Genomic DNA, 144179 nt, shown 5'->3' on the forward strand with positions numbered 1-144179 from the left:
CCTTTATTTTCTATAATACAGGAGGAAGCAGAGATGCTGCTCCAGCTCCTTTATTTTCTATAATACAAGAGGAAGCAGAGATGCTGCTCCAGCTCCTTTATTTTCTATAATACAGGAGGAAGCAGTGACGCTGCTCCAGTTCCTTTATTTTCCATAATACAGGGGGAAGCAGAGACGCTGCTCCAGCTCCTTTATTTTCTATAATACAGGAGGAAGCAGAGATGCTGCTCCAGCTCCTTTATTTTCTATAATACAGGAGGAAGCAGTGACGCTGCTCCAGCTCCTTTATTTTCTATAATACAGGAGGAAGCAGTGACGCTGCTCCAGTTCCTTTATTTTCCATAATACAGGAGGAAGCAGAGACGCTGCTCCAGCTCCTTTATTTTCTATAATACAGGAGGAAGCAGTGACGCTGTTCCAGCTCCTTTATTTTCTATAATACAGGAGGAAGCAGTGACGCTCCTCCTGCTCCTTTATATTCTATAATACAGGAGGAAGCAGAGACGCTGCTCCAGCTCCTTTATTTTCTATAATACAGGAGGAAGCAGAGACGCTGCTCCAGCTCCTTTATTTGGTGGAAACAATAAATGGGTCAGTTTGCATGCTGGACTATGTCTCTATTTAAAAGGCATCTGGATGGGATCAAGATAGGGAGGGTTTGGAGGGGTAAGGGACAATTGTTGGCAAATATAGCTAGATTAATTTCTGGTCAGTAGGGACGAGCTGGAACAGAGGGTCTGCTTCCGTGCTCGGCACCTCCGAAATCCTGATGAAGACCTTTGCCCGAAACGTCGATTTTCCTGCTCCTCGGATACTGCCTGACCTGATGTGCTTTTCCAGCACCTCTCTGATCTAAGTTCTGAAATGCACTATTTCAGAGTTCCATCAATCTCATCTCATGCCCTTCTCAAACAGGCGACTTCTGCTGCCTTCCCAAGGTACACAATGCCAACACACCAGGATGTCCCATCATATTAGGCAATGGGACCCGATGTGGGAACCTCACTGCCGATGTCAAATGCATCTTGAAAACCATGAGGCAGGGTACCCCCAGCTTCTGCCACGACAGAACATTGGGACACAGGCTGATTTCAACCTCACACCTTCAAGGCTGAATCTGAGCTGAGGTGGCACCTATTGTTAAAGGTTTACCTGAGAATTTAGCTATTTTTACATACCGTTTACATATGAAAGAACAAAATCTAACATGGTTTTTCTGAAAGTATACAGACTGAACAGGCAATGCACTTTCATTTTTAAATATGTCATTTCAGTGGCATCACCCTGTAATCTATTACTATAAATTCTGTGTCGTGTGATGCTCTGCTCCACAACCACCTGATGAAGGAACAGCGCTCCAAAAGCTAGTGCTATCAAATAAACCTGTTGGACTATAACCTGATGTTGTGTGATTATTTAATTTTGTCCACCCCAGTCCAACACCGGCACCTCCAAATCTTTACTACATATTGTTTACACTAACTCACACGCAGTTCAGGTCAGTTTAGCACAATGACCCTGTTAATCTTTTTGTGAGGTTCCCTGTGTATATTAACACAGTTAATGGGCCCTGAGAGAATGAATACATTCTCTTTATCCTCTCAGTTTAAGCAGCTGAACATATCAGTTTGAATGCAGTGGAAGAGGAGATTGTCTTTTTCTGTACAATTTCAGTGCAGAACGTTCAGCCATAAACTGTCTTTGCAAAAGTGGGGGTTGACTGCAATTCTCACTGAGCAACATTAATACAGCAAACACACAATTCCGAGTTACTGTTATCAATTGGTTAAGGAACTGGGATGAGAAAACCACGTGTGGTGGGGTGCCCTGGCTCAGTTTGTTAACTTGCCTACATCATAAACAGCCCACCAAGATTTCACATCGGAGTGGGGCCTGAGTATTTTACCAAATGAATGGTTGGTTCAAAATCTCCCAAGTCAGTGTTGCTCATCAGTCAGCCATGCGTCCTGTTTGAGTGTCAGCCTGATTTGGTGACCCTGATCTGCTCCCTGGTTTAGTTCCTCCATTGGATATTGTTCCTTCCGAACTATTAATTCAATCTGGAGTTTCCTTCCTGTGTTTGACAAGATCTTCTGCCTCTCCTCCTCCTTCATTACGCCTCGTTCATTTCCAGTTTGTTGGGAATAACGAGGTGAGCCAGGAGACATGGCAGACTTACCGGAGAATGTTGCAGTGATGGCGCAGACACCAAGAGCTGTTCACCCTAATTCTCTGCTGTCAACATCCATTCATTCCACACCAACAGGAAATACTTCATTGCACTCCTGTCGTTGTGGTTCGCACTGTGATTGCGGTTTCTTTTCTTGTGGATTATGAAGTCTGTTTACATCTCGAAAGGATCATCATATTTGGAGGAAGGAATGACTCCTCACCTCAGGCATAAGGGCCAGACACATTATTCGGAGAATGTGAGCCCAATCCCACACATGCTACCGAGGGGGCAGAAAGCCTGTTAGCTGGGCCACTCTCAATTTGTCTCCGAATGTCAGACTTTTCAAAGAGCAGAAATGGGAAATGGGGAATATGGGCAGACCGAGAGTCCGAGAATGTGAAAGAGGGTCAGGTGCATTCACAGAGAAAGAAAGAAATATGGAGACGCATATTGAGGGAGATACTGAAAGAACGAATTCTCCAATCGACATGGCTGCTGACTGACAGAAACAAATAATTTTAAAAAAACGGTAACTATTAAGCACAGCCTTTCACCAGCTCCGGGCAACGGAAGGATTCTTACAGCCAACAAAGTCATTTTGAATTTTCAACATTGACGGTTGTCAGCGAATGAAAGATTTTGGTAAATATCCTGACAAGGAAAACTGATCATTTTACCGAAAATATAATACAGAAATGTCGAAGTAACCTCGCTCTGCCGATATGAAGCATTAACTCTGTTTCTCTCCACTGTCCTACTGAGTTTTTCTATCAAATCTTGGTTTTGGTTCAGATTTCAAACATCTGCAGTCCTTTGTTTCATGTTATTCTTAACAACGTTTGAGACAAAACCAATGACCTGACGGCTTCAGAAACTCGGTCAGAAATACTGTGAGCAAGATATCTTTGCAGAACACATCGCCCATTCCCTGACCAGGAATCCCCCTTTCCCCCTCAGAGAGTGCACCAACTCCTAACCGTGAGATTAAAGGGGAAGGCGACAGAAGCTGTCGCATTTATTCTCAATGAAACCACTTATGCATTTCATTTTGGATCATTTTCGCTGCACATTAGTTTCCCGTTGTCTTCGAGGTTTATTTTAAACACAATAGGAAAATATCATTCGGCCCATCGTGCAGTATGGCTCATCAGATAGTCATCTGTTTTCGATCCGGTGTCCAGCTTTGGCACGATACCTTCGGTGTTCTGATGTTTTGAACGCAAAATTCAGAAAAGATTATCCCTGTGATCTTAAACGAGACAACAGTGGGAGTGAGTTATACACCGTCATACTGAAGTGAAATCCCCTCGAGCAACCCATTCACATTTTCACCCATAGAGTGAGTCACAGACACACATGCCCGGAGGTGGGTGGGGGTGGGGGGGGGGCAGAGGTTTCGGGATTATACCAGCTCCTTGTGCTTCAGTTCCAGTCTCCACCTACTTAAGACCAACTCCACCCCCCCTCGCTCCCCCCCCCCCCCCACCCCACACACAGACACACACAAGTTTCTCTGACAAGAGGCAGCTTTAGGTGCAACTAAAGCCAGTTTTACAGACAATGAGAGACGTTGCGATGAGCTGGAATTTAAAATGGACAATTGCCTCACATGCAACTTTCAAATTTGAAAACACACTGATCCAAAGTCTGCAGCTCTTCAAAATCTGTCACACATTGAGGTGCAATATTCCCAAATTCGGGACCCACTGATCCAAGTTGAAACTTTATTGCTGGAACAGCACAGCAGGTCAGGCAGCATCCAGGGAACAGGAGATTCGACGTTTCGGGCACAGGCCCTTCTTCAGGAATGAGCAGGGCCTGGCTTTAGTTGCACCTAAAGCTGCCTCTTGTCAGAGAAACTTGTGTGTGTCTGTGTGTGGGGTGGGTGGGGGGGGGTGGAGCGAGGGGGGGGCGTGGATTTGGTCTTAAGTAGGTGGAGACTGGAACTGAAGCACAAGGAGCTGGTATAATCCCATTCCTGAAGAAGGGCCTGTGCCCGAAACGTCGAATCTCCTGTTCCCTGGATGCTGCCTGACCTGCTGTGCTGTTCCAGCAATAAAGTTTCAACTTTGATCTCCAGCATCTGCAGACCTCACTTTTTACCCACTGATCCAATCCGTGCAGCACATTGCAAACAAATCAGGAAGGATTCGATCCTCCAAAAGTCAGAGGCATTATCCATTATGTCACTGGGCCAACGGCAGCCGGAGGGACGACAGGTAGTCGATATGAAATGGAAACATGGACATTGGGGGAAACAGTATTCACAAGGTGAACAATCAGTAAATATAATTATCGTCGCTGCTCCACATCGGATGTCCCACTTGGTGAAGCAATGTCTCTCAATGGCCAAGGAAACATATTTGCCCTCAGGTCCCTGCTTCTGGGTCGCCTGCGCCTCTGCGGGAAGTTGCCATCATTTCATTCACAGTCACTCCGCGATTTTTTGATCCACTCCAGGGAAATATCTTTTCATACCTTGCGTCATGGCCTCTTCCAGTCAAGACCCTGAACCAGCCCAGCGAGAAACCTCTGTTGGTTTGAATCCCGGGGATGGAGAATCAGACGGGATGAACAGCGCCTTTTAGTGGTGGAACCCCTTCACTACAATCTCACGCCTCAGACCGTGTCTCTGCCCGCGTCACCCTGTTCTGTACATTCCTGCATCACACCGACTGACCAACATCAGATTACCACAGCTCCACTTTCTTTACTTTGAAACCCAACGCGATTATGTGAAATATTTACAAAATTGAAGAGAGAAACTTTGTTGCCGAAGGTGGTTATGAAGGGATGGACAGGCACAAGGGTGTGTACAATTCAGGTCGCTCTGGATCCTGTCAGCATTACCGGGGGGCCCGTGCTGAGGAGTCAATGTTTGTATCGTCCAGACATGGATCCAGTTCCCATTCAGGGAATGAAGGTTTAATTCTCTTCATGTGAATTGTCAGAATGAAAACGCATTCCTCTTTCCACACAGAAGACAGACCGGGATCCCTCCAGAATCAGCCCAGTGATTGCTTGAACCATGTAGAAGGACAATGACAGCGGACAGATACGATAGTGACCCCTTCAAATCTCCCTCCAATCATCTCACCTTCCTGAGTTGGAAATATGTTGGTGTTCCTTCAGTGTCTCTGGGTGTAAATCCAGGGAATCCCGCGCTTGTAGCATAATGGCTGTACCTCCGTGTGAAGGAGATCAATGGTTCACAAAAGCACCTCATCTCCTCCATCTCTGGGGGATTTAGGGATGGACAGCGAGTCCTATTCCATTGAGTGATATCTTTATCCCAGGAATGCGTTTCTAACAGTGGTAGCTTCCAATCGGACACCTGCAGGAGACCGGTAGTAAGTTGAGAAGTGGAGCAGGGAAGTGAAATTGATGTGAATGACAATGATGACTGGGAGGCATGAGGCAGGAAGTGAGTCTGGATCTGGTGGTGCAAGGCTCAGTGTCGCTGCTAATGGGTCAGCCTTTACTGCAAACTGTTTACAATGGCTCACACACCATTCCTGGTCAATTCATGGCAATGACACTGTTCCTCTTCATGTGAGATTGCCTCTGTGTGTATTAAAGCCGTCAATACGCCCCAAGAGAATGACCAACTTCCCCTTTGTCCTGTCAGTTTAAACAGATACAAATGTCTGTTTGAAGCCAGTACAAGAGAAGATTGCCCTTTTATGTGCCTTTGCATTGGAGAATGTTCAATCGTGAAATGTCTGGTTTTGCAAAAGCGGGGTTTGATTGCAAATCACACTGAGTAATATTGATACAGAAATGTATTTCCCAGTTACTGTGGTCATGTGGTTAAGGAACTGCACATATGGACGTCGCTTAGTTATTTAAACCCCCTCCTTGGTAAGCAGCTGACCATAGGGTCCAATCGCAGCTGCGCCGCTTGTTGTATTGAAGGCTCAAAGGTTCACCTTTTATTAAGTGTCGTGTTGCTGATGAAGTGACTCAGCTTCCTGTCTGAGTTCGAGCCTGTTATGGTTTGGCAAACCCACTCCTTTTTCCTGGTTTAGTTCCAGCAGTGCATGTTGTCCTTCCTAACCAATAGGCCAACCTGGAGTTTCTTGTCGCTGTTCCAAAAGCACTCCTTCTTCTCCTCCACTTTTATTCTCCCTCCTTCATTCCAAGTTTGGTGGGAATAACGAGGTGAGGCAGGAGACACTGCAGGAAGGCCGTGGGATGTTGTGGTTATGGCACAGAAACCACGAGTGGATCACCTTCATTCTCTGCTGTGGCCATTCATTCATTTTACAGCATCAGGAATGCTTCCATGGTGTCGTTTATTTCTATTGGATAAGGAATGCAACTTTAATTTCGAAAGGGTTACAATATTTTGAGGAAGAAATGGTTCCTTGTATCACATCCAAGTGGCAGACGTATTATCCGTAGAATGTGAGCCAAGTTTTACAGACTCCTGCCAGCTTCCAGAAAACTTCTCAGCAGCTCCATTCTCAAACTATCCCTGAACGTCAGGCTTTTCATAGAGTAGGAATGGGAAATGAGGGATATTGGCAAATAAAGGGTCAAAGAACATGAAAAAGGGTGAGATAGATACACAGAGATAAAGACAGAAAATTAGAGACCCATCTTGAGGTAAACACTGAAAGAACCCAATTCTCGGGTCGACATGGCTGCTAACTGGCAAAAAAAAAGGATTTTGATAACTATCCTCATTCGACAGATAAAACTGACCATTATCCCGGCATTGTGGTGTAGAAATGAAGAACTAACCTGGTTGTGTCGTTGTGAACCATTGTCTCTGTTTCTCCCCACAGATGTTGCCAGGACTAGTCAGTTTACACGGCAATTCTTGGTTCAGATTTCCAACATCTGCATTCTCTTGGTTTTCTGTTCAACTTTAAATCGGTTGTCACAAAACCGATGTTCTGCCAGCTTTGGAAAAGTGGTCAGAAATATCCTTCCCACGATGTGTGTGCAGAACAAAGCACGCATTCCTTGACCGGGAATAGAACCCGTGTCACGGCGGCGAGAGCGCCAAATGCTGGCTACTAGACTACAAGGGAAGGCAGAAGGCCTTCTGAATTAGTGACTGTATGAGAGCAGGAGTCAAGCAGTTCATCTGAGGATGTAAAGCTTCTCATTCCTGTTGTTGACTGAATGAGCGGTAACCACGCCTTCTGCTTGGAAACTCGAATATGTGAACTGCTCCAAACCATGACTGAGGTTTTCGGGTTTCGGTTCACGCAGGTTTAGAAATGCTCGGGTCTAAATGAGGCGTTTCAGAGCCTACTTCGGGATGCATTTGACAGAGATTACATCAGGTAACCAGTGTTCGCTGTGACCCGAGCAAATGAGAGCTTTCCTTGTCACTGAACCAGGCTGCCTTCCCATGTAAAGCAAATGCGATAGTTTTGGTGCAGAAAGGATCAGTGCCGGTAACTGTACCCTTAAAATGGACGGCGGGAGAAGATCTACAAATCGACGCATATCGTCGACCCGGGAGGAGAGAAACTTAGTTGAGAGTGTGGTGCTGGAAAAGCACATCCGGTCAGGCAGCATCCGAGCAGCAGGAGAACCGCCGCTTGTTATAGGAGCGTTTCATCATCTCCAGTCTTCACTTTATCCGAGGAGAGAAACTGAACAAAGTTTGACACAGCAATTAATCGGAATGGTATTCCTTTTCACCACGGCAGCAGATATGAGCTAAATTCAAAGCCAGGTTTGCTGATGAGAACAACCAGCAGGAACGCTCCATTCCCACCAACCCACCTGTCCCAAGGGAACAAAGTTGCTCCTGCCTGGTTTGAACTAGAGATGTTTCGGGTGTGACCCAAATGGAACAACGAGGTCACAACCGAGCCACCGAGCCACTGATCTTCATCCAACACTGACATTTCCGTTCCCAATAGACCAATGTTGGCCAGGGTTATTAGCATGACTGAAAAAAATAAAAGATATCACGTGAAAATGCTCAGGAAATACTGACAAACAGGTTGCCAGGTTTGCCGAGTGTGGAATGTAGGGCGAGGCTGAATAGGCGCGGGCAATTTTCCCTGTAGCGCCGAGACAGAGGAAAGTTCGTAACTGCGCTCTGAAACAGGATGGCCAGCGGTGCTGTACACATCGCCACATACTCACGGCCACTGCGCAGTGACATTTGAAAAGAAATTCACGCAGCAGTTATTTGGAATGACGCTTCTTTTCACCACTAGAGCAGTGATGGGCGAGTCAATGTAAAACAAGGTTTGCTGATCAGGCTGCAATAAAGCCCCATCGATCACCATCTGGAAAACTGACATGATTTGGAGATGCCGGTGTTGGACTGGGGTGGACAAAGTTAAAAATCACACAACACCAGGTTATAGTCCAACAGGTTTAATTGGAAGCACTAGCTTTCGGAGGTGATAGTGGAGAGCTCGATCGTTACACAGAATTTATAGCAAAATTTACAGTGTGATGTAACTGAAATTATACATTGAACAATTGATTATCTGATAAGCCTTTCATCTGTTAGAATACAGTGATAGTTTCGTTTCTTTCATGTGTAAATCACAAAACCTTTTTTAAAGTTGCATTCTCGGGTTAGCTGTTAACAATGGTGATAGCTAGACAATATGTTGAAGGTGTTAGCCCCCTGTGTTCTCTGTCTATGCCATGATGTTTAGATTGATTCTCATCTAAAAAGTGAGATAACGGAGTTTTACATAAATTCATGCAGTTTTTGAGCAGAGTTCTCCATGAATGAATGCAGTTTTTGAGCAAAGTCCAATATAACTCTGCAAGTACAAATTCACCCCACCAAATATATGTGTGCATGTGGGTCTTTGTCTGTCTGTGTGTGTCTGTCTGGGGGGGGGGGGGGGGGGCGGTTGTGAGTGTGAGAAAGTGTGTGTGTGGTGAGTACAGAGTGTCTTAAGTCTGTGAGGGGGTGCATGTGTGAGTGTGGGAGTGTGCGCGTCTATAAGGGTGAGTGTGGGTGTCTCTGTGTGCGTCTGTGTGTACCTGTGTCCGTGTGTATGTGAGAGTGTGTGTGTGTGTGTGTAGGAATATCTGTGTGTGTGTGTAATGCAATGGTGATCACCTGTAATGTGACATGAACCCAAGGTCCCGGTTGAGGCCCTCCCTATGGGTACCGAACTTAGCTATCAGCCTCTGCTCAGCCACTTTTCTCTGCTGCCTGTCTCGAAGTCCACCTTGGAGGATGGTCACCCGAAGGCCCGAGGCTGAATGTCCTGGACCACTGAAGTGTTCCCCAACTAGGAGGGAACCCCTCCTGTCTGTTGATTGCTGTGCGGTGCCCATTCATTCAATACTCCAAGAGCGGTTCCCTTTCTGGAGCTCACAAAGAGACGAAATGTCTTACTAAAATCCGGCAAGCTTAAAACAGGTGCGGCCATCAATTTTTCTTTTAGGATTCCAATTAACTTTTTCTCCTCCTCCTCCCATTTTATTCTGTTGGGTGTCTCCTCAATGAGTTTTAGGTACAAGTCTTTAGTAAGGGGGGCATAGTCGTCTATCCATAACCGACAATAGCCTAAGAGTCCCAAGAACTTCCGCGAGTCCCTCTTGGTCGTTGGGAGTCCTAGTTCGATTATTGCCCGCACTCTTTCCGGACTTATTCGTTTCTGTCCCTGGCTTATCAAGTGTCCCAGGTACTTAACCTCCTTCTCGACATATTGGAGCTTCTTCTGACTCACTCTTAACCCCTTCTCAGCTAGGTAATTTAACAGGGCATTAGTCCCAAGTAGGACGTCCTTCTCCGTGGGTCCGGATAAAAGGAGATCGTCCACGTATTGTATAAGCTTAAGGGCCGGGGACCAGGTTAGTCCCTCCAATAATTGTTCCAGAATCTGCCCGAACAGAGTCGGGGACTCAGTGAATCCTTGGGGGAGCACGGTCCACCTGTACTGCTGTTTTCTGCCAGTATCAGGATCCTCCCATTCGAAAGCAAAAAGATCCCTACTGTCCTTGTCCAGGGGACACGCCCAGAAGGCATCATTTATGTCTATAACACTAAACCAGCCGTGGTCCGGGGGTATTCGCCCCAGAATAGTGTATGGGTTCGGTACCACGGGATGCCGTACTTGGACAATTTTATTTACTTCCCTTAGGTCTTGGACCATTCGGTAGCTCCCGTCCGACTTCCGGACCGGCAGGATGGGGGAATTGTATCGTGACATACAGGGCTCTACCAATCCATCTTTTATTAGGTCTTCCATGACTGTCTTCAGGCCCTGCCTCCCTTCCCAAGAGATGGGGTATTGGCGCACTCTGACGTCGGGGCTCTGGGGCTTTAATTTTACCTCCACAGGTCGAATTGCGAGTCCCCCCCGGTTCCCTTTGGCGACCCAAACCCTAGGGTCTATCTCTGTCAATCGGGACTCACTAAGGTATGACATGGTAACGGCTAATTCTTCCTCTTCTCCCACTTCTATTCGTAATCCGAAACGGACTATCAAATCCCGTCCCAACAACCCATCGGGAAGATGGGGGAGGTGAAGGAGTTCCACCTGGAGCTCCTCCTCCTCCAGCCGCAAGGGTTGTGGTTCGAATATTTTCACACTAAAAACCCCACCCTTAACTCCTGAAATGTTTAATGTTTTAGCTTGGAAGCCAACCCCTTCGACGTTCCTCTTTCCACCCCATAACCTCCCTCCCCCATTCCGGTGGACTTACAAGCTTCCCGTACGGCTGCCACCATCATTTTTGTCTTCTGTTTCTCCCTTATTACATCCCTCTGTGCTTCCCGTAATAATTCTGCAACATCTTTTTCAGCCCAATCCTCCACTTTCTGTAATTTCTTCTGAATGTCAGGCCATGACTTAGTCACAAAGTGCACCTTAAGCTTGCCTTTGCCTATTTCCCCATCGGGGTCTCAACCTGAATACTTTCGCATGGACTCCCGCAAACGGTCTAAAATCTCACTCGGGGATTCATCCTTTTTCTGTCCAACTTCGAATGCTTTTGCTAAATTCCGCTGTTTGGGCACGCAGGTTTGGATCCCCCTGATTATAAGGCTTCTGAGATCTGTCATATTGGCCCGTCCCCCCGCGTCGTTATGATCCCACCGGGGGTCCTCTAAGGGGTACTTCTGCTCTCCACGCTGAGGGCCGTCCTGATGCTCCCTATCCCAAATGGCCATTGCACTGTTTCAGATCATAACAATTTCATCGTAATTAAATAGTATTCTCATCATGGCCTGCAGTTCAGCCCATGTGTATATACTGGGCCCCAGAAATTGGTCCAGTTGTATTCCCACACTGATGGGGTCGTCCCAGTAGACGGGGTAGTTCGTTACGGAGTTGCCGGATATCCCCAGAATTTAAAGGTTGTACTACGAACCCGGCCCGTTCGTTCCCAAACGGCACCTCTCGTAAGGGGTTCAGCTGTTCAATATTGTCACTCCTCCCAGCTCTCAATCCCTCTTCTCGGCCTTTCCGCATCTCGAGTCAGACTGATTTCCTAGTGCCTGGGGTGGGTTCTGCGCCCCCTCCTGTGCCCCCCCCCAGCAGTCCCTTCCTCACTGGTCGTAGTCTGCTGGGAATCGGATTTATCCGTCGCAGGAGGGAGGACCACGCTGGACGCCTGGTCGTGCGTGGGTGGTATATACGGGGGCGGGGCGGACGGTGGCAAACCGTCAGTGAGGATGTCCCAAGACTTCTGGGGCTTCCTCGGGTCTGTTTGGGGAATCAGAGGATAGAGACGCGTGGGACTCTCGCCGTCGCCCGCCAACCAGGCGGCGGCGTATTTGCTCTCTTCTGGGTCAAACGGTTGTTTTCTGTTAACATATACATTTAGGATTTGACACACCCAGTCTTCATCAGACCCATACTTGGGCCAAACTACCGAGGGGGCGCGGATAGGTTCTTTGGTCCATATAAAACAACAATATTTTATCATGGTCTCTTTTTTTAAGTCCTTCGTTCTACTACTGTCCGTCCATAGACTTAACTTCCGACCTAGTGGACTATCGGGGGGTATTTCTTTCCCATTTGCAGTCTTCCCTGACTTCTCCTTAGTAAATCTAGAAGTCTGATTTCCCATGGTCTATCTTCGGTCCTGGTCTTAAACGCCTAAAACGTTTTCACAGATGACCGTCAAAACCACAATTTCCCGTGGTTTATCTTCGGTCCTGGTCTTAAACGCCCAAAGCGTTTTCACAGATGACCGTCAAAAACACGCAGCCAACAAGGAAGAACAAAAGAAACTCTCTTACCTTGATCCGTGCACGGAGTTGTCTGGCCTTTTTAAATGTGTGTACCCCCGTGTATAGTCACTAACCGGTCGTCCCAGCACTCATCCGTGTGTTCCTTTTTCCAGGATACAAAATTATTTTTAAATGAGCCGGGTCACATCCTCTCTTGGCCGACGGCCGACGGACCATGCTGATCAGTGAGAAGTATAAATATATACTAGACGCGTCTTTGTTGTGATCAGGCTTGATCCGTGAGCCGAAGAGACTTACCCCCACCCCCGGCAATAATTATTTCATCCCGGACGAGCCCCCAATTTGTGCGAGATATGCGGCTGTCCGGCCCCATCTCCGGCACTTTTATTTCCCTTCCAAGGAACAAAGACACGGAGGAGTCTGTCCAAAACATTTCATTCAACTTTGCAAAGTCGGGTGTTGTTCCCGTGGGTACACACACAAGCATAGTAATCTCCACGCATTATATACACGTATATGTGGGCTGGGTCTCCGACTGCTGTCTTGACCAATGAGTGCTAGGGTTCCCCACTGTTTTCCTTATTTGGGTTCTGGTGCCTGCGATTATTTTGTTATTCACTTGGCCAATCAGTGTTCGAGCTCCCCGTTCTTTCCTTATATGGATGATGTTGTACAACTGTGTTTAAGGGCGGTCTCTCAGCTATCGAGGAAAGCTGTTACAATTGTTTCATTCATAAAAACATGGGGGAGGTCCGGCACCAGTTTCGAGTGTCTGCTTGTGTTTACTATAAGGTAGAAAAGACTAAAATGCAGCTAACCGTTTAAAAATTACACTACCCCCTACACTAACCATGTCACTATCACACTGACCCCGTCACACTAACCACGTCACTATCACGCTCAACCCCTCACATGCAACACGTCACTATCATCCTGAAGCCCGCACACGAACCACGTTACTATCACACTAATCCCCTCAAACACACCACGTCATTATCAAGCTGTCCCCTCACACTAATCACATCACTATCACACTGTCCCCGTTTCACTAACCAAGCCACTATCGCCCTGACCCCCTCACACTCATCACGTCACTATCACCCTGTTCCCGCTTACACTAACCACGTCACTATCACCCTGACCCCCTCACACTCACCACGTCACTATCGCTCTGACCCCCTCACACTAACCCCATCACTATCACTCTGACCCCCTCACAAAGACCACGTCACTATCGCCCTGACCCCCTCACAATAACCACGTCACTATCACCCTGACCCCCTCACACTAAACCCATCACTATCACCCGGACCCCCTCACAATAACCACGTCACTATCACCCTGACCCCCTCACACTAAACCCATCACTATCACCCGGACCCCCTCACACTAACCATGTCACGATCACCCTGACCCCCTCACACTAACCACGTCACTATCTCCCTGAACTCCTCACACGAACCACATCACTATCTCCCTGACCCCTCACACTAACCATGTCACTATCACCCTGATCTCCTCACATTAACCACGTCACAATCACAGATTCCTGAAGAAGGGCTTATGCCCGAAACGTCGATTCTCCTGTTCCCTGGATGCTGCCTGACCTGCTGCGCTTCTCCAGCAACACATTTTCAGCTCTGATCTCCAGCATCTGCAGTCCTCACTTTCTCCTCACGTCACAGTCACCTTGACCCCCTTTCATTAACCAAGTCACTATCACCCTGACCCCCTCACACAAACCACGTCACTATCACGCTGACACCCTCACACTCATCACGTCACTACCAACCTGACCCCCTCACACTAACCACGTCACTATCACCCTGACACCCTCACACTCACCACATCACTATCGCTCTGACCCCCTCACACTAACCCCATCACTATCAACCTGACCCCCTCAAAAAAACCACGTCACTATCGCCCTGACCCCTCACACTAACCACGTCACTATCACCCTGACCCCCTCACACTAACCATGTCACTATCACCCTGACCCCTCACACGAACCACATCAATATCTCCCTGACCCCTCACACTAACCATGTCACTATCACCCTGATCCCCTCACATTAACCACGTCACTATCACACTGACCCCCTCACATTAACCACGTCACTATCACACTGACCCCCTCACATTAACCACTTCACTATCACCCAGACCACCTCATACTCACCACATCACTATCACCATTACCCCCTCACATTAACCACGTCACTAACACCCTGACCCCCTCACACTAACCATATCACTATCACACTGACCCCTCACACTAACCACGTCACTATCATCCTGAAGCCTTCACACTAACCACGTCACTATCACCCTGACCCCCTTACACTAACCACGTTATTATCACCCTGACCCCCTTGCACTAAAAATGACACTATCTCCCTTATCCAATTACACTAACCCCATCACTATCACACTGACACCCTCAAACTCACTACGTCACTATCAAGCTGACCCCTCACACTCACAACATCACTATCACCCTATCCCCTTTCACTAACCAAGTCACTATCACCCTGACCCCCTCACACTAACCACATCACTATCTCCATGACCCCTCACACTAACCATGTCACTATCACACTGACCACCACACACTAACCACGTCACTATCACACTGACCCCCTCACACTAACCATGTCAGTATCACCCTTACCACCTCACATTAACCACGTCACAATCACCCTGACCCCCTCACACTAACCACACCACTATCACCCTGACCCCCTCACACTCACCACACCACTATCACCCTGACCCCCTCACACTCACCACGTCACTATCTCCTGGAGCCCCTCACACGAACAACATCACCATCACCCTGATCCCTCACACTAACCATGTCACTATCACCCTGACCCCTCACACTAACCATGTCACTGTCACTCTGATCCCATCACAATAACCACATCACTATCACCCTTACCCCGCTACTAACCACATCACTATCACACTGACCCCCTCACACTAACCACGTCACTACCATCCTGACCCCCTCACATTAACCACGTCACTATCACCCTGACCCCCTCACACTAACTATGTCACTATCACCCTGACCCCCACACACTAACCACGTCACTATCACCCTGACCCCCTCACATGAAACCCATCACTATCACCCTGACCCCCTCACACTAACCACGTCACTATCTCCCTGACCCCTCACACGAACCACATCACTATCTCCCTGACCCCTCACACTAACCATGTCACTATCACCCTGATCTCCTCACATTAACCACGTCACAATCACCTTGACCCCCTTACATTAACCACGTCACTATCACCCTTACCCCTCTACTAACCATGTCACTATCACACTGACCCCCTCACTAACCACGTCACTATCACCCTGTCCCCCTTACACTAACCACGTCACTATCACCCTGACACCCTCACACTCACCACATCACTATCGCTCTGACCCCCTCACACTAACCCCATCACTACCAACCTGACCCCCTCACACTAACCACGTCACTATCACCCTGAACCCCACACACTAACCATGTCACTCTCAGCCTGACCCCCTCACACTAACCACGTCACTATCTCCCTGACCCCATCACATGAACCACATCAATATCTCCCTGACCCCTCACACTAACCATGTCACTATCACCCTGATCCCCTCACATTAACCACGTCACTATCACCCAGACCACGTCACACTAACCACGTCACTATCACCATTACCCCCTCACATTAACCACGTCACTATCACCCTGACCCCCTCACACTAACCATATCTCTATCACACTGACCCCTCACACTAACCACGTCACTATCACTCTGACCCCATTACACTAACCATATTACTATCAGCCTGACCCCCTCTCACTAACCACCCCACTCTCACCCTGACCATCTTAAACTAAACACGTCAATATCACACTGACCCCCTCACACTAACCACGTCACTGTCATCCTGATCCCTCACATAACCATGTCACGATCACCCTAGACCCCCTCACACTAACCGCGTCATAATCACCGTGAGCCCCTCCCACTAACCATGTCACTATCATCCTGACCCACTCACACTCACCACATCACTATCATCCTGAAGCCCTCACACTAACACGTCACTATCACCCTGAAGCCCTCACACTAACCACGTCACTATCATCCTGACCCCCTTACACTAACCACGTTACTATCACCCTGACCCCCTTGCACTAACAACGACACTATCTCCCTTATCCAATTACACTAACCCCATCACTATCACACTGACCCCCTCACACTAGCCATGTCACTACAACTCTGACCCCTCACACTAACCATGTCACTATAACAGTGACCCCTCACACTAACCACGTCACCATCACCCTGATCCCGTCCCACTAACCATGTCATAATCACCCTGACCCCCTTACACTAATCATGTCACTATATCCCTGACCCACACACACTAACCATGTCACAATCATCTTGACCCCCTTGCACTAATTACGACACTATCACCCTGACACCGTTACACTCACCATGTCACTATCACACTGACCCCCTCAAAGTCACCACGTCACTATCAAGTTGACCACTCACACTAACCACGTCACTATCATCCTGATCCCCTCACACTCACCAAATGACTATCAGCCTGACCCCCTTACACTAATAACGTCACTATCACCCTGACCCCCTCAAACTAACCACATCACCATCACCCAGACCCCCTTACACTAACCAAGTCACTATCGCCCTGACCCCATCACACTAACCACGTCACTATTACCCTGACCCCCTCACACTAACCCCGTGACTATCTCCCTGACCCCCTCACACTCATCATTTTACTATCACCCTGTCTTCTTTACACTAACCTGGTCACTATCACCTTGACCATTCACGCTAACCCCGTCACAATTACCCTGACCCCCTCACACTGACCATGTCACTATCACCTTGACCCGCTTACACTAATCACGTCACTATCACGCTGACACCCTTACTCTAACCACGTCACTATCACCCTGACACCCTTACACTAACCAAATCAATATCACACTGACCCCTCACACTAACCCCATCACTATCACCCTGACCCCCTCACACTCACCACATCACTATCATCCTGACCCCCTCACACTAACCATGTCACTGTCACCCTGACCCCTCACACTAACCATATCACTATCACCCTGACCCCCTTACACTAATCACGTCACTATCACACTGACCCCCACACACTAACCACATCACTATCACCCTGACCCCTCACGTTAATCGTGTCACTATCACCCTAACCCCCTTACACTGATCATGTCACTAACACACAGACGCCCTCGCACTAACCACGTCACTATCACCCAGACCACCTCACACTAACCACATCACAATCACCCTGACCCCCTCACATTAACCATGTCACTACCACCCTGACACCCTTACACTAACCACGTCACTATCACACTGACCCCCTCACACTAACCATGTCACTATAACCCTGACCCTCACATTAACCATGTCACTATCACCCTGACCCCCTCACATTAACCATGTCACTATCACCCTGACCCCCTCACACTAACCACGTCACTATCACCCTGACCCCCTCACACTAACCACGTCACTATCACCCTGACCCCCACCCACTAACCATGTCACAATCACCATGACACCCTTACTCTAATCACGTCACTATCACGTTTACCCCCTCTCACTAACCCCCCTCACACTCACCACGTCACTATCACCCTATCCCGAACCAAGTCACTATCACCCTGACCCCCTCACACTAACCACGTCACTATCACCCTGACCCCCACCCACTAACCATGTCACAATCACCATGACACCCTTACTCTAATCACGTCACTATCACGTTTACCCCCTCTCACTAACCCCCCTCACACTCACCACGTCACTATCACCCTATCCCGAACCAAGTCACTATCACCCTGACCCCCTCACACTAACCCCGTCACAATCACCCTGACCGCATCACACTGACCATGTCACTGTCGCTCTGACTCCCTCACATTAACCACGTCACTATCACCCTGACCCACTTACACTAATCACGTCACAATCACCCTGACCCCCTCACACTAATTGCATCACTATCACCCTGAGCCCCTCACACTAACCACGTCACTATCGCCGTGGCCCCCTCACACTAATCACGTCACTATCACACTAACCCCCTCACACTAACCACGTGACTATTACCCAGACCCACTTACACTAACCAAGTCACTATCACCCTGACCTCCTCACACTAACGACGTTACTATTACCCTGACCACCACATGCTAACCCCGTCACTATCTCCCTGACCCCCACACACTCGTCACTTTACTATCACCCTGTCCTCCTTACACTAACCATATCACTATCACCCTGACCATTCACACTAACCATGTCACTATTGCCCTGACCCCCTCACAATAACCCCGTCACAATCACCCTGACCCCTTCACACTGACCATGTCACGATCGCCCTGACCCCCTCACATTAACCACGTCACTATCACCTTAACCCGCTTAAACTACTCATGTAACTATCACCCTGACACCCTTACACTAACCACGTCACTATCGCCCTGACCCCCTCACACTAACCATGTCACTATTGCCCTGACCCCCTCACATTAACCACATCACTATCACCCTGACCAGCTTACACTAACCACGTCACTATCGCCCTGACCCCCTCACACTAACCACGTCAATATCAACCTGACCCCCTCACAATAAACCCGTCACGATCACCCTGACCCCTTCACACTGACCATGTCACGATCGCCCTGACCCCCACACATTGACCACGTCACTATCGCCTTAACACGCTTACACTAATCATGTAACTATCACCCTGACACCCTTACACTAACCACATCAATATCGCACTGACCCCCTCACAGTAACCACATCACTATCACCCAGACCAGCTTACACTAACCACGTCACTATCGCCCTGAACTCCTCACACTAACCATGTCACTATTGCCCTGACCACCTCACATTAACCACATCACTATCACCCAGACCAGCTTACACTAACCACGTCACTATCGTCCTGACCCCCTCACACTAACCACGTCAATATCAACCTGACCCCTTCACACTAACCATGTCACTAACTCCCTGGCCCCCTTTCCCTCACCACATCACTAATATCCTGACACCCTTACACTAACCACGTCACTATCACCCTGAACCCCTCCCACTAACCATGTCACAATCACCCTGACCCCTCACACTAACCACGTCACTATCACCCTGACCCCCTCACATGAACCATGTCACAATCATCCTGACCCCCTTACACTAATCCCGTCACTATCACCCTGACCACAACACAGTAACCACGCCACTATCACCATGACACCCTCGCACTCATCACGTCACTATCTCCCTGAGCCCCTCACATGAGCCACATCACCATCACCCTGACCCCCCTCACACTAACCATGCCACCATCGACCTGACCCCCTCACATTAACCATGTCACTATCACTCTGACCCGCACACACTAATGACGTCACTACACCCTGACACCCTTACACTAACCACGTCAATATCACACTGACCCCCTCACACGAACTACATCACCATCATCCTGACCCCCTCACACTAACCATGTCACTATCACACTGACCCCCTCAAAGTCAACACGTCACTATCAAGCTGACCACTCACACTCACCAAGTGAGTATCACCCTGACCCCCTTACATCAATCACGTCACTATCACTCTGACCCCCTCACACTAACCACCTCAATATCACACTGACACCCTCACACTAACCACGTCACTAACACCCTGACCCCCTCACACTAACCATGTCACAATCACCCTGACCCCCTCACATTAACCATGTCACTATCACTCTGATCCGTATACACTAATGACGTCACTATCACCCTGATACCCTTACACTAACCAAGTCACTATCACCCTGAACCCCTTACACTCACCATATCACTAAAATCCTGACCCCCTCACACTAACCACGTAACTGTCACCCTGACCCCTCACATTAACCATGTCACTATCACCCTGACCCCCTTACACTAATCACGTCACTGTCACACTGACCCCCACATACTAACCACATCACTATCACCCAGACACCCTCACACTAACCACATCACTATCACCATGACCCCCTCACATTAACCATGTCACTATCACCCTGACACCCTTACACTAACCACATCACTATCACACTGACCCCCTCACACTAGCCATGTCACTATAACAGTGACCCCTCACACTAACCACGTCACCATCACCCTGATCCCGTCCCACTAACCATGTCACAATCACCCTGACCCCCTTACACTAATCATGTCACTATATCCCTGACCCACACACACTAACCATGTCACAATCATCCTGACCCCCTTGCACTAATTACGACACTATCACCCTGACACCGTTACACTCACCATGTCACTATCACACTGACCCCCTCAAAGTCACCACGTCACTATCAAGCTGACCACTCACACTAACCACGTCACTATCATCCTGATCCCCTCACACTCACCAAATGACTATCACCCTGACCCCCTTACACTAATCACGTCACTATCGACCTGAACCCCTCACACTAACCACGTCACTATCACCCAGACCCCCTCACACTAATCACGTCACTATCACCCGGAACCCCTCACACTAAATATGTCACTATAACAGTGTCCCCTCACACTAACCACGTCACTATCACCCTGACCCTGTCCCACTCACCATGTCACAATCACCCTGACCCCCTTACACTAATAATGTCACTATAACCCTGGCCCACACACCACTAACCATATCACAATCACCCTGACCCCCTTGCACTAATTACGACACTATCACCCTGACAACAATACACTCACCATGTCACTATCACACTGACCCCCTCAAACTCACCACGTCACTATCAAGCTGACCACTCACACTAACCACGTCACTATCACACTGATCCCCTCACACTCACCAAGTGACTATCATCCTGACCCCCTTACACTAATCACGTCACTAGCGATCTGACCCCCTCACACTAACCACGTCACTTACACCCATACACCCTCACACTAACCACGTCACTATCACCCTGACCCCCTCACATTAACCATGTCACTATTACCCTGACACCCTTACACTAATCACGTCACTATCACACTGACCCGCTCACACTAACTATGTCACTATAACCCTGACCCCTCACACTAACCACGTCAATATCACCCTGACCCCCACACACTAACCATGTCACTATCACCCTGACCCCCCAAACACACCACGTCACTATCAAGCTGACCCCTCACACTCACCATGTTACTACCACCCTGTCCCACTTACACTAACTAAGACACTAACGCCTTGATCCCCTCACACTCACCATGTCACTATCACACTGACGCCCATGCACTAACTACGACACTATCATCCTGACACCATTACACTCTCCATGTCAATATCACACTGACACCTCAAACTCACCACGTCACTATCAAGCTGACCCCTCATACTCACACGTCAATATCATCCTGACCCCCTCACACTAACCACGTCACCATCATACTGACCCCCTCACGTTAACCACGTCACTATCACCCTGACCCTCTAACATTAACCACGTCACTATCGACCTGACCCCCTCACACTAACCACGTCACTATCACCCTGACCCCCAAACACTAACCACGTCACTATCTCCCTGACCCCCACACACTAACCCCGTCACAATCACCCTGACCGCATCACACTGACCATGTCACTGTCGCTCTGACTCACTCACATTAACCACGTCACAATCACCCTGACCCCCTCACACTAATTGCATCACTATCACCCTGAGCCCCTCACACTAACCACGTCACTATCGCCGTGGCCCCCTCACACTAATCACGTCACTATCACACTAACCCCCTCACACTAACCACGTGACTATTACCCAGACCCACTTACACTAACCAAGTCACTATCACCCTGACCTCCTCACACTAACGACGTCACTATTACCCTGACCACCACATGCTAACCCCATCACTATCTCCCTGACCCCCTCACACTCGTCATTTTACTATCACCCTGTCCTCCTGACACTAACCATGTCACTATCACCCTGACCATTCACACTAACCATGTCACTATTGCCCTGACCCCCTCACAATAACCCCATCACAATCACCCTGACCCCTTCACACTGACCATGTCACGATCGCCCTGACCCCCTCACATTAACCGCGTCACTATCACCTTAACCCGCTTAAACTACTCATGTAACTATCACCCTGACACCCTTACACTAACCACGTCACTATCGCCCTGACCCCCTCACACTAACCATGTCACTATTGCCCTGACCCCCTCACATTAACCACATCACTATCACCCTGACCAGCTTACACTAACCACGTCACTATCGCCCTGACCCCCTCACACTAACCACGTCAATATCAACCTGACCCCCTCACACTAACCCCGTCACAATAACCCTGACCCCTTCACACTGACCATGTCACGATCGCCCTGACCCCCTCACATTGACCACGTCACTATCGCCTTAACCCGCTTACACTAATCATGTAACTATCACCCTGACACCGTTACACTAACCACATCAATATCACACTGACCCCCTCACACTAACCATGTCACTATCGCACTGACCCCCTCACAGTAACCACATCACTATCACCCAGACCAGCTTACACTAACCACGTCATTATCGCCCTGAACTCCTCACACTAACCATGTCACTATTGCCCTGACCACCTCACATTAACCACATCACTATCACCCAGACCAGCTTACACTAACCACGTCACTATCGCCCTGACCCCCTCACACTAACCACGTCAATATCAACCTGACCCCTTCACACTAACCATGTCACGAACTCCCTGGCCCCCTTTCCCTCACCACATCACTAATATCCTGACACCCTTACACTAACCACTATCACCCTGACCCTCTCACATTAACCATGTCACTATCACCCTGCACCCTTACACTAATCACGTCACTATCACACTGACCTCCTCACACTAACCATGTCACTATAACAGTGACCCCTCACACTAACCACGTCACTATCACACTGACCTCCTCACACTAACCATGTCACTATAACAGTGACCCCTCATACTAACCACGTCACTATCACCCTGAACCCCTCCCACTAACCATGTCACAATCACCCTGACCCCTCACACTAACCACGTCACTATCACCCTGACCCCCTCACATGAACCATGTCACAATCATCCTGACCCCCTTACACTAATCCCGTCACTATTACCCTGACCCCAACACAGTAACCACGCCGCTATCACCATGACACCCTCGCACTCATCACGTCACTATCTCCCTGAGCCCCTCACATGAGCCATATCACCATCACCCTGACCCCCTCACACTAACCATGTCACTATCACTCTGATCCGTATACACTAATCACGTCACTATCACCCTGATACCCTTACACTAACCAAGTCACTATCACCCTGAACCCCTTACACTCACCATATCACTAAAATCCTGACCCCCTCACACTAACCACGTAACTGTCACCCTGACCCCTCACATTAACCATGCCACTATCACCCTGACCCCCTTACACTAATCACGTCACTGTCACACTGACCCCCACATACTAACCACGTCACTATCACCCAGACACCCTCACACTAACCACATCACTATCACCATGACCCCCTCACATTAACCATGTCACTATCACCCTGACTCCCTTACACTAACCACATCACTATCACACTGACCCCCTCACACTAGCCATGTCACTACAACTCTGACCCCTCACACTAACCATGTCACTATAACAGTGACCCCTCACACTAACCACGTCACAATCACCCTGATCCCATCCCACTAACCATGTCACAATCACCCTGACCCCCTTACACTAATCATGTCACTATATCCCTGACCCACACACACTAACCATGTCACAATCATCCTGACCCCCTTGCACTAATTACGACACTATCACCCTGACACCGTTATACTCACCATGTCACTATCACACTGACTCCCTCAAAGTCACCACGTCACTATCAAGCTGACCACTCACAGTCACCACGTCACTATCATCCTGATCCCCTCACACTCACCAAATGACTATCACCCTGACCCCCTTACACTAATCACGTCACTATCGACCTGAACCCCTCACACTAACCACGTCACTATCACCCTGACCCCCTCACACTAATCACGTCACTATCACCCTGAACCACTCACACTAAATATGTCACTATAACAGTGTCCCCTCACACAAACCACGTCACTATCACACTGATCCCCTCATACTCACCAAGTGACTATCATCCTGACCCCCTTTCACTAATCACGTCACTAGCGATCTGACCCCCTCACACTAACCACGTCACTATCACCCATATCCCCTCACACTAACCACGTCACTATCACCCTGACCCTCTCACATTAACCATGTCACTATCACCCTGACACCCTTACACTAATCACGTCACTATCACACTGACCTCCTCACACTAACCATGTCACTGTAACAGTGACCCCTCATACTAACCACGTTACTATCATCCTAAACCCCTCCCACTCACCAAATGACTATCACCCTGACCCCTCACACTAACCACGTCACTATCACCCTGACCCCCTCACATGAACCATGTCACAATCATCCTGACCCCCTTACACTAATCCCGTCACTATCCCCCTGACCCCAACACAGTAACCACGCCACTATCACCATGACACCCTCGCACTCATCACGTCACTATCTCCCTGCGCCCCTCACATGAGCCATATCACCATCACCCTGACCCCCTCACACTAACCATGCCACCATCGACCTGACCCCCTCACATTAACCATGTCACTATCACTCTGACCCCCTCACATTAACCATGTCACTATCACTCTGACCCGCACACACTAATGACGTCACTACACCCTGACACCCTTACACTAACCACGTCAATATCACACTGACCCCCTCACACGAACCACATCACCATCTCCCTGACCCCCTCACACTAACTATGTCACTATCACACTGACCCCCTCAAAGTCAACACGTCACTATCAAGCTGACCACTCATACTCACCATGTCACTGTCACCCTGAACCCCTCACACTCACCAAGTGAGTATCACCCTGACCCCCTTACATCAATCACGTCACTATCGACCTGACCCCCTCACACTAACCACGTCAATATCACACTGACACCCTCACACTAACCACGTCACTAACACCCTGACCCCCTCACACTAACCATGTCACAATCACCCTGACCCCCTCACATTAACCATGTCACTATCACTCTGATCCGTATACACTAATCACGTCACTATCACCCTGATACCCTTACACTAACCAAGTCACTATCACCCTGAACCCCTTACACTCACCATATCACTAAAATCCTGACCCCCTCACACTAACCACATAACTGTCACGCTGACCCCTCACATTAACCATGTCACTATCACCCTGACCCCCTTACACTAATCACGTCACTGTCACACTGACCCCCACATACTAACCACGTCACTATCACCCAGACACCCTCACACTAACCACATCACTATCACCATGACCCCCTCACATTAACCATGTCACTATCACCCTGACATCCTTACACTAACCACATCACTATCACACTGACCCCCTCACACTAGCCATGTCACTACAACTCTGACCCCTCACACTAACCATGTCACTATAACAGTGACCCCTCACACTAACCACGTCACCATCACCCTGATCCCGTCCCACTAACCATGTCACAATCACCCTGACCCCCTTACACTAATCATGTCACTATATCCCTGACCCACACACACTAACCATGTCACAATCATCCTGACCCCCTTGCACTAATTATGACACTATCACCCTGACACCGTTACACTCACCATGTCACTATCACACTGACCCCCTCAAAGTCACCACGTCACTATCAAGCTGACCACTCACAGTCACCACGTCACTATCATCCTGATCCCCTCACACTCACCAAATGACTATCACCCTGACCCCCTTACACTAATCACGTCACTATCGACCTGAACCCCTCACACTAACCACGTCACTATCACCCTGACCCCCTCACACTAATCACGTCACTATCACCCTGAACCACTCACACTAAATATGTCACTATAACAGTGTCCCCTCACACTAACCACGTCACTATCACACTGATCCCCTCATACTCACCAAGTGACTATCATCCTGACCCCCTTACACTAATCACGTCACTAGCGATCTGACCCCCTCACACTAACCACGTCACTATCACCCATACCCCCTCAAACTAACCACGTCACTATCACCCTGACCCCCTCACATTAACCATGTCACTATTACCCTGACACCCTTACACTAATCACGTCACTATCACACTGACCCGCTCACACTAACTATGTCACTATAACCCTGACCCCTCACACTAACCACGTCAATATCACCCTGACCCCCACACACTAACCATGTCACAATCACCCTGACCCCCCAAACTCACCACGCCACTATCAAGCTGACCCCTCACACTCACCATGTTACTACCACCCTGTCCCACTTACACTAACTAAGACACTAACGCCTTGATCCCCTCACACTCACCATGTCACTATCACACTGACGCCCATGCACTAACTACGACACTATCATCCTGACACCATTACACTCTCCATGTCAATATCACACTGACACCTCAAACTCACCACGTCACTATCAAGCTGACCCCTCATACTCACACGTCACTATCATCCTGACCCCCTCACACTAACCACGTCACTATCATACTGACCCCCTCACGTTAACCACGTCACTATCACCCTGACCCCCTAACATTAACCACGTCACTATCGACCTGACCCCCTCACACTAACCACGTCACTATCACCCTGACCCCCAAACACTAACCACGTCACTATCACCCTTACCCCTCATACTAACCATGTCACTATCACCCTGACCCCCTCACACTAACCACGTCAATATCAACCTGACCCTTTCACACTAACCATGTCACTAAATCCCTGGCCCCCTTTCCCTCACCACATCACTAATATTCTGACACCCTTACACTAACCACGTCACTATCACCCTGACCCTCTCACATTAACCATGTCACTATCACCCTGACACCCTTACACTAATCACGTCACTATCACACTGACCTCCTCACACTAACCATGTCACTATAACAGTGACCCCTCATACTAACCACGTTACTATCATCCTAAACCCCTCCCACTCACCAAATGACTATCACCCTGACCCCTCACACTAACCACGTCACTATCACCCTGACCCCCTCACATGAACCATGTCACAATCATCCTGACCCCCTTACACTAATCCCGTCACTATCCCCCTGACCCCAACACAGTAACCACGCCACTATCACCATGACACCCTCGCACTCATCACGTCACTATCTCCCTGCGCCCTTCACATGAGCCACATCACCATCACCCTGACCCCCTCACACTAACCATGCCACCATCGACCTGACCCCCTCACATTAACCATGTCACTATCACTCTGACCCCCTCACATTAACCATGTCACTATCACTCTGACCCGCACACACTAATGACGTCACTACACCCTGACACCCTTACACTAACAACGTCAATATCACACTGACCCCCTTACACGAACCACATCACCATCTCCCTGACCCCCTCACACTAACTATGTCACTATCACACTGACCCCCTCAAAGTCAACACGTCACTATCAAGCTGACCACTCATACTCACCATGTCACTGTCACCCTGATCCCCTCACACTCACCAAGTGAGTATCACCCTGACCCCCTTACATCAATCACGTCACTATCGACCTGACCCCCTCACACTAACCACGTCAATATCACACTGACACCCTCACACTAACCACGTCACTAACACCCTGACCCCCTCACACTAACCATGTCACAATCACCCTGACCCCCTCACATTAACCATGTCACTATCACTCTGATCCGTATACACTAATGACGTCACTAACACCCTGATACCCTTACACTAATCACGTCACTGTCACACTGACCCCCACATACTAACCACGTCACTATCACCCAGACACCCTTACACTAACCAAGTCACTATCACCCTGAACCCCTTACACTCACCATATCACTAAAATCCTGACCCCCTCACACTAACCACGTAACTGTCACCCTGACCCCTCACATTAACCATGTCACTATCACCCTGACCCCCTTACACTAATCACGTCACTGTCACACTGACCCCCACATACTAACCACGTCACTATCACCCAGACACCCTCACACTAACCACATCACTATCACCATGACCCCCTCACATTAACCATGTCACTATCACCCTGACACCCTTACACTAACCACATCACTATCACACTGACCCCCTCACACTAGCCATGTCACTACAACTCTGACCCCTCACACTAACCATGTCACTATAACAGTGACCCCTCACACTAACCACGTCACCATCACCCTGATCCCGTCCCACTAACCATGTCACAATCACCCTGACCCCCTTACACTAATCATGTCACTATATCCCTGACCCACACACACTAACCATGTCACAATCATCCTGACCCCCTTGCACTAATTACGACACTACCACCCTGACACCGTTACACTCACCATGTCACTATCACACTGACCCCCTCAAAGTCACCACGTCACTATCAAGCTGACCACTCACAGTCACCACGTCACTATCATCCTGATCCCCTCACACTCACCAAATGACTATCACCCTGACCCCCTTACACTAATCACGTCACTATCGACCTGAACCCCTCACACTAACCACGTCACTATCACCCTGACCCCCTCACACTAATCACGTCACTATCACCCTGAACCACTCACACTAAATATGTCACTATAACAGTGTCCCCTCACACTAACCACGTCACTATCACACTGATCCCCTCATACTCACCAAGTGACTATCATCCTGACCCCCTTACACTAATCACGTCACTAGCGATCTGACCCCCTCACACTAACCACGTCACTATCACCCATACCCCCTCACACTAACCACGTCACTATCACCCTGACCCCCTCACATTAACCATGTCACTATTACCCTGACACCCTTACACTAATCACGTCACTATCACACTGACCCGCTCACACTAACTATGTCACTATAACCCTGACCCCTCACACTAACCACGTCAATATCACCCTGACCCCCACACACTAACCATGTCACAATCACCCTGACCCCCCAAACTCACCACGCCACTATCAAGCTGACCCCTCACACTCACCATGTTACTACCACCCTGTCCCACTTACACTAACTAAGACACTAACGCCTTGATCCCCTCACACTCACCATGTCACTATCACACTGACGCCCATGTACTAACTACGACACTATCATCCTGACACCATTACACTCTCCATGTCAATATCACACTGACACCTCAAACTCACCACGTCACTATCAAGCTGACCCCTCATACTCACACGTCACTATCATCCTGACCCCCTCACACTAACCACGTCACTATCATACTGACCCCCTCACGTTAACCACGTCACTATCACCCTGACCCCCTAACATTAACCACGTCACTATCGACCTGACCCCCTCACACTAACCACGTCACTATCACCCTGACCCCCAAACACTAACCACGTCACTATCACCCTTACCCCTCATACTAACCATGTCACTATCACCCTGACCCCCTCACACTAACCACGTCAATATCAACCTGACCCCTTCACACTAACCATGTCACTAAATCCCTGGCCCCCTTTCCCTCACCACATCACTAATATTCTGACACCCTTACACTAACCACGTCACTATCACCCTGACCCTCTCACATTAACCATGTCACTATCACCCTGACACCCTTACACTAATCACGTCACTATCACACTGACCTCCTCACACTAACCATGTCACTATAACAGTGACCCCTCATACTAACCACGTTACTATCATCCTAAACCCCTCCCACTCACCAAATGACTATCACCCTGACCCCTCACACTAACCACGTCACTATCACCCTGACCCCCTCACATGAACCATGTCACAATCATCCTGACCCCCTTACACTAATCCCGTCACTATCCCCCTGACCCCAACACAGTAACCACGCCACTATCACCATGACACCCTCGCACTCATCACGTCACTATCTCCCTGCGCCCTTCACATGAGCCACATCACCATCACCCTGACCCCCTCACACTAACCATGCCACCATCGACCTGACCCCCTCACATTAACCATGTCACTATCACTCTGACCCCCTCACATTAACCATGTCACTATCACTCTGACCCGCACACACTAATGACGTCACTACACCCTGACACCCTTACACTAACAACGTCAATATCACACTGACCCCCTTACACGAACCACATCACCATCTCCCTGACCCCCTCACACTAACTATGTCACTATCACACTGACCCCCTCAAAGTCAACACGTCACTATCAAGCTGACCACTCATACTCACCATGTCACTGTCACCCTGATCCCCTCACACTCACCAAGTGAGTATCACCCTGACCCCCTTACATCAATCACGTCACTATCGACCTGACCCCCTCACACTAACCACGTCAATATCACACTGACACCCTCACACTAACCACGTCACTAACACCCTGACCCCCTCACACTAACCATGTCACAATCACCCTGACCCCCTCACATTAACCATGTCACTATCACTCTGATCCGTATACACTAATGACGTCACTAACACCCTGATACCCTTACACTAATCACGTCACTGTCACACTGACCCCCACATACTAACCACGTCACTATCACCCAGACACCCTTACACTAACCAAGTCACTATCACCCTGAACCCCTTACACTCACCATATCACTAAAATCCTGACCCCCTCACACTAACCACGTAACTGTCACCCTGACCCCTCACATTAACCATGTCACCATCACCCTGACCCCCTTACACTAATCACGTCACTGTCACACTGACCCCCACATACTAACCACGTCACTATCACCCAGACACCCTCACACTAACCACATCACTATCACCATGACCCCCTCACATTAACCATGTCACTATCACCCTGACACCCTTACACTAACCACATCACTATCACACTGACCCCCTCACACTAGCCATGTCACTACAACTCTGACCCCTCACACTAACCATGTCACTATAACAGTGACCCCTCACACTAACCACGTCACCATCACCCTGATCCCGTCCCACTAACCATGTCACAATCACCCTGACCCCCTTACACTAATCATGTCACTATATCCCTGACCCACACACACTAACCATGTCAAAATCATCCTGACCCCCTTGCACTAATTACGACACTATCACCCTGACACCGTTACACTCACCATGTCACTATCACACTGACCCCCTCAAAGTCACCACGTCACTATCAAGCTGACCACTCACACTAACCACGTCACTATCATCCTGATCCCCTCACACTCACCAAATGACTATCACCTGACCCCCTTACACTAATCACGTCACTATCGACCTGAACCCCTCACACTAACCACGTCACTATCACCCAGACCCCCTCACACTAATCACGTCACTATCACCCTGAACCCCTCACACTAAATATGTCACTATAACAGTGTCCCCTCACACTAACCACGTCACTATCACCCTGACCCTGTCCCACTCACCATGTCACAATCACCCTGACCCCCTTACACTAATAATGTCACTATCACCCTGGCCCACACACCACTAACCATATCACAATCATCCTGACCCCCTTGCACTAATTACGACACTATCACCCTGACACCAATACACTCACCATGTCACTATCACACTGACCCCCTCAAACTCACCACGTCACTATCAAGCTGACCACTCACACTAACCACGTCACTATCACACTGACCCCCTCACACTCACCAAGTGACTATCACCCTGACCCCCTAACACTAATCACGTCACTAGCGATCTGACCCCCTCACACTAACCACGTCACTATCACCCATACACCCTCACACTAACCACGTCACTATCACCCTGACCCCCTCACATTAACCATGTCACTATTACCCTGACACCCTTCCACTAATCACGTCACTATCACACTGACCCGCTCACACTAACTATGTCACTATAACCCTGACCCCTCACACTAACCACGTCACTATCACCCTGACCCCCACACACTAACCATGTCACAACCACCCTGACCCCCCAAACTCACCACGTCACTATCAAGCTGACCCCTCACACTCACCATGTTACTACCACCCTGTCCCACTTACACTAACTAAGTCACTAACGCCTTGATCCCCTCACACTCACCATGTCACTATCACACTTACGCCCATGCACTAACTACGACACTATCATCCTGACACCATTACACTCTCCATGTCAATATCACACTGACACCTCAAACTCACCACGTCACTATCAAGCTGACCCCTCATACTCACACGTCACTATCATCCTGACCCCCTCACACTAACCACGTCACCATCATACTGACCCCCTCACGTTAACCACGTCACTATCACCCTGACCCCCTGACATTAATCACGTCACTATCGACCTGACCCCCTCACACTAACCACGTCACTATCACCCTGACCCCCAAACACTAACCATGTCACTATCACCCTTACCCCTCATACTAACCATGTCACTATCACACTGACACCCTCACACTAACCACGTAAATATCTCCCTGAGCCCCTCACCCCTCCCCTTTGGGGACAGTGACCACAATTCGGTGACCTTTACTCTAGTGATGGAGAGGTATAAGTGTGCACTACTGGGCAAGAGTTATAGATGGGGGCAGGGAAATTATGATGCTGTGAGGCATGACTTAGGATGTGTGGCCTGGAAAAGTAAGCTTCAAGGCAAGGGTGTAATTGATATGTGGAGCTTGTTCAAGGAGCAACTATTGAGTGTCCTTGATAAGTATGTGCCCATCAGGCAGGGAGGAAAGGGTCGTGTGAGGGAGCCGTAGTTTAATAAGGAATTGGAATCCCTTGTTAAATGGAAGAGGGCGGCCTATGTTAAGATGAGGCGTGAAGGTTCAATTGGGGCGATTGAGAGTTATAAGGTAGCCAGGAAGGACCTGAAGAGAGAGCTAAGAGCAGCAAGGAGGGGTCATGAAAGGTCCTTAGTTGGTAGGATTAGGGAAAACCCTAAGGCTTTCTATAGGTATGTCAGGAATAAAAGAATGACTAGGGTAAGAATAGGTCCAGTCAAGGATAGTAGTGGGAAGTTGCGTGTGGAGGCTGAAGAGATTGGGGAGACACTGAATGAATACTTTTCGTCAGTATTCACTCAGGAACAGGACATTGTTGTCAATGTGAGTACTGAGTCACAATTAAGTAGAATGGATGGCTTTGAGGTATGTAGAGAAGAGGTGTTGGAAATTCTGGAAAGGGTGAAAATAAATAAGTCTCCTGGGCCTGATGGCATTTATCCTAGGATTCACTGGGAAGCAAGGGAGGAGATTGCAGAGCCATTGGCCTTGATTTTTAGATTAGATTACATTACTAGATTAGATTACATTACAGTGTGGAAACAGGCCCTTCGGCCCAACAAGTCCACACCGACCCGCCGAAGCGAAACCCACCCATACCCCTACATTTACCCCTTACCTAACACTACGGGCAATTTAGTATGGCCAATTTACCTGGCCCTGCACATCTTTGGACTGTGGGAGGAAACCGGAGCACCCGGAGGAAACCCACGCAGACACGGGGAGAACGTGCAAACTCCACACAGTCAGTCGCCTGAGGCGGGAATTGAACCCGGGTCTCTGGCGCCGTGAGGCAGCAGTGCTAACCACTGTGCCACCGTGCCGCCCACATTTTTATGTCCTCGTTGTCTACAGGAGTAGTGCCAGAAGACTGGAGGATAGCAAATGTGGTTCCCTTGTTCAAGAAGGGGAGTAGGGATAACCCTAGTAACTATAGGCCGGTGAGTCTCACTTCTGTTGTGGGCAAAATCTTAGAGAGAATTGTAAGGGATAGGATTTATGAACATCTGGATAGGAATAATGTGATCAAGGATAGTCAGCATGGTTTTGTGAAGGCAGGTCGTGCCTCACAAACCTTATTGAATTCTTTGAGAAGGTGACTAAGGAGGTGGACGAGGGGAAAGCAGTAGATGTGGTGTATATGGATTTTAGTAAGGCGTTTGATAAGGTTCCCCATGGTAGACTACTGAAAACAATACGGAGGTATGGCATTGAGGGTGAGTTGGAGGTTTGGATTAGGAGTTGGCTGGCTGGAAGAAGACAGAGGGTAGTAGTTGATGGCAAAGGTTCATCTTGGAGTGCCGTCACTAGTGGTGTTCCGCAAGGATCTGTTTTGGGACCATTGTTGTTTGTCATTTTTATAAATGACCTGGAGGAGGGGTTAGAAGGTTGGGTGAGTAAGTTTGCGGATGATACGAAAGTCGGAGGAGTTGTAGACAGTGAGGAAGGATGTGGCAGGTTACAGCGGGATATAGATAAGCTGCAGAACTGGGCAGAAAGGTGGCAAATGGAGTTCAATGTAGGTAAGTGTGAGGTGATTCACTTTGGTAAGGGTAATAAAAAGATGGGGTACTGGGCTAACGGTCGGATACTTGGTCGTGTGGATGAGCAGAGGGATCTTGGTGTCCATGTACACAAATCTTTGAAAGTTGCCACCCAGGTAAATAGTGCAGTGAAGAAGGCATATGGCGAACTGACTTTTATTGGTAGAGGAATTGAGTTCCGGAGAACTGAGGTCATGTTGCAGTTGTATAAGACTCTGGTGCGGCCACATCTGGAGTATTGTGTGCAGTTTTGGTCGCCATACTATAGGAAGGATGTGAAGGCACTGGAACGGGTGCAGAGGAGGTTTACCAGGATGTTGCCTGGTATGGTAGGAAGATCGTATGAGGAAAGGCTGAGGCACTTGGGGTTGTTTTCATTGGAGAAAAGAAGGTTTAGGGGTGACTTGATAGAGGTGTATAAGATGATTAGGGGTTTAGATAGGGTTGACAGTGAGAATCTTTTTCCACGTATGGAGTCAGCTATTACAAGGGGGCATAGCTTTAAATTAAGTGGGGGTAGGTATAGGACAGATGTTAGGGGTAGGTTCTTTACTCAGCGAGTCGTGAGTTCATGGAATGCCCTGCCAGTAGCAGTGGCGGACTCTCCCTCATTATGGGCATTTAAGCGGGCATTGGATAGGCATATGGAGGATAGTGGGCTAGTGTAGGTTAGGTGGGCTTGGATCGGCGCAACATTGAGGGCCGAAGGGCCTGTACTGCGCTGTATTCTTCTATGTTCTATGTTCTATGTTCTACATGAACCACATCACCATCACCCTGACCCCTCACACTAACCATGTCACTATCGCCCAGACCCCCTCACATTAACCACATCACTATCACCCAGACCAGCTTACACTCACCACGTCACTATCGTCCTGACCCCCTCACACTAACCACGTCAATATCAACCTGACCCCTTCACACGAACCATGTCAGTAACTCCCTGGCCCCCTTTCCCTCACCACATCACTAACATCCTGACACCCTGACACTAACCACGTCACTATCACCCTGACCCTCTCATATTAACCATGTTACTATCACCCTGCACCCTTACACTAATCACGTCACTATCACACTGACCTCCTCACACTAACCATGTCACTATAACAGTGACCCCTCATACTAACCACGTCACTATCACCCTGAACCCCTCCCACTAACCATGTCACAATCACCCTGACCCCTCACACTAACCACGTCACTATCACCCTGACCCCCTCACATGAACCATGTCACAATCACCCTGACCACCTTACACTAATCCCGTCACTATCACCCTGACCCCAACACAGTAACCACGCCACTATCACCATGACACCCTCGCACTCACCACGTCACTAACTCCCAGAGCCCCTCACATGAGCCACATCACCATCACCCTGACCCCCTCACACTAACCATGCCACCATCGACCTGACCCCCTCACATTAACCATGTCACTATCACTCTGACCCGCACACACTAATGACGTCACTACACCCTGACACCCTCACACTAACCACGTCAATATCACACTGACCCCTCACACGAACCACATCACCATCATCCTGAACCCCTCACACTAACCATGCCACCATCGACCTGACCCCCTCACATTAACCATGTCACTATCACTCTGACCCGCGCACACTAATGACGTCACTACACCCTGACACCCTCACACTAACCACGTCAATATCACACTGACCCCTCACACGAACCACATCACCATCACTCTGACCCCCTCACACTAACCATGTCACTATCGCCCTGACCCCCTCTCATTAACCATGTCACTATCACTCTGACCCCTCCCACTAACCATGTCACTATCACACTGACTCCCTCAAAGTCAACACGTCACTATCAAGCTGACCACTCATACTCACCACGTCACTGTCACCCTGATCCCCTCACACTCACCAAGTGAGTATCACCCTGACCCCCTTACATCAATCACGTCACTGTCGACCTGACCCCCTCACACTAACCATGTCACAATCACCCTGACCCCTTCACATTAAGCATGTCACTATCAATCTGACCCGTATACACTAATCACGTCACTATCACCCTGATACCCATACACTAACCAAGTCACTATCACTCTGAACCCCTAACACTCACCATATCACTAAAATCCTGACCCCCTCACACTAACCACGTAACTGTCACCCTGACCCCTCACATTAACCATGTCACTATCACCCTGACCCCCTTACACTAATCACGTCACTGTCATACTGACCCCCACATACTAACCACGTCACTATCACCGACACCCTCACACTAACCACATCACTATCACCCTGACCCCCTCACATTAACCATGTCACTATCACCCTGACACCCTTACACTAACCACATCACTATCACACTGACCCCCTCACACTAGCCATGTCACTACAACTCTGACCCCTCACACTAACCATGTCACTATAACAGTGACTCCTCACACTAACCACGTCACCATCACCCTGATCCCGTCCCACTAACCATGTCACAATCACCCTGACCCCCTTACACCAATCATGTCACTATATCCCTGACCCACACACACTAACCATGTCACAATCATCCTGACCCCCTTGCACTAATTACGACATTATCACCCTGACACCGTTACACTCACCATGTCACTATCACACTGACCCCCTCAAAGTCACCACGTCACTATCAAGCTGACCACTCACACTAACCACGTCACTATCATCCTGATCCCCTCACACTCACCAAATGACTATCACCCTGACCCCCTTACACTAATCACGTCACTATCGACCTGAACCCCTCACACTAACCACGTCACTATCACCCAGACCCCCTCACACTAATCACGTCACTATCACCCTGAACCCCTCACACTAAATATGTCACTATAACAGTGTCCCCTCACACTAACCACGTCACTATCACCCTGGCCCACACACCACTAACCATGTCACAATCGCACTGACCCCCTTACACGAATCATGTCAATATAACCCTGGCCCACACACACTAACCATGTCACAATCACCCTGACCCCCTTGCACTAATTACGACACTATCACCCTGACACCAATACACTCACCATGTCACTATCACACTGACCCCCTCAAACCCACCACGTCACTATCAAGCTGACCACTCACACTAACCACGTCACTATCACACTGATCCCCTCACACTCACCAAGTGACTATCACCCTGACCCCCTTACACTAATCATGTCACTAGCGATCTGACCCCCTCACACTAACCACGTCACTATCACCCATACCCCCTCACACTAACCACGTCACTATCACCCTGACCCCCTCACATTAACCATGTCACTATTACCCTGACACCCTTACACTAATCACGTCACTATCACACTGACCCGCTCACACTAACTATGTCACTATAACCCTGACCCCTCACACTAACCACGTCAATATCACCCTGACCCCCTTACACTCACCACATCACTAACATCCTGACCCCCTCACATTAACCATGTCACTATCACCCTGAACCCCAAACTCACCACGTCACTATCAAGCTGACCCCTCACACTCACCATGTTACTACCACCCTGTCCCACTTACACTAACTAAGTCACTAACGCCTTGATCCCCTCACACTCACCATGTCACTATCACACTGACGCCCATGCACTAACTACGACACTATCATCCTGACACCAATACACTCTCCATGTCAATATCAAACTGACACCTCAAACTCACCACGTCACTATCAAGCTGACCCCTCATACTCACACGTCACTATCATCCTGACCCCCTCACATTAACCACGTCACTATCATACTGACCCCCTCACGTTAACCACGTCACTATCAACCTGACCCCTAACATTAACCACGTCACTATCGACCTGACCCCCTCACACTAACCACGTCACTATCACCCTGACCCCCAAACACTAACCACGTCACTATCACCCTTACCCCTCATACTAACCATGTCACTATCACACTGACACCCCCACACTAACCACGTAACTATCTCCCTGAGCCCCTCACATGAACCACATCACCATCACCCTGACCCCTCACACCAACCATGTCACTATCACCCTGACCCCCTCACACTAACCACGTCACTATCACCCAAACCACCACATACTAACCACGTCACTAACACCCTTTCCCCGCACACTAACTATATCACTATCACCCTGACCCCCTCACACTAACCTCGTCATTATCAGGCAGACCCACTCCCACTAGCCACGTCATTATCAACCTGACCCCCTCACACTAACCACGTCACTATCACCTTGACCCGCTTAAACTAATCACGTCACTATCACACTGACCCCCACACACAAACCACGTCACTATCACCCTGACCCCCTTACACTCACCACATCACTATCACCCTGACCCCCTCACACTAACCATGTCACTATTAACCTGACCCCCTCATACTAACAATGTCACTATCACCCAGAACCCTCACACTAACCACGTCACTATTACCCTGACCCCCTCACATTAACGATGTCACTATTACCCTCACATCCTTACACTAACCACATCATTATCACACTGGCCCCCTCACATTAACCATGTCACTACAATCCTGACCCCTCACACTAACCACATCACTATCACCCTGACCCCTCCCACTAACCATGTCACTATCACACTGACCCCCTCAAAGTTAACACGTCACTATCAAGCTGACCACTCACACTCACCACGTCACTGTCACCCTGACCCCCTTACATCAATCACGTCACTATCGACCTGTCCCCCTCACGCTAACCACGTCACTATCACCCAGACCCCCTCACACTAACCACGTCACTATCACCCTGACTCCCTCACATTAACCATGTCACTGTCACCCTGACGCCCTTACACTAATCACGTCACTATCACACTGACCCGCTCACACTAACCATGTCACTATAACCCTGACCCCTCACCCTAACCACGTCAATATCACCTGACCCCCTCACATTAACCACGTCACTACCACACTGATCCCCTCACACTAAACACGTCACTATTGCCCTGACCCCCTCACACTAACCCCATCACTATCACCCTGACCCCTTCACACTAAACACGTCACTATTGCCCTGACCCCCTCACACTAACCCCATCACTATCACCCTGACCCCCTCACACTAACCATGTCACAATCACCCTGACCCCCCGAACTCAACACATCACTATCGACCTGACCCCCTCACACTAACCACGTCACTATCACCCTGACCCCCTCACACTAACCACGTCACTATCACCCAGACCCCCTCACACTAACCACGTCACTATCACCCAGACCCCCTCACACTAACCACGTCATTGTCACCCTGACCCCCTCACATTAACCATATCATTGTCACACTGACCCCCTTACAAAAATCACGTCACTATCACCCAGACCACCACCCTGACCCCGACACACTTACCACGTCACTATCACACTTACCCCTCACACTAACCGTGTCACTCTCACACTGACCCCCTCACACTAACCACGTCAATATCACCTGACCCCCTCACATTAACCACGTCACTACCACACTGATCCCCTCACACTAAACACGTCACTATTGCCCTGACCCCCTCACACTAACCACGTCACTAACACCCTTTCCCCACACACTAACCTCGTCACTATCAACCTGACCCCCTCACACTAACCACGTCACTATCACCCTGACCCCGACACACTTACCACGACACTATCACACTTACCCCTCACACTAACCATGTCACTCTCACACTGACCCCCTCACACTAACCACGTCAATATCACCTGACCCCCTCACATTAACCACGTCACTACCACACTGATCCCCTCACACTAAACACGTCACTATTGCCCTGACCCCCTCACACTAACCCCATCACTATCACCCTGACCCCCTCACACTAAACACGTCACTATTGCCCTGACCCCCTCACACTAACCCCATCACTATCACCCTGACCCCCTCACACTAACCATGTCACTATCGCCCTGACACTCTCAGATGAACTACGTCACTCTCAAACTAACCCTGACCCCCTCACACTAACCACATCACTATCACCCTGACCCCCTCACACTAACCACATCACTATCACCCTGACCCCCTCACATTAACCACGTCACTATTGCCCTGACTCCCTCACACTAAATCCGTCACTATCACCCTGACCCCCTCACACTAACCATGTCACTAATGCTCTGACCCCCTCACATTAACCACGTCACTATCACCCTGACCCGCTTACACTAATCACGTCACTATCACCCTGACACCTTTACACTAACCACGTCATTATCACACTGACCCACTCACACTAACCACGTCACTATCACACTGACCCCCTTACACTCACCACTTCACTAACATCCTGACCCCCTCACACTAACCACGTCATTGTCACCCTGACCCTTCACATTAACCATGTCACTATCACCCTGACCTCCTTACATTAATCACATCACTATCATACTGACCCCCTCATACTAACCACGTCACTATCACCCAGAACCCTCACACTAACCACGTCACTATCACTCTGACCCCCTCACATTAACTATGTCACTATTACCCTGACACCCTTACACTAACCACATCATTGTCACACTGGCCCACTCACACTAACCATGTCACTACAACCCTGACCCCTCACACTAACCACATCACTATCACCCTGACCCCTCCCACTAACCATGTCACTATCACACTGACCCCCTCAAAGTCAACACGTCACTATCAAGCTGACCACTCATACTCACCACGTCACTGCCACCCTGATCCCCTCACACTCACCAAGTGACTATCACCCTGACCCCCTTACATCAATCACGTCACTATCGACCTGACCCCCTCACACTAACCACGTCACTATCACCCAGACCCCCTCACACTAACCACGTCACTATCACCCTGACCCCCTCACATTAACCATGTCACTGTCACCCTGACCCCCTTACACTAATCACGTCACTATCACACTGACCCGCTCACACTAACCATGTCACTATAACCCTGACCCCTCACCCTAACCACGTCAAACTCACCCTGACCCTCTCACACTAACCACGTCACTATCACCCTGACCCCCAAACACTAACCACGTCACTATCACCCTTAACCTTCATACTAACCATGTCACTATCACACTGACACCCTCACATTAACCACGTAACTATCTCCCTGAGCCCCTCACATGAACCAAATCACCATCACCCTGACCCCTCACACCAACCATGTCACTATCACCCTGACCCCCTCACACTAACCACGTCACTAACACCCTTTCCCCACACACTAACCATATCACTATCACCCTGACCCCCTCACACTAACCTCGTCACTATCAGGCAGACCCCCTCCCACTAACCACGTCACTATCACCCTAACCCCGACACACTTACCACGTCACTATCACGCTTACCCCTCACACTAACCATGTCACTCTCACACTGACCCCCTCACACTAACCACGTCAATATCACCTGACCCCCTCACATTAACCACGTCACTATCACACTGACCCCCTCACACTAACCATGTCACTATCGCCCTGATACTCTCAGATGAACCACGTCACTCTCACCCTGACCCGCTTACACTAATCAAGTCACTATCACATTGACACGCTTACACTAACCACGTCAATATCACCTGACACCCTCACATTAACCATGTCACTATCATCCTGACCCCCTGACACTAATCACGTCACTATCACACTGACCCCCTCATACTAACCGCATCACGATCACCCAGACCCCCTCACATTAACCACGTCACTATCACCCTGACCCCCTCACATTAACCATGTCACTATCACCCTGACCACCTCACACTAACCCCGTCACTATCACCCTGACCCCCTCACACTCAGCACTTTACTATCACCCTGTCCTCCTTACACTAACCAGGTCACTATCACCCTGATCGCCTCACACTGACACTGTCAATATCACCTGACCCCCTCACACTAACCATGTCACTATCGCCCTGACCCCCTCACACTAACCACGTCACTATCACCTTGACCCGCTTAAACTAATCACGTCACTATCACACTGACCCCCTCACACAAACCACATCACTATCACCCTGACCCCCTTACACTCACCACATCACTAACATCCTGACCTCCTCACACTAACCACGTCACTATCACCCTGACCTCCTTACATTAATCACGTCACTATCACACTGACCCCCTCAAACTAACCGCGACACTATCACCCAGACCCCCTCACATTAACCACGTCACTATCACCCTGACCCCCTCACACTAACCACGCATCTGTCACCCTGACCCCTCACATTAACCATGTCACTATCATCCTGACCCCCTGACACTAATCACGTCATTATCACACTGACCCCCTCAAACTAACCGCGACACTATCACCCAGACCCCCTCACATTAACCACGTCACTATCACCCTGACCCCCTCACATTAACCACGTCACTATCACACTGACCCCCTCACACTAACCATGTCACTATCGCCCTGATACTCTCAGATGAACCACGTCACTCTCACCCTGACCCGCTTACACTAATCAAGTCACTATCACATTGACACGCTTACACTAACCACGTCAATATCACCTGACACCCTCACATTAACCATGTCACTATCATCCTGACCCCCTGACACTAATCACGTCACTATCACACTGACCCCCTCATACTAACCGCATCACGATCACCCAGACCCCCTCACATTAACCACGTCACTATCACCCTGACCCCCTCACATTAACCATGTCACTATCACCCTGACCACCTCACACTAACCCCGTCACTATCACCCTGACCCCCTCACACTCAGCACTTTACTATCACCCTGTCCTCCTTACACTAACCAGGTCACTATCACCCTGATCGCCTCACACTGACACTGTCAATATCACCTGACCCCCTCACACTAACCATGTCACTATCGCCCTGACCCCCTCACACTAACCACGTCACTATCACCTTGACCCGCTTAAACTAATCACGTCACTATCACACTGACCCCCTCACACAAACCACATCACTATCACCCTGACCCCCTTACACTCACCACATCACTAACATCCTGACCTCCTCACACTAACCACGTCACTATCACCCTGACCTCCTTACATTAATCACGTCACTATCACACTGACCCCCTCAAACTAACCGCGACACTATCACCCAGACCCCCTCACATTAACCACGTCACTATCACCCTGACCCCCTCACACTAACCACGCATCTGTCACCCTGACCCCTCACATTAACCATGTCACTATCATCCTGACCCCCTGACACTAATCACGTCATTATCACACTGACCCCCTCAAACTAACCGCGACACTATCACCCAGACCCCCTCACATTAACCACGTCACTATCACCCTGACCCCCTCACATTAACCATGTCACTATCACCCTGACCCCCTCACACTAACCCCGTCACTATCACCCTGACCCCTTCACACTCAGCACTTTACTATCACCCTGTCCTCCTTACACTAACCAGGTCACTATCATCCTGATCGCCTCACACTAACGCTGTCACTATCACCCTGACCCCCTCACACGAACCATGTCACTATCACCCTGACCCCCTCACACTAACCACGTCACTATCACCCTGACCCCCTCACACTAACCACATCACTATCACCCTGACCCCCTCACACTAACCACATCACTATCACCCTGACCCCCTCACATTAACCACGTCACTATTGCCCTGACTCCCTCACACTAAATCCGTCACTATCACCCTGACCCCCTCACACTAACCATGTCACTAATGCTCTGACCCCCTCACATTAACCACGTCACTATCACCCTGACCCGCTTACACTAATCACGTCACTATCACCCTGACACCTTTACACTAACCACGTCATTATCACACTGACCCACTCACACTAACCACGTCACTATCACACTGACCCCCTTACACTCACCACTTCACTAACATCCTGACCCCCTCACACTAACCACGTCATTGTCACCCTGACCCTTCACATTAACCATGTCACTATCACCCTGACCTCCTTACATTAATCACATCACTATCATACTGACCCCCTCATACTAACCACGTCACTATCACCCAGAACCCTCACACTAACCACGTCACTATCACTCTGACCCCCTCACATTAACTATGTCACTATTACCCTGACACCCTTACACTAACCACATCATTGTCACACTGGCCCACTCACACTAACCATGTCACTACAACCCTGACCCCTCACACTAACCACATCACTATCACCCTGACCCCTCCCACTAACCATGTCACTATCACACTGACCCCCTCAAAGTCAACACGTCACTATCAAGCTGACCACTCATACTCACCACGTCACTGCCACCCTGATCCCCTCACACTCACCAAGTGACTATCACCCTGACCCCCTTACATCAATCACGTCACTATCGACCTGACCCCCTCACACTAACCACGTCACTATCACCCAGACCCCCTCACACTAACCACGTCACTATCACCCTGACCCCCTCACATTAACCATGTCACTGTCACCCTGACCCCCTTACACTAATCACGTCACTATCACACTGACCCGCTCACACTAACCATGTCACTATAACCCTGACCCCTCACCCTAACCACGTCAAACTCACCCTGACCCTCTCACACTAACCACGTCACTATCACCCTGACCCCCAAACACTAACCACGTCACTATCACCCTTAACCTTCATACTAACCATGTCACTATCACACTGACACCCTCACATTAACCACGTAACTATCTCCCTGAGCCCCTCACATGAACCAAATCACCATCACCCTGACCCCTCACACCAACCATGTCACTATCACCCTGACCCCCTCACACTAACCACATCACTAACACCCTTTCCCCACACACTAACCATATCACTATCACCCTGACCCCCTCACACTAACCTCGTCACTATCAGGCAGACCCCCTCCCACTAACCACGTCACTATCACCCTAACCCCGACACACTTACCACGTCACTATCACGCTTACCCCTCACACTAACCATGTCACTCTCACACTGACCCCCTCACACTAACCACGTCAATATCACCTGACCCCCTCACATTAACCACGTCACTATCACACTGACCCCCTCACACTAACCATGTCACTATCGCCCTGATACTCTCAGATGAACCACGTCACTCTCACCCTGACCCGCTTATACTAATCAAGTCACTATCAGATTGACACGCTTACACTAACCACGTCAATATCACCTGACACCCTCACATTAACCATGTCACTATCATCCTGACCCCCTGACACTAATCACGTCACTATCACACTGACCCCCTCATACTAACCGCATCACGATCACCCAGACCCCCTCACATTAACCACGTCACTATCACCCTGACCCCCTCACATTAACCATGTCACTATCACCCTGACCACTTCACACTAACCCCGTCACTATCACCCTGACCCCCTCACACTCAGCACTTTACTATCACCCTGTCCTCCTTACACTAACCAGGTCACTATCACCCTGATCGCCTCACACTGACACTGTCAATATCACCTGACCCCCTCACACTAACCATGTCACTATCGCCCTGACCCCCTCACACTAACCACGTCACTATCACCTTGACCCACTTAAACTAATCACGTCACTATCACACTGACCCCCTCACACAAACCACATCACTATCACCCTGACCCCCTTACACTCACCACATCACTAACATCCTGACCTCCTCACACTAACCACGTCACTATCACCCTGACCTCCTTACATTAATCACGTCACTATCACACTGACCCCCTCATACTAACCACTCACTATCACCCAGAACCCTCACACAAACCACGTCACTATCACCCTGACCCCCTCACATTAACGATGTCACTACAACCCTGACCTCTCACACAAACCACATCACTATCACCCTGACCCCCTTACACTCACCACATCACTAACATCCTGACCTCCTCACACTAACCACGTCACTATCACCCCGACCCCCTAACACTCACCACATCACTTACATCCTAACCCGCTCACACTTACCATGTCACTGTCAACCTGACGACTCACATTAACCATGTCACTATCACCCTGACAACCTTACACTAATCACGCCACTTTCACACTGACCCCCTTACATTAACCATGTCACTATTAACCTGACCCCCTCACACTAACCACGGCACTATTACCCTGACCCCCTCACACTAACCCCGTCACTATCACCCTGACCCCCTCACACTCAGCACTTTACTATCACCCTGTCCTCCTTACACTAACCAGGTCACTATCATCCTGATCGCCTCACACTAACACTGTCACTATCACCCTGACCCCCTCACACTAACCATGTCACTATCGCCCTGACCCCCTCACATTAACCACGTCACTATCATCTTGATCCGCATAAACTAATCACGTCACTATCACACTGACCCCCTCACACTACCCACGTCACTATTGCCCTGACCCCCTCACACTAACCATGTCACTAACGCTCTGACCCCCTCACATTAACCACGTCACTATCACCCTGACCCGCTTACACTAATCACGTCACTATCACCCTGACACCTTTACACTAACCACGTCATTATCACACTGACCCACTCACACTAACCACGTCACTATCACCCTGACACCCTTACACTCACCACTTCACTAACATCCTGACCCCCTCACACTAACCACGTCATTGTCACCCTGACCCTTCACATTAACCACGTCACTATCACCCTGACCTCCTTACATTAATCACGTCACTATCACACTGACCCCCTCATACTAACCACTCACTATCACCCAGAACCCTCACACAAACCACGTCACTATCACCCTGACCCCCTCACATTAACGATGTCACTACAACCCTGACCTCTCACACTAACCACATCACTATCACCCTGACCCCTCCCACTAACCATGTCACTATCACACTGACCCCCTCAAATTCAACACGTCACTATCAAGCTGACCACTCACACTCACCACGTCACTGTCACCCTGAACCCCTCACACTCACCAAGTGACTATCACCCTGACCCCCTTACATCAATCACGTCACTATCGACCTGACCCCCTCACACTCACCACGTCACTATCACCCAGACCCCCTCACTCTAACCACGTCACTATCACCCTGACCCCCTCACATTAACCATGTCACTGTCACCCTGACCCCCTTACACTAATCACGTCACTATCACACTGACCCGCTCACACTAACCATGTCACTATAACCCTGACCCCTCACACTAACCACGTCAAAATCACCCTGACCCTCTCACACTAACCATGTCACAATCACCCTGACCCCCCGAACTCAACACGTCACTATCGACCTGACCCCCTCACACTAACCACGTCACTATCACCCTGACCCCCTTAAACTCACCACATCACTAACATCCAGACCCCCTCACACTATCCACGTCACTGTCATACCTGACCACTCACATTAACGATGTGACTATCACCCTGACTCCCTTTCACTAACCACATCACTATCACACTGACCCCCTCACATTAACCATATAACTATCACCCTGACACCCTTACACTAATCACGCCACTATCACACTGACCCCCTCACACTAACCATGTAACTATAACAGTGACCCCTCACACTAACCACGTCACTATCACCCTGACCCCATCCCACTAACCATGTCACAATCACCCTGATTCTCCGAACTCACCACATCACTATCAAGCTGACCCCTCACACTCACCATGTCACTATCACCCTGTCCTCCTTACACTAACCAGGTCACTATCACAAGACCCCTCACATTAAACACGTCACTATTGCCCTGACCCCCTCACACTAACCACGTCACTATACCCTTACCCCCAAACACTAACCACGTCACTATCCCTCACACTAACCATGTCACTATCACCCTGACCACCTCACACTAACCATGTTACCTTCGCTCTGACACCCTCAAATTAACCACATCACTATCACCTTGACCCACTTACACTAATCACGTCACTATCACCCTGACACCCGTACACTAACCACGTGAATATCACACTGACCCCTTCACACTAACCACGTCACTATCACCCTGACCCCCTTACACTCACCACATCGCTAACATCCTGACCCCCTCACACTTACCACGTCACTGTCAACCTGACCACTCACATTAACCATGTCACTATTACCCTGACCCCCTTGCACTAATCACGTCACTATCACACTGACCCCCTCAGACTAACCACGTCACTATCAGCCTGACCCCCTCACACTAACTATGTCACTATCGCCCTGACCCCCTCACACTAACCATGTCACTATCACCCTGACCCGCTTACACTAACCATGTCACTTTCGCCCTGACCCCCTCACATTAACCACGTCACTATTACCTTGACCCGCTTACACTAATCTCGTCACTTCACCCTGACACCCATACACTAACCATGGGAATATCACACTGACCACTTCACACTAACCACGTCACTATCACCCTGACACCTTTACACGAACCACATCAATATGACGCTGATCCCCTCACACTAACCATCTCACTATCACCCTGACCCCCTTGCACACACCACTTCACTAACATCCTGACCCCGTCACATGAACCACGTAACTGTCACCCTGACCCCGCACATTAACCATGTCACTATCACCCTGACACCCTTACACTAATCACATCACTATCGCACTGACCCCCTCATACTAACCTCGTGACTATCACCCAGACCCCATCACACTAACCACGTCATCATCAGCCTGACCCCCTCACATTAACCATGTCACCATCACACTGACACCATTACACTCTCCATGTCATTATCACACTGACCCCCTCAAACTCACCACGTCACTATCAAGCTGACCCATCATACTCACCACATCACTATCATCCTGACCCCCTCACACTAACCCCGTCACTCTCACCCTGACCCCAAACACTAACCACATCACTATCACTCTTACCCCTCACACTAACCACGTCACTATCACCCTGACCCCCTCACACTAACCATGTCACAATCACCCTGACCCCCTTACACTAATCACATCACTATCTGACTGACTCCCTCACACTAACCACGTCACTGTATACCTGACCCCCTCACACTAACCAGAGCCAAGATCATTTGAATCACAAACTCAAGAGAAACAAACAAAATCCCATCACTGAGTGACTTCCCAAAGCTCCCCATTTTATCAGCACTTCCCCCTGGTTTTAAACCCAGAGAATGGGAACAGATTTCACTGGGACCCAGGGGGTAAATGCTTTCTGACTGACTTCCCCCCCCCCCCCCACCCCAAGGGTTTAATTTCTGAGACTCGATGCAGTGACTCGATGGAAGGGAGTCAGTCTCAGAGCCTGGATCTCATCCCTCCCTCATGCCCCCTCTATCCCACTCCCCTCACACCCCCAGACACTCTGTCTGGGATTGGGGCTGTATCTACATGATATTAACATTGAACCTTCCACTGATACAGTCACCTCTCTCTCTCACACACCCCTCTCTCTCTCTCTCTCTCTCTCTCTGGACTCCCTCTCTCCCTCCTTCCCTCACTCTCTCTGTCTCTCCTTCACTCTCCCTTCTGTCTCCCTCTCTCATTCTCTGTCTTCTCTCCCATCTCTCTCTTTCCCCTCTTCCTGTCCCTATCCCCCTTTCCATCTCTCTGCTCAGCTTCCTCCTGCTCTCGAGAATGGATTGGTGTCTCTGTGTGTGTCTCTCTCTCCATTCCCCCTCCATTCTGATTGAAATGCCCTCCCTCCCATTTAAAGTGTGTTCCCATCTCCCCGCCCTGTCCTGTAGACGTTAGCCCCGTCACTATCTCATTGTGGGTGGAGGAGGAGGAGAGGTGGAGGGGGTCTCGGCTGGGAAAAGGAGGGATGATACACCCCACCCACTATCAGACCATCAGCAAATGGAGCCCGGCCCCTGCAGACAGGCTCCTGTGATGTGTAAGGGGCAACCCACAGGCTAGGGGCGCACAGCAAGATCCCACAGGCAGCCGGGTGTGGCATACCTGGGGTAATTCCTCTTCTTTGCCCACTGCCAGAACTAGTGCCATCCCCCAGCAACTACCCCTCCCCACAACAACCACTCCACAAGCAAAATGCCCTCCATGTAATTTTCACACAGCAAGATTTCAATAATACCAGCACTTTCCAAATTCAGTTTCTGATAGTGGTTCTCTCTGTTTGTCTCTCCCTACCTGGAACCCCACATTCTGTCCTCCACACCCCTCCCCATTAAAATGATGACAAGTCACAGAGTGGGCTATTGATGCACAGTGTGATCCCACAGGGTAGTCCCCTTAGTGCTCCAGAATGTGCTCAAGTCCCACTTTACATCCGACAGGAGGCTGTGGATTTCTTTCCTCATCCATCCCAGGATTTAATTTTGTGGATGGTACTTTCTAGATGGAAGTGATTGAAGCTGGGCGGTGATGGGATATTGGAGAGTCCCGTTCTCTCCCCCCTCTCCCAGATCCTGTCTCCCTTTTCCAGCCCAGATACAAAGACATATCTTATCCCTCTATCCCTCCCTCCTTCTCACTCTCACTCTCTCTCATTGTCTGCATCTTGCATTTTTTTCCCCCTTTGTCTCAAAAACAATCACCTTGTGCTGCAAAATATTTCCATCTCCCCCACTTCAAATACCCACGAGTCACATTGCTGTGTGTGGGTCGGTTTTATTTGTTTGAAAAATCAACAAAATAAGCTGGAGAGGGTGTGAGAGAGGGGACAGAGAGAGAGAGATCCCCTCCCAGATACTCAGGGATTGGGCCAACCTGGGTCTTATCTGTGTGATTATCACATTTGGTTACCCTTCTTGCAATGTAGGCCACTCTGCAGGTGGTTTGAGACACAGCAAGATCCCACAAGTAGTATTACTCTGATATTAGAGCAAGTCTTTGGATAGAGTTTCTCATTTAAGGTTTTAATTCCCTCCTTGGGGAGTCTGTCTGTCAGACACTCACTGGGGATTGATGTGTTTGTGTCAAATCCCAGGGCCCCGGTTATTTTAACCCTCAGCTTCAAAACTGTTTCAAACACAAAAGGGCTCCAATCTGACAGGAGCCAGTTAACCAGATGCCTGTAAAACTCAGGGTCCCCCAGAGGAGATTAAACCTCGGGGTAAATAAACACACAACTCACATGGGCCCCCACAGAGTGCAGCCTGTCAACTGGGCCTCAGGACCGTGTCCCCTCTTGAGAAAGCATTTGTTCAAAGATCTCCTGATCCCAAAGTTTCTCTCTTTGAATCTTCAAGGGGCTAGCAAGGTCCTGTGGGAGGCAAGAGACAGCATTAGTTGAAAGGCAAAGGAGGAAAATTATACAGAGTAATAGTACAGCAAGATCCCAGGTTTTCCTCTCTCAGTGACACAGACAATCTCTCAGCAACATCCAAATACAACCATATTGGGAAATGAGCTGCGTTTTCATGCTAAAGCCTTGGAAACATTTGAAATGACGGGTTAGCTGATTAAAACACTTACTGCCTGCAGTGACAGCATTGGGGCAGCTGGTGCACAGCAAGATCCCACATGCTACAATGCAGCAGCAGCTAATTACTCTGACCATTTCCCCCCTCTGTGATGCTGCTTCAGTTTAATTATTTCCTGTCACCCCAGAATCAAACACTGCAGTGATTCCACAATCTCAAAATGCCTCTCCCTCTCTCCCCTTCTGTTTCCCCTACCCCCTCATTTTTCACTCAATCCCTTTCACTGTTGAATTTTCTCATCCTGCTCTCTCTATAACCCACATTATTCTGACAATATGACAAATCATTCGAGAGGGTCACATCATTTGGGTTTTAATTTCCCCCTCAGGGAGTCCTGCCTCTCAAATCCTGGGGATTGACATACTTTAACCCCAGGCTTCAAACTTGTTTAAAAAATGACAGGGCCGCAATCCGACAGGAGCCAATTACCCAGAGGCCTCTAAAACCCAGGGTCCCAACAGAGGAGATTAAACCTCGGGGTAAATAAACACACAACTCACATGGGCCTCCACGGGGTGCAGCCTGTCGACCAGGCCTCAGGCCTCAGGGCTGTGCTCCCCCTCTGGAGGTTGTTCTTTCCTGGACTCGAACATTTTGGAACTTCATGTTGCAGATTTCCAAGTAAGCGTTCTTCAGGATAAAAGAGAGAAAAGATTAGCTGAAAGGGGGAGCGAGAGCATTTTGAAGGCAAGTTGCACAGCAAGATCCCAAGTTTAAAAGCACCCCTGCCCAGCTCCAATGTATTAATGTATCTAACACAGTCAGCAGTTAGGGTGTGGGAGCAGATCTTCCCAGTGATTGGAGGAGGATAGTGAGGGAAAGGCATCAGATTATTACACTCTGCAGTGACCTGGGATCAATTGCCTTTCACTTAAAACAGTCCCCAACTTGTATGTGCCTGTAGCTCCCTCCAGTCTGAAACCCTCATTACCCTCTATCCTGTCTCCTGTCTCTGAGCCAATGGTGTATTCATTCTATTACTGACCCTTCAGTCCCACTGGCACCAATTTTCCTCACAATTCCAATTGGAGACCTTCTCTCACCCACGTGAAGGAATTGGACCCTGACAATTCCATTTACACTGTCTCCAATCAATCTTCATAGGATCTATATCGCAGAGGTTAGACAGGGTTCCCAGCAAACACTCCCAGGGCAGAGGGAGCACAGGGTTCCATGCAACGTAAAGCTCCCATTAAACTGTCCTCATTTAAATCTGCAGGGCGGGTAGAGAATGGGGTCAGTTACAGAGTAAATCTCCCTCTACACTGCAGCATTTCAAATTCCCAGGCCATGTTCAGCGTGGCGTTAGGTACTGTGCTCACATCAAACTCAATCAGGATAGCTCCATCACTGGGTTAGATACAGAGGATGTGTATGTTTGGATTTCAGCCCCAATCCAGTTGGTGATGGTCACGGCCTTGTTAAGTGTGTTTGGGAATGGGGAGGGAGCTGCTAGCAGGGTGATGGTGGGATAGTGGGGAGCATAGCTGCCTTCCCAGCAGTTGCCCCGGGTCTGATTCCCGGCTATCGTGGTTTGTAAACAGCCTTTTAAAGGAAAGGCACTGGGATAAATCGAGGAAATAAATCTTTCATTCTGTGGTAAAACAGATCTGTCAGATTGCTCCTTGCTTTTCCTGGCGATGGTTCCTGTGAATTGCAGTGTGGAACCGGGCAGCATTGCTCGGCATCTCGGAAGCTTTCCCCTCTGCTGCTTCCCATTTCTTATTGAAATATTGGTTGCAGCACAAGGATGGGTTTGTTCTGTTCGAAAAGTGAGAGACTGCTCCCAACATGAACCTGAAATAATTACAGAAGCCGCTGGAAACACTGAACAGTTCCAACATCTTCTGTAGTGTTGGGGAGGGAGGGTTAATGTGTCAAATCTACACAAGGATAAAATAAACTCCAGCCTCAAAACAATCAAAGATCCTGACTCTGCAAACATCCTTGTACATCTTTTCTGAATCTTTACAAGTTTCACACCATTCTCCCGACAGCAGAAAGACCAGAATTGTGTGGTTTATGGAATGTTACTATATCCGAACAGTTGGTGTTTATAGTTAAATAATGTTCATTTAGTTAAGGTTTCCAATCGAGTTCGGTTTGTCCAATCTTTCTTTCTTATGTTTGTGTTACAACGATAGTGTGGAGTAGAGTGTGTTTTGATTCAAGCCTGGCAGTTTGACCAATCGCATTGTAACGCCTTACACTTGCCTTCAGGAAATCAGGAAAAGGGGTCTAGACCATTTTCTTAAGGCAGAGGAGTTTGGTCTGGTTCATAACATCCTCAATGTCATCAATACATGTCCCTACAGCCCTGAGCAATGATGTTTACAGATTAATGGAGGATACACAGACACATTAATCATTATTATCTTGGAGAGGAATCATTTAGGAATGATATTCCTCAGACCATCAACTCTCAGCTCGGCCAAGGATAAAGGCCAGGAATCCGGCACAATTGGGAAACAGCCCATTTCCCGGGAGACTGAGAGGTCACTAACAGAGCGGGAGCTGGAGAGTCAGGAACAGAATAACAGGGACAGTCCGCTCTGTTCACTGACCCTTCACCCCTCAGTGAATCCAGTGCCAGGAATGACTGCTATTAGTCAGACTGACAGAATGTTATCAGATGCACACACTGTCCTTCCACATCATCAATATCGCCCAGCTCCCACCCTGTCTCAGCTCATCTGCCCCTCTGCCATCTTCAATATTTTAATCGGGGCAGCATTAAGCGCCGTGCTTTGAGCTGAGCTGTCTTACCTTCTGTACTCTCTCTCTAAACGGCTCCAATCCCCCCGATCCCTCTCCGGTTTAAGATGCTCCTTGACATCTGCCCCAATGAATGAGGTAGACCGTCACCTGACCCAATATCCCCTTCGGTGGGTCAACATCTACTGTATTTAAAACAAGGAACTGCAGACCCTGGAGAGCTGACAGATAACACAGAAATTCCTGGTGGGATTTAGTAGGAGGGGCATCGTTTGTTGGGAGAAATCCGAGTGAACCTCTAGAGTCCAGTGATTGTCCTTCAGAACTGAAGGGATCTGATGCTGATGCTGTCAGACCTGCTGAGCTTCCCCAGCAGTTTCTGTTTGTATCTCAGTCCCAATCCAATTGGTCCTGATCACGGCCCTGGGAATAGCTTGCCAATTACTGGGAAAGGGTTGGACATGTCTCCTTCCCACCAGTTAACCCGGGCTCGAACCCCTGCCATCGCACTGTTGTACTTTGAAAGCAATCTTAAACAGGGAAAAACGCCGAGATGGAGTGAATGAGATTGGACTCTCCAAGGTTTCCCAAACATGGCCACATTAGGAGGGCAGGGTGGGTCCCACCTGCTATTACATTCTCAGAGCTGGGGAAAGGAGGTTTAAACACTCTGGGGGACCATATCAATCATCATTTGAAGATGGATTGATTAACTACGGGCCAGTGAGCATGGATTTATTCAGGGAAAAACGTGTATGATGATCTTGACAGATGCTCTCCAAAGGAAGGTGATGACCGAAGGAAGGAGTCCTTGTGATGTAGATCAACTGGATTACAGGATTAGTGCTCATATGCCTGACTGGGATAGTTCAGCTGAGACAAGATGCTCTGTAGAAATTCCCCAAGGTTCCTTCCAGAGCAGCTTCCAGACCCACGGCACTATCATGTGGAATGCTGAACACAGCAGATACACGGGAACACCACCAGTTGACAATTCCACATCAAGCGACTCCCCACCCTGGCTTGGAAAAACATCTCAGTCCCACAAGTGCCATTGGTTGGAAATCCTGGAGCTCCCTCCCTTACATCATTGTGGGTTTATCTGCCCCAAATAAATGGCAGCAGTTCAAGGCAATAACTCACTGTCACCTTCACCAGAGCAATTATATCTGAGCAACCCGTGGTGACCCAGCGGCAATGACCCATACACATTCATGAATCACAAAATAAAGCTCAGTTCAAAGTCTATGAGAAGATTTGCCCTTGAGAAGGTGGTGCTGAGCTGCCTTCTGGAATCGCTGCAGTCCACTTGCTGTGGGTTCACCCACAATCTCGATAGGGAGGGATTTCCAGGATTGTGACCCACCAACTGTGAAGGAATACCGGTATATTTCCAAGTGAGGGTGGTGAGTGACTTGGAGGGCATCTTGCAGCTGGTGGTGTTCCCAAGTAGCTGCTGCCCTTGTCATAGAGTCATAGAGATGTACAGCACGAAAACAGACCCTTCGGTCCAACTCGTCCATGCCGACCAGATATCACAACCCAATCTAGTCCCACCTGCCATCACCAGGTCCATATCCCCCCAAACCCTTCCTATTCAGATACCATCCAGATGCCTTTTAAATGTTGCATTGTACCAGCCTCCACCACTTCCTCTGGCAGCTCATTCCATCTCACCATAAAACTATGCCCTCTAGTTCTGGACATTCCCAATCCAGGGAAGAGACTTTGTCTATTTATCCTATCCATGCCCCTCATGATTTTATAAATCTCCATAAGTTCACCCCTCAGCCTCAGGCGCTGCAGTGAAAATAGCTCCAGCCTATTCAACCTCTCTCCCTGTAGCTCAAATAGTCCAATCCTAGCAACATCTTTGTAAATCTTTCCTGAATCCTTTCAAGTTTCACAACGTCTTTCCGATAGGAAGGAGACTAGAATTGCAGGCAACATTCCAACAGTGGACTAACCAATGTCCTGTACAGCTGCAACATGACCTCCCAACCCTGTACTCAATACTCTGACCACTAAAGGAACGTATACCAAGCGCCTTCTTCACTATCCTATCTACCTGTGACTCCACTTTCAAGGAGCTATGAACCTGCACTACAAGGTCTCTTTGTTCAGCAACACTCCCTAGGACCTTACTATTACGTGTATAAGTCCTGCTAAGATTTGCTTTCCAAAAATGCAGGACCTCACATTTATCTAAATTAAGCTTCTTCTGCCGCTTCTCCGCTCACTGAGAAGATCCTGTTGTAATCTGAGCTAACCTTCTTTGCTGTCCACTACACCTCCAATTTTGGTGCCATCTGCAAACTTACTAACTGTACCTCGTATGCTCACATCCAAATCATTCACATAAATAGTGGACCCAGAACCGATCCCGTGACACTCCACTGGTCACAGGCCTCCAGTCTGAAAAACAATCCTCCACTATCATCCTCTGTCTTCGATCTTTGAGCCAGGTCTGTATACAAATGACTAATTCTTCCTGTATTCCATGAGATCTAACTTTGCTAATCAGTCTCCCATGGGGAACCTTGTCGAACGCCTTACTAAAGTCCATATAGTTCATAACTACCGCTCTTCCCCCATCAATCCTCTTTGTTACTTCTTCAAAAAACTCAATCAAGTTTGTGAGACATGATTTCCCACGCACAAAGCCATGCTGACTATCCATAATCAGTCCTTGCCTTTCCAAATACATGCGCATCCTGTCCCTCAGGATTCCCTCCAACAACTTGCCCACCACCGACGTCAGGCTCACTGGTCTATAGTTCCCTGGCTTGCCCTTCCCACCCTTCTTAAACAGTGGCACCATGTTCGACAACCTCTAGCCTTCCGGCACCTCACCTGTGACTAGCGATGATACAAATATCGCAGTAAGAGGCCCAACCATCACTTCCCTAGCTTCCCACAGAGTTCTCCCATTTAGTACCGCGCCACGCCAATTCTCCTATTTAGTGCTGCACTGCACCACATGAGATAACTTCGGTAAATAGAGTTAAGGAGAATCCAAAGTGCTTTTATGAATACATTAAGGACAAAATGGGAAGTTGGGGGTGGAGCAAAACAAGGCCTGTCAAAGATCAACAAGGCGTCCTATGTGTGCAGACACTGGAGATGGGGGAGATAGTAAACAGGTATTTTCCATCAGTTTGCACTGTGGAGAAGGACATGGAAGATATTGAATGTGGGGAAATAGAGGGTGACATTTGAAAAATGTCCATATTACGGACCAGGAGGTGTTGGAGTCTTGAAATGCATAAAAGTGGATAAATCCCCAGGACCTGATCAGGTGTCTCTCGAACTCTGTGGGAAGCTAGAGAAGTGATTGCTGGAGCACTTACTGAGATACTTGTATCATTGTTAGTCACAGGTGAGGCTCCAGAAGTCTGTAGGTTTGCTAACGTGGTGCCACTATTTAGGAAGTGTGATAAGGACAAGCCACGGAACTATAGACCAGTGAGCCTGACCTCAGTGGTGGGCAAGATGTTGGAGGGAATCCAGAGGGACAGGATGTAAGTGTATTTGGAAAGGCAAGGACTGATTAGGGATAGTTAGCATGGCTTTGTGCGTGGGAAATCATGGCTCATGAACTTGATTGAGTTTTTTGAAGAAGGAACATAGTGGATTGATGAGGGTAGAGCAGTGGACGTGATCTATGTGGACTTCGGTTAGGCATTCGACAAGGTTCCTCATGGGAGACTGGTTAACAAGGTTCGATCTCATGAATTACACAGAGAATTAACAATTTCTATAGAAGACTGGCTTAAATGTTGAAGACAGAGGGTGGTGATGAAGAGTTGTTTTTCGGACTGGAGGCCTGTGACCAGTGGAGTGTCACAGGATCAGTGCTGAGTCCTCTACTTTCTGTCATTTATATAAATGATTTGATTGTGAACAAAGGAGGTGTAGTTTGCAAGTTTGCAGATGACACCAAAATTGGAGGTGTCGTGGACAGCAAAGAAGGTTACCTCAGAGTACAACAGGAACTTAATCAGATGGGCCAATAGGCTGATGAGTGGCAGATGGAGTTTAATTTAGATAAATGTGAGGTGCTCCATTTTGGGAAAACAATTCAGAGCAGCACTTATACGCTTAATAGTAAGGACTTAGGGAATGTTGCTGAACAAAGAGACCTTGGAGTGAAGGTTCATAGCTTGAAAGTGGACTCACAGGTAGATAAGATAGTGAAGAAGGTTTTGGTATGCTTTCCTTTATTGGTCAGAGTACTGAGTACAGGAGTGGGGAGGTCTGTACAGGACGTTGGTTAGGCCACCTTTGCAATATTGTGTACAGTTCTAGTCTCCAACATGTTGCAAGAATTTTATGAAACTTGGTTCAGAAAAGTTTTAAAAGGATATTGCAGGATTGGAGGATTTGACCTATGAGGAGAGGCTGAACAGGCTGGGGCAGTTTTCCCTGGAGTGTCGGAGGCTGTGGGGCGACCTTATAAAGGTTTATAAAATCACAAGGGGCATGGATAGGGTAAATAGATCAAATCCTTTCCTTGGGGTTGGGGAGCCCAGAACGAGAGGGCATAGGTTTAGGGTGAGAGGGGAAAGATACAAAAGAGACCTAAGGGGCAACCTTTTCACACAGAGGGTGGTACGTGGATGGAATGAGCTGCTAGAGGAAGTGCTGGAGGGCAGTACAATTGTAAATTTCAAAGACATCTGGATGGGTATATGAATAGGAAGCGTTTGGAGGGATATGAGCCAAGTGCTGACAAATGGAATTAGGTTAGTGTAGGATATCTGGTTGGCATGGATGAGTTGGACTGAAGGGTCTGTTTAAGTGCTGTTCATCCCGATGACTCTATTTGTCTCTATGGATGAGGGAGACTATCACCTGACCCAATATCCCCTTCGGTGGCTCAACGTTTGCTTTGTTTCCAACAAAGAGCTGCAGATGCTGCAGATCTGAGAGACAGCACAGAAATTGCTGGGGAAACTCAGCAGGTCTGGCAGCATCTGTGGGGAGGGAACCTTTCAGATCCAGGGATTGTTCTTCAGAACTGAAGGCTTCTGATTCTTGTGCTGTCAGACCTGCTGAGCTTCCCCAGCAATTTCTTGTTTGGATTTCAGTCCCAATCCCAATACGGCCTTGTTAAGTGTGTTTGGGAATGGGGAGGGAGCTGCTAGCAGGGTGATGGTGGGATAGTGGGGAGCATAGCTGCCTTCCAAGCAGTTGACCCAGGTTCGATTCCCGGCCATCGCAGTATTGTGGTTTGTAAATTCCCTTCTAAAGGAAAAGCACTGGGATAAATTAAGGAAATAAATCTTTCATTCAGCGGTAAAACGGGTCTGTCAGATTGCTCCTTGCTTTTCCTGGCGATGGTTCCTGTGAATTGCAGTGTGGAACCGGGCAGCATTGCTCGGCATCTCGGAAGCTTTCCCCTCTGCTGCTTCCCATTTCTTATTGAAATATTGGGTGCAGCACAAGGATGGGTTTGTTTTGTTCGAAAAGTGAGAGACTGCTCCCGTCAGGAACCTGAAATAATTACAGAAGCCGCTGGAAACACTGAACAGTTCCAACAGCTTCTGGAGTGGTGGGAAGGGAGGATTAATGTGTCAAATCTATAGAAGGATAAAATAAACTCCAGCCACAAAACAGTCAGAGTTCCTAAGTTTTACAAACATCAGTATAACATTATTCTGAGCCATCAATTCACCTTAAACCCTTCCAATGCGGAATAGCATCTTTCTGATTCTCACTTTGAGAGATGTCCCTCAGTGAGCTCCTCCACCATTCTTTCCATTTCACTGGGGACCCACTATCCGCAGTCTCCAATCAAATGACCTGAACTCAGACACACAGAGATCTTAAAGAGTGACACAATGCAGATAGGAAGTTGATTTCATTTCTGTTTCTGAGTCCAATCTTCACTCAGTGAGACAGAGTCAGGTATTCAAGGCTCCAACAAGAGCTGGATTCTGCTTCTGGTGATTGTCTTCATTCAGTGAGAAGGAGGGCCGTGGGCCGGAAGGAGCTCATCATTGTGCTTCGGGTTGGCTGCTCAGTCTGCAGCATTGCAGGCCGTGGGAGCAGGGCAGTGGGAAAGGTACCTCGTGTGGACTGCAATAGGACTTTCCACACATTGTTCCAGGGCAGTGACAGAGCTCCAGGAATTCTGAATGAGGATCTGAAAAATGCATTGATTGAAGGAGGTGGATCAGGAAAACAGGATAAAGCTGATGAGATCAGCAGGATTTCTCGATCTAACTCTGTAGCATACTTTATTTTCTGTTTCATAAATCTACAATCCGGAGCTCAACCCACTCAGAGCAATATAAGCTCAGAAACAAATCATTCAGTCCAACACATCCATGCTGAACTGATATCCGATGTAAATCTCATCCTATTTGTCAGAATTTGGCCCATGTTCCTCTGAACCCTTTTTAATTCCTCCACCCACCCAGATACCTTTTAAATGTTGTAATTGTACCAGCCTCCACTACTTCCTCTGGCAGCTCATGCACACAGTGCCCTCTGCGTGAAAAATGTCCCCCTTAGGTCCCTTTTAAGTTTCCCCTCTCAACTTTAACACATGCCACCTGCTTCTGGACTCCCCCACCACAGGGAAATCACCTTGTCTTTTTGCCCTGTTGAGGGTCGTTCATGATTTTGTGAACCTCTATGAGGTTACCCCTCAGCCACTGACGCTCCAGGGATAATACCCTCAACCTATACAGTCTTACCCTCCAGCACAAACCCTCCAACTTTGGCAACATCCTTGTAAATCTTTTTTGAACCCTTTCAAGTTTCACAACACCCTTCTAATAGGAGGGAGTCCAGAATTGCACATTATATCCCAAAAGTGGCCGAACCAATACCGCAACATGACCTCCCAACCACTTTAAACAATTAACTGAGCAATAAAGACAAAAATGCCAAACACCTTCTTCACTCTCCTATCGAAATGTTAGTCCACCTTCAACGATCTATGAAGCTGCACTCCAGGTCTACTTGTTCAGCAACACCCCAGTACCTTGTCCATTAAGTGTGTAAGTCCTGCTCTCTTTTGCCTTTCCAAAATGCAGCACCTCACACTTATCTAAATTAATCTCCATCTGCCACTCCTCAGTCCATTGGCCCATCTGATCAAGATCCCGTTGTCCTCTGAGGTAACCATCTTCACTGTCCTCCACACCTCCAATTTTACTGTCATCTGCAAACTTACTAACCATTCGTCCTATGGTCACATCCAAATCATTTATATAAATGACAAAACAACAGTGTACCCAGCACCGATCCTTGTGGCACACCGCTGGTCACAGGCCTCCAGTCTGAAAAGCAACCCTCCCCTACCACCCTCTGTCTTCAACCTTCAATAATAAGAAATGTTGTAAGCATCAGTTAACTGGAGATTCAGATCAGAGCATCACTAAATGAAAAAAAATGCAGGGCACCAATAATTGGGGAATTCATGCAGGTGCCATTTAAATTCGAAGTGGGAAACTGGGGCAGGATAACACTCAATGGGAGAATTGGTGCAGTTCCAGGATGTGTGCAGGATTGGGAAATGGGAGAAATAGCCAGAAGTAGAGTCATACAATTATGGAGAGTTGCAACACACAAATAGATCCTTTGGTCCAACTTGTCCATGGCACAATTTAAGAATTCTGGCAGTGCTCCACTAAATTACCTACTGGGAGAAATGGGCAAGGGCTTACCGAAATTTGAGAACTGTAACAGGGCACCAGTTAATGGGAGAGTTGGTGCAGTGTAACACTAAATGGGAGAATTGGGGCAGGACAATATTTGATGGGAGATTTTTGAGGACATTAGTCAGTATGAGATTTGGTGTAAGGCAACACTGTGAGGAGAACTTGTTCAGGACATCAGTAATTGGGGGAAATAGTGCTCAGGAAATACTGAATGGAAGAACTGGTGCACAGTGGAGCTAAATTAGAGAATGGGTGCATGGCACCAGGAAATGGGAGAATTAGAGTAGCGCACCCTTAAATGGTAGCATCAGATAGGGCATCAGTAAACATGCCCTATCAGAATTAGTACAGGGATATAAGTAAATGGGAGATTTGGTGGGAATCAAAAAATGGGAGATCTGGTGCACAGTGTAGTTACATTGGAAAACTGGCGTGATTGTCAATATGTTAGAAAAGTGGAGCAGGGCATGTCTAAATTGGGGAATAGGGGCCAGGGAATCAATAAAAAGAAGAAATGTTGCAAGCATTGGTAAATTGGAGATTCAGTTCAGTGCATCACTAAAATAAATCAATTCAGCAGGGCACCCCGTACGTGGAAGAAGTGTTTCAGGGAACAATTAAATGGAAGGAATTGATGCAGGGCAACAATAATGGGAGAATTCATGCAGGTGCCTTTAAATAGGGCAGGATAATACTCAATGGGAGAGTTGGTGCAGTTTCAGGATTTGTGCAGGATTGGTAAATGGGAGAAATGGTGCAGAGCAGCGGAGCCATAAATAGAGTCACACAATCATAGAGATGTACAACATGGAAACGGACACTTCAGACCAACTTGTCAATGACTCAATTTTAGAATTCTGGCAGCACTCCATGAACTTGGAGAATCATTCCAAGGAAATACTAAATGGAAGAATTGGGCAAGGGCTTATCGAAATAAGAGACTTTGGAACGGGGCATCTGATATTGTCAAATTAGTGCAGTTAGACCCATATGGGAGAGTTTCAATTTCGCAGTAAATGGGAGAATCGGTGCAGTGTAGCACTAAATGGGAGGATTGGGACAGGACAATACTTGATGCGGGAATGAGAGTCGGGCACCCCTAAATTGGGCGAAGGCATCAGTCAATATGAGGATTGGTGTAAGGCAATACTGAATGGAGAACTTGTTCAGGACGTCAGTAATTGGGGGAAATGGTGCTCAGCAACACTGAATTGGAGAATTGGGGCGGGCCATCAGTAAATGAGTGATCTGGTGTACAGTGGAGCTAAATTAGAGAATTGGTGCATGGCAACAGTAAATGGGAGAATTAGAGTAGCGCACCCTTAAATGGTAGAATCGGGCTCGGGCATCAGTAAATGGAAGAATTAGTACAGGGATATGAGTAAATGGGAGATTTGTTGGAAGCAATAAATGGGAGATCTGCTGCACAATGCCATTCCATTAGAAAATTGATGGGAGTGCCAATATATTGGAAAATTGGAGCAGAGCATGTCTAAATTGGGGAATAGGGGGCAGGGAATCAATAAAAAGAAGAAAATGTTGCAAGCATTAGTAAATTGGAGATTCAGTTCAGTGCATCACGAAATGAAAACAAAAAATAATCAGCACGGCATCTGTACTTGGAAGATGTGTATCAGGAACAACTAAATGGGAGGAATTGATTCAGGGCCACAATAATTGGAGAGTTCATGTCGGTGCCATTATTTTCTCAGTGGGAGGACTGGGGCAGAATAATCTCAATAAGTGAGTTGGTGAAATTCCCGACATAGTGCAGGATTGGTAAATGGGAGAATTGGTGCAGGGAAGCGGAGCACTAATTACAGCCTTAGAGATGTACAGCACGGAAACAGACACTTCAGTCCAACTTGTCCACGGCTCAATTTCAGAATTCTGACAGTTCTCCACTAATTTGGAGAATCATTTCAAGAAACTACTAAATGGAAAAATTAGGAAAGGGCTTCTCGAAATGTGTGAGAATTTGCAACAGGGCATCAGATAATGGGAGAATTAGTGCAGTTCAGCACTAAATGGGTGAGTTATGCTGAGTTGCACTAAATGGGAGAATTGGGGCAGGACAATACCTTGTGGGAGATTTAGAGTGGGACACCCTTAAATTGGGCGAGGGCATCAGTCAGTATGGGGACTGGTGAAAGGCAAACCTGAATTAAGAACTTGTTCAGGACGTCAGTAATTGAGGGAAATGGTGTGAAAAAAAGTGAATTGGAGAATTGGTGTGGGGTATCAGTTAATGAGAGACCTGGTGCACAGTCGAGCTAAATTAAAGAATTGGTGCATGGCAACAGAAAATGGAAGAATTAGAGTAGCGCACTCTTAAATGGTAGAATCGGGCTCGGGCATCAGTAAATGGAAGAATTAGTACAGAGATATGAGTAAATGGGAGATTTGGTGCAAACAATAAATGGGAGATCTGCTGCATTAGAAAATTGGTGGGAGTGCCAATATATTGGAAAATTGGAGCAGAGCCTGTCTAACTTGGGGAATAGGGATCAGGGAATCAATAAAAAGAAGAAACGTTGCAAGCATCGGGAAATTGGGGATTCGGTTCAGTGCATCACTAAATGAAATTTAAAAATTCAGCAGGGCACCCGTACGTGGAAGATGTGTATCAGGGAACAACTAAATGGAAGGAATTGATGCAGGGCAACAATAATTGGAGAGTTCATGCAGATGCCATGACATTCTCAGTGGGAGGACTGGGGCAGGATAACCTCAATGGGTGAGTTGGTGAAATTCCCGAATTAGTGCAGGATTGGTAAATGGGAGAATTGGTGCAGGGAAGCGGAGCACTAATTACAGCCTTAGAGATGTACAGCACGGAAACAGACCCTTCAGCCCAACTTGTCCACGCCTAAATTTAAGAATTCTGTAAGCTCTACAGTGGATAAATTTCGAAAGGGCTTATCGAAATATGAGAATTTGCAACAGGACATCAGATAATGGGTGAATTAGTGCAGTTCAGTGCTAAATGGGTGAGTTATGCTGTGTTGCAACTAAGTGGGAGAATTGGGACAGGACAATACCTTTTGGGAGATTTAGAGTAGGGCACCCCTAAATCGGGTGAGGGCATCAGTCAGTATGAGGATTGGTGTAAGACAACACTGAACCTGTTCAGGACATCAGTAATTGAGGAAATAGTGCTAAGCAACACTGAATTGGAGAATTGGTGTGGGGTATCAGTAAACGAAAAACTTGGTGCAGGGTGCTGATAACTTCGAGAATTGGAGCAAATGGGAGAACACGGGCAGTGAATCAGTAAATAGGAGAAATGTTGCAAAGGATTAGTGGTCCAGATTCAATACACTGTACCTCGAAATGGGGGAGTTGGTGCTGTTCACTACTCACTGGAAGATATGTGCAAGATCGGTAATTTGGAGATATGATGTAGGGGTCCCAAGATTAGAGAATTCTGTCAGCGGTCTACTAAATGGGAGAATTGTTACAGGGAAATACTGAATGGAAGACCTGGTGCACAGTGGAGTTAAATTATAGAATGGGTTCATGGCAACAGGAAATGGGAGAATTAGGGTATGATTAGATTTCTTACAGTGTAGAAACAAGTCGTTTGGCCCAACAAGTCCACACCGACCCTCCAAAGAGCAACCCACCCAGACCAATTCCCCTACATTTACCCCTTCACCGAACATTATCAGCAATTTAGCATGGCCAATTCACCTAACCTGCCCATCTTTGGTCTGTGGGAGGAAACCGGAGGAAACCATGCAGACATGGGGAGAATGTGCAAACCCCACACAGACAGTTGTCCGAGGCGGAAATTGAAGCCGGGTCTCTGGCGCTGTGAGGCAGCAGTGCTAACCGCTGTGCCGCCGTGCCGCCATAAATGGCACCTTTAAATGGTAGAATCAGGCTCGGGCATCAATAAATGGAAGAATTAGTACAGGGGTATGAGTAAATGGGAGATTTGGTGGGAATCAATAAATGGGAGATTCGGTGCACAGAGCCATTACATTGGAAAACTGGTGAAGATTCTAATATAATCTTCATATATTAGAAGATTGGAGCAGAGCATGTCTAAATTGGGGAATAGGGGGCAGGGCATCAATAAAAAGAAGATAATGTTACAAGCATCAGTAAATTGGAGATTCAGTTCAGTGCATCATGAAAATAAATCAATTCAGCAGGGCACCCGTACATGGAAGAAGTGTTTCAGGGAACAATTAAATGGAAGAAATTGATGCAGGGCATCAGTAATTGGAGAATTCATGCCGGTGCCTTTAAATAGGGCAGGATAGTAGTCAATGGGAGAGTTGGTGCAGTTTCAGGATTTGTGCAGGATTGGTAAATGGGAGAAATGGTGCAGAGCAGCTGAGCCATAAATAGAGTCATACAATCATAGAGATGTATAACATGGAAACAGACCCTTCAGTCCAACTTGTCTATAAATCAATTTTAGAATTCTGGCAGCGCTCCATGAAATTGGAGAATCATTCCAAGGAACCACTAAATGGGAGAAATGGACAAAGGCTTATCGAAATAAGAGAATTTGGAACTGGGCATCCGAAAATGGCAAATTGGTGCAGTTAGCACCAAATGGGAGAGTTTCAGTTTCGCAGTAAATGGGAGAATTGGTGCAGTGTAGCACTAAATGGGAGAATTGGGACAGGACAATTTATGATGCGGGAATCAGAGTAGGGCACCCCGAAATTGGGCGAGGGCATCAGTCAGTATGAGGATTGGTGTAAGGCAAAACTGAATGGAGAACTTGTTCAGCACATCAGTAATTGGGGGATATGGTGCTCAGCAAACTGAATTGGGGAATTGGTGCGGGCCATCAGTAAATGAGAGACCTGGTGCACAATGGAGCTAAATTAGAGAATGGGTGCATGGCAACAGTAAATGGAAGAATTAGAGTAGCGCACCCTTAAATGGAAGAATCGGGCTCGGGCATCAGTAAATGGAAGAATTAGTACAGGGATATGATTAACTGGGAGATTTGGTGGAAACAATAAATGGGATATTTACGGCACAGTGCCGTTACATTAGAAAATTGGTGGGAGTGCCAATATATTGGAAAATTGGAGCAGAGCATGTCTAAATTGGGGAATAGCGGCCAGGGAATCAATAAAAAGAAAAAAATGTTGCAAGCATTGGTAAATTGGGGATTCAGTTCAGTGCATCACTAAATGAAAACGAAATCAGCAGGGCACCCGTACGTGGAAGATGTGTATCAGGGAACAACTAAATGGAAGGAATTGATGCAGGGCAACAACAATTCATGCAGGTGCCATTAAATTCTAAGTGGGAGGACTGGGGCAGGATAACCTCAATGGGGGAGTTGGTGAAATTCCCGAATTAGTGCAGGATTGGTAAATGGGAGAATTGGTGCAGGGAAGCGGAGCACGAATTACAGCCTTAGAGATGTACAGCACGGAAACAGACCCTTCAGTCCAAACTATCCACGTCTAAATTTAAGAATTCTGGCAACTATCCACTAACTTGGTGAATCATTGCAAGAAACTACTCAATGGAAAAATTGGGAAAGGGCTTACCGAAATGTAAGAATTTTAGGGCAGCAGGCCATCAGATAATGAGTGAATTAGTGCAGTTCAGCTCTAAATGGGTGAGTTATGCTGTGTTGCACTAAATGGGAAAATTGGGACAGGAGAATAACTTTTGGGAGATTTAGAGTAGGACACCCCTAAATTGGGCGAGGGCATCAGTCAGTATGAGGATTGGTGTAAGACAACGCTGAGTGGAGAACGTGTTCAGGACATCAGTAATTGGGGGAAATGGTGCTAAGCAACACTGAATTGGAGAATTGGTGCGGGCCAACAGTAAATGAGAGACCTGGTGCACAGTGGAGCTAAATTAGAGAATTGGTGCATGGCAACAGGAAATGGGAGAATTAGAGTAGCGCACCCTTAAATGGTAGAATCGAGCTAAGGTATCAGTAAATGGAAGAATTAGTACAGGGACATAGTAACTGGGAGATGTGGTGGAAACAATATTTGGGAGATCTATAGCACAGTGCCATTACATTAGAAGATTGGTGGGAGTGCTAATATATTGGAAAATTGGAACAGAGCATGTCTAAATTGGGGAATAGGGGACAGGGATTCAATAAAAAGAAGAAATGTTGCAAGTATTGGTAAATTGGAGATTCAGGTCACTGCATCACTAAATGAAAAACAAATCTGCAGGGCATCCGTACGTTGAAGATGTTTGTCAGGGAACAACTAAATGGAAGAAATTGATGCAGGGGAACAATAACTGGAGAATTTATGCAGGTGCCATTAAATTCTAACTGGGAGACCTGGGCATGATAACACTAAATGAGAGAGTTGGTGCAGTTCCCGGATTTGTGCGGGATTGGTAAATGGAAGAGTTGGTGCAGGGAAGCGGACCCTAAATAGAGCCTTAGAGATATACAGCTGCTGTATCTCCCACAATAGTGACTACACCTCACAAGGACTTCAGTTACTATGAAGCACATTCAGAAATCCTGAATTGTGAAAATACATTTATAAATACAAATCAAGCCTTAGTAATGAATAAAAGACCCTAGACCAGGGCAGGAAATGGTAATCTATCGGTCTCATCTCACCGGAGAGAAATCAATGGGTAAATCTGTGTTTTTGATGTGATTAATACCTGAACAATTACACACCAGTTCAATTAAAGAGATAATTCACATCCAATGAAGTAAACTATTGCTGACCGAATAAACACAGTCCAGTTCTGGATGCAATAACAGCAGAATACAATCACGTTACCCCACTGGAGTGTGTGTGTCACCATAGCCTTCCCAGACCACAGGGGCTGCTCTCTTCATTACAGAGAGAAGCGACTCATGGTGATTTGACCAAACGGCCCAGACCTCAGGCAAGTGAAGAGTCCTTCATGGTAACCTCAAACTGGTAATGGGAATTGAACCCACGCTGTTCGCATCGCACTGCTCGGTAAACTAACAATACAGCCAACTCAGCTAAACTGATTCCCCTTAACTAGAGCGTCACATGTGGGGATGAATAACTGAATCCCTTGCTACACGCAGTGCAGGTGAACGGCCTCTCCCCACAATGTGTTTGTTGGTGTTTCATCAAATCATTGCTACTCATAAAGCTCTTCTCACAGTCAGAGCATTGACATGTTCTCTCACTGATGTGAACAAAGCCATAGCTGCTGGGGTTGGAGAACCGAGTGAACCCCTTTCCACACAAGGAGCAGGTAAAAGGTGGGAATGTGCTGGTGCTCACTGAGTACAGATAACTAAGTGAGTCCCTTCCTACACTCAGTGCAGGCGTACAGTCTCTCTCTCTCTCTCTCTCTAGTATGGTCACGCTCGTGTATTTGAACTTTGCTGATTTAATAAATCCCTTCTCACACACAGAACAGATGATTGGTCTCTCTTCAGTGTCAACTCAACGGTTGACATTAGGCTGAACTGGGAAGTTTATTCCTTCCCAAACAGAGCAGACAACGCTTCTCTCCCGATGATGAAGACGTTTGTCTGACATTAGGCTGGATCCCCAAGTGAATACCTTCCCACACATGGAACAGCTGAATACCTTCTCTCCCATGGCAACAGGTTGATGTTAAATTATGACCATTGAATTTAAGACCTTTACACATCTTAAAGTTTTTTCCCCCACAGTCAGGGGAAAGGTCCCTTGTCAGTGTGACCCCACTGGTGTTACATGAAGCTGGATGACAGAGTAAATCCCTTCCCACACATAGAGCAGGGGAACAGTCTCTCCCCAGAATGTCTGTGTCGGTGAGTCTCCAGCTGGTCTGGGGATTTGCAATCCTTCTCACAATCCAGACATTTCCATGGTGCTGATCTCCTCACATATCTCCAAGTTGGATAATCTGTTGAATCCTTTCCCATAAACACAACATATTGATGGCTTCTCTGTCTGTGGATTTTTAAAGAATGTTAACTCGATAATGTTAAATAATTTCTTCAGTCAGTTCAGTGGAACATTCACACTGTTGTATGTGTGTGTGTGTCTTTACCGCTCATAATGCTTTGTGAGACCTTTGCTTCCAGACATCCCAGATAAACATGTTCCCCTTATGTCCAAATGAATTTTGTGACTCAGTTGGATCTTTATATCAAGTATGTTTTGACTCACTCATCTTCAATTCTTACAATCTATTTCTCTGTGGAATGATTTTCAAATATTATTGCGGTCCATAGAGGGTAGAATCTCTGAACAAACAAATCCAATTTCAGAAAGAAATTGTTCCTCTCATCTATACCTCCTCCCAAACATATCAAAAGGTGCAAAAAGCCCCATCAAAAGCAAAAAGAAACCTTCCTGAATAAATCAGGGTGTTGTCCCCAATATCTCTGAGACATTGTGTGTCCTGAGGTGCAATCCTGTTGTGGGATGTACCTCGCCAACTGGTGGACAGCACAGCCCCCTATCCAGAAGGATGTTACACAAGAGATGATCCCCTTTGCTGCTGCTGTACATCAATGGGGAAGAAAGGGAATGGGGAAGGTCGTTGGCAATCAAGAGAGCTGTTTTGTCCCACATGTTGATGAGCTTCTTGTGTTGTTGAAGCAGCATTCAACCAGGCACGTGGAGAGGATTCTGTAACAGACCTGACTTACATCGTGTAAGGTGGGCAGGCAGGAGGGGAGTTGAGCGCTGTAAGATTTTTTTCCCTCTGCGCTGATCTTGTATCAATTGCATGGTTAGTCCTGTTCAGTTTCTGATCTATATTACACCCCCAGAATGCTGTTCATGGAGGATTCAACAATGATATTGCTGTGGAATGTCAACAAGGGATACTCGGATTTTCTCTTATTGAAGGTGGTCTTTGCCAGGCACAGATGTGATACGGCTGTTCCTGACCATTTGTACAGATTTTAGATGCTGGCCAGGTCTTGCTACATATGGATATGTGGTGTTTTAGCTACGGTGAGGTTCAGGTTGTAAGATTGTTCTCAATGAGAACAAACCTACCAGCTCAGCGAGCAAACTTACAACCTGAACATATGGATATGAGCTACATCAGTATCGGAGCAGTTGAAAATGATGCTGAATATTGTCCAATCATCAACCAACATCCCGCTTCTGAAGGGAAAGTGATTGACAAAGCAGCTGAAGATGGTTGACCCCGAGACTCCACCCTGAGGAACTCCCCTCGAACTAACAAGGCCTGGCTTCTCAAGGCCCACCTGCTTCACAAGTGGGACATGACACGTCTGAACAGGTTGGTTAAAAATGTCACCTGTAGAAAAATCCAGGGATTCAAGTAGACTGCTGTTTGTTTCAAAGACCACCTGGGGGTGAAGCTGTTATAAAGCTATCACCCAGGACACTGTACCACCCGGGCAATGGGTTCTGAAGGAGATGCACACAGGACTGGAATGGTTCACTCTGTTTCTCTGTCCACGTCTCCTGCCAGACCTACTGACTTCCTCTAGCACTTCCTGATTTGATTTGGGTGTGAGGCACAGTTCGTGAGTTTGCAGATGACACCAAAATTGGCGGTGTAGTGGACAGCGAAGAGGGTTACCTCCGATTACAACAGGATCTGGACCAGATGGTCCAATGGGCTGAGAAGTGGCAGATGGAGTTTTATTTAGATAAATGCATTTTGGGAAAGCAAATCTTAGCAGGACTTATACACTTAATGGTAAGGTCTTAGGGAGTGTTGCTGAACAAAGAGACCTTGGAGTTCAGGTTCATAGCTCCTTGAAAGTGGAGTCGCAGGTAGCTAGGCTAGTGAAGAAGGCGTTTGATATGCTTTCCTTTATTGGTCAGAGTATTGAGTACAGGAGTTGGGAGGTCATGTTACGGCTGTACAAGACATTGGTTAGGCCACTGTTGGAATACTGAGTGCAATTCTGGTCTCCTTCCTATCGGAAAGATGTTGTGAAACTTGAAAGGGTTCAGAAAAGATTTACAAGGATGTTGTCAGGGTTGGAGGATTTGAGCTATAGGGAGAGGCTGAACAGGCTGGGGCTGTTTTGCTTGGAGCGTCGGAGATTAAGGGGTGACCTTATAGAGGTTTACAAAATCATGAGGGACATGGAAAGGATAAATAGACAAAGTCTTTTCCCTGCGGTGGGGGAGTCTAGAATGAGAGGGCATAGGTTTAGGGTGAGAGGAGAAAGATATAAAAGAGATCTAAGGGGCAACTTTTTCACGCACAGAGTGGTACGTGTATGGAATGAGCTGCCAGAGGAAGTGGTAGAGGCTGGTACAATTGCAACATTTTAAAGGCATCTGGATGGGTAGATGAATACGAAGGGTTTGGAGAGATATGGTCCAGGTGCTGGCAGGTGGGACTAGATTGGGTTGGGATATCTGGTCTGTGTAGATGTGTTGGAGTGAAGGGTCTGTTTCTGTGCTGTACATCTCTATCGTAAGGACAGACTGACTGGCAGAGGCGATGGGGTGGCCCTGTTGGTAAGGAATGATATTCAGTCCGTTGCGCAGGGGGACCTAGAATCAGTATGGATCGAGCTGAGAAATTCTAAGGGTAAAAATACCCTGTTGGGAGTTATCTACAGGCCCGCAAACAGTAGTCTGGATGTAGTGTTTGGATGTAAGTTGAATAAGGAGCTGAAATTGGCCTGTCACAAAGATATTACTGCAGTTGTTATGGGGGATTTCAACATGCAGGTAGACTGGGAGAATCAGGATGGTACTGGACCCCAAGAAAGGGAGTTTGTGCAGTGCCTCCGAGATGGATTCTTAGAACAGCTTGTACTGGAGCCTACCAGGGAGAAGGCAATTCTGGATCTGGTGTTGTGCAACGAACCGGATTTGATCAGGGACCTCGAAGTAAAGGAGCCATTAGGAGGTAGTGACCAAAATACAATAAGCTTTAATCTGCAGTTTGAAAGGGAGAGGGTAGAATTGGAAGTGACAATATTTCAGTTGAATAAGGGGACCTATGGAGCTGTGAGGGAGGAGCAGGCCAAAGTTCAATGGTGCAATACCCTAGCAGGGATGGCAGTGGAACAGCAGGTATTTCTGGGTATAATGCAGAAGATGCAGGATCAGTTCATTCCAAAAAGGAAGAAAGATCCTAAGGGGAGGCAGGGGTGGCCGTGGCTGACGAGGGAAGTTAAGGACCATATAAAGACAAAAGGGAAAAAGTATAACATAGCAAAGATGAGGGGGAAATTGGAGGACTGGGAAGCTTTTAAAGAACAACAGAGGATAACTAAAAAGGAAATATGCAAATAAAAAATAAGGTACGAAGGTAAACTGGCCAAAAATATAAAGGAGGATAGGAAAGGCTTTTTTAGAAATGTGAAAAGAAAAAACATGGTTAAGACTAAAATTGGGCCCTTGAAGACAGAAATGGGTGAATTTATTATGGTTAACATAGAAATGGCAGAAGAGTTGAATTGGTATTTTAGATCTGTCTTCACTGGTGAAGACACAAGCAATCTCCCAGATGTAATAGTGGCTGAAGGACCTGAACTGAAGGGAATTTATATTTGCCAGGAATTGGTGTTGGAGAGACTGTTAGGTCTGAAGGCTGGTAAGTCCCCAGGACCTGATGGTCTGCATGCCAGGGTACTGCAGGAGGTGGCTCTAGAAACCATGGATGCATTGGTGATCATTTTCCAATGTTCGAAAGATTCAGGATCAGTTCCTGTGGGATTTGGTGGGTAAATAAACACACAATTCACATGGGCCCCCACAGTGTGCAGCCTGTTGACCAGGCCTCAGGCCCATGTTCCCCGTCTGGAAGTTTTTCTCTCCTGGCCTCGAACATTTTGGATCTTCACATTGCAGCTTTCCAAACAAAAGTTCCTTGGGATAAAAGAGATAAAAGATTAGTTGAAAGGGGGAGCGAGAGCATTTTGAAGGCAAGTTTAAAATCCCAGGTTTAAAATCACCCCCGCCCATCCCCAACGTATCAAAATATCTAACACAATCAACAGTGGAACATGGTGTTGGAGCAGATCTTACCAGGGATTTTGGAGGAGGATAGTGAGGGAAAGGCATCAGATTATTACACTCTGCAGTGACCTGGAATCAATTGCCTTTCACTGAAAACAGTTCCCAGCTTGTATGTGCCTGTAGCTCCCTCCAATCTGAAACCCTCATTACCCTCTATCCTGTCTCCTGTCTCTGAGCCAATGGTGTATTCAGTCTGTTACTGACACTTCAGTCCCTTCAGACACAGCAAGATCCCACAAGTAGCAGTGGGACCACAGACAGATTGTGTGTTTCACTGATGCTGGTTAAGGGTTCAATTCTGGCTTCAGGATGACAAAGATCCTGCTGTTTGACAAATTCTTTCTTCTCTACGCACTCGCTTGCTCTCTCTCTCCACCCTCCCCTTCTCCATCTCTAATCTTTTTCCCTTTCTCTGATTTAACCTTGTACATGGTCATCTTTATATTACCTTTTAAAAGACTGCAAAATTTATATTTGACAATATTTCCATGATAAACAGTTTCCCAGCAGTCTCTGTGCCAGCAATGCTGTGGGCCATTGACGCACAGGGAGATCCCACAGGGTACTCCCTTCCTGCTCCAGAATGTGCTCCAATCCCACTTTCTGTCCAACAAGAGACTGTGGCTGTATTTGAGACTCCTGTTTGTTTTTAAATTCACCCCCTCCATCCCAGGATTTAATTTTGTGGATGGTACTTTCTAGAAGGAAGTGATTGGAGCTGGGTGGTGATGGGATATTGGAGAGCCCCGTTCTCTCCCCACTCCCCAGATCCTGTCTCCCTTTCCCAGCCCAGCTACAAAGACACATCTTATCCCTCTATTGCTCCCTCCTTCCCACACACACTCTCTCTCTGTCTGTCTGCATCTTGTGTTTTTTTACCCCTTTGTCTCAAAAATCACCTTGTGCTGCAAAATATTTCCATCTCCCCCACTTCAAATACCCACGAGTCACATTGCTGTGTGTGGGAGGGTTTTATTTGTTTGAAAAATCAACAAAAGAAGCTGGAGAGGGTGTGAGAGAGGGGACAGAGAGAGAGAGAGAGAGAGAGATCCCCTCCCAGATACTCAGGGATTGGGCCAACCTGGGCCTTATTTATGTGATTATCACATTTGGTCACCCTTGCTGCAATGTAGGCCACTCTGCAGGTGGTTTGAGCCACAGCAAGATCCCACAAGGAGTATTACTCTGATATTAGAACAAGTCCTTGGATAGAGTTTCTCATTTAAGATTTTAATTCCCTCTTTGGGGGAATCCTGTCTGTCAGATACTCACTGGGGATTGATGTAATTTTGTCAAATCCCAGGCCCTGGTTATTTTAACCCCACTCTTCAAACCTGTTTTAAAACCAACAGGGCCACAATCTGACAGGAGCCAGTTAACCAGAGGTCCCTAAAACCAAGGGTCCACAAAAGGAGATTAATCTTTGAGGTAAATAAACACAGAATCCTGCCCACACAGTGCAGCCTATCGACCAGGCCTCAGGCCTCAGACCGTGTCCTCACTGGAGAAAGCTGTTGTTCCAAGGTCTCCTGATCCTAAAGTTTCTCTCTTTGAATCTTCAAGTGGCCCGTGGGAGGAAAGAGACAGCATTAGTTGAAAGGAGGAAAATCATTACAGAATGATTGCACAGCAAGATGCCAAGTTTTCCTCTCTCAGTGACACAATCTCTCAGCAACATCCAAACACAAATATATCGGGCAATGAGCTGCATTTTTATGCTAAACCCTTGGAAAAACTTTGAAATGACGGGTTAGCTGATTAAAACACTCACTGCCTGCAATGGTAGTATTGGGGCAGTTGGTGCACAGCAAGATCCCACATGCAACAATGCAGCAGCAGCTAATTACTCTGATCATTTCTCCCCTCTGTGATGCTGCTCAGTTTAATTATTTCCTGTCACCCCAGAATCAAACACTGCAGCAATTTCACAATCTCAAAATGCCTCTCCCTCTCTCTCCCCTTCTGTTTCCCCAGCTCTCTCAATTTTTTAAACCTTTCTCTCACTCTCTTTCTCTCACTGCCAAAATTTCTCATCCTGCCCTCTCGATAACCCACATTACTCTGACTCTATGACAAATCTTTTGAGAGGGTCACATCATTTGGGTTTTAATTCCCCCCTAGGGCAGTCCTGCCTCTCAGATCCTGGGAATTGACATACTTTCGCCCCAGGCTTCAAACCTGTTTTAAAAATGACAGGGCCACAATCTGACAGGAGCCAGTTACCCAGAGGCCCTTAAAACTCAGAGTCCCCCAGAGGAGATTAAACCTCGGGGTAAATAAACACACAACTCACGTGGACCCCCAGGGGGTGCAGCCTGTTGACCAGGCCTCAGGCCTCAGGCCCGTGCTCCCCCTCTGGAGGTTGTTCTTTCCTGGCCTCGAACATTTTGGATCTTCACGTTGCAGATTTCCAAACAAAAGTTCTTCAGGATAAAAGAAAGAAAAGATTAGCTGAAAGGTGGAGCGAGAGCATTTTGGAGACAAGTTACACAGCAAGATCCCAGGTTTAAAAGCACCCCTGCCCAGTTCCGCTGTATCAACGTGTAAACACACTCTGCAGTTAGGATGGAACATGGTGTGGGAGCAGATCTTACCAGGGATTGGAGGGGGATAGTGAGGGAAAGGCATCAGATTATTACACTCTGCAGTGCCTGGGATCAATTGCCTTTTACTGAAAACAGTTCCCAGCTTGTATGTGCCTGTAGCTCCCTCCAGTCTGAAACCCTCATTACCCTCTATCCTGTCTCCTCTCTCTGAGCCAATGGTGTCTTCATTCTGTTACTGACCCTTCAGTCCCACGGGCACCAATTTTTCTCATAATTCCAACTGGAGACCTTCTCTCATCCACGTGAAGGAATTGGATCCTGACAATTCCATTTACACTGTCTCCCATCAATCTTCATAGGATCCATATCACAGAGGTTAGACAGTGTTCCCAGCAAACACTCCCAGGGCCGAGGGAGCAGTGGGTTCCATACAAAATAAAGCTCCCATTAAACTGTCCTCATTTAAATCTCCAGGGCGGGTAGCGAATGGAGTTAGATACAGAGTAAATCGCTCCTTACACTGCTGGAATGGGACATTATCTCAGGCTTTCACTGTAAACAGGTTCTGGAATTGACAATGAAGAACCTATCGATCTCAGTCTTAAATATACTCAGTGAGCTGGGCCTCCCCAGCCTTCAGTGGGAATGAATCCCACAGAGTCCCCACTCTCTGGCTCAACAAGTTTCTCCTTATCTCTGTACTAAGATCGCTGGGACCATTCTCGTGAACGTCCCGTGAACACGTTCCAGGGTCAGTACATCCTTCCTGAGATATGGGGCCCAAAACTGTGAAAATACTCCAAATGTGGTCTGACCCAAGCTTTATCGAGCCTCAGAAATACATCCCTGCTTTTATAATGAAGCGCTCTCAAAATAAATGCCATCATTGCATTTGCCTTCCTAACTACTGACTCAACCTGCAGGTTTACCTTGAGAGAATCCTGGACGAGAACTCCCAAGTCTCTCTGCACTTCAGATTTCTGAATTTTCTCCCCATTTCGAAAACAGTCCATGCCTCTCTGCCTCTATTCCTCCACCTCACACTTTCCCACATTGTCGTCTATCTGCCACTTCTTTGCCCACTCTCCTAACCTGTCCAAATCCTTCTGCAGCCTCCCCACCTCCTCAATGCTACCTGTCCCTCTACCTATCTTTGTATCATCTGCAAACTTAGTCAGAATGTCCTCATTTCTTTCATCTAGATCATTAGCACAGCAAGGAAACAGGCCATTCGGCCTAACTGGTCCATGCTGACCAGTTTTCTTAAACTGAGCCAGGCCCATTTTCACTTTTCCTACCCTCACCCCTATACTAATGTCTTTTAAATGTTGGAATTGTACTCACCTCTATCACTTCCTCTCCTTCCATATAACCACCACACTGAGTTAAAAGGTTGCCCCTCAGGTCCCTTTTAAATCTTTCCCATCTCACCTTAAACCTATCCCCTTTATGATTTTATAATCCTCTGTACAGTCACCCTCAGCCTCCAGTGCTCCAGGGGAAAATGTCCCAGCCTCTCCTTATAACTCAGGCCTTCCAGTTGGGGGAACATCCTTGTCAATCTGTTTCCCACCCTTTGCAGTTTAATAACCTCCTTCCTACAGCAGGGTGAACAGGATGGTATGCAGTCCTCCAAATGTGGCCTCACCAATGTCTTGTACAGCTGTAACATGGCGTCCCAACTCCTGGGCTCAGTGCTCTGCCCGATAAAGGCAAGCCTGCCAAATGCCTTCTTCACCACCCTGTGACCCTGCCTACCTGTGGCACCAGGAACTATGTACCTGCCCCCGAGGTCTCTCTGTTCAACAACACTCCCCAGGGCACTACCATTAACTGTGTACGTCCTGCATGTGCACACTCTCTCTCACTCGCACATGTACACTCTCTCTCATAGACGCACACACACACCCCCTCACTCACACACTCGCAATCCCTCTCTCACGTGTACACTCTCTCGAGCAAGTCTCCAAGTATTGATGCCCATGGAACTGTTCTCTGATAGACTTCTTACACGGATTGGTTCCCTCCTCACATTTGGTCATTTTGGGGTGTGCTGAACTGAAACTCCAATTTCCTGATGCTTGCAACATTTCTCCTTTTTACTGATTCCCTGCCCCTATTCTCCCATTGGCAATCCACACCAATTTTCTAATGTTGTGTACCAAACCTCTCATTTCCTGACGTCCACCAATTCTCCCCCCATTTAGGGGTGCCATACTCTAATTCTCCCATTTCCTGCTGCAATGTCTCTCAATTCTCTCATTTCGTTCCACTGTGCACCACTTCTTCCATTTAGTGTTTCCCTGCAACAATTCCCCCATGTCGGCTTCCACGACCGGTATTCTCGAATTATGGCCTGCCCTGCATCAAATCTCCAAATTACCTTATTGTTGTCCTGCACCAATTCTCCCACTTCACCTTTCCCCATTTCCATTTCCTTTCCCCACATCACCATCTCCGTCGCCCCCATCTCCTTCCCCCAACTCCTTCCCCCACCTCCTTCCCCCGTCTCCTTCCCCCACCTCCTTCCCCCATCTCCTTCCCCCATCTCCTTCCCCCATCTCCTTCCCCCATCTCCTTCCCCCATCTCCTTCCCCCATCTCCTTCCCCCATCTCCTTCCCCCATCTCCTTCCCCCTACCCCCTGTCTTTCACCCCCTCCTTCCACTTCCCCACTCCTTCACCCCCTCCCTGTCTCCTTCTCCCTGTTTCTTTCCACTCCTTCTCCTTACCCCCTCTTTCCCCATCTCCTTCCCTCCCTCTCTCCTTTCCCCCTCTCCTTCCCCTTCCCCCTCTCCTTCACCCTCCCCCTCTCCTTCACCTCTCCTTCCCTTCCACTCTCCTTCTCCTCTCCTCCCCCTCCTTCCCCCTCTCCTTCTGCATTCCCCGCTTCCCCCTCTCCTTCCCTCCTTCCTGCTCCCCCTCCTCCCCCCTCCCCCTCTCCTTCCCCCTCCCCCATCCGGCCCCTCCCCCACTCACCTTCCCCCCTCTCCCGCTCCTTACACCCTCCTTTCCCCCCTTCCGCCCTTCTCTTTCTCCCCTTCCTCCTCCTCCTTCCCCCTTCTCCTTCCCCCCCTCCTTCCCCCCTCGCCTTCCGCCCTCCTCTCCTTCCCCCTACCCCCTCCTTCCCCCTCCCCACCTTCCCCCCTCATTCCCCTGTCCCCCTCTCCTCACCCCTCCCACTCTCCTTCCCCTCTCCTTCCCCCTCTCCTTACACCCTCCCCCCTCCTTCCCCATTCCACCTCTCCTCCCCTTCCCCTCTCCTTCCCCACACCTTTCCCCCTCCTACCCCTGTCTCCCTTTCCTCCTCCACCTCTCCTTCCCCCCTCTACTCCCCCTCACCTTCCCCCTCTCCTTCCCCCTCTATTCCCCCTCTCCTTCCCCCTCTCCTTCCCCCATCCTTCTGCTTGCCCCCTCTGCTTCCCCCCTTCCCCCCCTCCTTCACCCCCTCCTCCCCCTCTCCTTCCTCCCTCTCCTTCCCCCTCTCCTCCCCCTCTCCTTCCCCCCCTCCTCCCCCTCTCCTTCCCCCTCTCCTTCCCCCTCTCCTTCCCTCTGTCTCCTTCCCCCCTCCTTCCCCCTCTCCTTTCCCTGTCTCCTTCCCCCTCTCCTTCCCTCCGTCTCGTTCCCCCTCTCCTTTCCCCCATCTCCTCCCCCCCTTATCCTTCCCTCTGTATCCTTCCCCCTCTCCTCCCCACTCTCCTTCCCTCCGTCTCCTTCCCCCTCTCCTACCCCCTCTCCTTCCCTCCCTCCTTCCCTCTCTCCTTCCCCCTCACCTTCCCCCTCTCCTTTCCCCTCACCTTCCCCCTCTCCTTCCTCCACTCCTTCCCCCTCTCCTTCCCTCCCTCCTTCCCTCTCTCCTTCCTCCACTCCTTCCCCCTCTCCTTCCCTCCCTCCTTCCCTCTCTCCTTCCCCCTCACCTTCCCCCTCTCCTTCCCCCTCTCCTTCCCCCTCTCCTTCCCTCCGTCTCCTTCCCTCTCTCCTTCCCTCCATCTCGTTCCCCCTCTCCTTTCCCCCATCTCCTCCCCCCCTTATCCTTCCCTCCCTCCTTCCCTCTCTCCTTCCCCCTCTCCTTCCACCTCTCCTTCCCTCTGTCTCCTTCCGCCTCTCCTTCCCACACTCCATTCCACCCTCTCCTTTCGCACCCCTCTCCAAACCCACACTCCTCCCCCCAACTCCTTCCCCCTTCTCCTTCACCCCCTCCTTCCCCTCTCCTTCCCCCTCTCCTTCCCCCTCTCCTTCCCCCCACTCCTCACCCCTCCCCCCTCCTTCCCCACCACTCCTTCCCCCTCTCGTTCCCCACCACTCCTTCCCCTTCTCCTTCCCCCCTTTACCTTCCCCCCTCTCCTTCCCCCCGCCTCCATACCCCCTCCATCCCCTCTCCATCCGCCCGCTCTCGTTCTCTCCCTCTCTCCTTCCTCCCCTCTCTCCTTCTCCCCTCTCTCCTTCTCCCCTCTCTCCTTCTATCCCCACTCCTCCCCCTCTCCTTCCCCCCACGACCTCTCCTACCCCCCACTCCTTCCCCCTTGTCCTTTCCCCCGTCCCCAATGCCCCACTCCACCCTCCACTCCTCCTCCCCTCTCCTTCCCCGTCCTCCATCCCCCATTCCCCCCTCTCTTGTTCCTTCCCCCTCTACTTCCTCTCCTTCCCCCTCCCCTTCCTCCCCCACTCTTTCCCCCCCTTGTTCCCCCTTATCCATCACCCTTTTCCTTCCCCCCTTTCCCTTTCACCACCCCCTTTCTTCCGCCCTCTCCTTCCTCTCCTCTCCTTCCCCCTCTCCTTCTCCCCTTTCCTTCCCCCCTCCTTCCTCTCCTCTCCTTCCCCCTCTCCTTCTCCCCTTTCCTTCCCCCTTCTCCTTCTACCCCTCTCCTTCACTCTCCTTCCCCCTTTACCCCATTCTCTTTCTCCCCTTCTTCTCCCTGCTTCCTCCCTCTCCTTTCCCCCTCCCCTTGCCCTCCTCCTTTCCCCCTCTTGCCCCTTTTCTTTCTCCCCTTCTTCCCCCTCCTTCCCTGTCTCCTTCCCCCTCTCCTCCCCCTCTCCTTCCCGTTGTCCTCCCCCTCTCCTTCCTCCCCTTCCCCCCTCCTCCCCAATCTCCTTCTCCCCTACCCCTCTCCTCCTCCTCTCCTTCCCCACTTCATTGCCCTCTACTTCCCCCTCTCCTTCACCCCCTCTCCTTCCCCCCCATTCCCCCCATCCCTACCCTCTTCTCCTTCCCCCTTCTCCTTCTCCCCCTCCTACCCCTTTCTCCTTCCCCCTCTCCTTCCGCCCCTCTCCTTCCCCATCTCGTTCACCTTCCTCCCCCTCCTTCCCTCCCTCTCTCCTTCCTCCCCTCTGCTTCCCCCCATTTTCCCCATCCTTGCCCCCTCCTTCCCCCTCTCCTTCCCCTTTTCCCCCCTCTCCTTCCCCCTCCCCTCCATCCCCTTCCCCCTCTCCTTCCCCACCTCTCCCTCTCCTTCCCCCTACCCCTTTCCTTCTCCTTCCCCCCTCCTCACTCCTCCTTTGCCCCCACTCCTTCCCCGTCTCGTTCACCTTCCTCCCATCTCCTTCCCTCCCTCGCTCCTTCCTCTCTTCCTCCCCTCTGCTTCCACCTTCCCCCTCTTCTTCCTCCCTCTCCTTCTGCCCACTACTTCCCCCCTCTCTTTCCCCCTCCCCTTCCTCCCCCACTCTTTCCCCCCTCTCCTTCCCCCTCTCCTTCTCCCCTTTCCTTCCCCCCTCTCCTTCTTCTCCTCTCCTTCTCCCCTTTCCTTCCCCCTTTTTCTTCTACCCCTCTCCTTCACTCTCCTTTCCCCCTTATCCCCTTCTCTTTCTCCCCTTCTTCTCCCTTCCCCCTTCCCCCTTCCCCCCCTCCCCCTCCCCATTCTCCTTCCCCCCTCCCCATTCTCCTTTCCCCCTCTTACCCCTTCTCTTTCTCCCCTTCTTCCCCCTTCTTCCCTGTCTCCTTCCCCCTCTCCTCCCCCCTCTCCTTCCCACTATCCTCCCCCTCTCCTTCCTCCCCTTCCCCCTCCTTCCCAATCTCCTTCCTCCCTTTCCTACCCCTCTCCTCCTCCTCTCCTTCCCCACCTCCTCGCCCTCTCCTTCGCCCCCTCTCCTTCCCCCCTTCCCTTCCCCCACCTCCTCGCCCTCTCCTTCGCCCCCTCTCCTTCCCCCCTTCCCTTCCCCCTCTCCAACTCCCTCCCCCTCTCCTTCCTCCATTTCCTTCTCCCTCTCCATTCCACCATCTCCTTTCGCACTCCTCTCCAAGCCCCCACACCTTCCCCCATTCCTTTCCCTTCACCTTACCCCTCTCCTTCCCCCCTTCCCCCTCCTTCGCCCCCTTTCCTTCCCCCTTCTCCTTCCCACCTCCATCCCACCCTTCCTCCCCCTCCTTCCCCTTCCCCCTCCCTTTACCCCCACTTGCCCCCGTCCCACTCTCCTTCCCCACCTCCCCCTCTCCTTCCCCCTAACCCTCTCCCTCTCCTTCCCCCTCCCCCTCTCCTAACCCCTCCTTCGCCCCCTCTCATTCCCCCCTCTCATTCCCCCAATCCCTACCCCCCTCCTTCCCCTTCTCCTTCCCCAATCCCTACCCTCTTCTCCTTCCCCTCCCCTTCCCCCATTCTCCTTCCCCCTCCCCATTCTCCTTTCACCTCCTTCTTCCCCCTCCCCATTCTCCTTCCCCCCCATCCTTCCCCCTCCCAACCCCTCCCCATTCTCCTTCCCTCTCCCCCATTCTCCTTCCCCGTCCCCATTCTCCTTCCCCATTCTCCTTCGCCCTCCCTCCCCCTCCCCATTCTCCTTCCCCCTCCTCATTCTCCCTCCTCCTTCTTCGCCCCCTCCTTCGCCCCCTCTCCTTCCCCCTTCCCCCTCCCCATTCTCCTTCCCCCTCCTCCTTCCCCCTCCTCCTTCCCCCTCCTCCTTCCCCCTCCTCCTTCCCCCTCCCCCATTCTCCTTCCCCCTCCCTCCCCCTCCCCTATTCTCCTTCCCCCCCATTCTCCTTCCCCCTCCCTCCCCCTCCCCATTCTCCTCACCCCCTCCTCCTTCCACATTCTCCTTCCCCCTCCCCCATTCTCCTTCCCCCTCCCCATTCTCCTTTCCCCTCCTTCTTCCCCCTCCCCCTCCTCCTTCCCCTTTCTCCTTCCCCCTCCCCTCTCCTTCCCCCTCCCCCAGGAGAATGGGGAGGGGGAAGAAGGAGGTGAAAGGAGAATGGGGAGGGGGAAGGAGAATGGGGGAAGGGGAGGGGAAGGAGAAGAGGGGAGGGGGAAGGAGAATGGGGAAGGAGAATGGGGAGGGGGAAGGAGAATGGGGAAGGGGGAGGGAGGGGGAAGGAGAATGTGGAAGGAGGGGGGGGGGAAGGGGAACGGGGAGCGGGAAGGAGAATGGGGAGGGGGAAGGAGAATGGGGAGAAGGAAGGAGAATGGGGAGGGGGAAGGAGAATGGGGAGGGGGAAGGAGAATGTAGGAGGGGGAAGGAGAATGTAGGAGGGGGAGGGGGGAAGGGGAATGGGGAGGGGGAAGGAGAATGTAGGAGGGGGAGGGGGGAAGGGGAATGGGGTAGGGGGCAGGTGAATGTAGGAGGGGGAGGGGGGAAGGGGAATGGGGAGGGGGAGGGACGGGGAAGGGGAGGGGAGGGGAAGGGAGGGGGAAGGAGAATGGGGAGGGGGAGGGAGGGGGAAGGGGAGGGGAGGGGAAGGGAGGGGGAAAGAGAATGGGGAGGGAGAAGGAGGGGGAAGGAGAATGGGGTAGGGGGTAGGAGGAGGGGGAAGGAGAATGGGGGAGGGGCAAGGAGGGGGAAGGAGAATGGGGAGGGGGAAGGAAAATGGGGAATGGGAAGGAGGAGGGGAAGGAGAATGGGAGAGGGGGAAGGAGAATGGGGGAGGGAGAGGGAGGGTGAAGGAGAATGGGGAGGGGGAAGGAGAATGGGGAGGGAGAAGGAGGGGGAAGGAGAATGGGGAGGGGGAAGGAGAATGGGGAGGGGGAAGGAGCATGGGGAGGGGGAGGGAGGGGGAAGGAGAATGGGGGAGGGGGAGGGGGGCGGAAGGAGAATGGGGGAGGGGGAAGGAGAATGGGGGAGGGGGAAGGAGAATGGAGAGGGGAAGGAGAATGGGGGAGGGGGAAGGAGATGGGGGAGGGGGAGGGAGGAGGAGGGAGGGGGATGGAGAATGGGGGAGGGGGAAGGAGAATGGGGAGGGGGAGGGGGCGAATGAGAATGGGGAGAGGAAGGAGAATGGGGAAGGAGAATGGAGAGGGGGAAGGAGAATGGGGAGAGGGAGGGGGGGGAAGGAGAATGGGGAGAGGAAGGAGAATGGGGAAGGAGAATGGGGAGGGAGAATGGAGAGGGGGAAGGAGAATGGGGAGGGAGAATGGAGAGGGGGAAGGGGAGGGGAGGGGGAGGGAGGGGGAAGGAGAATGGGGAAGGAGAATGGGGAGGGGGAAGGAGGAGGGGGAAGGAGGAGGGGGGAGGGGGCAGGAGAATGGGGGAGGGGGAGGGAGGAGGAGGGAGGGGGAAGGAGAATGGGGAAGGAGGAGGGGGGGAAGGGGAATGGGGACGGGGAAGGAGAATGGGGAGGGGGTAGGAGAATGGGGGAGGGGGAAGGAGAATGGGGGAGGGGGAAGGAGAATGGGGAAGGAGAATGGGGAGGGGGAAGGAGAATGGGGGAGGGGGAAGGAAAATGGGGGAGGGCGAAGGAGCATGGGGAAGGGGCTGGGAGGGGGAAGGAGAATGGGGAGGGGACGGAGAATGGGGGAGGGGGAGGGAGGGGGAAGGAGAATGTGGAAGGAGGAGGGGGGAAGGAGAATGGGGAGGGGGAGGGAGAATGGGGAGGGAGAATGAGGAGGGGAAAGGAGAATGGGGACGGGGAAGGAGAATGGGGAGGGGGAGGGAGGGGGAAGGGGAGGGGAGGGGAAGGGAGGGGGAAAGAGAATGGGGAGGGAGAAGGAGGGGGAAGGAGAATGGGGTAGGGGGTAGGAGGAGGGGGAAGGAGAATGGGGGAGGGGCAGGGAGGGGGAAGGAGAATGGGGAGGGGGAAGGAAAATGGGGAATGGGAAGGAGGAGGGGAAGGGGAATGGGAGAGGGGGAAGGAGAATGGGGGAGGGGGAGGGAGGGTGAAGGAGAATGGGGAGGGGGAAGGAGAATGGGGAGGGAGAAGGAGGGGGAAGGAGAATGGGGAGGGGGAAGGAGAATGGGGAGGGGGAAGGAGCATGGGGAGGGGGAGGGAGGGGGAAGGAGAATGGGGAGGGGGAGGGAGGCGGAAGGAGAATGGGGGAGGGGGAAGGAGAATGGGGGAGGGGGAAGGAGAATGGGGGAGGGGGAAGGAGATGGGGGAGGGGGAGGGAGGAGGAGGGAGGGGGATGGAGAATGGGGGAGGGGGAAGGAGAATGGGGAGGGGGAGGGGGCGAATGAGAATGGGGAGAGGAAGGAGAATGGGGAAGGAGAATGGAGAGGGGGAAGGAGAATGGGGAGAGGGAGGGGGGGAAGGAGAATGGGGAGGGAGAATGGAGAGGGGGAAGGAGAATGGGGAGGGAGAATGGAGAGGGGGAAGGGGAGGGGAGGGGGAGGGAGGGGGAAGGAGAATGGGGAAGGAGAATGGGGAGGGGGAAGGAGGAGGGGGAAGGAGGAGGGGGGAGGGGGCAGGAGAATGGGGGAGGGGGAGGGAGGAGGAGGGAGGGGGAAGGAGAATGGGGAAGGAGAATGGGGAAGGAGGAGGGGGGAAGGGGAATGGGGACGGGGAAGGAGAATGGGGAGGGGGAAGGAGAATGGGGGAGGGGGAAGGAGAATGGGGGAGGGGGAAGGAGAATGGGGAAGGAGAATGGGGAGGGGGAAGGAGAATGGGGAGGGAGAATGGAGAGGGGGAAGGAGAATGGGGAGGGAGAATGGAGAGGGGGAAGGAGAATGGGGGAGGGCGAAGGAGCATGGGGAAGGGGCTGGGAGGGGGAAGGAGAATGGGGAGGGGACGGAGAATGGGGGAGGGGGAGGGAGGGGGAAGGAGAATGTGGAAGGAGGAGGGGGGAAGGAGAATGGGGAGGGGGAGGGAGAATGGGGAGGGAGAATGAGGAGGGGAAAGGAGAATGGGGACGGGGAAGGAGAATGGGGAGAAGGAAAGAGAATGGGGAGGGGGAGGGCGGGGGAAGTAGAATGGGGGAGGGGGAGGGAGGGGGAAGGAGAATGGGGAGGAGAATGGAGAGGGGGAAGGAGGGGTGGAGGGGGAAGGAGAGTTGAGAGGGAGAAGGAGGGGGAAGGAGAATGGGGAGGGGGAAGGAGAACGTGGAGGGGGAAGGAGAATGGGGAGGGGCAGGGAGGGGGTAGGGGGAGGGAGGGGGAAGGAGGGGGGGGAAGGAGAATGGGGAGGGGGAGGGAGGGGGAAGGAGAATGGGGAGAGGGAAGGAGAATGGGGAGGGGGAAGGAGAATGGGGAGGGGGAAGGAGGAGGGGAAAGGAGAATGGGGACGGGGAAGGAGAATGGGGAGAAGGAAAGAGAATGGGGAGGGGGAGGGAGGGGGAAGGAGAATGGGGAAGGAGGGGGGAAGGAGAACGGGGAGGGGGAAGGAGAATGGGGAGGGGGAAGGAAAATGGGGGAGGGGAAGGAGAATGAGGAGGGGGAAGGAGAATGGGGAGGGGGAAGGAAAATGGGGGAGGGGAAGGAGAATGAGGAGGGGGAAGGAGAATGGGGAGGGGGAGGGAGGGGGAAGGAGAATGTGGAAGGAGGGGGGAAGGAGAATGGGGAGGGGGAAGGAGAATGGGGAGGGGGAAGGAGAATGGGGAGAAGGAAGGAGAATGGGGAGGGGGAAGGAGAATGGGGAGGGGGAGGGAGGGGGAAGGAGAATGGGGGAGGGGGAGGGGGGGTAAAGAGAATGGTGACGGGGAAGGAGAATGGGGAAGTGGGAAGGAGAATGGGGAGGGAGAATGAGGAGGGGGAAGGAGAATGAGGGGGAAGGGAGGGGGAAGGAGAATGGGGAGGAGGAAGGAGAATGGGGTGGGGGAAGGAGGAGAGGGAGGCGGTAGGGGGAGGGGAAGGAGGAGGGGGAAGGTGAAGGAGGGGGGAAGGGGAAGGGGACGGAGAATTGGGAGGGGGAAGGAGAATGGTGTAGGAGGAGGGGGGAGAAGCAGAATGGGGAGGGGGAAAGGAGAATGGGGAGGGGGAAGGGGGAAGGAGAAAGGAGAATGGGGAAGGAGGAGGGGGGAAGGAGAATGGGGGAGGGGGAGGGAGGGGGAAGGAGAATGTGGAAGGAGGAGGGGGGAAGGAGAATGGGGAGGGAGAATGGAGAGAGGGAAGGAGGTGGCGAGGGGGGAGGGGGAAGTAGAATGGGGAGGGGGAGGGAGTGGGAAGGAGAATGGGGAGGGAGAAGGAGAATGGGGAGGGGGAAGGAGGAGGGGGAAGGAGAATGGGGAGGGGGAAGGAGAACGGGGAGGGGGAAGGAGAATGGGAAGGGGGAAGGAGAATGGGGAGGGGGAAGGAGAACGGGGAGGGGGAAGGAGAATGGAGAGAGTGAAGGAGAATGGGGGAGGGGGCAGGAGTATGGGGAAGGAGAATGGGGAGGGGGAAGGAGAATGGGGAAGGAGAATAGGGAGGGGGAAGGTGGAGGGGGAAGGAGAATGGGGAGGGGGCAGGAGTATGGGGGAGGGGGCAGTAGAATGGGGGAGGGGGAGGGAGGGGGTGGGAGGGGGAAGGAGAATGGGGAAGGAGGAGGAGAGTGGGGAGGGGGAAGGAGGAGGGGGAAAGAGAATGGGGAGGGGGAAGCAGAATGGGGAGGGAGAAGGAGGGGGAAGGAGAATGGGGTGGGAGAAGGAGGGGGAAGGAGAATGGGGAGGGAGAAGGAGGGGGAAGGAGAATGGGGAGGGGGAAGGAGAATGGGGAAGGAGAATGGGGAGGGGGAGGGAGGGGGAAGGAGAATGGGGACGGGGAAGGAGGTGAAAGGAGAATGGGGAGGGTGAGGGAGGGGGAAGGAGAGTGGGGAGGGGGAAGGAGAATGGGGAGGGGGAAGGAGGGGGAAGGAGAATGGGGAGGGGGAAGGAGAATGGGGAGGGGGAAGGAGAATGGGGAGGGGGAAGGAGGGGGAAGGAGAATGGGGAGGGGGAAGGAGAATGGGGAGGGGGAAGGAGGTGAAAGGAGAATGGGGAGGGGGGAGGAGAATGGGGAGGGGGAAGGAGGGGGAAGGAGAATGGGGAAGGAGAATGGGGAGGGGGAAGGAGAATGGGGAGGGGGAGGGAGAATGGGGAGGGGGAAGGAGAATGAGGAACGATAATGGGGAGGGGGAAGGAAAATGGGGGAGGGGAAGGAGAATGAGGAGGGGGAAGGAGAATGGGGAGGGGGAGGAAGGGGGAAGGAGAATGGGGAAGGGGGAGGGAGGGGGAAGGAGAATGTGGAAGGAGGGGGGGGGGAAGGGGAACGGGGAGCGGGAAGGAGAATGGGGAGGGGGAAGGAGAATGGGGAGAAGGAAGGAGAATGGGGAGGGGGAAGGAGAATGGGGAGGGGGAAGGAGAATGGGGAGGGGGAGGGAGGGGGAAGGAGAATGGGGGAGGGGGAGGGGGGTAAAGAGAATGGGGACGGGGAAGGAGAATGGGGAAGTGGGAAGGAGAATGGGGAGGGAGAATGAGGAGGAGGAAGGAGAATGAGGGGAAGGGAGGGGGAAGGAGAATGGGGAGGGGGAAGGAGAATGGGGTGGGGGAAGGAGGAAAGGGAGGCGGTAGGGGGAGGGGAAGGAGGAGGGGGAAGGTGAAGGAGGAGGGGGAGAGGGGAAGGAGAATTGGGAGGGGGAAGGAGAATGGGGAAGGAGGAGGGGGGAGAAGCAGAATGGGGAGGGGGGAAGGAGAATGGGGAGGGGGAAGGGGGAAGGAGGAAGGAGAATGGGGAAGGAGGAGGGGGGGAGGAGAATGGGGGAGGGGGAGGGAGGGGGAAGGAGAATGTGGAAGAAGGAGGGGGGAAGGAGAATGGGGAGGGAGAATGGAGAGGGGGAAGGAGGGGGCGAGGGGGGAGGGGGAAGTAGAATGGGGAGGGGGAGGGAGTGGGAAGGAGAATGGGGAGGGAGAAGGAGAATGGGGAGGGGGAAGGAGGAGGGGGAAGGAGAATGGGGAGGGGGAAGGAGAACGGGGAGGGGGAAGGAGAATGGGAAGGAGGAAGGAGAATGGGGAGGGGGAAGGAGAACGGGGAGGGGGAAGGAGAATGGGGAGAGTGAAGGAGAATGGGGAAGGAGAATGGGGAGGGGGAAGGTGGAGGGGGAAGGTGAATGGGGAGGGGGCAAGATATGGGGGAGGGGGCAGGAGAATGGGGGAGGGGGAGGGAGGGGGTGGGAGGGGGAAGGAGAATGGGGAAGGAGGAGGAGAGTGGGGAGGGGGAAGGAGGAGGGGGAAAGAGAATGGGGAGGGGGAAGGAGAATGGGGAGGGAGAAGGAGGGGGAAGGAGAATGGGGAGGGAGAAGGAAGGGGAAGGAGAATGGGGAGGGGGATGGAGAATGGGGAGGGGGAGGGAGGGGGAAGGAGAATGGGGACGGGGAAGGAGGTGAAAGGAGAATGGGGAGGGTGAGGGAGGGTGAAGGAGAATGTGGAGGGGGAAGGAGAGTGGGGAGGGGGAAGGAGAATGGGGAGGGGGAAGGAGGGGGAAGGAGAATGGGAAGGGGGAAGGAGAATGTGGAGGGGGAGGGAGGGGGAAGGAGAATGGGGAGGGGGAAGGAGAATGGGGAGGGGGAAGGAGGTGAAAGGAGAATGGGGAGGGTGAGGGAGGGGGAAGGAGAATGGGGAGGGGGAAGGAGAATGGGGAGGGGGAAGGAGGGGGAAGGAGAATGGGGAAGGAGAATGGGGAGGGGGAGGGAGGGGGAAGGGGAATGGGGAGGGGGAAGCAGAATGGGTGAGGGGGTGGGAGGGGGAAGGAGAATGGGGAGGGGGAATGAGGAGGGGGAAGGAGAATGGGGAGGGGGAGGGAGGGGAAAGGAGGGGGAAGGATGAGGGGGGGAAGGAGAATGGGGAGGGAAGGATAATGGGGAGGGGGCAGGAGTATGGGGAGGGGGGCAGGAGAATGGGGGAAGGAGGATGGGGGAAGGGGAATGGGGAGGGGGAGGGAGGGGGAAGGAGAATGGGGAGGGGGAAGGAGGAGGGGGAAGGAGAATGGGGAGGGGCAGGGAGGGGGAAGGAGAATGGGGAGGGGGAAGGAGGAGGGGGAAGGAGAATGGGGAGGGGCAGGGAGGGGGAAGAGGGGGAAGGATGGGGGGGGAAGGAGAATGGGGAGGGAAGGAGAATGGGGAGGGGGCAGGAGTATGGGGAGGGGGGCAGGAGAATGGGGGAAGGAGGATGGGGGAAGGGGAATGGGGAGGGGGCAGAGTATGGGGAGGGGGCAGGAGAATGGGAGAGGGGGAGGGAGGGGGAGGGAGGGGGAAGGAGAATGGGGAGGGGGAAGGAGGGGGAAGGAGAATGGGGAAGGAGAATGGGGAGGGAGAAGGAGGAGGGGGAAAGAGAATGGGGAGGGGGAAGGAGAATGGGGAGGGGGAAGGAGAATGGTGGAGGGGGAAGGAGAATGGGGAGGGGGAGGGAGGGGGAGGGAGGGGGAAGGATGAGGGGGAGAAGGAGAATGGGGAGGGGGAAGGAGAATGGGGGAGGGGGAAGGAGAATGGGGAGGGGGAAGGCGAATGGGGAGGGGTAAGGAGAATATGGAGGGAGAGGGAGAATGGGGAGGGGGAGGGATGGGGAGGAGGGAGGGGGGAGAAGGGGAAGGAGGAGGGGGGAGAAGGAGAATGGGGAGGGGGAGGGAGGGGGAAGGAGAATGGGGGAGGAGGAAGGAGAATGGGGGAGGGGGAAGGAGAATGGGGGAGGGGGAGGGAGGGGGAAAGAGAACAGGTAAGGGGGAGGGAGGGGGAAGGAGAATGGGGAAGGGGAACGAGAATGGGGGAGGGGGAGGGGGGAGGCGGAGTGGGAGGGAGGGGGGAGGACAATGGGGAAGGAGGAGGGGTGAAGTAGAATGGGGAGGGGGAGGGAGGGGGGAAGGAGAATGAGGAGGGGGAAGGAGAATGGGGAGGGAGAATGAGGAGGGGAAAGGAGGGGGTGGGGGAGGGAGGGGGAATGAGAATGGGGAGGGGGAAGGAGAATGGGGAGGGGGAAGGAGAATGGGGAGGGACGGTGAGGGAGGGGGAAGGAGAATGGGGAGGGGAAGGAGAATGGGGAAGGAGAATGGGGAGGGGGAATGAGAATTGGGAAGGAGGAGGGGGAAGGTGAATGGGGGAGGGGGCAGGGGAGGGGGAAGGAAGATGGGGAAGAAGAATGGGGGAGGGGAGGGAGAGGGGGAAGGAGGAGGGGGAAGGAAAATGGGGAAGGGGAGGGAGAGGGAGGGGGTAGTGGAGGGAGGGGGAAGGAGGAGGGGGGAAGGAGAATAGGGAGGGGGAAGGAGAATGGGGAAGGAGAATGGGGAGGGGGAAGGAGAATGAGGAGGGGGAAGGAGAATGGGGAGGGGGAAGGATAATGGGGAGGGGGAAGGAGAATGGGGAGGGGGAGGGAGGGGGGAGGTGGAGTCGGAGGGAGGGGGGAGGAGAATGGTAAAGGAGGAGTGGGGAAGGAGGAGGGGGAAGGAGAATGGGGAGGGGGAAGGAGAATGGGGAGGGGGAGGGAGGGGGGAGGTGGAGTCGGAGGGAGGGGGGAGGAGAATGGTAAAGGAGGAGTGGGGAAGGAGGAGGGGGAAGGAGAATGGGGAGGGGGAAGGAGGGGGGAGTGAGAAGGAGAATGGGGAGGGGGAAGGAGGAGGGGGAGGGGGAAGGAGGAGGGGGAAGGTGAATGGGGGAGGGGAAAGGAGGAGGGGGAAGGAGAATGGGGAGGGGGAGGGAGGGGGAAGGAGAATGGGGGGGAAGGTGAATTGGGGTGGGGATAGGGGGAGGGGGAAGGAGAATGGGGAGGGGGAGGGAGGGGAAAGGAGGAGGGGAGGGGGTAGGAGAATGGGGAAGGAGAATGGGGATGGGGGAGGGAGGGGGAAGGAGAATGGGGAAGGAGGAGGGGGGAAGGAAATTGGGGGAGGAGAATGCGGAGGGGGAAGGAGGAGGGGGAAGGTGAATGGGGGGAGGGGGAAGGAGGAGGGGGAAGGAGAATGGGGAGGGGGAGGGAGGGGAAAGGAGGAGGGGGAGGGGGAAGGAGAATGGGGAAGGAGAATGGGGAGGGGGAAGGAGAATGAGGAAGGAGGAAGGAGTATGGGGAGGGGGAAGGAGAATGGGGAGGGGAAAGGAGAATGGGGAGGGGGAGGGAGGGGAAAGGCGAATGGGGAAGGAGAATGAGGAGGGGGAAGGAGAATGGGGGAGGGGGAGGGAGAGGAAAGGAGGAGGGGGAGGGGGAAGGAGGAGGGGGAGGGGGAAGGAGAACGGGGAGGGGGAAGGAGAATGGGAAGGGGGAAGGAGAATGGGGAAGGAGGAAGGAGAATGGGGAAGGAGGAGGGGGGAGAAGGGGAAGGAGGAGGGGGGAGAAGGAGAATGGGGAGGGGGAGGGAGGGGAAGGAGAATGGGGAGGGGGAATGAGAATGAGGGAGGGGGAAGGAGTATGGGGAGGGGAAAGGAGAATGGGGGAGTGGGAGGGAGGGGGAAGGAGAATGGGGAAGGAGAATGGGGGAGGGGGAAGGAGAATGGGGAAGGAGAATGGGGAGGGGGAAGGAGAATGGGGGAGGGGGAGGGAGGGGGAAAGAGAACGGGTAAGGGGGAGGGAGGGGGAAGGAGAATGGGGGAGGGGGAGGGAGGGGGGAGGCTGAGTGGGAGGGAGGCGGGAGGAGAATGGGGAAGGAGGAGGGGGGAAGGAGGAGGGGGGAAGGAGAATGGGGAGGGGGTGGGATGGGGAAGGAGAATGAGGAGGGGGAAGGAGAATGGGGAGGGGGAAGGAAGAGGGGGAGGGGGAAGGGGAATGGGGAAAGAGGAAGGAGAATATGGAAGGAAGAGGGGGGAGAAGTGGAAGGAGGAGGGGGAGAATGGGAATGAGGAGGGGGGAGAAGGGGAAGGAGGAGGGGGGAGAAGGAGAATGGGGAGGGGGAGGGAGGAGGAAGGAGAATGGGGGGGAGGAGAATGGGGATGGGGAAGGAGAATGGGGGAGGGGGAGGGAGGGGGAAAGAGAACGGGTAAGGGGGAGGGAGGGGGAAGGAGAATGGGGAAGGGGAACGAGAATGGGGGAGGGGGGGAGGCGGAGTGAGAGGGAGGGGGGAAGGAGAATGGGGAGGGGGAGGGAGGGGAAAGGAGAATGAGGAGGGGGAAGGAGAATGGGGAGGGAGAATGAGGAGGGGAAAGGAGGAGGTGGGGAGGGAGGGGGAATGAGAATGGGGAGGGGGAAGGAGAATGGGGAGGGGGAGGGAGGGTGAGGAAGGGGGAAGGAGAATGGGAAAGGAGAATGGGGAGGGGGAAGGAGAATGGGGAAGGAAAATGGGGAGGGGGAAGGAGAATGGGGAGGGGGGAATCAGGCGGGGAAAGGAGGGGGGTGGGAAAGGGAGGGGGAATGAGAATGGTGAGGGGGAAGGAGAATGGGGAAGGAGAATGGGGAGGGGGAATGAGAATTGGGAAGGAAGAGGGGGAAGGTGAATGGGGGAGGGGAGGGAGAGGGGGAAGGAGGAGGGGGAATGAGAATGGGGAGGGGGAAGGAGAATGGGGGAGGGGGGAGGGGGAAGGAGAATGGGGGGGAAGATGAATGGGGGAGGGGTTAGGGGAGGGGGAAGGAGGAGGGGGAAGGAGAATGGGGGCGGGGGAGGGAGGGGGAAGGAGAATGGGGAAGGAGAATGGGGAGGGGGAAGGAGAATGGGGAAGGGGGAAGGAGAATGGGGAGGGGGAAGGAGGAGGGGGACGGTGAATGGGGAAAGGGGGCGGGGGCGGGGGAGGGAGGGGGAAGGAGAATGGGGATGCGGGAGGGAGGGGGAAGAAGAATGGGGAAGGACGGGTGTAAGGAAAATGGGGGAGGAGAATGGGGAGGGGGAATGAGAAGGGGAAAGGAGGGGGTGGGGGAGGGAGGGGGAATGAGAATGGGGAGGGGGAATGAGAATGGGGAGGGGGAAGGAAAATGGGGAAGGGGAAGGAGAATAGGGAGGGGGAAGGAGGAGGGGGAAGGTGAATGGGGGAGGGGGAAGGAGAATGGGGGAGAGGGATGGAGGGGGAAGTGAATGGGGGAGGGGTTAGGGGGAGGGGGAAGGAGGAGGGGGAAGGAGAATGGGGGAGGGGAGGGGAGGGGGGAAGGGGAGCGATGGGGAAGGAGGAGGGGGAAGGAGAATGGGGAGGGGGAGGGAGAGGGAGGGGGGAGGGGAGGGGGGGAAGGAGAATGGGGAAGGGGAACGAGAATGGGGGAGGGAGAGGGGGAGGCGGAGTGGGAGGGAGGGGGGAGGAGAATGGGGAAGGAGGAGGGGTGAAGGAGAATGGGGAGGGGGAGGGAGGGGGAAGGAGAATGAGGAGGGGGAAGGAGAATGGGGAGGGGGAGGGAGGGGGAGGGGGAAGGAGAATGGGGAGGGGGAAGGAGAATGGGGAAGGAAAATGGGGAGGGGGAAGGAAAATGGGGAAGGAAAATGGGGAGGAGGGAAGGAGACTGGGGAGGGGGAAGGAGAATGGGGAAGGAGAATGGGGAGGGGGAACGAGAATTGGGAAGGAGGAGGGGGAAGGAGAATGGGGAAGGGGAGGGAGAGGGAGGGGGTAGGGGAGGGAGGGGGAAGGACGAGGGGGCAAGGAGAATAGGGAGGGGGAAGGAGGAGGGGGAAGGAGGAGGGGGAAAGAGAATGGGGGAGGAGAATGGGGAGGGGGAAGGAGAATGAGGAGGGGGAAGGAGAATGGGGAGAGTGAAGGAGAATGAGGGAGGGGGAAGGAGAATGGGGAGGGGGAGGTGAATGTGGAAGGAGGAAGGAGAATGGGGAGGGGGAGGGAGGGGGAAAGAGAATGGGGGAGGGGGAATGAGAATGAGGGAGGGGGAAGGAGAATGGGGGGTAAGGTATTCACCTTACCCCCCATTCTCCTTCCCCCTCCCTCATTCTCATTCCCCCTCCCCCATTCTCTTTCCCCCTCCCTCCCCCTCCCCATTCTCCTTCCTCCTTCCACATTCTCCTCCCCCTCCCCATTCTCATGGGGAGGGGGAAGGAGGAGGGGGAAGGAGAATGGGGGAGGGGGAGGGAGGTGGAAGGAGAATCGGGAAGGAGAATGGGGAGGGGGAAGGAGAATGGGGGGGAGGAGAATGCGGAGGGGGAAGGAGGAGGGGGAAGGTGAATGGGGAAGGAGAATGGGGAGGGGGAAGGAGAATGGGGGGGAGGAGAATGCGGAGGGGGAAGGAGGAGGGGGAAGGTGAATGGGGAAGGAGAATGGGGAGGGGGAAGGAGAATGGGGGGGAGGAGAATGCGGAGGGGGAAGGAGGAGGGGGAAGGAGAATGGGGGAAGGAGAATGAGGAGGGGGAAGGAGAATGGGGGAAAGAGAATGAGGAGGGGGAAGGAGATTGGGGGAAGGAGAATGAGGAGGGGGAAGGAGATTGGGGAGGGGGAATGAGGAGGGGAAAGGAGGATCGGGAAGGAAAATGGGGAAGGGGAAGGAGAGGGAGGGGGGAAGGGGAGGGAGGGGGAAGGAGGAGGGGGGAAGGAGAATGGGAAGGAGAATGGGGAGGGCGAAGGAGAATGAGGAGGGGGAAGGAGAATGGGGGAGGGGGAGGTAGGGGGGAAGGGGAGGGGGAGGGAGAATGGGGAGGGGGAAGGAGAATCGGGAAGGAAAATGGGGAAGGGGAAGGAGAGGGAGGGGGGAAGGGGAGGGAGGGGGAAGGAGGAGGGGGGAAGGAGAATAGTGAGGGGGAAGGAGAATGGGAAGGAGAATGGGGGAGGGCGAAGGAGAATGAGGAGGGGGAAGGAGAATGGGGAGGGAGAATGGGGAGGGGGAAGGAGAATCGGGAAGGAAAATGGGGAAGGGGAAGGAGAGGGAGGGGGGAAGGGGAGGGAGGGGGAAGGAGGAGGGGGGAAGGAGAATAGTGAGGGGGAAGGAGAATGGGAAGGAGAATGGGGGAGGGCGAAGGAGAATGAGGAGGGGGAAGGAGAATGGGGGAGGGGGAGGGAGGGGGGAAGGGGAGGGGGGGAAGGAGGAGGGGGAAGGAGAATGGGGAGGGGGAGGGAGAGGGAGGGGGAAGGGGAAGGAGGGGGAAGGAGGAGGGGGGAAGGAGAATAGTGAGGGGGAAGGAGAATGGGAAGGAGAATGGGGGAGGGCGAAGGAGAATGAGGAGGGGGAAGGAGAATGGGGGAGGGGGAAGGAGATTGGGGAGGGGGGAATGAGGAGGGGAAAGGAAGGGGTGGGGAGGGAGGGGGAATGAGAATGGGGAGGGCGAGGGAGGGTGAAGGAGGGGGAAGTAGAATGGGGAAGGAGAATGGGGAGGGGGAAGGAGAATCGGGAAGGAAAATGGGGAAGGGGAAGGAGAGGGAGGGGGAAGGAGGAGGGGGAAAGGAGAATAGTGAGGGGGAAGGAGAATGGGAAGGAGAATGGGGGAGGGCGAAGGAGAATGAGGAGGGGGAAGGAGAATGGGGGAGGGGGAGGGAGGGGTGAAGGGGAGGGGGGGAAGGAGGAGGGGGAAGGAGAATGGGGAGGGGGAGGGAGAGGGAGGGGGGAAGGGGAGGGAGGGGGAAGGAGGAGGGGGGAAGGAGAATGGGAAGGAGAATGGGGGAGGGCGAAGGAGAATGAGGAGGGGGAAGGAGAATGGGGAGGGGGAAGGATGGGGGGGAGGGGGAGGAGAATGTGGAGGGGGAAGTATAATGGGGAGGGGGAAGGAGGAGGGGAGGGGGAAGGGGAGGGGGAAGGAGGAGGGGGAGGGGGAAGGAGAATGGGGGAGGGGGAATGAGAATGAGGGAGGGTGAAAGAGAATGGGGAGGGGGAAGGAGAATGGGGAGGGGGAGGGAACGGGGAAGGAGAAGGAGAAGGAGAATGGGGGAGGGGAGGGAGAGGGGGAAGGAGGAGGGGGAAGGAGAATGGGGAAGGGGAGGGAGGGGGAAGGAGGAGGGGGGAAGGAGAATAGGGAGGGGGAAGGAGAATGGGGAGGGGGAAGGATAATGGGGGGGGAAGGAGGAGGGGGAGGGGGAAGGGGAGGGGGAAGGAGGAGGGGGAGGGGGAAGGAGGAGGGGGAGGGAGGAGGGGGAGGTGGAAGGAGAATGGGGAAGGAAGAAGGAGAATGGGGAGGGGGAGGGAGGGTGAAGGAGAATTGGGAGGGGGAATGAGAATGGTGAAAGAGGAGGGGGGAAGGAGAATGGGGAAAGGCAACGAGAATGGGGGAGGGGGAGGGAGGGGGAAGGAGAATGGGGAAAGAGGAGGGGGGGAAGGAGAATGGGGAAGGGCAACGAGAATGGGGGAGCGGGAGGGAGGGGGAAGGAGAATGGGGAAAGAGGAGGGGGGAAGGAGAATGGGGAAGGGCAACGAGAATGGGGGAGGGGGAGGGAGGGGGAAGGAGAATGGGGAAAGAGGAGGGGGGGAGGAGAATGGGTAAGGAGGGTGGCGAAGGAGGGGGGGGAAGGAGAATGGGGAGGAGGAGGGAGGGGGAAGGAGAATGGGGAGGGGGAATGAGGAGGGGATAGGAGGGGGTGGGGGAGGGAGGGGAAATGAGAATGGGGAGGGAGAATGGGGAGGGGGAAGGAGAATGGGGGAAGGGGAAGGAGAATGGGGAGGGGGAGAAGGGGGGAGCAGAATGGGGGGGAAGGTGAATAGGGGAGGGGGTAGGGGTAGGGGAAGGAGGAGGGGGAAGGAGAATGGAGGAGGGGGATGGAGAATGGGGAAGGAGAATGGGGAAGGGGGAAGGAGAACGGGGAAGGGGGAAGGGGGGAGGGGGAGGGAGGGGGAAGGAGGAGAGAGGGGTAGGAGAATTGGAAGAGGGAAGTAGAATGGGGAGGGGAAGGAGAATGGGGAGGGGGAGGGAGGGGGAAGGAGAATTGGGGAGGGGGAGGGAGGGGGAAGGGGGAGGGGGAGGGAGGGGGGAAGGGGACGGAGGGGGAAGGAGGGGGGGGGGAAGGAGAATGGGGAGGGGGAGGGAGGGGGAAGAAGAATGGGGAAGGAGAATGGGGAGGGGGAACGAGGAGGGGGAAGGAGAATGGGGGAGGAGGAGGGGGGAGGAGGAGGGGGAAGGAGAATGGGGAGGGGGAGGGAGAGGGAGGGGGAAGGAGAATGGGGAAGGAGAATGAGGAGGGGAAGGAGAATGGGGAGGGGGAATGAGGAGGGGAAAGGAGGGGGTGGGGGCGGGAGGGGGAATGAGTATGGGGAGGGGGAGGGAGAATGGGGTAGGAGAATGGGGCGGGGGAAGGAGAATGGCGAAGGAAAATGGGGAAGGGGAAGGAGAATGTGGAGGGGGAAGGAGTAGAGGAAGGTGAATGGGGGAGGGGGAAGGAGGAGTGGGAAGGAAAATGGGGAAGGGGAAGGAGAGGGAGGGGGGAAGGGGAGGGAGGGGGAAGGAGGAGGGGGGAAGGAGAATAGTGAGGGGGAAGGAGAATGGGAAGGAGAATGGGGGAGGGCGAAGGAGAATGAGGAGGGGGAAGGAGAATGGGGGAGGGGGAGGGAGGGGGGAAGGGGAGGGGGGGAAGGAGGAGGGGGAAGGAGAATGGGGAGGGGGAGGGAGAGGGAGGGGGAAGGGGAAGGAGGGGGAAGGAGGAGGGGGGAAGGAGAATAGTGAGGGGGAAGGAGAATGGGAAGGAGAATGGGGGAGGGCGAAGGAGAATGAGGAGGGGGAAGGAGAATGGGGGAGGGGGAAGGAGATTGGGGAGGGGGGAATGAGGAGGGGAAAGGAGGCGGTGGGGAGGGAGGGGGAATGAGAATGGGGAGGGCGAGGGAGGGTGAAGGAGGGGGAAGTAGAATGGGGAAGGAGAATGGGGAGGGGGAAGGAGAATCGGGAAGGAAAATGGGGAAGGGGAAGGAGAGGGAGGGGGAAGGAGGAGGGGGAAAGGAGAATAGTGAGGGGGAAGGAGAATGGGAAGGAGAATGGGGGAGGGCGAAGGAGAATGAGGAGGGGGAAGGAGAATGGGGGAGGGGGAGGGAGGGGTGAAGGGGAGGGGGGGAAGGAGGAGGGGGAAGGAGAATGGGGAGGGGGAGGGAGAGGGAGGGGGGAAGGGGAGGGAGGGGGAAGGAGGAGGGGGGAAGGAGAATGGGAAGGAGAATGGGGGAGGGCGAAGGAGAATGAGGAGGGGGAAGGAGAATGGGGAGGGGGGAAGGATGGGGGGGAGGGGGAGGAGAATGTGGAGGGGGAAGTATAATGGGGAGGGGGAAGGAGGAGGGGAGGGGGAAGGGGAGGGGGAAGGAGGAGGGGGAGGGGGAAGGAGAATGGGGGAGGGGGAATGAGAATGAGGGAGGGTGAAAGAGAATGGGGAGGGGGAAGGAGAATGGGGAGGGGGAGGGAACGGGGAAGGAGAAGGAGAAGGAGAATGGGGGAGGGGAGGGAGAGGGGGAAGGAGGAGGGGGAAGGAGAATGGGGAAGGGGAGGGAGGGGGAAGGAGGAGGGGGGAAGGAGAATAGGGAGGGGGAAGGAGAATGGGGAGGGGGAAGGATAATGGGGGGGGAAGGAGGAGGGGGAGGGGGAAGGGGAGGGGGAAGGAGGAGGGGGAGGGGGAAGGAGGAGGGGGAGGGAGAAGGAGGAGGGGGAGGTGGAAGGAGAATGGGGAAGGAAGAAGGAGAATGGGGAGGGGGAGGGAGGGTGAAGGAGAATTGGGAGGGGGAATGAGAATGGTGAAAGAGGAGGGGGGAAGGAGAATGGGGAAAGGCAACGAGAATGGGGGAGGGGGAGGGAGGGGGAAGGAGAATGGGGAAAGAGGAGGGGGGAAGGAGAATGGGGAAGGGCAACGAGAATGGGGGAGCGGGAGGGAGGGGGAAGGAGAATGGGGAAAGAGGAGGGGGGAAGGAGAATGGGGAAGGGCAACGAGAATGGGGGAGCGGGAGGGAGGGGGAAGGAGAATGGGGAAAGAGGAGGGGGGAAGGAGAATGGGGAAGGGCAACGAGAATGGGGGAGGGGGAGGGAGGGGGAAGGAGAATGGGGAAGGGCAACGAGAATGGGGGAGGGGGAGGGAGGGGGAAGGAGAATGGGGAAAGAGGAGGGGGGAAGGAGAATGGGGAAGGGCAACGAGAATGGGGGAGCGGGAGGGAGGGGGAAGGAGAATGGGGAAAGAGGAGGGGGGAAGGAGAATGGGGAAGGGCAACGAGAATGGGGGAGGGGGAGGGAGGGGGAAGGAGAATGGGGAAGGGCAACGAGAATGGGGGAGGGGGAGGGAGGGGGAAGGAGAATGGGGAAAGAGGAGGGGGGGCGGAGAATGGGTAAGGAGGGTGGCGAAGGAGGAGGGGGGAAGGAGAATGGGGAGGAGGAGGGAGGGGGAAGGAGAATGGGGAGGGGGAATGAGGAGGGGATAGGAGGGGGTGGGGGAGGGAGGGGAAATGAGAATGGGGAGGGAGAATGGGGAGGGGGAAGGAGAATGGGGGAAGGGGAAGGAGAATGGGGAGGGGGAGAAGGGGGGAGCAGAATGGGGGGGAAGGTGAATAGGGGAGGGGGTAGGGGTAGGGGAAGGAGGAGGGGGAAGGAGAATGGAGGAGGGGGATGGAGAATGGGGAAGGAGAATGGGGAAGGGGGAAGGAGAACGGGGAAGGGGGAAGGGGGGAGGGGGAGGGAGGGGGAAGGAGGAGAGAGGGGTAGGAGAATTGGAAGAGGGAAGTAGAATGGGGAGGGGAAGGAGAATGGGGAGGGGGAGGGAGGGGGAAGGAGAATTGGGGAGGGGGAGGGAGGGGGAAGGGGGAGGGGGAGGGAGGGGGGAAGGGGACGGAGGGGGAAGGAGGGGGGGGGGAAGGAGAATGGGGAGGGGGAGGGAGGGGGAAGAAGAATGGGGAAGGAGAATGGGGAGGGGGAACGAGGAGGGGGAAGGAGAATGGGGGAGGAGGAGGGGGGAGGAGGAGGGGGAAGGAGAATGGGGAGGGGGAGGGAGAGGGAGGGGGAAGGAGAATGGGGAAGGAGAATGAGGAGGGGAAGGAGAATGGGGAGGGGGAATGAGGAGGGGAAAGGAGGGGGTGGGGGCGGGAGGGGGAATGAGTATGGGGAGGGGGAGGGAGAATGGGGTAGGAGAATGGGGCGGGGGAAGGAGAATGGCGAAGGAAAATGGGGAAGGGGAAGGAGAATGTGGAGGGGGAAGGAGTAGAGGAAGGTGAATGGGGGAGGGGGAAGGAGGAGTGGGAAGGAGAATGGGGAGGGGGAGGGAGGGGGAAGGAGAATGGGGGGAAGGAGGAGGGGGAAGGTGAATGGGGAAGGGGGAGGGAGGGGGAAGGAGAATGGGGAAGGAGAATGAGGAGGGGAAGGAGAATGGGGAGGGGAGGGAGGGGGAAGGGGGAGGGGGAGGGAGGGGGGAAAGGAGAATAGGGAAGGAGAATGAGGAGGGGAAGGAGAATGGGAGGGGGAATGAGGAGGGGAAAGGAGGGGGTGGAGAGGGGAGGGAAATGAGAATGGGGAGGGGGAAGGAGAATGGGGAGGGGGAAGGAGAATGGGGAAGGAAAATGGGGAAAGGGAAGGAGAACGGGGAGGGGGAAGGAGAATGGGGGAGGGGGGGAAGGTGAATGGGGATGGAGAATGGGGAGGGGAAGGAGAATGGGTGTGGAGAATGGGGAGGGGGATGGAGAAAGGGGGGGGGGAGGGGGAAGGAGAAATGGGGGAGGGGGAGTGGGAAGGAGGAGGGGGCAAGGGGAGGGAGGGGGATGGAGGAGGGGGAAGGTGAATGGGGGAGGGTTTGGGGGGAGGGAGGGGTAGGGAGGGGGAAGGAGAATGGGGGAGGGGAAGGGAGGGGGAAGGAGAATTGGGGAGGGTGAGGGAGGGGGAGAGGTGGAGGGGTGGAAGGAGAATGGGAAGGAGAATGGGGGGAGGAGAATGGGGAGGGCAGAATGGGGAGGGGGAAGGAGGAGGGGGGAGGGATGGAGGGGGAGGGGGAAGGCGGGAGGGGGAAGGAGGAGGGAGGGAGGGGATAGGAGGGGGAGGGAGAAGGGGACGGAGGGGGGATGGAGGGGGGAAGGAGGGGGGGTTGGGAGGGAGAGGGAGGGGGATGGAGAATGGGGAGGGAGAATGAGGAGGGGAAAGGGAGGGGGTGGGGGAGGGAATGGGGAGGGAGAAGGAGAATGGGGAGGGGGAAGGAGAATGGGGAGGGGGAAGGAGAATGGGGAGGGGGAAGGAGAATGGGGAAGGAAAATGGGGAGAGGGAAGGAGAATGGGGAGGGGGTAAGGAGAATGGGGAGGGCGAAGGTGAATGGGGATGGAGAATGGGGAGGGGGAAGGAGAATGGGGGAGGGGGAAGGAGAATGGGGAGGGGGAGTGGGAAGGAGGAGGGGGCAAGGGGAGGGAGGGGAATGGAGGAGGGGGAAGGTGAATGGGGGAGGGGTTGGGGGGGAGGGGGAAGGAGAATGGGGAAGGGAAAGGGAGGGGGAAGGAGAATTGGGGAGGGTGAGGGAGGGTGCAGGTGGAGGGGTGGAAGGAGAATGGGGAAGGAGAATGGGGGGAGGAGAATGGGGAGGGAGAATGGGGAGGGGGAAGGAGGATGGGGGAGGGATGGAGGGAGAGGGGGAAGGAGGGAGGGGGAAGGTGGGGAGGGAGGGGGAAGGAGGAGGGAGGAGGTAGGAGGGGGAGGGAAGGGGAAGGAGGGGGGAGGGCGGGGGAAGGAGGGGGGTTGGGAGAGGGAGGGAGGGGGAAGGAGGGGGGTTGGGAGGGGGAGGGATGGGGAAGGATGGGGGGAGGGGGAAGGAGGGGGAGTGGGAGGGAGGGGGAAGGAGGAGGGGAGGGGGAAGGAGAATGGGGAGGGGGAAGGAGAATGGGGAAGGAAAATGGGGAGAGGGAAGGAGAATGGGGAGGGGGTAAGGAGAATGGGGAGGGCGAAGGTGAATGGGGATGGAGAATGGGGAGGGGGAAGGAGAATGGGGGAGGGGGAAGGAGAATGGGGAGGGGGAGTGGGAAGGAGGAGGGGGCAAGGGGAGGGAGGGGAATGGAGGAGGGGGAAGGTGAATGGGGGAGGGGTTGGGGGGGAGGGGGAAGGAGAATGGGGAAGGGAAAGGGAGGGGGAAGGAGAATTGGGGAGGGTGAGGGAGGGTGCAGGTGGAGGGGTGGAAGGAGAATGGGGAAGGAGAATGGGGGGAGGAGAATGGGGAGGGAGAATGGGGAGGGGGAAGGAGGATGGGGGAGGGATGGAGGGAGAGGGGGAAGGAGGGAGGGGGAAGGCGGGGAGGGAGGGGGAAGGAGGAGGGAGGAGGTAGGAGGGGGAGGGAAGGGGAAGGAGGGGGGAGGGCGGGGGAAGGAGGGGGGGTTGGGAGAGGGAGGGAGGGGGAAGGAGGGGGGGTTGGGAGGGGGAGGGATGGGGAAGGATGGGGGGAGGGGGAAGGAGGGGGAGTGGGAGGGAGGGGGAAGGATGAGGGGAGGGAGGAGAAGGAGGTGGGGGAGGGAGTGAGGGGAAGGAGGGGGGATGGAGGGGGGAGGGAAGGGGAAGGATGGGGGGAAGGAGGGTGAAGGATGAGGGGGAGGGGGAGGGAGGGGGAGGGAGGGGGGAGGAGAATGGGGAGGGAGGGGGAAGGAGAATGGGGGGGAAGGAGAATGGGGAGGGGGAGGGAGAGGGAGGGGGAAGGAGAATGGGGAAGGAGAATGAGGAGGGGGATGGAGAATGGGGACGGGGAATGAGGAGGGGAAAGGAGGGGGTGGGGGAGGGAGGGGAAATGAGAATGGGGAGGGGGAAGGAGAATGGGGAAGGAAAATGGGGAGAGGGAAGGAGAATGGGGAGGGGGGAAGGAGAATGGGGAGGGGGAAGGAGAATGGGGAGGGGGAAGGAGAATGGGGTAGGGGAAGGAGAATGGGGGAGGGGGAGGGTGTGGGAAGGAGAATGGGGGGAAGGTGTAGGGGGAAGGTGAATGGGGAAGGGTATAGGGGGAGGGGGAAGGAGGAGGGGGAAGAAGAATGGGGGAGGGGGAGGGAGAGGGAGGGGGGAAGGGGAGGGAGGGGGAAGGAGGAGGGGGAAGGAGAATGGTGAGGGGGAAGGAGAATGGGGGAGGGGGAAGGAGAATGTGGAGGGGGGAAGGAGAATGGGGAGGGGGAAGGAGAATGGGGAAGGGGAAGGAGAATGGGGGGAAGGTGGAGGGGGAAGGTGAATGGGGAAGGGTATAGGGGGAGGGGGAAGGAGGAGGGGGAAGAAGAATGGGGGAGGGGGAGGGAGAGGGAGGGGGGAAGGGGAGGGAGGGGGAAGGAGGAGGGGGAAGGAGAATGGGGAGGGGGAAGGAGAATGGGGAAGGAAAATGGGGAGAGGGAAGGAGAATGGGGAGGGGGGAAGGAGAATGGGGATGGAGAATGGGGAGGGGGATGGAGAATGGGGGAGGGGGAAGGAGAATGGGGGAGGGGGAGTGGGAAGGAGGAGGGGGCAAGGGGAGGGATGGGTAGGGAGGGGGAAGGAGAATGGGGAAGGGGAAGGGAGGGGGAAGGAGAATTGGGGAGGGTGAGGGAGGGGGCAGGTGGAGGGGTGGAAGGAGAATGGGGAAGGAGAATGGGGGAGGAGAATGGGGAGGGAGAATGGGGAGGGGGAAGGAGGAGGGGGGAGGGATGGAGGGGGAGGGGGAAGGAGGGAGGGGGAAGGCGGGGAGGGAGGGGGAAGGAGGAGGGAGGGAGGGGGTAGGAGGGGGAGGGAAGGGGAAGGAGGGGGAGTGAGGGGGAAGGAGGGGGGGTTGGGAGGGGGAGGGAGGGGGAAGGAGGGGGGGTTGGGAGGGGGAGGGAGGGGGAAGGATGGGGGGAGGGAGGGGGATGGGGAGTGGGAGGGAGGGGGAAGGAGGAGGGGGAGGGAGGAGAAGGAGGTGGGGGAGGGAGTGAGGGGGAAGGAGGGGGGATGGAGGGGGGAGGGAGGGGGAAGGATGGGGGAAGGAGGGTGAAGGATGAGGGGGAGGGGGAGGGGGGGGAGGGAGGGGGAGGATAATGGGGAGGGAGGGGGAAGGAGAATGGGGGGGGAAGGAGAATGGATAGGGAGGGGGAAGGAGAATGGGGAGGGGAGGGAAGGATAATGGGGAGAGGGAGGGAGAATGGGGAGAGGGAGGGAGGGGGAAGGAGAATGGGGAAGGAGGAGGGGGGAAGGAGGAGGGGGAAGGAGAATGGTGGAGGAGGAAGGAGCAGGGGGAAGGAGAATGGGGAAGGAGAATGGGGAGGGGGAAGGAGGAGGGGGAAGGAGAATGGGGGAGTAGGGGGGGATGGAGAATGGGGGAGAAGGGGGGGAAAGAGAATGGGGAAGGAGGAGGGGGAGGGAGGGGGAGGGATGGGGAAGGAGGAGGGGGAAGGAGGATGGGGAAGGAGGAGGAGTAGGGAGGGGGTAGGAGGGGGAGAGCGAGGGAGAAGGAGGAGGGAGGGGAAGGAGGAGGGAAGGGGAGGGGGTAAGTGGGAGGGAGGGGGAGGGGGAAGGCGAGAGGGGGGAGGGAGGGGGAGGTGGGAGGGGGAGGGATGGAGTGGGAGGGGGAGGGAGGGAGGGGGAAGGAGGGGGGAGGGAGGGGGAAGAGGGGGAGGGGGAACGAGGGGGGAGGGAGGGGGAAAGAGGGGGAGGGATGGGGGGAAGAAGGGGAGGGAGGAGGGGGTTGGGAGTGGGGGAGGGAGGGGGAAGGAGGGGGTTTGGGAGTGGAGGGAGGGAGGGGGAAGGAGGGGGGAGGGGGAGAGAGGGGAAATGAGGGGGGGAAGAGGGGGGAGGGGAATGGGGAGGGAGGGGAAGGGGGAATGGGGAGGGGGAGGGGAAAGGGGACGAGGGAGTGGAGGGAGATGTGGGGGAGAGGGGGAAGGGGGAGGGGAATGGGGAGGGGGAAGGGGAGTGGGAATGGGGAGGGGGAGGAGGAATGTGGAGGGGGAGGGGGAATGGGGAGGTGGAGGAGGAAAGGGGGAGAGGGAGGAGGAATGGGGAGGGGGGAAGGGGGAGGAGGAATGGAGGAGGGGGAAGGAGGAATGGGGAGGGGGTGAGGAGGAATGGGGAGGGGGAGGGTGGGGAATGGGAGAGGGTAGGGGGAGAGGAGGGGGGAATGGGGAGGGGGAGGGGGAATGGGGGCCTGGGAATGGGGAGGGGGAGAGGGGCAGGGGAATGGGGGTGGGGGAGGAGGCAGAGGGGGAGGAGGTAGAGGGGGAATGGGGAGGGGGAGGAGGGAGGATGGGGAGGGGGGAGGGGGAATGGAGGAGGGGTAGGGGAAGGGGGAATGGAGGAGGGGTAGGGGAAGGAGGGAGGAGGGGGAATGGGGAGGGAGGAGGGAGGAGGGGGAATGGAGAAGGGGGAGGGGGAATGGAGGAGGGGTAGGGGAAGGGGGAATGGAGGAGGGGTAGGGGAAGGAGGGAGGAGGGGTAGGGGGATGGAGGGAGGAGGGAGAGGGGGAAGGAGGGAGGAAGTGGAGGGGGGTTGGGGAGGAGGGGGAGGGGGAATGGGGGAGGAGGGGGAGGGGAATGGGGGAGGAGGGGAGGAGGGGGAGGGGAAATGGGTGAGGAGGGGAGGGGGAATGGGGAGGAGGGGGAGGGAAAATGGAGGAGGAGGGGGAATGCGGAGAATGGGGAAGGGGGAATGGGGGAGAATGGGGACGGTGGAATGGGGGAGGGGGAGGATGGGGGAGGGGGAGTAGGCGAAATGGGGGAGGGGGAATGGAGGAGGGCGAATGGAGGAGGGGGAGGAGGGAGGGGGGAATGGGGGAGGAGGGAGGAGGGGGAATGGGGAGGGGGACGGGGAGGGAAGGAGAATGGGGAGGGGGAGGGAGAGGGAAGGAAAATGGGGAGGAGGAGGATGGGGGTGGGGGAGGGGGGGAGAATGTGGAGGGGGAGGGAGAATGGGGGAGGGGGAGGGCGAATGGGGGGAGGGGAGGGAGAATGGGGGCGGAGAATGGGGAGGTGGAGGAGGGAGAATGGGAGTAGGGAGGAGGGAGAATGGGGGAGGGGAAATGGGGGAGGGGGAATGGGGAGGGATAATGGGGGTGGGGAGGACGGAGAATGTGGGAGGGGGAGGAGGAGGGGGGGGAGGAGGGAGAATGGGGGAGGGGGAGCGGGAGGAGGGAGAATGCGGAAGGGCGAGATGGGGAGGGAGAATGGGGGAGGGGAGGAGGAGGGAGAATGGGGGAGGGAGAGGGAGAGGAGAATGAGGGAGGGGGAAGAGAATGAGGGTGGGGAGGAGAATGAGGGAGGGGAAGGAGAATGAGGAAGGGGAAGGAGAATGAGGGAGAGGGAGAGGGAGGGGAAAGGAGAAAAAGTGTGGGGGTAGAGTAAGGAGAATGAGGGAGGGGGAAGGTGAATGAGAGAAGGGAAGGAGAATGAGGGAGAGGGAGGGGGAAGGAGAATGAGGGAGAGGGAAGGAGAATGAGGGAGAGGGAGGACAATGTGGGAGTGGGGAGGTGAATGAGGGAGAGGGAGAGGGAGAGGGAGAGGAAGGGGGAGGAAGAGGGAGGGGGAGGGTGAGGGAGAGGGAGAGGGAGTAGGAGACAGAGGGGCAGGGAGAGGGGGAGGGGGATGGAGAATGAGGGAGAGGAGAATGAGGGAGAGGAAGAGGGAGGGGGCAGAGAATGAGGGAGAGGGGGGAGGGGGAGGAGGAAGCGGAATGAGGGAGGGGTAGGAGAATGGAGGAGGGGGAGGGGAAAGGAGAATGGGGGAGAGGGAGGGGGTGAGGAGAATGAGCGAGGGGAGGGGGAGGAGAATGAGGGAGGGGGCAGGAGAATGAGGGAGGGGGAGGAGAATGAGGGAGAGGGAGAGGGAGGGGAATGTGGGAGAGGGGAGGAGAATGAGGTAGGGGGAGAGGGAGGGAAAAGAGAATGAGGGTGAGGGAGGGTGAAGGGGAGGAGAATGAGGGAGAGGGAGAGGGAGGGAGAGGGAGAGGAGGAAGCAGAATGAGGGAAGAGGTAGGAGAATGGAGGAGGCGGAGGGGGAAGGAGAATGGGGGAGAGGGTGGGGGGAGGAGAATGAGGGAGAGGGAGGGAGAAGAGAATGAGAGAGGAGTTGGAGGGGGGAGGAGAACGAGGGAGTGGGAGGGGAAGGGGAGGAGAATGAGGGAGTTCGAGAGAGAAGAAGAATGAGGGAGAGGGAGCAGAATGAGGGAGGTGGAAGGAGAATGAGAATAAGAAAGGGGGAAGGAGAATGAGGGAGAGAAAGGAGGAAGGAGAATGAGGGAGAGGGAGGGGGAGGAGAACAAAAGAGAGGGAGGGAGAGCGGGAGGAGAATGAGGGAGAGGGAGAGGAAGGGGAGGGGGATGGAGGAGAATGAGAGAAGGGATGAGAATGAGGGAGGGGGAGAGGGAGAGGGGAGGAGAATCGGGGAGGGTGACGGGGAGGAGAATGAGGGAGAGGGAGGGGGATGGAGAATGAGGGAGAGGAGAATGAGCGAGAGTGCGAGGGGAGGGGGAGGAGAATGAGGGAAGGGCTGAGAATGAGGGAGGGGGAGGGGAGAGGGGAGGAGAATGAGGGATGGGGAGGAGAATGGGGGAGGGAGACGGAGGAGGAGAATGAGGGAGAGGGAGAGGAGAATGAGAATGAGGGAGGGGGAGGAGAATGAGCGAGAGGGAGAGGAGGACATTAAGGGAGAGGGAGAGGGAGGGGGAGAGGGAGGGGGAGAGGGAGAGGGTCGGAGAATGAGGGAGGGGCAGTGAGAGGAGAATGGGGAGGAGAATGGGGAGGGGGAGGGGGTGGAGAATGAGGGAGAGGGAGGGGGTGGGGCAGAGAATAAGGGAGAGGGAGGTGAGGGGGAGAAGGATGTGTGAGGGGGAGAGGGAAGGAGAATGAGGGAGGGGGTGGAGAATGGAGGAGGGGAAGGGGAGGAGAACGGGAAGGGGAGAGGGAGGGGGAGGGGGAGGGGGAGAGGGAGGGGGAGAGGGAGAGGGAGGGGGGAGAGGCAGAGGGAGCGGGGGAGGGAGAGAGGGAGGGGGAGAGGGAGGGGGATGGAGAGGGGGAGGGGGGATGGAGGTGAGGAGGGGTAGAGGGAGGGGGGAGGGGAGGAGAATGGGGGAGGGGGAGGAGGAAGCAGAATGAGGGAGAGGGAAGGAGAATGAGGGAGGGGAAAGGAGAAGGAGAATGAGGGAGGGGACGGAGAATGAGGGAGGGGAAAGGAGAAGGAGAATGAGGGAGGGAGAAGGAGAATGAGGGAGGGGGAAGGAGAAGGAGAATGAGGGAGGGAGAAGGAGAATGAGGGAGGGGGAAGGAGAAGGAGAATGAGGGAGGGGGAAGGGAGAAGGAGAATGAGGGAGAGGGAGAATGAGGGAGAGGGAGAATGAGGGAGGGGGAAGGAGAATGAGTGGGAGGCAGGGGGAAGGAGAATGAGTGGGAGGGAGGGGGAAGGAGAATTCGGGAGGGGAGGAGAATGAGGGAGGGGGAACAAGAATGAGGGAGGGGGAGGGGGAAATGGAATGAGGGGGGAGGAGAATGAGGGAGGGGGAAGGAGAATGAGGGAGTCGGAGAGGGAGGGGGAGGAGAATGAAGGAGAGGGAGAGGGAGGGAGAAGTAGAATGAGGGAGGGGGAGGAGAATGAGGCAGGGGGAAGGAGAATGAGGGAGGGGGAAGGAGAATGAGGAGTCGGAGAGAGGGGGGAAGGAGAATGAGGGAGAGGGAGGGGAGGAGAATGAGGGAGAGGGAGAGAGGGGTGAGGAGAATAGGGGAGGGAGTGAGGAGAATAGGGGACGGGAGAGGGGAGGAGAATGAGGGAGTGTGAGGGGATGGAGAATGAGGGAGGGGAAGGAGGAGGGGGAGGGGGAAGGAGAATGAGGGAGGGGAGGAGAATGAGGGAGGGGGAGGAGAATGAGGGAGGGGGAGGGGGAGGAAAATGAGGGAGAGGGAGGGGGAAGGAGAAAAAGTGAGGGGGTGGAGGAAGGAGAATGAGGGAGGGGGAGGAGAATGAGGGAGGGGGAGGAGAATGAGGGAGGGGGAGGCGAATGAGGGAGGGGGAAGGTGAATGAGGGAGGGGGATGGAAAATGCGGGAGTAGGAAGGAAAATGAGGGAGAGGGAGGGGGATGGGGAGGAGAATGAGGGAGAGGGAGTGGCAGGAGAATGGTGAGGGGGAGGGGCAGGGGGCGGGGAATGAGGGAGTAGGAGACGGGAGGAGAATGAGGGAGTGGGAGTGGGGAGGAGAATGTGGGAGCGGGAGGAAAATGGGTGAGGCGGAGGGGAGAGGAGAATGAGGGACGGGCGAGGGAGGGGGAGGGGGATGGGGAGGAGAATGAAGGAGTGGGAGAGGGAAGGTGAATGAGGGAGGGAGTGGGAGGGGAATAAGGGAGGGAGGGGGAGGAGAATGAGGGAGGGCGGGGGAGGAGAATGAGGGAGGGAGGGGGAAGAGAATGAGGGGGGGAGGGAGGAGGTGGGAGGACAATGAGGGAGGGGGGGAGGAGAATGGGGAGGGGGAGCAGGAGGAGAATGGGGGTGGGGATGGGGGTGGGGGTGGGGGAGGGGTGGGGAGAGGAGAGAAGAATGAGGGAGTGGGAGGGGGATGGAGAAGGAGGGAGGGGGAAGGAGAAGGAGGGAGGGGGAGAGGGGAGGAGAATAAGGGGGGGAGAGGGGACGAGAATGAGGGAGAGGGAGGGGGTGGGAGGAGAATGAGCGAGAAGGAGGGGGAGGGTTGAGGAGAATGGGGAGGAGAATGAGGGAGGGGAGGTGGAAGAAGAATGAGGGAGGGGATGAGAATGAGGGAGGAGGAGAATGAGGGAGGGGGAGGGGGAGGAGAATGAGGGAGGGGAGGAGAATGAGGCAGGGGAGGAGAATGAGGGAGGGGAAAGGTGAATGAGGGAGGGGAAGGTGATTGAGGGAGGGGGAAGGAGAATGAGGGAGAATGAAGGAGAATGAGGGAGAGGGAAAAGAATAAGAATGAGGGAGGGGAATGAGATTGAGGGAGGGGGAAGCTGAATGAGGGAGAGGGAGGGAGAGGGAGGGAGAGGGGGAGGAGAATGAGGGAGAGGAGGAGAATGAGGGAGAGGGATGGGGAGGAGAATGAGAGAGCTGGATTGGGGAGGCGAATGAGGGAGGGGGAGGGGGAGTGGGGAGGAGAATGAGGGAGGGGGGTGGGGAGGAGAATGGGGGAGGGGGATATGTGGGAGTAGAATGAGGGAGAGGGAGCAGGATGGAGAATGAGGGAGAGGGTGAGGAGAATGAGGGAGTGGGAGGGGGAGGAGAATGAGGCAGGGGAGGAGAATGAGGGAGGGGAAAGGTGAATGAGGGAGGGGAAGGTGATTGAGGGAGGGGGAAGGAGAATGAGGGAGAATGAAGGAGAATGAAGGAGAGGGAGAATGAGGGGGGAGGAGGAGGAGAATGAGGGATGGGGAAGGAGAATGAGGGAGAGGGAAAATAATAAGAATGAGGGAGGGGAATGAGATTGAGGGAGGGGGAAGCTGAATGAGGGAGAGGAAGGGGGAAGGAGAATGAGGGAGGGTGGAAGAGAATGAGGGAGAGAGAGAAGGGAAGGAGAATGAGGGAGAGGGAGGGAGAGGGAGAGGGAGGGAGAGGGGGAGGAGAATGAGGGAGAGGAGGAGAATGGGGGAGGGGGATATGGGGGAGTAGAATGAGGGAGAGGGAGCAGGATGGAGAATGAGGGAGAGGGAGAGGAGAATGAGGGAGTGGGAGGGGGAGGAGAATGTGGGAGGGGAGAAGATTGAGGGAGAGGGAAGGGGAGGAGAATGGGGAGGGGGACGGGGAGGAGAATGGGGGAGGGGGATATGGGGGAGTAGAATGAGGGAGAGGGAGAGGTGAATGAGGGAGTGGGAGGGGGAGGAGAATGTGAGAGGGGAGAAGAATGAGGGAGTGGGAGAGGGAGGAGAATGGGGAGGGGGATATGTGGGGGTAGAATGAGGGAGAGGGAGCAGGATGGAGAATGAGGGAGAGGGAGAGGGGAGGGGGAGGAGAATGAGGGAGAGGGAGAGGGGAGGGGGAGGAGAATGAGGGAGAGGGAGGGGGAGGTGGGAGGAGAACGAAGGTGGGGGGAGCGGGATGGGGAGGAGAATGGGGGAGGGAGATATGGGGGGAGAATGGGGGAGGGGGATATGGAGGATAGAATGAGGGCGAGGGAGCGGGATGGAGAATGAGGGAGAGAGAGGAGAATGAGGGAGAGGGAGGGCGGAGGAGAATGAGCGAGAGGGAGAGGGGAGGAGAATGAGGGAGAGGGAGGGGGAGGTAGGAGGAGAATGCGGGAGAGGGAGGGGAGGGGGAGGGGTGGAGAATGGGAGAGGGGAGGGGAGGAGAATGAGAAAGAGGGAGGGGAGGACAATGAAGGAGAGGGAGAGAGAGGACAATGAAGGGGAGGAGAATGGGGGAGGGGGATATGGGGGGTAGAATGAGGGAGTGGGAGCGGGATGGAGAATGAGGGAGAGGGAGAGGAGAAAGAGGAAGTGGGAAGGAGAGGAGAATGAGGGAGTGGGAGGGGGAGGAGAATGAGGGAGAGGGAGGGTGAGGGGGAGGAGAATGAGGGAGAGGGAAGGGAAGGAGAATGGGGGAGGGGGACGGATAGGAGAATGGGGGAGGGGGATATGGGGGGGTAGAATGAGGGAGAGGAGAATGAGGGAGAGGGAGGGGGAGGAGAATGAGGGAGAGGGATATGGGGGGTAGAATGAGGGAGTGGGAGCAGGATGGAGAATGAGGGAGAGGGAGAGGAGAAAGAGGAAGTGGGAAGGAGAGGAGAATGAGGGAGAGGGAGGGGGAGGAGAATGAGGGAGAGGGAGGGTGAGGGGGAGGAGAATGAGGGAGAGGGAAGGGGAGGAGAATGGGGGAGAGGGACGGGTAGGAGAATGGGGCAGGGGGATATGGGGGGGTAGAATGAGGGAGAGGGAGGAGGAGGAGAATGAGGGAGAGGGAGGAGGAGGAGAATGAGGGAGAGGGAGAGGAGGACATTAAGGGAGAGGGGAGGAGAATGAGGGAGGGGGGAGGTGACAGGAGATGAGGGAGGGGAGGAGAATGAGGGAGAGGGATGGGGAGGAGAATGGGAGAGGGGGGTGGGGGAAGAGAATGGGGGAGGGGAATATGGGGGGGAGAATGGAGGAGGGGGATATGGGGGGTAGAATGAGGGAGTGGGAGCGGGATTGAGGGAGAGGGAGAGGGAGAGGGGAGGAGAATAAGGGAGAGGGAGGGGGAGGTGGGAGGAGAATGAGGGAGAGGGAGGGGGAGGAGAATGAGGGAGAGGGAGATCGAGGAGGAAGGAGAATGAGGGAGGGGAAGGAGAATGAGGGAGGGGGAAGGAGAATGAGGGAGGGGGAGGGGGAAGGGGAGCGAGAGGGAGAGGGAGAGGGAGGGATGGGGAAGGGAGGGGCAAGGAGAATGAGGGAGAGGGAGAATGAGGGAGGGGGAAGGAGAATGAGGAGGAGGAAGAGGGAAGGAGAATGAGGGAGGGGTTGTGAGGAGAATGAGGGAGAGGGAGGGAGAAGGAGAATGAGGGAGGGGGAAGGAGAATGTGGGAGGGGGAGGAGAATGGGAGAGGGGGAAGGAGAATGAGGGAGAGGGAGGGAGAGGGAGGGAGAGGGGGAGGAGAATGTGGGAGAGGAGGAGAATGAGGGAGAGGGAGGGTGAGGGGGAGGAGAATGAGGGAGAGGGAAGGGAAGGAGAATGGGGGAGGGGGACGGGTAGGAGAATGGGGAGGGGGATATGGGGGGGTAGAATGAGGGAGAGGAGAATGAGGGAGAGGGAGGGGGAGGAGAATGAGGGAGAGGGATATGGGGGGTAGAATGAGGGAGTGGGAGCAGGATGGAGAATGAGGGAGAGGGAGAGGAGAAAGAGGAAGTGGGAAGGAGAGGAGAATGAGGGAGAGGGAGGGGGAGGAGAATGAGGGAGAGGGACGGTGAGGGGGAGGAGAATGAGGGAGAGGGAAGGGGAGGAGAATGGGGGAGAGGGATGGGTAGGAGAATGGGGCAGGGGGATATGGGGGGGTAGAATGAGGGAGAGGGAGGAGGAGGAGAATGAGGGAGAGGGAGGAGGAGGAGAATGAGGGAGAGGGAGAGGGAGAGGAGGACATTAAGGGAGAGGGGAGGAGAATGAGGGAGGGGGGAGGTGACAGGAGATGAGGGAGGGGAGGAGAATGAGGGAGAGGGATGGGGAGGAGAATGGGAGAGGGGGGTGGGGGAAGAGAATGGGGGAGGGGAATATGGGGGGGAGAATGGAGGAGGGGGATATGGGGGGTAGAATGAGGGAGTGGGAGCGGGATTGAGGGAGAGGGAGAGGGAGAGGGGAGGAGAATAAGGGAGAGGGAGGGGGAGGTGGGAGGAGAATGAGGGAGAGGGAGGGGGAGGAGAATGAGGGAGAGGGAGATCGAGGAGGAAGGAGAATGAGGGAGGGGAAGGAGAATGAGGGAGGGGGAAGGAGAATGAGGGAGGGGGAGGGGGAAGGGGAGCGAGAGGGAGAGGGAGAGGGAGGGATGGGGAAGGGAGGGGCAAGGAGAATGAGGGAGAGGGAGAATGAGGGAGGGGGAAGGAGAATGAGGAGGAGGAAGAGGGAAGGAGAATGAGGGAGGGGTTGTGAGGAGAATGAGGGAGAGGGAGGGAGAAGGAGAATGAGGGAGGGGGAAGGAGAATGTGGGAGGGGGAGGAGAATGGGAGAGGGGGAAGGAGAATGAGGGAGAGGGAGGGAGAGGGAGGGAGAGGGGGAGGAGAATGTGGGAGAGGAGGAGAATGAGGGAGAGGGAGGGGGAGGTGGGAGGAGAATGAGGGAGAGGGAGGGGGAGGTGGGAGGAGAATGGGGGAGGGGAGGAGAATGAGGGAAGGGGAGGAGAATGGGGGAAGGGGAGGAGAATGGGGGAGGGGGATATTAGTGGTAGAATGAGGGAGAGGGAGCGGGATGGAGAATGAGGGAGAGGGAGGTGGAGGAGGAAGCGGAATGAGGGAGGGGTAGGAGAATGGAGGAGGGGAGGGGGAAGGAGAATGGGGGAGGGAGGGAGAGAGGAGAATGAGGGTGAGGGAGAGGGGGGAGGACATTAAGGGAGAGGGAGGGAGGGAAGAGGGAGGGAGTGGGAAGAGGCGAGCAGAATGAGGGAGAGGGTGAGGGAGGGAAAAGAGAATGAGGGAGAGGGAGAGGGAGGGAGAGGAGGAAGCAGAATGAGGAAAGGGGTAGGAGAATGGAGGAGAGGGTGGGGGAGGAGAATGAGGGAGAGGGAGGGGGGAGGAGAGTGAGGGAGAGGGAGGGGGAGGGGAAGGAGAATGAGGGAGGGGGAGGAGAATGAGGGAGGAGGAGGAGAATGAGGGAGGGGAGGAAAATGAGGGAGGGGGAAGGAGAATGAGGGAGGGGAAGGAGAATGAGGGAGGGGGAGGCGAAGGAGAATGAGGGAGAGGGAGGGGGAAGGAGAATGAGGGAGAGGGAGGGGAAGGAGAATGAGGGAGAGGGAGGGAAAGGAGAATGAGGGAGAGGGAGGGGGAAGGAGAATGAGGGAGAGGAAAGGAGAATGAGGGAGAGGGAGGGGAAGGAGAATGAGGGAGAGGGAGGGGAAGGAGAATGAGGGAGGGGGAAGGAGAATGAGGGAGAGAGAGGGGGAAGGAGAATGAGGGAGAGGGAGGGGAAGGAGAATGAGGGAGGGGGAAGGAGAATGAGGGAGAGGGAGGGGAAGGAGAATGAGGGAGGGGGAAGAGAATGTGAGAGAGAGAGGGGGAAGGAGAATGAGGGTGAGGGAGGGGAAGGAGAATGAGGGAGGGGGAAGAGAATGAGGGAGAGAGAGGGGGAAGGAGAATGAGGGTAAGGGAGGGAGAGGGAGAGGGAGGGAGAGGGGAGGAGAATGAGGGAGAGGAGGAGAATGAGGGAGAGGGATGGGGAGGAGAATGAGAGAGCTGGATTGGGGAGGCGAATGAGGGAGGGGGAGGGGGAGTGGGGAGGAGAATGAGGGAGGGGGACGGGGAGGAGAATGGGGGAGGAGGAAATGGGGGTGTAGAATGAGGGAGAGGGAGCAGGATGGAGAATGAGGGAGAGGGAGAGGAGAATGAGGGAGTGGGCGGAGAGGAGAATGAGGGAGGGGAGGAGAATGAGGGAGAGTGAAGGGGAGGATAATGGGGGTGGGGGATATGTGGGGGTAGAATGAGAGAGAGGGAGTGGGATGGAGAATGAGGGAGAGGGAGAGGAGAATGAGGGAGAGGGAGGGGGAGGTGGGAGGAGAATGCGGGAGAGGGAGGGGGCGGAGAATGGGAGAGGGAGAGGGGAGGGGAGGAGAATGAGAAAGAGGGAGGGGGAGGAGAATGAAGGAGAGGGAGATGGAGAGGAGGACATTAAGGGGAGGGGGAGGGGGAGGAGAATGAGAAAGAGGGAGGGGGAGGAGAATGAGGGAGAGGGAGAGGGGAGGGGGAGGAGAATGAGGGAGAGGGAGAGGGGAGGGGGAGGAGAATGAGGGAGAGGGAGGGGGAGGTGGGAGGAGAACGAAGGAGGGGAGGAGAATGGGGGAGAGGGATATGGGGGGAGAATGGGGAGGGAGATATGGAGGGTAGAATGAGGGCGAGTGAGCGGGATGGAGAATGAGGGAGAAAGAGAGGAGAATGAGGGAGAGGGAGGGCGGAGGAGAATGAGCAAGAGGGAGAGGGGAGGAGAATGAGGGAGAGGGAGGGGAGATAGGAGGAGAATGCGGGAGAGGGAGGGGAGGGGGAGGGGTGGAGAATGGGAGAGGGGAGGGGAGGAGAATGAGAAAGAGGGAGGGGAGGACAATGAAGGAGAGGGAGAGAGAGGACAATGAAGGGGAGGAGAATGGGGGAGGGGGATATGGGGGTAGAATGAGGGAGTGGGAGCAGGATGGAGAATGAGGGAGAGGGAGAGGAGAAAGAGGAAGTGGGAAGGAGAGGAGAATGAGGGAGTGGGAGGGGGAGCAGAATGAGGGAGAGGGAGGGTGATGGGGAGGAGAATGAGGGAGAGGGAAGGGGAGGAGAATCGGGGAGGGGGACGGGTAGGAGAATGGGGAGGGGGATATGGGGGGGTAGAATGAGGGAGAGGGAGATGAGAATGAGGGAGAGGGAGGGGGAGGAAAATGAGGGAGAGGGAGAGGGAGAGGAGAACATTAAGGGAGAGGGGAGGAGAATGAGGGAGAGGGATGGGGAGGAGAATGGGGGAGGGGAATATAGGGGGGAGAATGGAGGAGCGCGATAGGGGGTAGAATGAGGGAGTGGGAGGGGGATGGAGAATGAGGGAGAGGGAGAGGGAGGTGGGAGGAGAATGAGGGAGGGGAAAAGAATGAGGGAAGGGGAGGAGAATGGGGGAGGGGAATATAGGGGGGAGAATGGAGGAGCGCGATAGGGGGTAGAATGAGGGAGTGGGAGGGGGATGGAGAATGAGGGAGAGGGAGAGGGAGGTGGGAGGAGAATGAGGGAGGGGAAAAGAATGAGGGAAGGGGAGGAGAATGGGGGAGGGGGATGTTGGGGGTAGAATGAGGGAGAGGGAGCAGGATGGAAAATGAGGGAGAGGGAGAGGAGGATATTAAGGGAGAGGGGAGGAGAATGAGGGAGAGGGAGGGTGAGGTGGAGGAGGAAGCGGAATGAGGGAGGGGGTAGGAGAATGGAGGAGGGGGAGGGCAAGGAGAATGAGGGTGAGGGAGGGGGAGGAGAATGAGGGAGGGGGAGGAGAATGAGGGAGGGGAGGAGAATGAGGGAGAGGGAGAGGGAGGGCGGAGGACATTAAGGGAGAGGGGAGGAGAATGGGATAGGGGGATGGGGGAGGAGAATGGGAGAGTGGAATTTAGGGGGGAGAATGGAGGAGGGGGTAAGGGGGGTAGAATGAGGGTGTGGGAGCGGGATGGAGAATGAGGGAGAGGGAGAGGGGAGGAGAATGAGGGAGAGGGAGATGGGAGGAGAATGAGGCAGGGGGAGGGGGAGGTGGGAGGAGAATGAGGGAGAGGGAGGGGGAGGTGGGAGGAGAATGGGGGAGGGGAGGAGAATGAGGGAAGGGGAGGAGAATGAGGGAAGGGGAGGAGAATGGGGGAGGGGGATATTGGTGGTAGAATGAGGGAGAGGGAGCAGGATGGAGAATGAGGGAGAGGGAGGTGGAGGAGGAAGCGGAATGAGGGAGGGGGTAGGAGAATGGAGGAGGGGGAGGGGGAAGGAGAATGGGGAGAGGGAGGGGGAGAGGAGAATGAGGGAGAGGGAGGGCGAGGAGAATGAGGGTGAGGGAGGGGTAGGAGAATGAGGGAGGCGGAGGAGAATGAGGGAGGGGGAGGAGAATGAGGGAGAGGGAGAGGGAGGGGTGAGGACATTAAGGGAGAGGGAGGGAGGGAAGAGGGAGGGAGTGGGAAGGGGGAGGAGAACGAGGGAGAGGGAGAGGGAGGGAAAAGAGAATGAGGGTTGGGGAGAGGGAGGGAGAGGAGGAAGCAGAATGAGGAAAGGGGTGGGAGAATGGAGGAGAGGGTGGGGGAGGAGAATGAGGGAGAGGGGAGCGGAAAGAGAATGAGGGAGTTGGAGGGGGAGGAGAATGAGGGAGAGGGAGAGGGGAGGGGGAGGAGAATGAGGGAGAGGGAAGGAGAGGAGAATAAGGGAGGGGGAGGGGAAGGGGAGGAGAATGAGGGAGATCGAGGGGGAAGGAGAATGAGGGAGGGGAAGGAGAATGAGGGAGAGCGAAGGAGAATGAGGGAGGGGAGGAGATTGTGGGAGGGTGAGGAGAATGTGAGGGGGGAGGAGAATGAGGGAGAGGGAGGGGGAGGAAAATGAGGGAGAGGGAGAGGGAAGGAGAATGAGGGAGAGGGAGAGGGAGGGGGAGGGGGAAGGAGAATGAGGGAGAGGAGGAGAATGAGGGAGAGGAGGAGAATGAGGGAGGGGGAGGAGAATGAGGGAGGGGGAAGGTGAATGAGGGAGAGTGGAGGAGGAAGGAGAATGCGGGAGAGGGGAGGAGAATGAGGGAAGTGGAAGGAGAAAGAGTGAGAGGGAGAGGGGAGGGGGAGGAGAATGAGAAAGAGGGAGAGGGGAGGGGGAGGAGAATGAGGGAGAGGGAAGGAGAGGAGAATAAGGGAGGGGGAGGGGAAGGTGAGGAGAATGAGGGAGATCGAGGGGGAAGGAGAATGAGGGAGGGGAAGGAGAATGAGGGAGAGCGAAGGAGAATGAGGGAGGGGAGGAGATTGTGGGAGGGTGAGGAGAATGTGAGGGGGGAGGAGAATGAGGGAGAGGGAGGGGGAGGAAAATGAGGGAGAGGGAGAGGGAAGGAGAATGAGGGAGAGGGAGAGGGAGGGGGAGGGGGAAGGAGAAAAAGTGAGGGGGTAGAGGAAGGAGAATGAGGGAGAGGAGGAGAATGAGGGAGAGGAGGAGAATGAGGGAGGGGGAGGAGAATGAGGGAGGGGGAAGGTGAATGAGGGAGAGTGGAGGAGGAAGGAGAATGCGGGAGAGGGGAGGAGAATGAGGGAGGTGGAAGGAGAAAGAGTGAGAGGGAGGGGGTTGGGGAGGAGAATGGGGGAGGGGGAGGGGGGAGGAAAATGGTGAGAGGAAAGGGGAGGAGAGTGAGGGAGAGGGAGGGGGAGGAGAATGAGGGAGGGGTGAGGAGAATGGGGGAGGGGGAGAGAGGGGTGAGGAGATTGTGGGGGAGATGGGGGTGAGGAGAATGGGGGAGGGGAGAAGGGGGGTGAGGAAAATGGGGGGGGGGAGGAGAGGGGAGGAGAATGAGGGAGTGGGGGGGGATGGAGAATGAGGGACGGGGAAGGAGAATGAGGGAGGAGGAGGAGAATGAGGGAGGGGGAGAGGGGAGGAGAATGGGGGAGGGGGATGGGGAGGAGAATGGGGGAGGGGGAGAGGGGAGGAGGATGATGGAGAGGGAGGGGGTGGGATGAGGAGAATGGGGAGGATAATGAGGGAAGGGAGGTGGAAGGAGAATGAGGGATGAAAGAGAATGTGGGAGGAGGAGGAGAAAGAGGGAGAGGGAAGGAGAATGAGGGAGAGGGAGGGGGAGGAGAATGAGGGAGAGGGAGGGGGAGGAGAATGAGGGAGAGGGAGGAGAATGAGGGAGAGGGAGGGGGAGGAGAATGAGGGAGAGGGAAGGAGAATGAGGGAGAGGGAGGGGGAGGAGAATGAGGGAGAGGGAGGGGGAGGAGAATGAGGGAGGGGAGGAGAATGAGGGAGAGGGAGGGGGAGGAGAATGAGGGAGAGGGAGGGGGAGGAGAATGAGGGAGAGGGAGAGGGGAGGAGAATGAGGGAGGGGAGGAGAATGAGGGAGAGCAAGGTGGAAAGAGAATGAGGGAGAGGGAGGCTGGAGGAGGAAGGAGAATGAGGGAGAGGGAGGGTTAAGAGAATGAGGGAGAGTGAGGGAGAAGGGGGAGGAGAATGAGGGAGAGGGAGAGTGAGGGCGGAGAATTAGGGAGGGGAGGAGAATGAGGGAGGGGAGAGGAGAATGAGTGAGAGGGGAGGGGAAGGGGAGGAGAATGAGGGAGAGGGAGGGAAGGGGAGGAGAATGAGGGAGAGGGAGGGGAGGGGGAGGTGAATGAGTGAGTGGAATGAGGAAGGGGTAGGAGAATGGAGGAGGGGGAGGGGTGAGGAGACTGACGGTGAGGGAGAGGAAGGAGGGAGGAGAATGAGGGAGAGGGAGGGGATGGAGAATGAGGGAGAGGGAGGAGGGAGGAGAATGAGGGAGAGGAAGGGGGAGGAGAATGAGAATGAGGGAGAGGGGAGAATGAGGGAGTGGGAGGGAGAAGGAGAATGAGGGAGAAGGAGAGGGAGAGGTGAGGGGGAGGAGAATGAGGGTGATGCAGGGGAGGTGGGAGGAGAATGAGGGAGGGGGAGGGGAGAGGAGAATAAGGGAGGGGGAGGGGAGAGGAGAATGAGGGAAAGGGAGGGGAAAGGACAATGAGGGAGGGGGAGGAGAATGAGGGAGGTGGAGGAGAATGGGAGAGGGTGAGAGAAAGAGGGAGAGGGAGGGCGAGAGAAAGAGGGAGACGGAGGGGGTAGGCGAATGAGGGGGGAGGGTGAGGGGGAGAAAGAGGAAGGGAGAGGAGGAAGGAGAATGATGGAGAGGGAGGGGATGGAGAATGAGGGAGAGGGAGGAGGAAGGAGAATGAGGGAGAGGGAGGAGAATGTGGACGAGGGAGGGGGAAGGAGAATGAGGGAGAGGAAGGGGGAGGAGAATAAGGGAGAGGGAGGGGAATGGGATGGAGAATGAGGAAGGGGAGGAGGAAGGAGAATGAGGGAGGGGGAGGAGAATGAGATAGGGGAGGAGAATGAGGGAGAGGGAGAGGGAGGTGGAGCAGAATGAGGGAGAGGGAGCGGGGAGGGGGAAAATGAGGGAGAGGGGAGGGGGAGGAGAATGAGGGAGAGGTAGGGGAAGGAGAATGAGGGAGAAGGAAGGGGAAGGAGAATGAGGGAGAAGGAGAGGGGGAGGAGAATGAGGGGGGAGGAGAATGAGGGGGGAGGAGAGGGAGGGCGAGGAGAATGAGGGAGAAGGAGAGGGAGAATGAGGGAGCGGGAGGGGGAAAGAGAATGAGGGAGAGGGAGGGGGAAGAGAATGAGGGAGAAGGAGGGGGAGGAGAATGAGGGAGAGGGAGGGGAGGAGAATGAGGGAGGGAGAGGAGGAAGGGGAATGTGGGAGTGGGAGAGGAAGGAGAATGAGGGAGAAGGAAGGGGAAGGAGAATGAGGGAGAAGGAGAGGGAGGGGGAGGAGAATGAGGGAGGGGGAGGAGAATGAGGGAGGCCGAGGAGAATGAGGGAGTGGGGAGGGGGAGGAGAATGAGCGAGATGGAGGTGGGGAGGCGAATGAGGGAGAGGGAGGGGGAGGGGAAATAAGGGAGAGGGAGGGGGAGGAGAATAAGGGAGAGGGAGGTGGAGGAGAATGAGGGAGAGGGAGAGGGGAGGGGAGAATGAGGGAGAGGGGAGGGGGAGGAGAATGAGGGAGAGGTAGGGGAAGGAGAATGAGGGAGAAGGAGAGGGAGGGGGAGGAGAATGAGGGAGAAGGAGAGGGAGGGGGAGGAGAATGAGGGAGCGGGAGGGGGAAAGAGAATGAGGGAGGGGGAGGAGGAAGGAGAATGTGGGAGAGGGAGGGGAAGGAGAATGAGGGAGAAGGAGAGGGGAGGAGAATGAGAGGGAGGAGAATGAGGGAGAAGGAGAGGGGAGGAGAATGAGAGGGAGGAGAATGAGGGAGAGGGAGGGGGAGGAGAATGAGGGAGAGGGAGGGGGAGGAGAATGAGGGTGAGAGAGAGGTGAGAGGGGAGGGGGAGGAGAATGACAGAGAGGGGAGGGGGAGGAAAATGAGGGAGACGGAGGGGAGGAGAATGAGGGAGAGTGAAGGGGAGGGGGAGGAGAATGAGGGAGAGGGAGAGGGAGGGCGGAGAATTAGGGAGGGGAGGAGAATGAGGGAGGGGAGAGGAGAATGAGTGAGAGGGGCGGGGAAGGGGAGGAGAATGAGGGAGAGGGAGGGAAGGGGAGGAGAATGAGGGAGAAGGAGGGGAGGGGGAGGTGAATGAGTGAGCAGAATGAGGGAGGGGGTAGGAGAATGGAGGAGGGGGAGGAGGAAGGAGAATGAGGGAGAGGGAGGGGCAGGAGAATGAGGGAGAGGGAGGGGATGGAGAATGAGGGAGAGGGAGGAGGAAGGAGAATGAGGGAGAGGGAGGAGAATGTGGGCGAGGGAGTGGGAGGAGGGAGGATAACGATGGAGAGGGAGGGGGAAGGAGAATGAGGGAGAGGGAGGGGGAGGAGAATGAGAGCGAGGGGAGGGAGAAGGAGAATGAGGGAGAGGGAGAGGGGAGGGGAGAATGAGGGAGAAGGAGAGGGGGAGGAGAATGAGGGGGGAGGAGAATGAGGGAGAAGGAGAGGGAGGGGGGAGGAGAATGAGGGAGAAGGAGAGGGAGGGGGAGGAGAATGAGGGAGCGGGGGGGGAAGAGAATGAGGGAGGGGGAGGAGGAAGGAGAATGAGGGAGAAGGAGGGGGAGGAGAATGAGGGAGAGGGAGGGGGAGGAGAATGAGGGTGAGGGAGAGGGGAGAGGGGAGGGGGAGGAGAATGACAGAGAGGGGAGGGGGAGGAGAATGAGGGAGACGGAGGGGAGGAGAATGAGGGAGAGTGAGGGGGAGGGGGGAGGTGAATGAGGGAGGGGGAGGAGAATGAGATAGGGGAGGAGAATGAGGGAGAAGGAGAGGGAGGGGGAGGAGAATGAGGGAGGGGAGGAGAATGAGGGAGCGGGAGGGGGAAAGAGAATGAGGGAGAGGGGAGGGGGAGGAGAATGAGGGAGAGGTAGGGGAAGGAGAATGAGGGAGAAGGAGAGGGGGAAGAGAATGAGGGGGGAGGAGAATAAGGGAGAAGGAGAGGGGGTGGAGGAGAATGAGGGAGAGGGAGAGGGAGGGGAGGGAAATGAGGGAGAGGGAGAGGGAGGGGGAGGGGAATGAGGGAGAGGGATAGGGAGGGGGAGGGGAATCAGGGAGAGGGAGGGGATGGAGAATGAGGGAGATGGAGGTGGAGGGAGAGGAGTATGAGGGAGAGGGAGGGGAGGGGGTAGGAGAATGAGTGTGGCGGAGGGGGAGGAGAATGAGGGAGGGGGAGGAGAACGAGGGAGAAAGAGGGGGAGGGAGAGGAGAATGAGTGAGCTGGAGGGGGGAGGCGAATGAGGGAGAGGGTGGGGGATGGAAAATGAGGGAGAGGGAGAGGAGAATGAGGGAGAGGGAGAGGGAGAGGGGAGGGGGTAGGAGAATGGAGGATGGGAGGGGGAGGGGGAGGAGATTGAGGGAGAGGGCGGGGAGGAGAATGAGGGAGAGGGAGAACAGGAGGGGGGAGGAGAATGGGGAGGGGGGAGGAGAATGAGGGAGAGGGGGGAGGAGAATGAGGGAGAGGTGGGAGAAAAATGAGGGAGGAGAGGGAGGGGGAGGAGAATGAGGGAGATGGAGAAGGAGGGGGGAGCAGTATGAGGGAGAGGGAGAGCCGAGAGGGGAGGGGTGAGGAGAATGAGGGAGAGCGAGAGTGGAGAGGGGAGGGAGGAGGAGGATGAGGGAGAGGGAGAGTGAGGGGGAGGTGAATGAGGGAGATGGATATGGAGGGAGAGGAGTATGATGGAGAGGGAGAGGGTAGGGGTAGGAGAATGGAGGAGGGGAGGGGGAGGGGGAGGAGATTGAGGGAGAGGGCGGGGAGGAGAATGAGGGAGAGGGAGAACAGGAGGGGATGAGGAGAATGGGGAGGGGGAGGAGAATGAGGGAGAGGGGGAGGAGAATGTGGGAGAGGGAGAAGGAGGGGGGGAGGAGAATGAGGGAGAGGGAGAAGGAGTGGGGAGCAGTATGAGGGAGAGGGAGAGCCGAGAGGGGAGGGAGGAGGAGGATGAGGGCGAGGGAGGGAGGAGGAGGATGAGGGAGAGGGAGAGTGAGGGGGAGGTGAATGAGGGAGATGGAGATGGAGGGAGAGGAGTATGATGGAGAGGGAGAGGGAGAGGAAGGGGAAGGAGAATGAGAAAGAGGGAGGGGGAAGGAGAATGAGGGAGGGGAAGAATAATGAGGGAGGGGGAGGAGAATGAGGGAGGGGAGAAGAATGAGGGAGGGGGAAGTAGAATGAGGGAGGGGGAAGGAGAATGAGGGAGAGGGAAGAAGAATGAGGGAGGGGAGGAGAATGAGGGAGGGGAGGGGGAGGGGGATGTGGAAGAAGAATGAGGGAGAGGGGAGGAGAAAAGGTGAGAGGGAGGAGGAAGGAGAATGAGGAGGGTGGAGGAGAATGAGGTAGAGGGAAGGGGAGGGTGGAGGAGAATGAGGGAGAGGGAGAGGGGGGGAGAATGAGGGAGAGGGAGAGGGGAGGGGAGAATGAGGGAGAGGGGAGGGGAGGAGAATGAGGGAGAGGTAGGGGAAGGAGAATGAGGGAGAAGGAGAGGGGGAAGAGAATGAGGGGGGAGGAGAATAAGGGAGAAGGAGAGGGGGTGGAGGAGAATGAGGGAGAGGGAGAGGGAGGGGAGGGAAATGAGGGAGAGGGAGAGGGAGGGGGAGGGGAATGAGGGAGAGGGATAGGGAGAGGGGAGGAGGGAGGAGAATGAGGGAGAGGGAGGTGGAGGAGAATGAGGGAGGGGGAGTGGGGATGGGGAGGAGAATGAGGGAGAGCGAGCAGGGAGGAGAATGAGGGAGATGGAGAGGGAGGGGGAGGAGAATGAGGGAGAGGGAGAGGAATGTGGTGGGGGAGGGGGGAGAATGAGGGAGGGGGAGGAGGAAGGAGAATTAGGGAGGGGAAGGGGAATGAGGGAGGGGGAGAGGTGAGGAGAATGAGGGAGAGTGAGGGGGAAGGAGAATGAGGTGGGGGAGGAGGAAGGAGAATAGGGAGAGGGAGTGGGGAGGAGAATGAGGGAGAGGGAGAGGGAGGGGGAGGAGAATGAGGGAGGGGGGAGGAGAATGAGGGAGAGGGAGGGGAAGGAGAATGGGGAGGGGTAGGGGGAGAGGAGAATGAGGGAGAGGGAGGGGGAGGAGAATGAGGGAGAGGGAGAGGGGGAAGAAGAATGAGGGAGAGGGAGAGGAGTGGGAGGAGGACAATGAGGCAGCGGGAGAGGGGAGGGGGTAGCAGAATGAGGGAGAGGGTAGGGGGAGGAGAATGAGTGTGAGGGAGTGTGAGGGTGGAGGAGAATGAGGGAGAGGGAGGTGGAGGACAATGAGAGAGCTGGAGCAGCAGGCGAATGAGGGAGCGGGAGGGGAAAGTAGAATGAGGGAGGGGGAGATAAAAGGAGAATGAGGGAAGGAGAATGAGGGAGAGGGAGGGGGAGGAGAATGAGGGTGAGGGAGGGGAAGGAGAATGAGGGTGTGGGAGGTGGAGGGGGACGGAGAATGAGCGAGAGGGGGAAGGAGGGGGAAGGAGAATGAGAATGAGGGCGGGGGAAGGAAATTGAGGGAGGGTAAGGAGAATGAGGGGGGGAGGAGAATAAGAGAGGGGGAGAGGAAGGGGAGGGGGAGGGGGAGAGGAAGGGGAGGGGGAGGGGGAGAGGAAGGGGAGGGAGAGGAAGGGGAAGGGGGAGGGGAGAGGGAGGGGGAGGAGAATGAGGGAGGGGGAGGGGGAAGGAGAATGACGGAGGGGGAGGAAGGGGAGGGAGGGGGAGGAGAATGAGGGAGAGGGAGAGGGAAGCGGGAGGAGAATGAGGGAGAGGGAGGGGGGAGAATGAGGGAGAGGGAGAGGGAGGGGGAGGAGAATGAGGGAGAGGGAGAGGGAGGAGAATGAGGCAGGGGGAAGGAGAATGAGGGAGGGAGGGAGGGGGAAGGAGAATGAGGGAGGGGAGGAGAATGAGGGAGAGGGAGGGGGAGGAGAACGAGGGAGAGGGAAGGTGAATGAGGGAGGGAAGGAGAATGAGGGAGGGGGAGGGTAAAGAAGAATATGGGAGAGGGAGGGGGTGGAGAATGAAGGAGGGAGGGAGGAGGATGCAGAATGAGGGGGAGGGAGGGGAAAGGAGAAAGAGGGGAGAGAGGGGGAAGGAGAATGAGGTTGGGGGAGGAGAATGAGGGAGAGGGAGAGGGAGGGGTGGAGAATGAGGGAGAGGGAGACGGAGTGGAAGGAGAATGAGGGAGATGGAGGGGGAGGAGAATGAGGGAGAAGGAGGGGGAGGAGAATGAGGGAGAAGGAGGGGGAGGGGAGGAGAATGAGGGAGAGGGAGACGGAGTGGAAGGAGAATGAGGGAGATGGAGGGGGAGGAGAATGAGGGAGAGGGAAGGAGAATGAGGTTGGGGGAGGAGAATGAGGGAGAGGGACAGGGATGGGGAGGAGAATGAGGGTGAGGGAGAGGGATGGGGAGGAGAATGAGGGTGAGGAAGAGGGAGGGGGAGGGGAATGAGGGAGAGGGAAGGAAAATGAGGGAGGGGAAAGAAGAATGAGGGAGAGGGAGGGGGGAAGGGAATGAGGGAGAGGGAGGGGGAGGAGAATGAGGGAGAGGGAGAGGGAGGGGGAGGAGAATGAGGGAGAGGAAGGGGGAGGAGAATGATGGTGAGGGAGAGGGAGGGGGAGGAGAATGAGGGTGAGGGAGAGGGAGGGGGAGGAGACTGAGGGAGAGGGTGAGGGAGGGGAGGAGAATGAGGGTGAGGGAGAGGGAGGGGGAGGAGACTGAGGGAGAGGGTGAGGGAGGGGGAAGGAGAATGAGGGAGAGGGAAGGAGAAAGAGTGAGAGGGAGAGAGAAGGAGAATGAGGGAGGGGGTGAGGCAAGGATAATGAGTGAGGGGGGAGGGAAGGTGAATGAGGGAGGGGGAGAGGGAAGCAGAATGAGGGAGGGGAGAAAAATGAGGGAGGGGGAAGGAGAATGAGGGAGAGGGAGGGGGAGGAGAGGAGAATGAAGGACAGGGAGGTGGGGAGGAGAATGAGGCAGAGGGGAGGGAGGAGGGAGGAGAATGAGGGAGAGGAAGAGGGAGGGGAATGATGGAGAGGGAGGGGGAGGGGGAGGAGAATGAGGGTGCGGGAGAGGGAGGGGGAGGAGAATGAGGGTGAGGGAGGGGGAGGAGAATGAGGGAGGGGAGGGGGAAGGAGAATGAGGGAGAGGGAGGGGGAGGAGAATGAGGGAGGGTGGAAGAGGAAGGAGAATGAGGGAGGGGAGGAGAATGAGGGGCAGTAGAATGAGGGAGAGGAAGAGGGAAGGAGAATGAGGGAAAGGGAGCGGGAGGGGGAGGAGAATGAGGGAGAGGGAAAGGGAGGGGGAGGGGAATGGGGAGAGGGAGGGGGAGGGGGAGCGGTATGAGGGAGAGGAAGAGTGAGGGGGAGGAGAATGAGGGAGAGGGAGGGGGAGGAAAATGACGGAGAGGGAGAGGCAGAGGGAGTGGGAAGGAGAATGAGGAAGTGGGAGAGGGAGGGGAGGAGAATGAGGGAGAGGGAGGGGGAGGAGAATGAGGGAGAGGGAGAGGGATGGGGAGGAGAATGAGGTAGAGGGAGAGGGATGGGGAGGAGAATGATGGAGAGGGAGGGGGAGGGGGAAGGGAATGAGGGTGGGGGAGGGGGAGGGGGTGGGGAATGAGAGAGAGGGAGGGGGAGGAGAATGAGGGTGAGAGAGAGGGAGGGGGAGGAGAATGAGGGAGAGGGAGAGGGAGGTGGAGGAGAATGAGGGAGGGGTTAGGAGAATGACAGAGGGGAGGGGGAGGAGATTGAGGGAGAGGGAGGGGACGAGAATGAGGGAGAGGGAGGGGTTAGGAGAATGAGGGTGAGAGAGAGGGAGGTGGACAATGAGGGAGAGGGAGAGGGAGGAGAATGAGGGAGAGTGAGGAGAATGAGGGTGAGCGAGAGGGAGGGGGAGGAGAATGAGGGAGAGAGAGACGGAGGCGGGGGAGAATGAGGGAGAGGGAGAGGGAGGAGAATGAGCGAGAGGGAAGGAGAATGGGGGAGTAAGGAGAATGAGGGGGGGTGGGGGACTGGAAAGGAGAATGAGGCAGGGGGAAGGAGAATGAGGGAGAGGGAGGGTGAGGAGAATGAGGGAGGGGGAGGGGGAATGAGGGAGAGGGAGGGTGAGGAGAATGAGGGAGGGGGAGGGGGAAGGGGAATGAGGGAAGGTGGAGGAGGACTGAGAATGAGGGGGAGGAGAATGAGGGGCAGTAGAATGAGGGAGAGGGAGTGAGAAGGAGAATGAGGGAAAGGGAGCGGGAGGGGGAGGAGAATGAGGGAGAGGGAGCGGGAGGGGAGGGAAATGAGGGAGAGGGAGAGGGAGGGGAGGGAAATGAGGGAGAGGGAAAGGGAGGGGGAGGGGAATGAGGGAGAGGGAAAGGGAGGGGAGGAGAATGAGAATGAGGGAGGAGTAAGAAAAATGAAGGAGAGGGAAAGAGAATGAGGAAGAGGGAGAGGGATGGGGAGGAGAATGAGGGAGAGGGAGGAGAATGAGGGAGAGGGAAAGGGAGGGGAGGGGAATGAGGGAGAGGGAGAGGGAGGGAGAGGGGAATGAGGGAGAGGGAAAGGGAGGGGAGGGGAATGAGGGAGAGGGAGAGGGAGGGGGAGGGGAATGAGGGAGAGGGAAAGGGAGGGGGAGGGGAATGGGGGAGAGGGAGAGGGAGGGGGAGGGGTATGAGGGAGAGGGAGGGGGAGGGGGAAGGGAATGAGGGAGAGGGAGAGAGAGGTGGAGGAGAATGAGGGAGGGGCAAGGAGAATGACGGAGGGGAGGGGGAGGAGATTGAGGGAGAGGGAGGGGAGGAGAATGAGGGAGAGGGAGGGGAGGAGAATGAGGGAGAGGGAGGGGGAAGGAGAATGAGAGAGTGGGAGAGGGAGAGGGAGGAGAATGAGGGAGAGGGAGAGGGAGGGGAGGAGAATGAGGGAGAGGGTGAGGGAGAGGGAAGGAGAATGAGGGAGGGGGAGGGGGAAGGAGAATCAGGGAGAGGGAAGGCGAATGAGGGAGGGGGAGGAGAAAGGGGGAGGGGGTGGAGAAAGAGGGTGATGGAGGAGGAAGGAGAATGAGGGGGAGGGATGGGGAGGGGGAGGAGAATGAGGGAGAGGGAGGGGGAGGAGAATGAGGGTGAGAGAGAGGGAGGGGGAGGAGAATGAGGGAGGGGCAAGGAGAATGACGGAGGGGAGGGCGAGGAGATTGAGGGAGAGGAAGGGGAGGAGAATGAGGGAGAGGGAGAGGGAGGGGGTAGGAGAATGAGGGAGAGGGAGGGGAGGAGAATGAGGGAGAGTGAGGAGAATGAGGGTGAGAGAGAGAGGGAGGGGGGAGGAGAATGAGGGAGAGGGAGATGGAGGCGGAGGAGAGTGAGGGAGAGGGAGACGGAGGAGAATGAGGGAGGGGGAGGAGAATGGGGGAGAGGGAGGGTGAGGAGAATGAGGGAGGGGGAAGGGGAATGAGGGAGGGGGAGGGGGAAGGGGAATGAGGGAAGGTGGAGGAGGACTGAGATTGAGGGGGAGGAGAATGAGGGAGAGGGAGGAGAAAAGGGGAGGGGGTGGAGGGGGAAGTAGAATGAGGTTGAGGGAAGGAGAATGAGGGAGGGGGAAGGCGAATGAGGGAGGGAAGGAGAATGAGGGAAAGATAGAGGGAGCGGGAGGCTGAAGGAGTATGAGGGTGGGGGGGGAGAATGTGGGAGAGGGAGAATGTGGGAGGGCGAGGAGAAAGGGGGAGGGGGAGGAGAAAGAGGGTGACGGAGGGGGAAGGAGAATGAGGGAGAGGGATTGGGAGGGGGAGGGGGAAGTAGAGTGAGGTTGAGGGAAGAAGAATGATGGAGGGGGAGGAGAATGAGGGAGAGGGAGAGGGAGGGGGAGGAGAATGAGGGAGAGGGAAAGGGAGGAGGAGGAGAATGAAGGAGAGGGAGAGGGAGGAGAATGAAGGAGAGGGAGAGGGGCGTGGAGAATGAGGCAGAGGGAGGGTGAGGAGAATGAGGGAGAGGGAGGGGAAAGGAGAATGAGGGAGAGGGATTGGGAGGGGGAGGGGGAAGTAGAGTGAGGTTGAGGGAAGAAGAATGATGGAGGGGGGAGGAGACTGAGGGAGAGGGAGAGGGAGGGGGAGGAGAATGAAGGAGAGGGAGAGGGGCGTGGAGAATGAGGGAGAGGGAGAGGGAAGGAGAATGAGGGAGAGGGAGAGGGAGGGTGAGGAGAATGAGGGAAGGGGAGGGGGAAGGAGAACGAGGGAGAGGGACGAGAATGAGGGTGAGAGAGAGGGAAGGAAAATGGGGGAGGGGGAGGAGAATGAGGGAGAGGAAAGGCGAATGAGGGAGGGGGAGGGGGAAGAAGAATGAGGGAGAGAGAGAGGGAGCGGGAGGGTGAAGGAGAATGAGGGTGGGGGAGGTGAATGAGGGAGAGGGAGTGGGAGGGAGAGGGTGAAGTAGAATGAGGTTGAGGGAAGAAGAATGATGGAGGGGGAGGAGAATGAGGGAGAGGGAGAGGGAGGGGGAGGAGAATGAGGGAGAGGGAGGAGCAGGAGAATGAGGGAGAGGGAGAGGGAGGAGAATGAGGGAGGGGGGAGGGAAATGAGAGAGAGGGAGGGGTAAGAGAATGAGGGAGAGTTAGTGGGAGGAGAATGAGGGAGAGGGAGGAGAATGAGGGTGAGAGAGAGGGGAGGAGAATGAGGGAGGGGGAGGATGAGGAGAGGGAGGAGGATGAGGGAGAGGGAGGGGGAGGAGAATGAGGGAGTCGGAGGAGAATGAGGGAGAGGGAGGGGGAAGGAGAATGAGGGAGTCGGAGGAGAATGAGGGAGAGGGAGAGGGAGGGGGAAGGAGAATGAGGGAGTGGGAGAGGAAGAGGGAGGAGAATGAGGGAGAGGGAGAGGGAGGGGGAGGAGAATGAGGGAGAGGGTGAGGGAGAGGGAAGGAGAATGAGGGAGGGGGAGGGGGAAGGAGAATGAGGGAGAGGGAAGGCGAATGAGGGAGGGGGAGGAGAAAGGGGAAGGGGTGGAGAAAGAGGGTGACGGAGGAGGAAGGAGAATGAGGGAGAGGGACGGGCAGGCGGAGGAGAATGAGGGAGAGGGAGGGGGAGGAGAATGAGGGAGAGGGAGAGGGAGGAGGAGGAGAATGAAGGTGAGGGAGAGGGAGGAGAATGAGGGAGAGTGAGGAGAATGAGGGTGAGAGAGAGGGAGGGGGAGGAGAATGAGGGAGAGGGAGAGGGAGGTGGAGAATGAGGGAGAGGGAGAGGGAGGAGAATGAGGGAGAGTGAGGAGAATGAGGGTGAGAGAGAGAGGGAGGGGGGAGGAGAATGAGGGAGAGGGAGACGGAGGTGGAGGAAATGAGGGAGAGGAAGACGGAGGAGAATGAGGGAGAGGGGAGGAGAATGGGGGAGAGGGAGTGTGAGGAGAGTGAGGGAGGGGGAAGGGGAATGAGGGAGGGGGAGGGGGAAGGGGAATGAGGGAAGGTGGAGGAGGACTGAGATTGAGGGGAGGAGAATGAGGGAGAGGGAGAGAGAAGGAGAATGAGGGAAAGGGAGCGGGAGGGGAATGAGGGAGAGGGAGAGGGAGAGGGAGGGGGAGGGGTATGAGGGAGAGGAAGAGTGAGGGGGAGGAGAATGAGGGAGAGGGAGGGGGAGATGAATGAGGGAGAGGCAGAGGGAGAGGGAGGGGAGGAGAATGAGAATGAGGGAGGAGTAAGGAAAATGAGGGAGAGGGAAGGAGAATGAGGGAGGGGGAGAGGGAGAGGGAAGGAGAATGAGGGAGGGGGAGGGGGAATGTGAATGAGGGAGAGGGAGAGGGAAGGAGTAAGAGGGAGGGGGAGGGGGAAGAAGAATGAGGGAGAGAGAGAGAGGGAGGGGGAGGGGGAAGGAGAATGAGGGAAAGATAGAGGGAGCGGGAGGGGGAATGAGAATGAGGGAGGGGGAATGAGAATGAGGGAGGGGGAATGAGAATGAGGGAGGGGGAGGACAATGAGGGAGGGGAGGAGAAAGGGGGAGGGGGTGGAGAATGAGGGAGAGGGAGAGGGAGGGGGAGGAGAATGATGGAGAGGGAGAGGGAGGAGGAGGAGAATGAAGGAGAGGGAGAGGGAGGGGAGGAGAATGAGGGAGAGGGAGGGGGAGGAGATTGAGGGAGAGGGTGAGGGAGGGGGAGGAGAATGAGGGAGAGGGAGGGGGAGGAGAATGAGGGAGAGGGTGAGGGAGGGGGAAGCAGAATGAGGGAGGGGGAAGGAGAATGAGGGAGAGGGAAGGAGAATGAGGGAGGGGGAGGAGAAAGGGGGGGTGGAGGGGGAAGTAGAATGAGGTTGAGGGAAGGAGAATGAGGGAGGGGGAAGGCGAATGAGGGAGGGAAGGAGAATGAGGGAAAGATAGAGGGAGCGGGAGGCTGAAGGAGAATGAGGGTGGGGGGGAGAATGTGGGAGGGGGAGGAGAAAGGGGGAGGGGGAGGAGAAAGAGGGTGACGGAGGGGGAAGGAGAATGAGGGAGAGGGATTGGGAGGGGGAGGAGAATGAGGGAGAGGGAGGGGGAAGGAGAATGAGGGAGAGGGAGAGGGAGGGGGAGGATAATGAGGGAAGGGGAGGGGGAAGGAGAATGAGGGAGAGGGAGGAGAATGAGGGTGAGAGAGAGGGAGGGGGAGGAGAATGAGGGAGAGGGAGAGGGAGGGGGAGGAGAATGAGGGTGAGAGAGAGGGAGGGGGAGGGGAATGAGGGAGAGGGAGAGGGAGGGGGAGGAGAATGAGGGAAGGGGAGGGGGGAGGAGAATGAGGGAGGGGGAGGAGAATGAGGGAGAGGAAAGGCGAATGAGGAAGGGGTAGGGGGAAGAAGAATGAGGGAGAAAGAGAGGGAGCGGGGGGGTGAAGGAGAATGAGGGTGGGGGAGGAGAATGAGGGAGAGGGAGTGGGAGGGGGAGGGGGAAGTAGAATGAGGTTGAGGGAAGAAGAATGATGGAGGGGGGAGGAGAATGAGGGAGAGGGAGAGGGAGGGGGAGGAGAATGAGGGAGAGGGAGGAGCAGGAGAATGAGGGAGAGGGAGAGGGAGGAGAATGAGGGAGGGGGAGGGAAATGAGGGAGAGGGAGGGGTAAGAGAATGAGGGAGAGTTAGTGGGAGGAGAATGAGGGAGAGGGAGGAGAATGAGGGTGAGAGAGAGGGGAGGAGAATGAGGGAGGGGGAGGAGAATGAGGGAGAGGGAGACGGAGAGGGAGGAGAATGAGGGGGGGGTAGGGGGAAGAAGAATGAGGGAGAGAGAGAGAGGGAGGGGGAGGAGAATGAGGGAGAGGGAAGGAGAATGAGGGAAAGGGTGAGGGAGAATGAGGGAGTGGGAATGAGAATGAGGGAGAGGGGAGGAGAATGAGGGAGAGGGAAGAAGAATGAGGGAGAGGGAGAGGGAGGGGGAGGAGAATGAGGGAGAGGGGAGGAGAATGAGGGAGAGGGAAGAAGAATGAGGGAGAGGGAGGGGGAGGAGAATGAGGGAGAGGGAGCGGGAGGGGAGAAGAATGAGGGAGAGGGAGAGGGCGGGGAGGGGAATGAGGGAGAGGGAGGGGTAGGGGAATGAGGGAGAGGGTTAGGGAGGGGGAGGGGAATGAGGGAGAGGGAGGGGGAGGGGAATGAGGGAGAGAGAAAGGGAGGGGGAGGGGAATGAGGGAGTGGGAGGGGGAATGAGAATGAGGGAGAGGGATGGAGAATGAGGTAGAGTGGGGGGAAGAAGAATGAGGGAGAGGGAGGGGAAGGAGAATGAGGGAGAGGGAGGGGAGGGGAATGAGGGAGAGGGAGGGGGAGGAGAATGAGGGAGAGGGAGAGGGGAGGAGAATGAGGGAGGGGAGCGGGAAGGAGAATGAGGGAGGGGAGCGGGAAGGTGAATGAGGGAGGGGGAGGGTGAAGGAGAATGCGAATGAGGGAGGGGGGAGGAGAATGAGTGAGAGGGAGGGGAAGGGCTGGGGAATGAGGGAGAGGGAGGGGGAGGAGAATGAGGGTGAGAGAGAGGGAGGGAGGAGGAGAATGAGGGTGAGGGAATAGAATGAGGGAGAGGGAGGGAGAATGAGGGAGACGGAAGGCGAATGAGGGAGGGGGGAGGGGGAAGGTGAATGAGGGAGAGGGAGAGGGAAGGAGTAAGAGGGAGGGTGATGGGGAAGGAGAATGTGAGACAGGGAGGGGAGGAGAGGAGAATGAGGGAGAGGGAGATGGAGGGGAGGAGAATGAGGGATGGGGAAGGACAATGAGGTGGGGGAGGGGGAATGAGAATGAGGGATGGGGAGGAGAAAGGGGGAGGGGTAGGAGAATGAGTTTGAGGGAAGGAGAATGATGTAGAGGGAGAGGGAGGGGGAGGAGAATGAGGGAGAGGGAGGAGAATGAGGGTGAGAGAGAGGGGAGGAGAATTAGGGAGAAGAAGAGGGAGGGGGGAGGAGAATGATGGAGGGCGAAGGAGAATGAGGGAGAGGGAGAGGGGAGGAGAATGAGGGAGGGTGGAGGAGGAAGGAGAATGAGGGAGGGTGGAGGAGGATGAGGGAGGGGGAGGAGGATGAGGGAGGGGGAGGAGGATGAGAGAGAGAGAGGGGAGGAATATGAGGGGGGGGAGAATGAGGGAGAGGGAGACGGAGAGGGAGGAGAATGAGGGAGAGGGAAGGAGAATGAGGGAGTGGGAAGGGGAATGAGAATGAGGTTGGGGGAAGGAGAATGAGGGAGAGGGAGAGGGAGGGGGAGGAGAATGAGAAAGAGGGAGAGGGGGGGAGGGCAATGAGGGAGAGGGAGGGGGAGGGGAATGAGGGAGAGGGAAAGGGAGGGGAAGGGGAATGAGGGAGAGGGAGGGGGAAGGAGAATGAGGGAGGGGCGGAGAATGAGGGAGAGGCAGAGGGAGGGGGGGGAGAATGAGGAAGAGGGAGGGAGAGGAGAATGAGGCAGAGGGAGGGGGTGGAGAATGAGGGAGAGGGAGGGGAGGGGCTGGGGGATGAGGGAGAGGGAGGGAGGAGGAGAATGAGGGAGAGGGAGAGGGATGGGGAGGAGAATGAGGGAGAGGGAGAGGGAGGGGGAGGAGAATGAGGGAGAGGGAGGGGAGGGGCTGGGGGATGAGGGAGAGGGAGGGAGGAGGAGAATGAGGGAGAGGGAAGGAGAATGAGGGAGGGGGAGGAGAATGAAGGAGGGGGAAGAGAATGAGGGAGGGGGAGGAGAATGAAGGAGAAAGAAGGAGAATAAGGGAGAGGGAAGGAGAATGAGGGAGAGGGAAGAGAATGAGGGAGGGGAGGAGAATGAAGGAGAGGGAAGGAGAATGAGGGAGAGGGAAGGAGAATGAGGGAGAGGGAAGGAGAATGAGGGAGAGGGAGGGGGAAGGTGAATGAGGGAGAGGGAGAGGGAAGGAGTAAGAGGGAGGGGGAGGGGCAGGAGAATGAGGGAGTGGGAGAGGGAGGGGAGGGGAATGAGGGAGGGGGAGGGTGAGGGGGAGGGGAATGAGGGAGAGGGAAAGGGAGGGGAGGGGAATGAGGGCGAGGGAGAGGGAGGGGGAAGGAGAATGAGGGAGTGGGAGAGGGAGAGGAGGAGAATGAGGGAGAGGCAGAGGGAGGGGGTGGAGAATGAGGGAGAGGGAGGGGAGGAGAATGAGGGAGGGGGGAAGGAGAATGAGGGAGGGGGAGGATGAAGGAGAATGAGAATGAGGGATTGGGAAGGAAATTGAGGGATGGGGAAGGAGAATGAGGGAGGGGGAGGAGAATGAGGGAGAGGGAGAGGGATGGGGCGGAGATTGAGGGAGAGGGAGGGGAGGAGAATGAGGGAGAGGGTGGGGAGGAGAATGAGGGAGGGGAGGGGGAAGGAGAATGAGGGAGAGGGAGAGGGATGGGGCAGAGATTGAGGGAGAGGGAGGGGAGGAGAATGAGGGAGAGGGAGGGGAGGAGAATGAGGAGAGGAGAGGGAGAGGGAAGGAGAAAGAGGGTGGGGGAAGGAGAAGGAGGGAGAGGGAGAGGGAGAGGGAGGAGAATGAGGGAGAGGGAGATGGAGGGGGGCGGAGAATGAGGGAGAGGGAGAGGGAGGGGGTAGGAGAATGAGGGAGAGGGAGGGATGGAGAATGAGGGATGGGGAAGGACAATGAGGGAGGGGAGGAGAATGAGGGAGAGGGAGGGGGAATGAGAATGAGGCTGGGGGAAGAAGAATGAGGGAGAGGGAGAGGGAGGGGGAGGAGAATGAGGGAGAGGGAGAAGGAGGGGGAGGAGAATGAGGGAGAAGAAGGCGAGGAGAATGAGGGAGGTGGAGGGAGAATGAGGGATTGGGAGGGGGAATGAGAATGAGGCTGGGGGAAGGAGAATGAGGGAGAGGGAAGGAGAATGAGGGAGAGGGAGAGGGGGAGAAGAATGAGGGAGGGTGAAGGAGGAAGGAGAATGAGGGCGGGGGAGGAGAATGAGAGAGAGGGTGGGGGAGGAGTATGAGGGAGAGGGAGGAGAATGAGGGAGAGGGAGGGGGGAGGAGAATGAGGGAGGGGAGGAGAATGAGGGAGAGGGAGGAGAATGAGAATGAGGGAGGGGAGGAGTATGAGGGAGAGGGAGGAGTATGAGGGAGAGGGAGAGGGAGGGGGAGGAGAATGAGGGAGAGGGAGAGGGAGGAGAATGAGGGAGTGGGATGGGGATGGAGAATGAGGGAGGGGGAGAGGGGAGGAGAATGGGGGAGTGGGAGAGGGGAGGAGAATGAGGGAGAGGGAGGGGGTGGGGTAAGGAGAATGGGGAGAATAATGAGGGAGGGGAGGTGGAAGGAGAATGGGGGAGGAGGGAGCGGGAGGAGGGAGGGGGAGGAGAATGAGGGAGAGGGAGGGTGAGGAAAATGAAGGAGGAGGAGAGGGGAGGGGGAGGAGAATGAGAGAGAGGGAGGGGGAGGAGACTGAGGGAGAGGGAGGGGAGGAGAATGAGGGAGAGGGAGGGGGAGGAGAATGGGGAGGGGGAGAGAGGGGTGAGGAGAATGAGGGAGGGGGAGGAGAATGAGGAGAATGGGGGAGGGGGAGAGAGGGGTGAGGATAATGGGGGAGGGGGAGGGGGAGAGGGAGGGGATGGGGAATGAGGGAGGGGGAGGAGAATGAGGGAGAGGGAGGAGGAGGGAGAGGAGGAAGCAGAATGAGGAAGGGGTAGGAGAATGGGGGAGAAGGTGGGGGGAGGAGAATGAGGGAGAGGGAGGGGGAGGGGTGAGGAGAATGAGGGAGAGGGAGGGGGAAGGAGAATGAAGGAGAGGGAGGGAGAGGGGAGGAGAATAAGGGAGAGGGAGAGGGAGGAGAATGAGGGAGAGGGAGAGGGGTGAGGGGAGGGGAGGAGAATGAGGGAGAGGGAGGGAGAGGGAGAATGAGGGAGAGGGAGTTGGAGGGGGGAGGAGAACGAGGGAGATGGAGGGGAAAGGAGAATGAGGGAGGGGGAGGAGGAAAGAGAATGAGGGAGAGGGAGGGGAAAGGAGAACGAGGGAGGGGGAGGAGAATGTGGGAGGGGGAGGAGAATGAGGGAGAGGGAAGGAAAATGAGGGGGAGGGGGAGGGTGAGGAAGGAGAATGAGAGGGTGGGAGGGTGAGGTGGGGAGGAGAATGAGGGAGAGGGAGGGGGAGGGGTGAGGAGAATGAGGGAGAGGGAGGGTGAAGGAGAATTAAGGAGAGGGAGGGAGAGGGGAGGAGAATGAGGGAGGGGGAGGGGGAGGAGAATGAAGGAGAGAGAGGGAGAGGGAGAGGGAGAGGGAGGGAGAGGAGAATGAGGGAGAGGGAGGGAGAGGGGGAGGAGAATGAGGGAGAGGGAGGGAGAGGGGAGGAGAATGAGGGAGGGGGAGGGGGAGGAGAATGAAGGAGAGAGAGGGAGGAGGAGAATGAGGCAGAGGGAGAGGGAGAGCGAGGGGGAGGAGAATGAGGGAGAGGGAGAGGGAAGGAGAATGAAGGAGAGAGAGGGAGAGGGAGAGGGAGGGGGAGGAGAATGAGGGAGAGGGAGGGGGAGGAGAATGAGGGAGAGGGAGAGGGAGAGGGAGGGGGAGGAGAATGAGGGAGAGGGAGAGGGAGAGGGAGGGGGAGGGGAGGAGAATGAGGGAGAGGGAGGGGGAGGAGAATGAGGGAGAGGGAGAGGGAGAGGGAGAGGGAGGGGGAGGGGGAGGGAGAGGGGGAGGGGGAGTGGGAGGGGGGGAGAGGGAGGGGCAGGAGAATGGGGAGGGGAAGGGGGGTGGAGAATGGGGGAGGGAGAGGGGTAGGAGGGAGGGGGAGCAGAATGAGGGAGAGGGAGGGGGAGGAGAATGAGGGAGGAGGAGAGGGGAGGGGGAGGTGAATGAGGGAGAGGGAGAGGGGAGGGGAGGTGAATGAGGGAGAGGGTGGGGAGGAGAATGAGGGAGTAGGAGAGGAAGAGAGGGGGAAGGAGAATGAGGGGGAGGGAGGAGAATGAGGGAGTGGGAGAGAGATGGAGAATGAGGGAGGGTTGCAGGAGAATGAAGGAGGGGGGAGAATGGGGATGGGGATGAGAATGGGGAGTGGGAGGGTTGAGGAGAATGTGGAGTGGTGAGGAGAATGGGGAGGGGGAGAGAGGAGAATGGGGCAGGGGGGGTGAGGAGAATGGGGGAGGGGGGTGAGGAGAATGGGGCAGGGGGGGTGAGGAGAATGGGGGAGGGGGAGAGGGAGGGGAGGAGAATGGGGGAGGGGGGGCAGGAGGAGAATGGGGGTGGAGGAGAGGGAGGGGAGAGGGAGGAGAATGAGGGAGTGTGAGGGGATGAAGAATGAGGGAGGGGAAGGAGGAGGAGGGAGGGGGAAGGAGAATAAGGGAGGAGGAGAATGAGGGAGGGAGAGGGGAGGAGAATGAGGGAGAGGGAGTGGGAGGAGAATGGGGAGGGTGGAAGTGGAAGGAGAATGAGGGAGGGGGAGGGGCAGGAGAATGGGGAGAGGGAGGGGGGGTGGAGAATGGGGGAGGGAGAGGGGGAAAGGAGGGAGGGGGAGCAGAATGAGGGAGAGGGAGGGGGAGGAGAATGAGGGAGGAGGAGAGGGGAGGGAGAGGTGAATGAGGGAGAGGGAGAGGGGAGGGGGAGGTGAATGAGGGAGAGGGTGGGAGGAGACGACTGATGGCGAGGGAGAGGGTGGGGGAGGAAAATGAAGGAGAGGGAGGGGAGGAGAATGAGGGAGAAGGAGGGGGAGGAGAATGAGGGAGAAGGAGGCGGAGGAGAATGAGGGAGGGGAGTAGAATGAGGGAGTGGGAGAGAGATGGAAAATGAGGGAGGGTTGCAGGAGAATGAAGGAGGGGGGAGAATGGGGGAGGGAGAGGAGAATGGGGAGAGTGGAGGGTTGAGGAGAATGTGGAGTGGTGAGGAGAATGTGGAGTGGTGAGGAGAATGGGGTAGGGGTGAGGAGAATGGGGGGAGGGTGAGAGAGGGGTGAGGAGAATGGGGGAGTGGGAGAGGGGGAGAGGGGGGTGAGGAGAATGGGAGAGGGGGAGAGGAGAATGTGGGAGGGGGAGAGAGAGGGGAGGAGAATGGGGGAGGGGGAGAGGGAGGGGAGGAGAATGGGGGAGGGGTGTGAGGAGAATGGGGGAGGGGGTGGGGAGAATGGGGAAGGGGGAGCAGGAGGAGAATGGGGGAGGGGGAGGGGAGAGGGGAGGAGAATGGGGGAGGGGGAGAGGGAGGGGAGGAGAATGTGGGAGGGGGTGAGGAGAATGGGAGAGGGGGAGAGGAGAATGTGGGAGGGGGAGAGAGAGGGGAGGAGAATGGGGGAGGGGGAGAGGGAGGGGAGGAGAATGGGGGAGGGGTGTGAGGAGAATGGGGAAGGGCGAGCAGGAGGAGAATGGGGGAGGGGGAGGGGAGAGGGGAGGAGAATGAGGGAGTGTGAGGGGATGGAGAATGACGGAGGGGAAGGAGGAGGAGGTAGGGTAGGAGAATAAGAGAGGGGAGGGGGGGATGGAGAATGAGGGAGGGGGACGGGAGGAGAATGGGGAGGGTGGAGGAGGAAGGAGAATGAGGGAGGGGGAGGGAGAGGAGAATGTGGGAGAAGGAGGGGCAGGAGAATGGGGAGGGGGAGAGGGGAGGGGAGAGGAGAATGAGGGTGAGGGTAGGAGAATGAGGGAGAGGGAGGGGGAGGAAAATGAGGGAGAGGGAGAGGGAAGGACAATGAGGGAGGGGAAGGAGATTGAGGGAGGGGGAGATGGAGAGGGAGGGGAAAGGAGAAAATTGAGGGGGTGGAGGAAGGAAATGAGGGAGAGGAGGAGAATGAGGGAGGGGAAGGAGAATGAGGGAGAGGAGAAGAATGAGGGACGGGGAGGAGAATGAGGGAGGGGGAGGAGAATGAGGGAGGGGAAGGAGATTGAGGGAGGGAGGGGGATGGAGAATGAAGGAGAGGGAGAGGGGAGGGGGAGGAGAACGAGTGCGATGGAGGGGGAAGGAGAATGAGGGAGGGGCAAGGAGAATGAGGGGGGGGCAGGAGAATGAGGGAGCGGGTCGGAGAGTGAGGGAGAGGGACGGGGATGAGAAAGGAGAATGCGGGAGGAGAATGTGGGAGGGGGAAGGAGAATGAGGGGGCGGGAGGGTGAGGTGGGTAGGAGAATGAGGGAGAGGGAGGGGGAGGGGGAGGAGAGTGAGGGAGAGGGGAGGAGATTGAAGGAGGGGGAGGAGAATGAGGGAGAGGGAGGGAGAGGAGAATGAGGGAGAGGGAGAGGGAGGGGGAGGGGGTGGGAGAGGGAGAGGGGGAGGGAGAGGGAGAGGGAGAAGGAGGGGGAGGAGAATGAGGGAGAGGGAGAGGGAGAGGGGGAGGGGGAGGGAGAGGGAGAGGGAGAGGGAGAGGGAGAGGGAGAGGGAGAGGGAGGGGGAGGGAGAGGAGAATGAGGGAGAGGGAGAGGGAGAGGGAGGGGGAGGGAGAGGGAGGGGGAGGGGAGGGAGGGGGAGGGAGAGGGAGGAGGAAGAGAATGAGGGAGTGCGAGGGGGAGGGGAGAGGAGAATGAGTGAGAGGGAGAGGGAGGGGAGGAGGACGAGGAATGAGGGAGGGGGTAGAAGAATGGAGGAGCGGAAGGGGAAAGGAGAATGGGGGAGAGGGGGGGATGGAGAATGAGGGAGGGAAGGAGGAAGGACAAGGAGGGAGGGGGAAGGAGAATGAGGGAGGGGGATGGGGAGGAGAATGAGGGAGAGGGAGAGGGAGGGAGAGGAGAATGACGGAGGGGGGGGAGGAGAATGAGGGAGAGGCAGGGGGAGGAGAATGGAGAGGGTGGAGGAGTAAGGAGAATGAGGGAGGGGGAGCGAGAGGGAAGGGGAGGGGGAGGGAGAGGGAGGGAGAGGGAGGGGGAGGGGAGGGGAGAGAGGGGGAGGGGGAGGAGAGTGAGGGGGAGGGAGAGGGAGAGGAGGCCATTAAGGGAGAGGGACGGGGGCGGAGAATGAGGGAGAGGTTGGGGGAGGGCGGAGGAGAATGAGGGAGAGGGTGGGGAGGAGGAAGAGAATGAGGGAGTGCGAGGGGGAGGGGAGAGGAGAATGAGTGAGAGGGAGAGGGAGGGGAGGAGGACGCGGAATGAGGGAGGGGGTAGGAGAATGGAGGAGAGGGAGGGGAAAGGAGAATGGGGAGGGGGGGATGGAGAATGAGGGAGGGGGACGGGAGGAGAATGGGGAGGGTGGAGGAGGAAGGAGAATGAGGGAGGGGGAGGGAGAGGAGAATGTGGGAGAAGGAGGGGCAGGAGAATGGGGAGGGGGAGAGGGGAGGGGGAGGTGAATGAGGGAGAGGGAGAAGGAGGGGGCGGAGAATGAGGGAGGGGGGGAAGGAGAATGGAGGAGCGGAAGGGTGGGGTTAGGGGAAGGGGGAGGAGAGGGGGAAGGAGTGGGGGGATGGGGAGGGAGATGGGAATTACAGCGGGGAAGGAGGAAGGAGACAGGGAGGAGAGGGGAGGGGGGAAGGAGAGGGGGAGGGGAAGGAGAGGGGGAGGGGAAGGAGAGGGGGAGGGGAAGGAGAGGGGGAAGGGGAAGGAGAGGGGGAAGGGGAGGGGGGAAGGGGAAGGAGAGGGGGAAGGGGAAGGAGGAGGGTAGGAGAGCGGGAAGAAGAGGGGGAAGGAGAGAGGGGGGTGGAGAGTGGGGAAAGAGAGGTGGAAGGAGAAATGGAGGGCGGGAAGGAGTGGGGTGAAGAAGGAGTGGAGGAGGGGGGGAAGAAGGGGAGAAAGAGAAGGGGGTAAGAGGGGGAAAGGAGGGTGGAGGAGAGGGGAGTAAGGAGAGAGAGAGGGGAGGTGAGAGGGGGTGAAGGAGGGGGTCAGGAGAGGGGATGAAGGTGAGGGGGGAAGGAGAGGGTGGAAGGAGAGGGAAGAAGGGGAGAAATAGAAGGGGGTAAGAGGTGGAAAGGAGGGGGAAGGAGAGGGGGAAGGTAATGGAGAGGGGGAAGGAGAGAGGGGGTGAAGGAGGGGGTCAGGAGAGGGGATGAAGGTGAGGGGGGAAGGAGAGGGTGGAAGGAGAGGGAAGAAGGGGAGAAATAGAAGGGGGTAAGAGGTGGAAAGGAGGGGGAAGGAGAGGGGGAAGGTAATGGAGAGGGGGAAGGAGAGAGGGGGTGAAGGAGGGGGTCAGGAGAGGGGATGAAGGTGAGGGGGGAAGGAGAGGGCGGAAGGAGAGGGAAGAAGGGGAGAAATAGAAGGGGGTAAGAGGTGGAAAGGAGGGGGAAGGAGAGGGGGCAGGTAATGGAGAGGGGGCAGGTGATGGAGAGGGGGAAGAAGAGAGGGGGAAGGAAAGAGGGGGAGGAGGGGGGAGGAGAAGGAGGAAGGAGAAGGGGGAAGGAGAAAGGAGAAGGAGAGGGGGTGAAGAAAGAAGGGGGAAGGTGGTGAGGAAGGAGAAGGGGAAGGTGGGGAGGAGAGGGGGGAGGAAAGGGGGGAGGAGATGATGGGAAGGAGTGTGGGAAGGAGAAGGGGTGGTAGGAGAGGGGGAAGGAGAAATGGAGGAGAGGGGGAAGGAGGGGGGAAGGAGAGGGGGGACAGAGGGGGAAGAAGCTGAGAAAGAGAAGGGGGTAAGAGGGGGAAAGGAGTAGGGCAAGGAGAGGGACGAGAGGGAAGGAGAGGGGGTCAGGGGAAGAAGGGGGTTAGTAAAGGGGGGA

Source organism: Chiloscyllium plagiosum, unplaced genomic scaffold (assembly GCF_037043375.1).
Source record: "Chiloscyllium plagiosum isolate Xiang-an unplaced genomic scaffold, Cpla_swu_hap1 HiC_scaffold_42, whole genome shotgun sequence".
Lineage (NCBI taxonomy): Eukaryota > Metazoa > Chordata > Chondrichthyes > Orectolobiformes > Hemiscylliidae > Chiloscyllium > Chiloscyllium plagiosum.